This window comes from Phodopus roborovskii, unplaced genomic scaffold (assembly GCF_943737965.1).
Source record: "Phodopus roborovskii unplaced genomic scaffold, PHOROB, whole genome shotgun sequence".
Taxonomy (NCBI): Eukaryota; Metazoa; Chordata; class Mammalia; order Rodentia; family Cricetidae; genus Phodopus; species Phodopus roborovskii.
Genome location: NW_026126485.1, coordinates 6,581,726 through 6,725,904, shown reverse-complemented (window position 1 = coordinate 6,725,904; position 144,179 = coordinate 6,581,726). Strand labels below are relative to the sequence as shown.

The 144,179-nt window shown below is 40.5% G+C and overlaps 1 protein-coding gene across 2 annotated transcripts; it reads left to right on the top strand.

Annotated features, from left to right (window-relative positions):
• The first annotated feature begins 66,906 nt into the window (after positions 1-66,906).
• On the top strand, positions 66,907-143,958 carry Larp4b (La ribonucleoprotein 4B). 2 transcript variants are annotated; one of them, XM_051194771.1, is made up of 19 exons: positions 66,907-67,204; positions 94,540-94,658; positions 96,333-96,392; positions 101,803-101,871; positions 108,325-108,472; positions 108,859-109,005; positions 116,504-116,582; positions 118,126-118,262; positions 120,139-120,242; positions 123,004-123,114; positions 123,904-123,957; positions 124,047-124,256; positions 129,973-130,079; positions 130,333-130,584; positions 134,715-134,760; positions 135,306-135,470; positions 137,667-137,791; positions 137,887-137,995; positions 140,178-143,958. In XM_051194771.1, the coding sequence occupies exons 2-19, from the start codon at positions 94,578-94,580 to the stop codon at positions 140,463-140,465; spliced, it is 2,292 nt and encodes a 763-aa protein (XP_051050728.1). In that variant the 5' UTR covers positions 66,907-67,204; positions 94,540-94,577; the 3' UTR covers positions 140,466-143,958. The 2 variants fall into 2 exon arrangements, with proteins under 2 accessions (XP_051050728.1, XP_051050729.1); XM_051194772.1 differs by lacking the exon at positions 101,803-101,871 and having other exon boundaries at positions 66,908-67,204.
• Positions 143,959-144,179: the final 221 nt, after the last annotated feature.

The window sequence follows — 144,179 nt, the reverse complement described above, 5'->3', positions numbered from 1 at the left end:
TTGGAAGAAATGGCACGTACCCTGAGTTGAATTTCAATGTAATTATGTTTCCTTATGAACCAGAGATTGTGTTGCACCATGAATTTTTTCCAAATTACACTGGGTTTAATAAGCTGACAATAAACTACTTTGTATCAGACTCCCCAAAGTTTGATCTAGGTTGACAAAGTCAATTTGAACTGAATTTTCATTCTTACCTTTTCATGATTCATTGCCATTCTTGCCTACACCTGCAGAGACCCCCTTCCAGCTATATGGTGTCTTAAATTCTTGTCAGAGCCTCCACTGGTCACCTAGAACTCCAGCTGACAGAGTTCCTCAGTATCACTGGACTGTTCTAGAACATCTTGTCTATGAGATGCTAGTATGCGGCCTTTGCATGTTAGCATTTACTCTGCACCTGGAAAGCCCAATTATTATTATTAAAGTATCCATTACCTGAGAAACTTTCATATGTCAGATGAGTTCCAAGAATTTCTGTGGTTTTATTCAGGTGTTGATGCTGAGAAACCCAGACTCTGAGACCAGCAGCTTTCTCAGAGAAGTAGGACACCCGTGTTTGAGTAGATATGACAGGTTTCTATGCTATCCCTGCAGCCTAGCACTCCATGCCACATCAGGATGCTTCTCGTCCCATCCTGCCACTCACAGGGCCTAGGAAGCTCTGCTTCCTGGTCCTCATCTTCCTCTGAGTAGGGCTTGTTAGCAGGAACACGATACCACCTCTGATGGTAGTGAACCAGACTACTGAAGAGAAGGATCATGCTGGCTTCTTACCAGAGTGGCTCCAATAAGTGACTAGGAATTCAGCTGCAACAAGCTAAAATGCTTTTCTATGCAGTGAAGTGCGTGGGGACCTTTAACAATCTGGAAACCCCTGCCTCTGACAGTGTCCCTGGCCTTTCCCGCCTGTTGATTTACCAGCCTAGCCAGTCACTGAATAGTTTCTGAGAACCCAGAGTTCCTAGCCCAGCTAAGACAACAGGGTGTTTAGTAATTTCCTATCATGTACTCATACTAACATTTTCTCTAGTAAAAAATCCCTTGTATGATTATATTTAGACCTCAGAATAAAGACCCTCCACCAAAAAATCTGCACTTCTACACACTGAATCCTATATACTAGAACCAAGATATGGTATATTTACTGGTACCTAATTATTTGATATGTTAATAACTATGCAGTAAAAATAATATGTACTTATAGTAGATTTTCATATTTATTCTATCTATATATACATATATAGATTTTTTTCTCTCTCCAATAATGTTCCAGTGTGAGAAGCATAGACACACACATATGTATATATGTATTTGCCAGATCATTTAAGATACTGAGTGTGGCCTGAGTTTCATTTCTGTGGCACAGTACTGTTCTAAAACACTCATTTCTGACCAGAACTAACCGCCCTCTAACCTGGTTCCCACTTCTCTCTCCCCATCCAGAATCTGCTCATCATTGAGAGGCCTCATTGCTTCTCTCTGACCCTTCCATAGTTCACATCACCAATAAGTTAAAGTCTTATCACACAACACAGCCCTGATGTGGCCCCTGTTACTCTCTTTCTCCCTGACTTCTACTGGGTGCACCCTGTCCTGTACAGTTAGCACCTGCCCTTCCCACACCCTGCTTAGAATTTGTAAAGGAAGTTCCTCATCTATCAGTAAGAAGTCTGATTCATCTTTCAGCACTTACTCCTCTCCCTCCAATCAAGGAAGACTGCTGTTCTTTTTAATATATACATATATATGTATACATATTATACCCTGCCTTGAATTGACCACATGCAAGGTAGGAATTTCGGTATAGCACCTTCCCTGCTTTAGTTTTAGCTTTAGTTTGCCATGGGTTCCTTACCCTGGTGCCAGACTCTTGACAGAATTTGAGAGCAGGAACTTTGGAAGGTGCCCCAGTAGGCCACACCCTTGCTGTGTAGTAGGCTTACTCAGGAGGAAAAGCAAGGTGGGGCTTTACTATCACTGTTACATAGTAAGGGAAAAGTACAGAAGCTGCTCTCTATTAACATTCAGTCACTCCTAGAATTCACACCTTAAAGCTGCTGGAAGGAAAACTGTCTTTAAGGCCAGTCTTAGGCCTTGCTTCCCACCACCCCATCCCCATAAGCCTCAGGGACTAAACTTCCATCTATACTGATAAAGTCCCTGCCAGGAATATGTTTCATCATAGAACCCAGGAGCTTTGAGATTGGAAGAGGTACAGCCATCAAGTACCTCAGGGTGGAAGAGGAGGCAGTCAAGGGGATGAAGACATTAAAGGCAGAAACATTTCCTGAATTCCTCATCTTCTCTCTTGGACTACCTACCTCCCTTTTGTTGGTTGGCATTTTCAGAGTGAGTATTTCTACCCAGGAATCACTCCAGAAGATTCTAAGCTCACAGAATTGCTCCTTGCTTCATCTTTCATTTTAGCTTAGTGACCAGGAACTCTGGGGGAGCCAACAAGGTGGGGTTTGGACCCCGTCACCACTAGCAGCTGTACAGAAGTGGATGAGTGATTTGTTTCTATGTACTTTCAGTTTTTCAGTATAAAATTGAGGGTAATAATGATCCCTATAAAGTTTAAAATAACTCCTAACACATCCCAGTCCTCAAAACCTGTGACTGTGTCATCTTCAATGGCAAATGTGGGGCTTTGAATATGCAATTAGAATTGCAGAGCCTTGAGGTGGAAAATCATTCTAGATTATTTAGTCCTAATCTAATACCATGCATAGCTGAATGCAGAGAATATTTTTACCATTAGTCAGAGAAAGAAGTGACCAGGGAAGAAAGGACCTAGAGATTTAATGTTGCTAACTTTGAAGATTGAGGAAGGGGCCATGAGTCAAGGAACGCAGAAGCATCTAGCAACTAGGAAGACTAGACAATGAGAATTTTCCAATATAGCCATAAAAATCAACTAGCCATGTTGACACCTAGATTTTTAGTCCAATGAGACCTTCTTCTTCTGGGACTTCTAATTTATAAGATTATAAGATAATGCATTTGTGTTCTTTCAAGTCACTGCTTTTGTGATAATTTTACATCAGTAATAAGAAATTCATCTACTTACTGCATAGGGTTGTTAATTAGTTGAGATCCTATATCAAACTGCTTGGAATAGTGCCTGCTAAACAGTGTTTGACAAATACACATAAATGATCAACAGAGACTCATGCACACTCGTGGGGGTGTCCCAACCTTGGTGCTATTGACATGGGGACTAAATAATTTTTTGAAATGTTGTCCTGAGCATTCCTTTTTCTTTTTTTTTTAATTAAGTGTGTGTGTGTGTGTGTGTGTGTGTGTGTGTATGAGAGAGAGAGAGAGAGAGAGAGAGAGAGAGAGAGAGAGGAGAACTCGAGGGACTCAGTTTTTTCCTGTCACTGTGTGGGTCATCCAGCTTGGCAGCAAGTGCCTTTACTGATTAAGCCCTCTCCATGCCCTGTTCTTTGTGTTCTAAGATGCTCAGCAGTATCTGTCCTGTATTTACTAGATGTCAGTAAGTCGGTCTTTCTCCTTCACTCTTCTTTTGTAAGTTCTGAGTAATAGAAAGATTGTTAATCTTAAAATGAAAGTGATCTTACCTGAGTTAGATATTGATATATGATGTTTCAGACCTCTGTGAAAGCAGTGCATCTGAGTACTAATTATATGTGTGAATGTGTGTAAACACACATGTGTGCACACACACAGACAAAACTCACACACGATAAGTAAATATGTAAGCTTATTGGACATTCAGTAATTTTTCTAACACAGCCAACTATCATATTATACAGATCAGTCTTGCTCTCCAAAGGGTTGAGGGAGATTCCACAAAGTTCTTGGTGTACCACAGGTCTACTATCTGTTAGACCACAGGATGCTGACAACATAATTGAAGTATTAAGAAATGGGATGTTTTAAGGACACATGGAGGAATTTTCAATGCACAGGCTTGAAATTCTGGAAGAAATAGCTATCATAAATACTGTCTCAGTGGGTAAAGGCACTCAGTGCCAGCCTGACAACCTAAGTTTGATACCTGAGACTCACATGGTAGAAGAAAAGAACCAACTCCTGCAAGTCATCCCCTGAGTCCATGCATATGCCACTACATGTCTATGCATACACACACACACACACACACACACACACACACAAACACACACACACGCCAAATTAAATAAACACATGTCTAATAAAAATTTAAAAGAAGGCTAAATATTATTTATTAGATGATGAATAAAATAGATGAACATTTTCTCTACAGCATGTGATGATGAGAGTAGTCAGAAAATATAAAGAGAACCAGACATTGGAAAAAAGAACTGAGAAGTCGGAGCCTCCTGATTTCTGGGGCTTCTTACCAGAGAACACTACAAATATTTCCCTGATTCCACAACAAGATTTTCCTCTATATCCATATTCTGTATTTCTCAGTATGATACTTCTGAATACCATCATTTTTAAACCGGGAAAGAAATCTGTATCATTGCAATTATAAACATCTAATTTTTAAGATAAGGATTTCTATTACTCAAGATTCTACTTTAGGAAATTTGAATATTTTATTTTTGGTTCAAGAGAATGAAGTGTGAATGAGTAGATGAGGATTTGGGTTTGTAACTAAGACTTCTCATCACTGATACTAAACTGTTACTTGGTGCTTATTGCCCCTGTGTCTTTGAAGACTCAGGGTACTGCTTGAGATATTGAATGCCCTCTTCTTGGGCACATTCCATATTGAAGGTTCTTTGGATGCCTGAAAACATACAATGTGTGTATTTACTTGTGTTTCCCACACACTTCCACAATTTGTATTTGGAATCTATTTTGCTGGTACTTTGTATGAATGTGTAGATGTCACTGGGGAACAGACAGAGGTGAAGCCCAAGTCCCTTCCCTGCCCTGCTTGCTACAGACTTTGAAGGCCATCCTGGATATCTGACTGTCATGCTGAGAGGACTGTGTAGGTAAGTTACACTTAAAACAGATAGGTTACATTATTGGCTTCTAAGGCCTGGGTTGCTTGGGCACTGCCTGTGTTCATTGTTCTGTAGGTCAAATTGAGAGTATCGTCCTATGATTGAATGCAGAAGGGTTCTTATGCATATGGTAGAATGCAGATGGGAAGCATCTCCAAGGAAAACTAGTTTTGTTGTCTTTCTAGTTGTGCAGAGACAAGAGGGCTGGTGCTATGTGTGATAGGGCCAATGACAGAATCTATGACTCATGTTTTTCCTCAATGATTGAATCAGGAAATGCATGTCACCACATAAAGTTCTTACTCTACTCAGGGACCTCTCTTGTTACCACTGGTCCAAACTTCTTAGTTCCTCTTGCTCTCTGTTGTTAGGGATTGTGAATTGGGTGAGTCCTTAGAGACTGTAATTACACTTCATGAGAATTGAGAGGAACAAAATAGGAGAAGTACCTCCTTTAAAGAAATCTGTCATTTCCAAGCTCAAATTGCCCTAAAGAGAAAATTATAACAATGAAAAACAAAGGTTTATATAGGATTAGGCACTTAACATTTAACTTGCCCAGAAGTTCTAAAAAAAAAAAAAATTAGGGTCAATCAAGAAAATAAAATATCTTTATTGTCATTGGGTATAGCCCACCTTAAATGGACAATGTTCCCTTTTTCCTAGTTATTCTATGGTTATCAAGAAGACAACAGAAAGCAATGTGCTGCACCAGCCCCTTTAGCAATAATGAACAAACAGGTTTAATGATCACCTCCTTTTGGAACATTCTTATCCAAAGTTATTCTTCCCTGTCAATGCTGTTTCTTCCTATTTTGTACTCTAGTGTTAGGTCTCAGCTTGTAATCCAAAGACAACACACTGACCATTGAGTAACACTCATGTTCTGTGCAGGGAAAAATGTCAGCTTCAGTCCTATGATCAGCAACGATGAACTCAGGGAGTTATAAGAACCACTGACCGTGTTAGAGAAAGAAAATGCACTACATAATGCTGGCACATTTTTTTTCCTCTCAAAATCCCAGTAAAACAAGGAAGACAGAATAATCCAAAAAAGGAAGCCTTTCTTTGCTTGTGTCAGAAAGTTCATGGTGCCTCCTCAAGCACTGGTAATACCTCTGGCGACATCATGAGGTTTCCATAGCTGTGACCAAAATACCTGAGAGAAAAACTTAGGGAAGAAAGGCTTAGTTTAACAGTGGCAACAGAGATTTCAGGCCACAGTCCTTGGCTCCACTGACTTCTAGGTTTGAGGTGAGGCAGAATGTCATGGCAGTGGGAGAATATGGAAGAAGCTGGTCATCCCATGACAGACAGAAAGCAGATAGTGAGGAAGTGGGGCTAGAACCCATTACAACTTTCAATGCCACATTTCAGGGTTTATCCAGCCAGACCCCACCTTATCAGGGTTCTAACACCTCCCAAATAGAAACAAGTGTTCAGCACATGAGCCTGGGAGAGCATTTTATGTGCAAGTAACTGCACATACCTGGGGCTCTCTTACCCTGACAGTGATTTCTAAACTTGTGTACAAAATAAAGGAACCCTTAAGTGTGTCACCCATAAACACACTAGATCTGGTTCTTGCCTCTTCTACACCTCAGGCTCTTTTTCAGCCTACTCTGAAGGTCTCTCTCTCTCTTCCTCTTTCTCTCCCTCCCCCCCTGCCGTTTCTTTCTTTCTTCTTTTTTTCTTTTTCTTTTTTCTTCTTCTTTTCTTTCTTTTTTTTTTTTTTTTTTTTTTTTTTTTTTTTTTTGGTCAAGACAGATTATCTATGCAACAGTCCTGGAACATGCTGTTGAGACCAGGCTGGCTTCAAATTCACAGAGATCATCCTGCCTCTCACTCTGCCTCTTGAGTACTGGGAATAAAAGCGTACACTACCATGTCCAGTTGATTTATTTCATTTTTAATTGTGCTTATATGTGTGTTACTGTGTGTTGAATATGTACATGTCATACCACTGGGTCCAAAGAGGGAGGGCATCAGATGCCCTAGAGCTATAATTTCAAGAAGTTATGAGCCACCCAATGTGGTTGCTGAGAACTGAATTCCAGTCACTTGCAAAAGCACTATGTGCTCTTACCTGATGAATTACTTCATTGACCACCTATTCTTTTTTTTTTTTTGTCATTTTTTAAATTAATTAATTCTCTTATTTTACATATCGATCCCAGTTCCCTCTCCTCCTTCTCTCTCTTCCTCTCATGCCCCCCAACCACCCTCCCATCCCATCCCCCACCCCCACTTCAGAAGATGTGGCACATTTACACAATGGAATACTACTTTGCGGGGGGGGGGGGCAATGGAATCTTGAAATTTGCAGGCAAATGGATAGAACTTGAAGAAACCATCCTGAATGAGGTAATCCAGTCACAAAAAGAGGAACATGGTATGTACTCACTCATATATGGATTTTAGACATAGAGCAAAGGATCAGCAGCCTATAATTCACACCGACAGAGAAACTAGGATACAAGGAGGAATCTAAGAGATTCATACAAGGTCCCTCACAGAAGGGGAAAGGAACAAGATATCCTGAGGATATTGGGAGTGGCGGCAGTGAGTGGAGTGGAAGTTAGGAGAAAGAGAAGGGGAGGAGAGGAAAGCATGTAGGACTAGGCAGATTGAGTCAGGGAGGAATAGATAGATGAGAGAGAGAGAGAGAGGGAGAGGGAGGGAGAGAGAGAGAGAGAGATAGAGAGAGAGAGAGAGAAGAGAGAAGAGAGAAAGACCATAAAAGAGGGAGCCATTATAAGTTTCAAGAGAAAACTGAACCTAGAGAAATGTTCAGAGACCTACAAGACTGACGCCAACTAACAATTTGAGCAACAGTGGAAAGGCTACCTTAAATGCTCTTTCCTGATAATGAGATTGATGACTAACTTATCAGAGCCCTCATCTAGTAGCTGATGGAAACAGAACCAGACACCCACAGCTAAACATTGAGCTGAACTGGAATCCAGATGCAGAGAGGGAGGACAAGACCAGGCTATAGAAACCCACAGAGACAGCTGACCTGAACAAGGAGGAGCCAAATGGGCCCCCAGCCCATTTGGGAAACCAGCATTGGACTGACTCAGACCCCCTGAACATGGGTATCAGTTAGAAGGCCCGGGCAATCTAAGGGACCTCTGACAGTGGAACCAGGATGTATCCCTGGTGCACAAAAGGACTTTGGGAGAACATTCTCCATGGAGGGATACTCCCTTAACCTAGAGGCAGGAGGGGGGGAGCCTAGTCCCTACTCCAAATGACTTGACAGATTTTGTTGACCTCTCCTGGAAGGTACCACCTACTCTTAAAATAACAGAAATTTAGGATATTCATCAAGAATTGGTAACCTCAGCCCCATGTCACCTTTGCTCACACAGCACTATAAGGAATCACAGGGTTCATAGCAAGGCTGAATCCAGTCTCAGGAGATAGATTCAATTACTCTCCTTAAAAATGTGACTTGCGTATAACTATTAACTAAATGGCTATCCACTGTCACCTGAACATTGACTTCTGTTTCAATAGGGTAAATATGATACAAATACTTCCCAATCTTTCACTGTTTTACTCAAAAACATCAACTCTAGGCACGTTTGATGTTGTTTTATGCGGACCACTTGGCTTGCTCTTCACTACAGAACTCTGTAAGGTGGGAAGCAGGTTGGTGATAAAGATGACTGCTGCCTCTATTGTTCCTATACTCACCTCCTAGAGGAACTGCCTACCATTTCTATGCATTTTAATTTTGTTCTCCTAAAGCAAGGAACTAAATCACTATGCCTGGAAGTCTCCAGGTTTCAATATTTCTATGGCACTGAAAGATTTGGTTGTGAAATTGGACAAGAGTGGTAATTTTTAAATGAGGCCCATGTTTGCTTGTCCCATATCACTTGCATTAACTAATAAACTCATTTATTAAATAAGAATTCTAGGCCTGATGAGATAGCTCAGATATTGAGTGCTTACTCCAAGCACCTACGTAAAAAGCTGGGTGTGGTCCTATACATGCCTGAGAGGGGAAGAGACAGGAGGATTGCTGGGGTTCACCAGCTGCCTGCCTCACTGAAAATCATGAGCTTCAGGTGCAGAAAGAGACCTTACTCTAGAGAACAATATGAAGAGTGACAGAGGATGTCACTTGATACCCTCCTCTGACCTCCTTACTCATGTATGTATACATGTATTAGTGCGTGCGTGCACGTGTGTGTGCATTCGCACACGCGCGCGCGCACGCACACACACACACACACATTTCTTTTTTGTTTTTTTGAAACAGGGTTTCTCTGTGAAATAGTCCTGGCTACCCTGGAATTCACTCTGTAGACTAGGCTGGCCTTGAACTCACAGAGATCCACCTGCCTCCCAAATGCCACCACTGCCTGGCCATACACACCTATTTCTGTCTTGTCCCCACATTTACTGCTTCATTGAACAGTGAGGACAAAGAATAAATTCATGCTTCATGGATTAGATTCTAGCTTTAAATTACCCATCCCCCAACTCTGTATGGCAAACATCTGACTATTGCCTGTGCTCGGCAATATCCTACTCCATGGTCCTCTAGGACCACTTTATTAAACATTTGCCCTGCTCCAGCCTATTCATGGTATAGAAGATTCTGTATCCCCATCAAGTGCCATTCACTGTATGAAGCTACTCAAGCTGTCATAACAAAATAACCATGAACTTGGCATGATAATAATCAATTTTCCCAAAATTCTGACTCTGGAAATAAAAGATCAAAGTGTAGGTGGCTTTGATCACTTGTGATGCTCCTTCCTGGCTCCTACTTATTTCCACATGGCTTTTCTCTGTGTATGTGAGCATCTGAATCACCGTTAGTGTTCCTTTTTCCTTTTATTACAGGATAAAGAGTATTTATAGCCATATAGTCCTTTTTGCCCCATTTTGCAAAACCCTCAAAGACTTAAGTTTGTGGAATCACCAACTTGGCACACCTGGGAAGAAGGAATCTCAATTGAGGGATTGCCTCCATCAAATTGACCTATTGGCATGTCTATGGGGGCATTTAAAAAAATTGCTAATTCATGTAGAAGGGTCCAGCCCATTATGGGTGGTGCTATCTCTGGGCAAGTAGACATGGGCTATAAGAAAATCTAGCTGAGAAAACCTATAAGCAATGTTCCTTCATGACTTCTATTTTCAAGGTCTTGCACAGAGTTGCTGCCTTGGCTTCCAAGATAATGGCTTATAACCTGTGAGTTGTAATGAACCTCTTCCTCTACAAGTTGCTTTTGGTTATGGTGTTTAGCATAGCAGTAGAAAAGCAAACTAGAACATAGTCTATTTCCTTTAATCCAAATAACATGCAACAGAGGTTCATACTCATGGTTCCTTAGACAGATGGTTGTTTAGCTTTGTCCTTACAACGAAGTTTCTAATTTGGAAAGGATATGGTATGATGGTTAATTTTGGTCACCAACTTAACTGGATTGAGAGACACCTTGGAATTAATAAGGCATACCTTAGGTATATCTGTGATGGTTACAATTTGCCCACTAATATAGGCAACATGATAGTCTGGGGTGGGGCAGGCAGAATAAGTGGGAAGAGAGGAAAAATCCCACTGGCACAGTCCTTTTCATCATTCTAGCATTTACCTTCCACAAAAATGAGAATTATAGCTGGGTGTGGTATTTGTGCCTGTAATTGCATCACCAAGGAAGCTGAGGCAGGAAGGCTAATTTGAGTCCCAGACAACTGGAACTTTATAGTGGGAACCTGTCTCCAAAAAACCAAATAAAGACACTAGAATACAATTTAGTCAAGTTCCTTGTCACTTTATTCTGAGTTTTTCCAACAGTGTAGTGCTTATTTTTGAGACCTCATCAGATTCACCTGTAACACCCATATTCGTACCATCAGTTTCTTCAACACACTCTAGAGCAGTGGTTCTCAACCTGTGAGTCACAGCCCCTTTGGGATCCACTGGCCCTTTTACAGGGGTCACATATCAGATATCCTACTTATCAAATTTTTATATTACAAGTCACAACAGTAGCAAAATTACAGTATGGAGTAGTAACAAAAATAATTGTATGGTTGGGATCACTCTAACATGAGGAACTGTATTAAAAGGAAGGTTGAGAACGACTGCTCTAGAACTTTGTTAACAAAGAACTCAAAAGTTTTCTAGCCTCTACACATGATCTAGATTCAAAGCCACCTTTGTACTTCAGAGTACTGGTTAAACCAGTACCCCACCTTTTGTTACCAAAATCTGTAATTATTCTGGGTTCTTCAGAAAGAAAAAAAAAAACAGAACAAATAAGATATGTATAATGTATGTATATTTAAAAGGGAGACAGATAAAGAGAGATAAATAGGATGTTTGTTGTTTGAGTAATTTATTGATTGGTTCAAGAGATTATATAGGCTGGACAAGTTTTGTATTACTGTTCCTGAGATGTGAACGAAGTCTGCCTACCCAAGATAGGAAACTGATGATAGCCCAAAGTAAGGATACTACCACAGTCCAACTTGGTGAACCAATTGATTTCCTGGGGTTACTTACAGGAGTATGGATGAGGGGTTACCTACAGAAGCAGAAACTTCTCAAAGGTAGCTGTATCCCTGAAAGCCCACTCCTGCATGGATGATGGCTCATGAAAGTTGGACTCTTTTGAAGACATCTTTATACCTTATATAATGTTGGGGAGGGAGGGACCTTGTGAATCTAGTCAGTTTCAGGGATTTCTTGAGGCTACTTGGTTGTTTACTTCCTGAATCTTAAGGAGTAAGCATTCCTTTAAAATGTCCCAAGTCTCTACAAGCAAGCCTTCTTTAGAACTTCCTGGATCCTAGGTGCTTAAAAGAAAATTATTACAGAATAGCAAGTCCAAAATCTGCCCTTAAAATTCAGCTGTATTCATTCTCTATAGATAAATCTATTTTTTTTCTAGTTTCAACTTTTCAGCTGATCCAAGCAGACTAGCTCAATTATGGAAAGCAGTTTGCTTTATTCAGTAAATATTCTTTTCTTTTTTCGATACAGGGTTTCTCTGTGTAGCCCTAGCTATCCTGAAACCCATACTGTAGACCAGGATGGTCTTGAACTCACAAAGATTCACCTGCCTCTGCCTCCTGAATGCTAGGATTAAAGGCGTGCACCACCGCTGCCCACATTCAGCCAATATTCTAAATGTTAATCTCATCCCAAACACCTTCATGGAAGCCTTCAGAATTTCCACCCTCTGTCTGAGCTAAGTTGACACATAATACTAATGTTTATATCTACTACAGCTCTCATTCATGTCTTTAGTTTTCTTATCCTCATTACTCTGTGTTCTCACTAAAGACAGCCTAGGGGACTAGCAGTACCTGCCCCCATATAAGGAAGTTTGACTACAAAGATAGAAGATAGATAGCAGGACAGTTACCAAGAAAACATGTGATACCCCTCCTTTCAATTGCACATTTATCTTCCCAGAGATGAAGTTGTGGATTAAGGTAGTTGACACAGGCCACATCTATTATTGTGGTTTTATAGGTAGTAACAATTGCCTAAAACTATTGACATTTACTTAGGCTCTTGTGGGTAAATTGGATAGTGGAGTCATTAGAGAATCAAAGTATGTTTGAGGCAAATAAAACAAATACCCACAAATCAATGGTTAAAACTCTTCTTCACATCCTGAAAAGTTTTGGGTAGTCCATAAATGCCAAAGGCCTGGTTTGGAATGGGGGGGGGGAGCTGTTGTTTGAGCGGTAACTCCACAAGCCTGAGCTATTCTTTCTCTGACTTTTGGAGAGGGGCTTTTTTTTTTTTTTTACATTTTTTTATTTTTATTAATATTATTATTATTTTATATGTTGATCCCAGTTCCCTCTCTCCCCCCCCCTCTCCCTCTTACTCTCTCTCTCTCTCCCCTCACATTCACCCTGACCACCCTCCCCTCCCATCCCCCCACCCCAATTCACATGGCAATGCCATCCAGGTGGGGTCATGTAAATCTGTCAAGTCATTTGAAGTAGGGACTAGGACTTCTCTCCTGTCTCTAGGTTAAGGGAATATCCTGGAGGGGGGCTTTTTTTGAGACAGGGTTTCTTTGTGTTGCTGTCCTGGAACTCAGTCTGTAGACCAGACTATCCTTGAACTCAATGAGATCTACCTGCCTCTGCCTCCTGAGTGCTGGGATTTAAGGCATGAGCCGCCACTGACTTTACTTTCTTAATCTCTACAATTGAATTATGTATTGCATAACAACCAGGCACCTTTAATCCCAGCACTTGATAGGTAGAAGCAGGAGGATCAAGAGTTCAAGGTCATCTTCAGCAGCATAGAAAATTCAAAACCTGCCTGGACCCCATGAGACCCTGTCTCAAAACAATCAGGAAGTGGAGGGGTGCCAGTGAGGAGAAAGAGAAAAGAAATTATGGGGCTAGGGCATCTAATACAGAGAACTTTCCTATCATTCAGGAAGCCCTGGGTTCAATCTCCAGAGCCTCATAAACGAGGCATGGTTGCTCACACTGGCACATGGAAGGAAGAGGCAGAAGACTCAGAGTTCAAGGTGAGCTTGAGGCCAGCCTGGGCTACATAAGACTCTATCTCAGAGATAGGAGGAAGAGAGGGAGAGGGAAGGGAAGAGGGAAAGCGAGAGAGGTGGGGAGGGAGGAGAGAGAGAAAGTCTGGTATTCATATCAGTATTTCCTACAGAAGTAAAGTCTGGTGTTGGTGTTAGCTTCATTATTGCCTTTTTTTTTTTTTTTTTTTTTTTTTTTTTTTGTCATTGCACCTGGTGCCTTGCACCCAGGGGTAATCTAAACAGATTATTGACTCAAAATGGACAGGTCTTTGTATATTTTGTATATTACCAATGCTGGCCTTGAAATCACCATCATCGTGCCTCAGTCTCCCAAAAGTATACAAGTAACTTTTAAAGTCATTAATACAAATTTGTTTATTCGAAGTTGAAATAGATAGGCTTTGTTATTATTATTATAAAGAAAGAAGGTATATTTTGGTTCATAGATCTGATTTAAGTTCAAAGTCCTTTCTTTGAATTGATTTATTGCAGGGTAACATGATATACAGGGTCTCATGGGAAGAGAATGTGTGCTTATATGCATTTAATATATTTTATAGCATTTAAGATAAACTTTAAAGATGAAATACTCACAATCTCTAGTCTGTTTTACAGAATATTTGGGTACCTCAGTCTCTAGGCCCCAATCTCTTGGCTTTCATTCAGCTTGGGCACATGTCAGGAGATCCATGGCTCAAGGAGAATTTAAAGTTCACTAACAGGAGGCACCCAACTTCCTAATACTTGGGAAGGAAGAATGGGCAATCTTGGAGTTCTTTGTCCAAAGAAAGCAGTCTGAAAGTATTGCTCATTTGACAGTTACTGTAACTATTAATTGTGTTATTAGGCAGCAATATCTAGCACATGACCTGGCCCAGCCACCAAGATTGGTTGGTACAAGTGGAATGAATAAGTATTTTTAACTATATTTACATAAAAGTTCCTATATACCAGACACTGTTTTAATTGCTTCACAAATCACTAAAAATTCAGTTCTCACAACAACCTTATATATAGGTGTAATTATCAGTTCCATTTTACAAATGAGAAAGCTAAGGTACAGAGGTGCAGGGAAACTTAGCTAACACCATCAGAAACTGAGCTGGACTTAAACAATCGATCTGACTTCAAAGTCCATCCTCTTGAGGACTACAGATGAACGAATAGTGCTGGAAACAGACTGTCTACAAAATGTATTAGAAGCCATTAGTGGACTCTACCACCCTGGTAGCTGGCTAGGGGGTACTGGACCAAAGCTTTGGTACCTGTCTTAGAGTTTCTATTGCTGTGAGGAGACACCATAACCACAGCAACACTTGAAAAGGAGAACATTTAATTGGGATGGTTTACATTTTCAAAGGTTTAGTACATTATCTTCACGGTAGGACATAGCAGCATGCAGGCAGACATAATGCTGGAGAAAGAGCTGAGAATTCTGCATCTTGAACTGCAAGCAACAGGAAGTGAACTCTCTGCTTTAATGAGCTTAGCTTGAGCATGGGAGATCTCAAAGCTTGTCCCTACAGTGACACAGTTTCTCCAAGGCCACATCTACTCCAACAAAGTCACCTTCTCATAATACCACTCCTTCTGAGCTGATGGGAGCCATTTTCATTCAGACTACCACAGTATCACAGAAAACAAACCGGACCTTGATGTGAACTGCTGTTTTGATCAAGCTGCTCTCAAATGATTGATTTACCCAAAGCCAGGTATGGCATAGCCTCCTGGCATGAGCAGATTCATGAAATCTACTGTGTGTGTGTGTGTGTGTGTGTGTGTGTGTGTGTGTGTGTGTGTGCGTGTACATGTGAAGATTGGAGAACAATTTTCAAGAGATGATACTCTTCATTACCATGTGGGTTCCAAGAACTGAGCTTAGGTCATCAGATTTGGTAGCAAGTACCCTTAACCAATAAGCCTCCTCATTCCCTAATTTTGACTTTCTTCTTAGAGTATATGTGTGTTTTCTTTGCACATAAATGGCTCTTTTAATGATTTTGGAGACTTTCCTTTGTTCTTTTTTAGCATTAAAAACATCTTAGCCACCCATCCTTCCAGTAATGAATAAGACACAAGAAGAATTTAATCCAAAAAATATGACCATACCAATTTATAGTATTAAATGCAGACCTGAGTAGTCAACAGAGGCTAATTGAAATGAGTAGCTCCATTTGCACACTTGGACACTTTCTTGGCTCTTCAGTGAACTCTGAAAAAAAATGTGGCCTCTGATCTTGGTTTAAATAGCTCAAAGAGGATCATGGCCACAGTATGGAGGGAGATGCTGGAACTCTGGATATAGCTCAAAATAGACTGATGTGTCTAAGAAAACAAGGAGTCTGGATGCTGTGTGGTTTGGGCTAGAGCATATGGAAGAAAGTGATATAGATACCTCAGATGGTGAGATTGATAACAAGCATAAGGAATTCAGCACTAGCTATGACTGAAAAGCTTGAGAGACATCCCACTGATTAGGAGGTTGAATGTGTAGATTAAAATGTGGTGTTAACAACAAACTATAGGGCCAGGTAAGATAACCACAAAGGTGAATGAAGAGGTAGAAAGTATGAAAAGAGAGAAGAGGAGCAAGGAAAGAAAGGAGATGGGGCAGGTGTACCTTGGTCCGAGGCTCAATGTTGAGACCTCTCCCTGCTCCATTGGTCTCTGATGGTCTTATTTCCTAAGTTGTCCACCTCCCTCCCAGAGCTGGCATGTGGTCATGCTTGGCTGGAGTCCTATGACTGTCTTGACTCATCCTTACCTACAGGGTTCTCAATTCTGGCTGCTTCCTCTCTGAGCAGACAGTTGTCTGCCTGATGCTAAGCAATTTCTGCCATGATCTATGCTGGACATCTATACCACATGATGCGCCCTGTAGTCACACCCTGGCTTCCCAGATCCTGGTGGTTCTTTCTCACTAGACTTGATAGAGCCTCTCTTATGAGTTACTTCTGCTCACAAAGATGGTCTCAGGGTCCAAGTATCACCTAATGCCATTAACATGATGACATAACCTGTGCACATTCCAATGTCATCTGCTGTCTCCAAGTGTACTATTAGATTTTGGCTTCAGGTCTAAGTATGAATGCAAATATTGTTATGGCTGGAAGAAGAGAATGGAATTAATATGACAAACTATCTCATACCACCTCTTGACTAATGATTTTTCTGATCTTATAGCATTAAAATTTCAAAAAGTTCTACAAAAGAGACTTTATTCCTACTTAATAGATGTAGTAACTACTTTTCTTGTTACCCAACTTAACGAAGTAAGGGTTGACTTTGTCGTGGTAGGTAAAGTAGGTCTGAAGGAGCATGGGGCAGCTGGTCACGCTGTTGTTCACTTTGTAAATGCACTCATGAATTTGGTAAAAATGGAAACTGGTGCTCCACTCACACTTCTTTTTATTCAGTTCAGCCCCCAATACATAGAACAGCATTTCACATTTAGGGTTGGTCCTCCTACCTAAAGTAACCCAGTCTAGAAGCTCCTCACAGACATGACAAGACAAGTGATTCTTAGTCCTGTCAAGGTGACAATATCAACCATCAAAAGAGATGAGAAAACTTGGATTTGTCAAGGCTGAGGAACTTTTAAAGACACCTTGACAAGTAAGTAGCTGAGGTTAAAGTGAAATCTAGGGCTAACAAGCTCCTGAGTCCATATTCACATTGATAAGCAATAGTGATGTTACAGTGTACTACTTATGAAACTTTAATCCTACTGGGCACCACATATGGATCTCACCTCTGTCCCTTATGTTCATCCCCACATCAGTCCTCTGTTGATATCAGCACTATTTGTTCCATTTAATCTTCCTATCAACCTTATTCCTATTTCTACTTCTCAACTGAGGAATTAAGCATGTACCCATGAGAGAGTCTGAATTTACAACTGAAACCGGTAGTCCCCATTATTCCAATCAGCATACTTTTATTCTTTTTAATATATTTTTTATTTAGAAACAATCTTATTTTACACATCAATCCCCCAACTCCCTCTTCCTCCCACCCTCCCATGTCCCCCACCAACTCCCTCAACCCACACCTTATCCACTCCCCAAGGATAATGAGGCCTTTCATGGGGGATCATCAAAGTATGTCACATCATTTGGGGGAGGGCCTAGGTCCTCTTCCATGTATCTGGACTGAAATAGAATCCCTCCATAGGGAATGGACTCCCAAAATCCATTTGTGCATTGGGGATAAATATTGGTTCCACTGTTAGAGGTCCCATAGATTGCCCTGGCACCCACATTCAGAGGGCTCAATGCTGGTTCCCCAGGTTTACGGCTGGGGTCCATGTGCTCTTATTAGGTCAGGTCAGTTGTTTCTGTAAGTTTCTCCAGCTTGGTCATGACTGCTTTGTTCATCCCTCCTCCCTCTCAACAACTGGATTCCAGGAGTATGGCTCAGTGCTTAGCTGTGGGTATCTGCTTCTGCTTCCATCAGCTCCTGGATGAAGGCTCTGGGATGGCAATTAAGTTAGTCATCAATCTCCTTATAGGGGAAGGACATCAAAGGCAGCCTTTCCACTACTGCCTAGATTCTTAGTTGAGGTCATTTTTGTGGATCTCTGAACATTTCTCTAGTGCCAGATTTCTCTTTAAACGCATACTGGCTCCCTCTATTATGGTATCTCTTTTCTTGCTCTCCTCTATTCCTCCATGATTCAGTCTTCCCGATCCCTCTTCTCCTCTCCCTTCCTCTTCTTGCATTCTCTTTCTCCTAACTCCCTCACACCCCCGCTTCCGATTTGCTCAGGAAATCTTATCCCTTTTCCCTTCTGTAGGGGAGCATGTATGTCTCTCTTAGGATCCTCCTTGTTTCCTAGCTTCTCTGGCAATGTGGAATGTAGGCTAGTGATCCTTTGTTCTATGTCTAAAATCCACATATGAGTGAGTACATACCATGTTTGTCTTTTTGTGACTGGGTTACTCCACTCAGGATGGTTTTCTTCTAGTTCCATCCATTTGCCTGCAAATGTCAACATTCAATCCCCCCCCCCAAAACACACACAGCCGCTGTGTAAATGTACCACATTTTCTTTATCCATTCTTCAGTTGAGGGGCATCTAGGTTGCTTTCAGGTTCTGGCTATTACAAATAATGTTGTATGAACATATTTGTATAGATATATTTGTTGTATGAATGTGCATCTTTTGGGTATATGCCTAAGAATGGAATTGCTGAATCTTGTGGTGGACTGGTTCCCATTTTCCTGAGGAACCACCATACTGATTTCCAAAGTGGCTGTACAAGTTTGCACATCCCCTCCAACATAAACTGTAATCGGTGTTTCTGATTGTAGTCATTCTGACAAGAGTAAGATGGTATCTTATAGTTGTTTTGATTTGCATTTCCCTGATGGCTAAGGATGTTGAGCACTTTCTTAAGTGACTGTCAGCCATTTTAGATTCCTCTATTGAGAAGTCTTTATTTAGTTCTGTACCCCAATTTTTAATTGGATTACTTGGTGTTTTGGTGACTAGTTTCTTGAATTCTTTGTATAGTTTGGAGATCAGCTTTCTATCAGATGTGGGGTTGGTGAAGATCTTTTCCCATTCTGTGGGCTGCTGTTTTGTCTTGTTGACTGTGTCCTTTGCCTTACAGAAGCTAGTCATTTTCAGGAGGACCCATTTATTAATTGTCAAACTCAGTGTCTGTGCTACTGGTGTTATGTTCAGGAAGCTGTCTCCTGTATAAATTCGTTCGAGGGTACCTTCCACTTTCTCCTCTAAGAGATTCAGTGTGGCTGAGGTCTTCGATCCATTTGGACTTAAGTCTTATGCATGGTGATAGATATGGATCTATTTGCAGTCTTCTACACACCAGCATCCAGTTATGCCAGCACAATTTGTTGAAGTACAATTTATTTTCCATTGTATAATGTTAGCTGCTTTGTCAAAAATCAGGTGTTCTTAGGAATATGGGTTAATATCAGTGTTTTCAATTCCATTCCATTGGTCTACCTGTCTATTTTTGTGTCAATATGTTTTGTGTTTTCAGGACTATAGCTCTATAATAGAGCTTCAAGTCAGGGACGCTAATGCCTCTGGAAGTTCCTTATTGTTCAGGGCTGTTTTGGCTATCCTGGGGTTTTTTGTTTTTCCATATAAAGTTGAGTATTGGCCTTTCAAGGTCTGTGAAGAATTATGTTGGGATTTTGATGGGAATTGCATCGAATCTGTAGATAGCTTTTAGCAAGATTGCCATTTTTACAATATTGATCCTGTCTACCCAAGAGCATGGGAGACCTTTCCATTTTCTGTTATTGTCTTTAATTTCTTTCTTGAAAGTCTCAAAGTTCTTGCTGTATACATCTTTCACTTGTTTGGTTAGCATTACCCCAAGATATTTTATGTTGTTTGTGGTTATTGTAAAAGGTGGTGTTTCTCTGATTTCTTTCTCAGCCCATGTATTATCTGTATATAGTAGGGCTTCTGATTTTTTTTTTTTTTTTGAGTTAATCTTGTATCCTGCCACTTTGCTGAAGGTGTTTTTCAGCTGTAGGAGTTCCTTGGTAGAGTTTTTTGGATCACTTATGTAAACTGTCATATCTGCAAATAGTGAAAGTTTGACTTCTTCCTTTCCAATTTGTATCCTCTTAATCTCCTTTTGTTATCTTATTGCTTTATCTAGAACTTCAAGTACAATATTGAAGAGGTATGGAGAGAGTGGACAACCTTGTCTTCTTCCTATTTTTAGAGGAATTGTGTTGAGTTTCTCTCCATTTAGTTTAATGTTGGCTGCTGGTTTACTATATATTCAAGTACAATATTGAAGAGGTATGGAGAGAGTGGACAACCTTGTCTTGGACCTATTTTTAGAGGAATCATGTTGAGTTTCTCTCCATTTAGTTTAATGTTGGCTGCTGGTTTACTCTATATTGCATTTGTTATGTTTAGATATGTTCCTAATATTCCTGGTCTCTCCAAGACCTTTATCATGAAGGGGTCAAAGGCCATTTTCAGCATCTAGTGAGATAAACATTTGGTTTTTCTTTTTCAGTTTGTTTATAGATAGATTTTTGTATGTTGAACCATCTCTGCATCCCTGTCATGAAGCCTACTTGGTCCTGGTGGATGATTTTTCTGATGTGTTCTTGGATTTGATTTGCCAGTATTTTATTGAGTATTTCTGCATCAATGTTCATGAGGAGCATTGAAGTTTCTGCTTCAACTGTGTGGAATAATTTGAGGAGTATTGGTATTAGCTCTTCTTTGAATTTCTGGTAGAATTCTGCACTGAAACCATCTGACCCTGGGCTTTTTTTTTTTTTTTTTTTTTTTTTTTTTTGGTTGGGAGGCTTTTGACTGCTTCTATTTCACTTGGGGTTATAGGTCTATTTAAATTGCTTATCATGATATCTATCCAGAAATTTGTCCATTTCCTTTAAATTGTCAACTTTTATGGATTACAGGTTTTCAAAGTATCCCCTGAAGAGTCTCTGGATTTCCTCAGTGTCCATTGTATGTCCCTCTTTTCATTTCTGATTTTGCTAATTTGCATGTTCTCTCTCTGCTTTTTTGGTTAGTTTTGGTAAAGGTTTGTCTATCTTGTTGATTTTCTCAAAGAACCAACTCTTTGTTTCATTGATTCTTTGTATTGTTTTCCTAGTTTCTACTTTATTGATTTCAGCCCTCAATTTGATCATTTCCTGGCATGTGGGGTATGTGTGCTTCTTTTTTGTTCTAGAGTTTTCAGTTGTGCTGTTAATTCTCTATTGTGACTATCCTCCAGTTTCTTCATGTGGGCACTTAGTGCTATGAACTTTCCTTTTAGTACTGCTTTCAAAGTGTCCCATAAGTTGGGGTATGGTGTGTCTTCATTCTTGTTGAATTCTAGGAAGTCTTTAATTTCTTTCTTTATTTCTTCCTTGACCCAGGAATGGTACTTTTATGTATTGTTCCTTTTCCATGAGTTTGTAGGATTTCTGCAATCTGTGTTGTTACATTCTAACTTTAAAGCATGGTGGTCTGATAAGATACAGGGGGTTATTTTAATTTTTTTTTTTTGTATCTGTTGAAGCTTGCTATGTTGCCCAGTATGTGGTGGATTTTAGAGAAGGTTTCATGTGGAGAAGAAGGTATATATATATTCTTTTGTGTTTAAATAGAATGTTCTATAGATTTCAGTTAAACCCAATTGGGTCATAACTTCTGTTAGTTCTTTTGTTTCTTTGTTAAGTTTCTGTCTGGTGGTCCTATCTAGTGGTAAGAGTGGGGTGTTGAAGTCTCCCACTTTTTTATGTGAGATTAGTAATGTTTCTTCTGCAAATGTTGGTGCCTTTGCATTTGGGGCATAGATGCTCAATATTGAGACTTTGTCCTGATGGATTTCTCCTGTGATGAATATGAAATAATCTTCATCTCTTCTGATTGATGTTAGTTTGAAGTCTAATTTGTTAGATATTAGGATAGTTATACCAGCTTGTTTCTTGGGTCCATTTGATTGGAAAATATTTTCCCAACCCTTTACTCTGAGGTAGCGTCTGTCTTTGAAGTTGAGGTGTATTTCTTGTATGCAGCCAAAGGATGGATTCTGTCTTCATATCCATTCTGGTAGCCTGTGTCTTTTTATAGGTGAGTTAAGATCATTAATATTGAGGGAAATTAAGGACCATTGATTGTTAATTCTTGTTTGTTTTGGACTTGGTGGTGGTGGTATTGTGAGTAGATTTACATTGCTTTTTCTTTTGGCTTCTGTTAAAGTGGGATTATCTATTGCCTAGTGTAGTTAGTGCCTGGGTGCCTGGGTGTAGTTAAATTGCCTAGTGCCTGGGTGTAGTTAAATTCCTTAGGTTGGAGTTTTCTTTTTGTAGGGCTGGATTTGTGGATATATATTGTATAAATCTGGTTTTGTCTAGAAATATCTTGCTTTCTCCATCTATAGTGATTGAGAGCTTTGCTGGGAATAGTAGTCTGTGCTGGTATCTGTGGTCTCTTAGTGTGTGTAGAACATCTATCCAGGACCTTCTGGCTTTCAGAGTTTCCATGGGGAAGTCAGGTGTAATTCTAATAGGTCTGCTTTTATATGTTCCTTGGCCCTTTTCTTTTGCTGTTCTTAATATTCTTTATTCTGTATGTTTGCTGTTTTGGTTATTATGTGGCAGGGACTTTTTTTTTTTTTTTTTTGGTCCACTCTATTTGGTGTTCTGTAAGTGTCTTGTACTTTCATAGGCTTGTCCTTCTTCAGGTTGGGATTTTCTTCTATGATTTTGTTGAATGTGTTTTCTGCACCTTTGAGCTGGGCTTCTTTGCCTTCTTCTATACCTATTATTCTTAGGTTTGGTCTTTTGACAGTGTCCCACATTTCCTAGATATTTTGTGTTAAGGATTTGTTGGATTTAAGGGTTTCTTTGGTTTATCTAATTTATCTTCAGCACCTGAGAGTCTTTCTTCCATCTCTTGTATTTTGTTGGTTATGCTTGTATCTGTAGTTCCTGATCATTTACCCAGGTTTTCTATTTCCAGCATTCCCTCAGTTTGTGTTTTCTTTATTGTTTCTATTTCAATTTTCAGGTCTTGAACTGTTTGAATTGTTTCTTTCATCTGTTTGATTTTTTTTTTTTTTCTTGGCTTCCCTTGCTTTCTTTAAGAGTTTGCAGTTTTTGGTTCGTCTTTTCCTCTATTTCTTCCAAATTTTTGTTTGTTCTTGCATTTCTTTAAGGGTTTTTCTCATATCCTCTTTGAGGATTTCTATCATTTTCATGAAGATGTTTTTAAGGTCATTCTCTTCTGCGTCATCTGTGTTGGTATGTTCAGGTCTTGTTGGTATAGAGTCCCTAGATTCTGGTGGTGCCTTATTGGTCTTTCTATTGTTGAATATGTTCTTGTACTGCTGTCTTCCCATCCCTTCTCCCAGTGGGTGCAGGTGGGGTCTCTCTCTCTACTCTACTCTCCTGGTAAATGTAGTTGGTCAGGACTTCCATGTCAGTAATTCTGGATATTCTCTTTGGAGTTCTCATGCACAGAGTGTAGGAGGTCCAAGACTCAAGCAGAGGATGTAGTGGGGCCAAAACTGAGATGGCGGCAGGCTCCAGATGGTCCATGTGCCAGGGTTGGACTGCTACGTGCAGAGCCAACCCAAGAAGTTCCAAGGAAAGGATGGGGGGGGGGGTTGAGGGGGGAAAAGTTGGACCTGAACTGGCCCCAGACTCACCTCAAGCAGAGGGTATAGTATGGGCAACATACTTTTATTCTTCAGTTTATATTTATGTATTTCATTTCAAAACCAATATTATGAAAATTACTCCACAGTACAGTAAAGAATATATAAAAATATTTTAAAGTCAGCACAACAGTAAAATATGGAATTTGAGGCGAAACAAAACAATCCAGAAAGCAGGGTACATGTCACTGCATAGAAAAGTACCTGACATCAGGATAAGGGAGAGGATAGATAAGTTGACTGTCCTATTTAGGATTTCTATTGCTGTGAAGAGACACCACCACCACAGCAACTCTTATAAAGGAAAACATTTAATTGAGGTGGCGGCTTACAGTTTCAGAGGTTTTGGTTTGAGTCCGTTATCATCATAGTGAGGAGCATGGCGGCTGGGAGTATTGTGGCACGCAGGCAGACATGGTGCTGGAGAATTCTACATCTTGATCCAAAGGCAACAAGAAGTGAACTGAAACACTGGGTGTGGCTTGAGCATATATGAGATCTCAAAGCCTGCCTTGACAGTAACACACTTTCTCCAACAAAGCCATACCACTCCAACAAAGCTACCCTTCCAAATAGCGCCACTCTCTATGAGTTTTGGGGGGCCAATTACATTCAAACTACTACATCAACCTTACAGAATTCTTGCTGAAGACAGGCAAGGGGCCATAGACATTGCTTTGGAGTGGTTGTGGGGTTAGGACCCTTGGCAGGTATTATGGATAGTCAGATCCAGAATATGAAGTTTTTACTAAACTGACTTAATAGTTTTTTGTCAGTGGTGGATGTTACAAGTGAATACACAGAGGTACCAACAGGAGATTCAGAATCTTGATTAACATATGCGTAAGCAATGAGCCTTTGTTGTGTCACAGGAAAGTTAACTCCAGAAACATGCTGAGAAGTGTTATTTACTAAACATGCTGACTAAAAACCATGTCAAAGGAATTCAATCAACTCAAACACACTGTAGCACTTTCCAGTATAGCTCCAATTACCAACTAAACTTTAAGAACCAGTTAAACAAATGAACCAACAAAATTTCTTTATCCTACCAGGCCTCACAACCAAAGACCTAAGCGCATGGAAGGTTGGATCCTCTGCTTCTCTAAAGCCAGCAATACTCCAGAATCTTAAGATAAGGCTTTCATGGGCTGAGCCTTTCAGCATAGGTTCAGACCTCCGTAGCCAGGAGTTTAGCAAAGGATGTGAAAAGGCTCATTTCATAATCCATCCTTTGTTTAACAAGAAGTGGGAGATAGAATAATTTCCATGTTATTATCCAGAGTTTGTACAGATTTCTAGTATTTCAAATACACACATACTGTATGTGCCACTGTGCATGTGTGGTGCTCAGAAGACTTCTTTCCAGGTACAGTCAGTGCTCCCCTTCCACCATTCAGACCCTGGGGATGAAACTCAAGTTGTCAGACTTAGCCACAAAATTACCCACTGAGCCACCTTGCCAGCCCCTGCTCTGAAATGGCTGCCCAAATGACTCTTTTCTAACACTCTGTCTGGGTTTGACAAACTGCCAAAGGGACTGGGCAAAAAACGCTGCTAGGGCAGCTCAAGGTGTGTGTGCTAATGCCACTTTAATTGGTTTTTGCCGATACTGACAATTGCATCTGACACAGCAAAGCAAGCCCAGGACAACTGAGCCAAGTTCAACACTTGGCGACTAACATGTCCTGTCATAAAACTTACAGTTTGACTTTGGAGTGATGTTTGAAATGTTTCCACTCTTTCTGTACAATTCTTACCTTCCCTTTCCTTTTGCCTGTAATCCCTCCAGCTGTGCTAAAAATGTCTTCACTTTTGATGCATAGTCTTGTAGTTACCACAAAACACAAGAAACCACATTCCTTAGATATCAGAGAAGGAAACAAAAGCCATACTTCCAGCTCTGAGAACAATCAAAGCTGACACAGCTGCCTTCTCCCCTTTGAAAGAGTTGTGTTGCCTACTCTAGGATCCCTGAACAAAAGAAACACTTCATTTGTTATTCAGCGAGAAGTGTGATCACACTGATTATTTCCTGGGGGCCCCTGTGCTAATATTTACTGGCTACTTAGATCAGTCATTCCATTGCCACTGTAAATCACCTATTCAGGAAATCTAGAACCCAGCATTGAAGGGGTGGAAGACATCACCCAATCTCATTTGTGCCACCAATCACCAGATTTTCCTTAACACATTTCTGAAGGGCTTACATATCAAATTTCTGCTCTGTGACAGGAGCTCATTCCTTTCAAACCATCTGAAGCAATTGCTGGGCAGGTTCAATAGAAAGTTATGTCTTGTATTAACTAAAATACTCTTTCCGTAACCTTTTATGTATTGATCTTCTCTGTTTTTAAGCTATAGAGATGTACTATCCCAGAAATTATCATGGCATGCAATCAGCTTACATTCCAATTAAAGCCTCTTCCAGGCAGTGATGATAGAGTATTCCATCTGGGTCATTACTGGAGTCCCAGCCACTTCCCTGTAGCTTCATGTCAATGAGAAAGTCCCAGAAGCCCATGTAGAGCCAGATATTCAGAGTAAATCGGTGATGCTTGTTACACTGAAATGTTCATGGTTCCTGCCCTTCTAGATCCCTCTGGAAATGCTGTGAGAGTGCAGCTGCTGATACCACAGTCATGGAACCCCAAGGTCCTCCTAGGGTACTGTTTTTTCTTTATTCTAAAAAGTAACACACTTCAGACCAGGAGATGCTACAGTGGATAAAGTAAATGCTACCAAGCCTGACAACCTAAGTTTAGTCCCTTGGACTGACAGAGTGGTAGGAGAGATCTGACTTTTGCAAATAGTTCATGACCTACACACACACACACACACACACACACACACACACACACTGTTTAAAAAAAATGAAAGTAGCACTTTTCTCTCTAGCCCACTATTTGAAGTCATTCCCTCTTAAGGGTTTTTTTTTTTTTTTTTTTTTTTTTTTTTTTTGGCAGAGCCTTTGTCACCACATCTCACCAAACCTACCCCAGCAATTGGATTCATTGTCTGATACTACTGGGCTAAAATGGGAGCTTGGGTAGAAGGGAAGATAAGAAAGGGGAATGCAGGAACATCAAGCACTAACCACCAATCCTAATTGTCCTGATTTGGATCTGAAATGTCCCTCAAAGGTCAATGAGTTTGCATCCCTGGTCTCCAGTTGATGGAGCGCTTCTGTTAGTCCCTCAGGTATGGCTGGCAGAGGTGGTCATTGGTTGTGAGACTCTTAGGAGTTATACCCTACCTCATTTCCTGTCTTTTGTTAGTCATGGTTCTCTAGAGGCACAAAACTTATAGCATGACTATATATATATAATAATGAGTACAGACACATACACAAACACAGGGGGATTTATTAGAATGGCTTACAGACTGAGGTTCAGCTAACCCAACAATGGCTGTCTATGTTAAGAAGGCTCAAGAATCCAGTTTTTGTTCAGTCAATGAGGCTAGATGTCTCAGCTTGTCTTTAGTGTACACTGGATTCCCAAAGAAATGGACTCTAATACCAGTGAAGGAGTAGACTTGCTAGTGAGAGCAAGAGTAACTAGGCAGAGAGAGAGAGTTTCTTCTTCCATGTTCTTTATAGAGGCTACCAGCAGAAGGTATAGTCCAGATTAAACATGAATCTTCCCACCTCAAAAGATCCTGATTAGAAGTGGGCCTTCCTATTGCAAATGATTTAACTAAGGAAAAAAACAAACAAACAAACAAAAAAAAAAAAAAAAAACCCATGACAAGTGTGCCCAGTCATTTGGGTTTTAGTTAATTCCAAATGTGGTCAAGTTAGCAACCAACAATAGCGGTCACACTGCCCCTGTCTGCTTCCTAGATGGTACCATGTGAGAGGACACCACTACAAACTACTGCTATCATTGACTGAACCATTCCAGACGCCATACCCTGGTTGGAATCCGAACCAAAACAAATCCCTCTTCTTTGGCTTCTCTCGGATATTTGGCCACAGTGGTGAGAAGAATAACTAATACATCTAGGGTTTTTTGGGGGAGTGGTTCCTGTTTTTTTGTTTGTTTGTTTGTTTGTTTGTTTTTGAGACAGAGTTTCTCTGTATAGCCCTAGCTCTCCTAGACCAAATTGAACTCAAACTCCTGTCTCTGCCTCCCGAGTGCTGGTATTAAAAGCCTGGACCACCATGCCTGGCAAGAATTATTTCCTTAATTTAAGTATTTTAGAATACTATTTTTTTCTGAAATCATTTCCAAATTTCAGAAATTATTCTCAGCCTTATTCCTTATAAAAACATTTTCCAGAGTTTTCTTTTTAGCCCTATCTCAACCTGCTACTGTCTCTCTTAAAAATATGACACTAAGATAAAAATACAGTTATATCTAGACAGGTTTCAGATTGGAGTTAGGGTATAGTCATTGCTCTGTGAAGTACTTAGGCTGAAGATGGTATCCATTTCCTCTCTATACAGTTAACACCCAATGACTGTATCTGAACTAGAACTTAGTCTCTCTTTCCACCTTTCCCCTAATGTCTCTTCCTTTTACCATAGGACTCATTTCCATTACTACCACATAGTTCAAGAAAAAAAGTCACTCTTGGCAAGTGTTGTGTCACTTCATTCTATCAGCCATCTTTATAGTCAAAGGGACTTCATCTTTTGAGAGGTGATCTACAAACCAAGCATGATTGTCCATGATGGGTTTGTCAGACTTGCAGTGTCTGACTAGCTAGGCCAAGACTTCATCCTCAGCATCTGACTTGCTAGACCAAGTCTCCATCTCAGCATCTGACTAGCTAGGCCAAGTCTCCTTCCTAAGCATCTGACCAACTAGGCCAAGTCTCCATCTCAAGGACTTGTCTTTGTGTTCTTTGGTTTAGAAGGAACCTCATTAAAATCAGCTTTCCACATCTATGTTTAAAATGGCTGCTGTCTTAGGGTTTTTTGTTTGTTTGTATGGTTGGTTGGTTTTTGTTTGTTTGTTTGTTTGTTTTATGTTTTGCTATAAGAGACCATAACCATGGCAACTCTTATAAAGAAAATATTTATTTGGGGTAGCTCGCTTACAGTTTTTAGAGATTCTGTCTATTATCATCATGATGGGGAGCATGATGGTATGCAGGCAGCCATGGTGCTAGAGTAAATAGCTGAGAGTCCTACATCTTACAGGCAACAGGAAGTTGACTAAGACACTGGGTGGTATCTTGGGTATAGGAAACCTCAAAGCCCACCCCCACGGTGACTCACTTTCTCCTGAAAGGCCATACCCACTCCAATAAAGCTACACGTCCTAATAGTGCTGGTCCCTATCAGATTATAGGGCCAATTACAAACTACTACAGCTGCATATGATAGAATCCTACCAATTTAGATTAATTGGAGGAAAGGCTAATGGAATTAGTTTAGTCAAGCAGATTTAGTTTCGAAATTATGATAAGCCAGAGTTACTAAGTAGAAAATAAACTTGAAAATGATCGCTAAGAAACTACTTAATTGTTGTAAAAATTATTTGCATGTTACATCAGTAATTTTTTACCTCAATTTGATCTTCAGGAGAATTTCTTGCCTAGAATGCCTTTTTATTAGCTCAAAAGCACACCACAACTTGAGCTCAGTGTGATTATTACAAACTACAAATTACCAGGTTTCATGTTAATGAGATTTTCATGCCATTAGGATTATAGGGTCTCAGAAACAGAAGGAATCTTAGTGGGTACTGATTCAATTTTCTATCCACTTTTAGAAGTTTATGTTTGAATTTTTTCTGAGCCAGAAATATGTATATGAAGACACAACATGATACATTTAAAATTTGCTCCAGAAAAATAGAAAAATGCATATCAAAGGGAAAATTCAGATTATAAACTCTATACTCTGAAAATATAGATAATCTTTAAATAAATAAAAATAAGTGTTTCATTTGGTAAAAACTGTTCAAAACAAGTGTTTGCCTACTGTTTGTGTTGATAGACCCCTCATATATGAACAAAGTAATCTAATATCTGTCTTACTTCTCACTCCCAGGGACCTGTCAGTAACTCATACTATCTAGAACAGAAACCAAACCAAGCTAATTCCAGCTTAAAACTGGGTACTTTCTTACGCGGTTAAATAAGGATCAGGATAAACAAATAGGCCGAATAGATGTTTATTCAGAGAGAAATAACTTACAACCTAGACAGATGAACACCAGGAAATTCAACCCGATTCTCTCCTGTCCGAGTCATGCCAGAAAGAGAGCGCCTTTCCTGGCCCCCTCTGACCTCCTTCCACAGGTCACTCCGCCCATGGCTCCACCCCCAAATGGGCGTGGTCAGTGCCACAGAACTATCTCACTACAACTTTCACCACAAACAGTGAAGGAAAGAATACTGTCTTGACATACAGCATTTCACAAAAAAACAAAAACAAAACAAAACAAAACAAAAAAAAAAAACAGCTGCCAGCAGAGAATAGTAAACAAGACAAAAACAGTTACACAGAATTTTCTAGAAGCATTCCAAGAGAAGGTTACCACATTCTTGTCTGAGGCACCATCTGACTGATCTTGTGCTTAGGGAGGGTTCTAGTATATGAACACACTAGCATGCCTGTCTACCAGTGGGCTTAAGCTAGCATGAGGAAGCTGTACCTAAACATTGCAGGGGTCAGGAAAAGTGAAAGGGACATGGAAAAAGAGAGCAGGGGGTAAACACAAGAAAAGAAGTGATGGGCACAATGTGACTAGCTCTGAGTAAATACTTTGTTCTTTTTATTTTGGATAGCATCCATTTCATACAATGGAGTGTTAGGTATTCACTGCTGACTGCAAATATACATGTGCATACAGACAGACACCCCCACAGGCACATACATCCCAGTCATCACGTGTTATCATAAATATTTGGTTGTTCAGGTTGTATCGTTGTAAACATTATGTGGTAGATTATGATTTCTTTCTTCTATCTTTTCTCCTGAAAGAAAAATAACATTTCTATCCATTGATTGCCTTTCTGTGAGCCTATTAGGAATTAATTCCTAAATTCTACCAGGAACATCAGTTTCCTTTTAATATATACAGACACCCCAGGGACTCTCTGCCTAGACCATCTCCTTGGTGTTGGTCTCCTAAACCTCTGTATTCTGATTCCAGTCTGAACTGGGTTCTAGGTTTATCCTAATAATCCTAAGCATTGTTCTTTCCTTTTCCTCATGTCACATTGAGTCATTCATTCCTGAACCCAATGCCCTTTCCCCACTTACTCACTAAGAAAAACTTCCCATGAAATGGTACAGAACAGGTAAACACTTTGAGACTGCTCAACCTTATTAGGTAATTTGGCTAAGTAATACATTTTGGATGGTATGGGGCATAACGACACACACTTGTAATCCCAGTAATTAGGGGCTGAGCCAGGAGGATTGTGAGCTCAAGCCAGCCTAGGCTACATAGTAAGATCCTACCTCATAAAAATCTAAAATGGAGGAGAAATAAGAGAAGGCAGAGAAGACTATATGCAGTATCTGAGAGAATCATGAAAGGGGAGAAGCATGAATAGCCTGTTTATGGTCCTCAGGAGCTTAATGGGGCAGGAAGACAGAGCAGCAGGATGTGAAGTCAGAGAGAGCAGAGTCAAGAGGAGAACTTGGTCTTTCACTCTGCCACAGAAATGAATGAGTACCACTGCCTAGTCTATGGGAGACACCACTGAAGCGATGTAACAATTGGAGAAACTCACAGCTAAGGTTGGATTTCTTGGCTTGGCCCTACATCAGAGTCTTCTGGGCATGCCCACCACAAGAAGTCGTGAAGGGGAGGACACATTCTATAAAGGAAGGGAAATCTGTGGGAAAGAAGACAAATGGATATGAAGCACTATTAGTAGTATTGTATCGCCACTTCTGGATTGAAATATATTTGCTTTGGAAGCATCAAGGAGGCTCACGGTACCGGAAATAAACAAGACTCATGAGGTCCCTTCCCAAGGTTACAGCAGTAGTAAAATGGTAGCGGAGAGACTCTTGGTATTACAGCTACATGAAGTTTCACAGAGGACTGCAATGACGCAACCCACTCAATCTGGACTTGTGTGGAGTTGTTTCTATGGCTGTCCTCTCTCCCCCTCTCTCTCTCTCTCTCTCTCTCTCTCTCTCTCTCTCTCTCTCTCTCTCTCTCTCTCTCTCTCTCTCTCTCCCTCTCTCCAGAGTGGACACAGAGAGTCTCCCCAGGAAGTCATACACAAAATTTCCATTGAGCTGATCCAGTTACTTCCACTTCTTGCCTAGATAAGTGCCCTCATCACTTGGCATGGGAGGCCAAGGATGTAGAGTGGACACACTGGCTTAGTGTCACTTTTCTTTGTAAAGTGTCTGTGTCTACACTAGATGTGGGTTAGTATTTTGTAATGCCCCTTCCCAGAATATCCAATAAGCCCTCTCTCCCATGGTGGTGACTTATACTTTCCATTCCCTTTTAAGAACTGCCTGCTCTGGCCAATCCTCACTCCCCCATCACAGCCACAGCCATTGCCTGCCTCTCCCCTGCAGCCTCAGCCTCTGCCACTGTCAACACAGCTTGGCAGCTGTTACCCTCTCTTCAGAAACACCTTTGTTCTTTATAGTGCCTGCAATGCTGTCGTCACAGGCACTTGGAAATAGGAGTCACTCTGGGTTTGGACTTTGAGCACTGTGTTCTTGTGGCCCATGCCCTTTAACCTTGACTTAGCTTTTGACCTCTACCTTATCTATTAACCAGGGTTCTGTTTCACACCATTGAGTTCCAATTCCCATTACCACAAAGTGAATATTTGCTGCAAAAATATTTGGTGTCCTGGCTTCAGTGATTTTTTTTTTTTTAAATCTATCCTGTCCCTAATCCACAGATTTCTGGGACTTGTACTTTAATCTGTAACCTATTTTTAAAGAAAGAAATTAAATTATTATTACTGAAATCCTCTTTAAAATTAACACAATTAATGAATAATTAAGAACTGTTGACTTAACTGAACCTGGGAACCTACGTGGAGACCTAGGCACTCTGAATTCACGTTAACAGTTGCATCTCCGTTACCTTGTAGGACTTCTACTAGCGGAAGCAGGGGCTGTCTCTGATTCCTTTACTGGCATTTGGAGTCCTATTCCTCATCCTGGGTCACCTTGCTCAGCCCTAATACATGGGGATATGCTTAGTCTTACTGCACTTGTTATGCCATGTTTTGTTGATATTTATGGAAGACATGCCCTTTCCTGAACAGAAACAGGGGAGGGAATTGGGGGGTCAGGCAGTGGGGGGGGGGCTTTGAGGAGAGGATGGAAGGGAAACTAGGGCAGGGTTGTAAAATTAAACAAAAACAAAACTGTTGAGTCAGAGCCAGGATTATGTGGACAGTCATTCCTCTGTTATTAGGAAGAATTGGTATTGTGAATACCAAAAACTGCCAAAACTCCATGGATGCTCAAATCTCTTCTATAAAATGGCATGGTTTTCACATGAACCCTAGACACACCCTCCTGTAAACTTACACTCCTCCATCAATACATCCCATGCAGGTGCCAGTGCTGTGTGAGTAGTTGTTACATTGTATTTAAAGAATAAGGACATGGAAATGGGTCTGTACATGTTTGGTGTGGGTGCAATTGTTTTATTGTCATTAATATTTTTGATGCAGTTGAATCCCAGATGAGAAACACAGATACTGAAGGTCAACTGCATTTGACATTAACATTTTTACTTCCTTGGAGCTCTTTTGTGGAACTTCCCAAGTTTCTTCTGATATTGTCATAGCATACATCTTTTCTTCTTTATTAGGTTAAATTTGTAAATCGTAGGTGATTTGATCAGCTTTCTGTTTCCCAAATTGTCATTCAGCACTAGAGGGTTTACCATGCTGTAATACATCTAAGAGCTATTAGAAGACTTGCAGGTCCCAAACCTCACACTGGAGGTTCTGATTCTGCACATCTGAAACAGGGCCCACTGATAATGGATTTTATCAGCTCCCTCAAACAAGGGGGAACAGATGGTTCTCAGAAAACACATTGAGAAACAGTAACCTGGTGGAAAAATAACAGATAGAAGATGAGATAAGAAGCAAAGTCAGTCTGGGGAAGGCGATTAGTGGAGGAGCATTTCAGTAGCATGAACAAAGTCCCAGGGTCTGAGCCAGGGCCAGAGTAATTAAAGAAAGAGATAGAAAGAAGAAGGAAGGAAGGGAGAGGGGAGGGGAGGGGAAGGAAGGGAAGGGAAAGGAAGGGAAAGGAAGGGAAGGAATCTATCTAGTAGCCAGCTATGTAGATTTGACCTACTTTTGTCTCTCTTCTCCCATTTAGCATTTGACTCATACTAGTAAAAACAGAAAGTAATGTTGATGATTCAAGTTGATAATAAAAGTCTGGACTTACTGAGTACCCAGTGAGAGAGAATGAATGGCATGGGGGAGAGGAGCATGGCCTGTGCTCAAATGGGATGCAGGGATGGAAGAACTGACAGACCATGGCCCAAGCTCAATCCATCCTGCTTAGATGCCATTGGTCCAAGTTCAGATATATTGCCACTCCTGGCTATGTGAGAAGTTGGGAAATGTTCAGTAACATAGGCAAAGTGAAAATTTTAAGTGAAAATTAATATTGGGTTGAGAGTGAGAAATCTATGCCCCAGGCACTGAACATGGAACAATGAATGCTTCAGTTACTGAAAATTTTTCTATTGATTATTTCTGAAGAAGAGTTTCAAATGACAGGAACTAATAAAACTGAGATGAGTACCATTGTCAAGTAAATTAATCAACACATTATTAAGTAGATATGGTTAACTAATGGGCAAATAAAGAATAATATCAGTGGTCCAATCTAACCTAGAAAAATCTTTACAACAAGAAAAGGGCTGAATAAAAAGAAACTCAACAATTCTTCTGGGGCCCACCGAAGGAGATCATAGTGCAAATGAAAACCCCAAACTGAAAGCCAGGAGAACTTCAAGAAGTGTAGCTGGCCAGAGCAAAGTCTGCTCTGGACCAGTGCTGGTAGGAAGATGAACTTTATATGATAATTGCTGGATGCTCAGAGCAGAAAGAAGACAGGCAGGCAGACAGACAAAAACACCAAAGTAGAAGTTCTTATCCAATAAAATTATTCTTTGAGAGTGAAGGATAAAGACTTCCCTCATCAAACAAAACTTGAGAGAATATGTTGCCAACATACCAGCTTTGCCAAGAAGGAGATGGAGAATACTTACAGTAATGATGTGATAGAAAATGGCAGCTCATATGTGAGTGAAGGCCAGCACTTTAGACTGGATGAGAAGAAGGAATTCGAAGACCTCTCTTCAGTATCACAGTATCACCAGTGAGATGGCACAGTGCTACTTGTGAACAGGCTTAGATTATCTGTGAATGTCTTTCATAAACTTGGAAGTAACAGCCAAAAAGTAAAAATTTAAAGTGTATTGACATGTTAAGAGAAGAAAAAAAATTAATTTCATAAATTTTTTCATAGCCTATTATGCGGCCATAAGTTCAATCCCTGGTCATAGAAAACAAAATAAAGCAAAAGCTCAAATAAAGCAGAAAAAGACTGCCAAGCACAAAGAAAGAGTGGAGCTAGGGAGATATTCATCAGACACAGTGTTTGTCTGGGAAACATGAAGTCTGGATTTCAGGTCCTCAGCACCCATGTAAATTGCAGGCAGGTGTTATGGCCTGCCTGTGGTCCCAGTGCTGGAAGATGGAGATAAGGGATCCCCAGAATAATATACCTAGCTAGACTAATGGAGTCAGCACGTTCTGGGTGAAGTGAGAGACTCTGCCTCAGTATATAAGATGGAGAACAATCAAGGAAGACCCCAGACATTGATCTCTGGGTCCTGTACACACAAGAACCCACACCCATATTAACACCCATGTATACGTGCACAGGCACTACATACTTATGAAAAAGGAAATAATAATAATGCCAACACACAGAAAACACAATAGACATTAAGTTAATTGTATCACTAAAGTATATCCCATGCAACTGGAAGAGAGGTAGACACAGAAAAAGTAACAATGAGTCAGAAACACAGGGCCTGGAGTCTAACCCTGCATCTGCTACCAGTGGGTTTAGGCACTCCAGGTCAGAGTGTCACCTGAGTTTCTCCCTCTCCATCCTTTACCCTTATCCCATCATCCAGAGTGCAGCTTGTGATGTTGTGGAACGGTGTGCTTAGACACAAACTGAAGACAGATTGCAGCCTGGCAGATTGTGCCATTTTCATCGCTTTGTTCTGAACAAACTCTACTTCACGAACTTGGGGTGAGTCTGGCTACTTTGCTAGATGCTACTTCATTTCCTTTCTGACTTTTCACTGCCTAGGGTGAAGGTCCTTGTCATTTACTCTCAGCAGTTAGGGATGGCCTCGAATAAACAATATACCAATTGATATATCTTCCAATAATCATTTAATATTCTCAGAAACTAGCCTTGTTTTTTTATTTGTTTGTTTTCCTGCCTTCCAAAGGCTGTGTTTGGTGTGCACCTCAGGATCTGACTAGGTCACCAGAAACAAGCAGAGCATTTCCTAAGAGCCAGGACCTCAGGTGGCTCTCCTCAGACCTGTGTTTCCTTCCAGCTTGCTATCCTCATGTCATAGGATTCATTTGAATAGGCCTGCTGCTAGCTGTATAAACAAATTGCTGGTTGCTGCCAAACTCATAATCACAGTCTCAAAAATAGAGCACACTTTGCCTACCTCAAGCTATTTCTTATACACCATCAGTCTTCTTTTGATGGTTTTCTTCATAAAACTCTCTCTTTTCACATCTCTTCTTTTCTGAGTTCCCTTCTCTTCCACACTCGTTTTTACATAGTTTAATCCCATGTATCACCCTTTCTTCTATAGTTTCCAAAGGTACCACGATTATTTAAAGTAATTATAATCCTGGGTTTCCCTTGCTCTTCAGTTTGCCTTTAGTGTTTGGTGCTTAATCATCCACCATCATCTACCATCGCCTGAAGTGGGATGTTTACTTACAAAACTAATCGAAAGTTGACTCCCAAGAATATTTCCAAACCCAGGCCCTATCCCAATTTAGTTCTTTCAAGACAATCTGATAAATTAACCCCTTGGAGTTTTTGTTTGTTTGTTTGTCTTGTTTTCTTTGTGTGTTTTGACTCAGGGTCTCCTGTAGCTCAAACTAACTTCAAATTCACTCTGTAACTGAGGATTACCTTGAACTTCTGATCCCCCTGCCTCCAATTCCCACGTGCAATGATGACAGGCACATGCCACACAGCTGTTTTATGCAGTTCTGGGGCTTTGTATATGCCAGGCAAGCATTCTACTAACTAAGCTATATTCCAGTCCAAGAGAGAACACTTTAACATAGTCTGCTACAATTGTCCAGGGAAACACCAGGAAGCAGCTTAGCCTGCTGAATGGAAACTAGAGACTGAACAGCTACTCTGAGTAAACATCAGAATCACGACATGAAAAGGCAGACAACAGCCTGAGTCATAGCAGACAGGATGCTCTTTGCTACACACCATAGTCTGTCCAGCCTTGCAGCATGCAGAAGTCATACAACCAAAGGGCCAGTCAAATGCTGGCTACAAGTTAGCTCTGAGCAATGAGAAGAAGACTGTTGTAATCTTCCACAGGCTGGTGTCTGGGATTCTCAGTGATCATTATCAAATACTCCTCTGCATTCCATTCCTCTGCACTCCTGAAACAGCTGTGAGCAAATATACCAGGACATCCTGTTTACCAAACCCCGGGGGCTTCCTGCAAGTCCTGATCTCATTTAATATTTATTTTGTGTTTAGTGCTGTTGTCACATCTGACAAATCTATCTTCTTACATGACAGCACCCTTACACTGGTTCCAGGGAAATCTCTGGTAGTGTCAGTCTGTATTCTCAGATATTCTTTTTTTAAATGATTTATTTTTATTTTATATGCATTGGCATTCTGCCTGCTTGTGTGTCTGTGTGAGAGTGTCGAATCCCCTGGAACTGGAGTTACAAACAGGTGTGATCTGCCATATTAGTGCTGGGAATTGAACGACAGTCCTTTTGAAGAGCAGCCAGTGTCCTTAACCACTAAGCTATATCTCTCCAGCCCCAGTCAATCTGGTATTTGATACCTGTACCTTTTAAAACATGGATGCTCCTAGCAGCCTGTCTTTGGCTGTCTATTCTCACCTCATGCTTGTTGTGGGTATCATCTGTACATGAATAACTTATAATTTTAGAACTGGAAAGGCAACTTCCTAAGACCAAGAGCACAGGCACCACAACTATCACCCCATCCCATTTTAACCCTTTCAAAACTATTCCTGCATTTTGAATAATGACTCCATCATCTATCATTTCCATTTTAACATATTTTTCATATACAAAGAACTCAAAACAAAATAAAAATATTAACTCCAATAGGAAAATAGGCAGTTCAGATTAAGTCTCATGAAACATTTACCATTATCTAGAGCAATCACAAATTTTTTGGTGATTTTCCTGTTCAATGTATGGAATTCAACAGCATGATCACACTATGTTTTGGGGATGGGGGTGGAAGCTTCAAGGAAACAGCTACTTTCAAGACTGGTGAGCTCTTAATTAGTGCAACTTTCCTAAGCAAACCAGTGGAGACACACCAATTTCATTGGCTGCATCACTTATAACCTAGTAATTTGACTCCCAGGAATGTTCCTTGTAAAAGTAATTATGAGTGTGCACAAAGGTGTATTTACAAGGACACTCATCAAAGCATCAATTCCAATGGTTAAATGGTTGGAAAAAATGCTAGCATCCTATGATGAAGAATTGTTTACTGCATTATAGCTCTTGTGGACCCTTGCCCATTCCATATGTTTAGGAACACACAATGGTAAATTTTGTAATATAGAAGGAGAAAACTATTGTATAAAACCTTACCTGTGCATCATAATGCCACTTTATTACCACATATGCAATATTAGAAGGACATATACAGACAATTAAGCTGTTATTTCTTAGTGGTGGCCTTCTCTACAGTTTCCATATTAGTGGCCAAAGACCATGTATGCATGACTTTTGTTTTGTTTTTTGAGACAGGGTTTCTCTGAGTAGCTTTGTAGACCACGATGGCCTTGAACTTACAGAGATATGCCTGCCTCTGCCTCCTGAGTGCTGGGATTAAGGGTGTGTACTACTATCACCCAACATGCTTGACTCTTATAAGCAGGAAAAAAAATCCAGGACTGAGCCAGGTGTAGTAGTGTGAGCCTGTAATCAAGGTATTAGAGGCGCTACAACATGAAGATTATGAGTTCAAGGCTAATCGAGGCAACATGAAACACTGGTGAGCAGATGAGGGAAGGGAAGGGAGAAAGGAAGAGGAAAGAAGGGGAAAATAGAAGGGAAACAAAAGGGGGAAGATCCAAGCCTCTGTATTCAGAAAACTGAGGCAGTTACTTAAGGCCAGGTTAGGCTGTATAGTGAGACTGTGCAGAGAGGCAGGAGGAAGAAACATTAGCTGTGATTGATTCCAGAACCCAAAAGGATCAGAACAGAAGAGTGGAATGGGTAAGATTAGACGGTGACCAGGAGAAGGACCAACCATTGTATCAGACTCACTGGAAGGACTTGTCAACAATGTTTATGATAGGGGAAGAGTTGTTAAGTTTAGGATTTTAGGCTTAGTTAGATTCTAATTTGGAGTTGTTTTCATTTTTTAAAAAATGATAGAAGACAAAGAAACAAAAAAACATAGGCAGTATCTCAGGCTTTAGACCAGACCAAAAATGTAGTAGCAGGAACCTGAAAACATTAGCTTTTCTGCATGTGTCTTGTAGCTGTGTTCTAGTATGCTTCTTGCTTCCCTCCCAAATGCCAGTCACCTAGAAAGCTTTCTTCTCCTTTTCCTTGCCCTCAATGCCACCCTCTACTCTTTTGTGTTGGCTAGTGGGGCTTTGATTTTAGCCGAAGAGGGATGTAGCCCAGTGTCCTGTGCTTCTCAGCCTAAGAAAGGAACACTCTGGTTGGAACCTGCTGAGTTTAGACTGAACAAAATTATAAGTTAAAGACGCTGTGAATTAGACTCTGCTGCTTGAGTCTTCTTGGATGTAGGTGTAGCCTTGGGCACACAGATGGAAGCCCGATAAGTACTCTCTAACATAACTATGTAGTTTGTAGTTTGTGGTACATGGCAAGCTCCAAGCTGCCATTATACCTAGCTGGAGGGTTTGGTGCCTGTATAATTTGATTTAATCCATCAGAGTTCACGGGGTCATTAACAGTTTGGGAGTCGAAAGGCTGTCTGAGTCAGCTCCTGGAGCAGCTGTACAAAGAAGGCGCCAGTTTGGTGGGTAGACCAGAAACCTGGCTCAGAGCCTCCTCTCCTGCAGAGTGGTGTGTACTTTCCCCTTTCCTCTGAGGGCTGCTTGGCAGGCACCAGTGTATACAAAGTAAGGGACGCATATTTCAAGGACCAGCATGGGGAGAGAATTCTCAGCCAGCCAGCATAGTCAAGTGGGATTAGGAGGGAGAAACAGAAGCCCAAGTTTCCAAGAAGCCTCATGCATTTTCATTTTGCCAGGGGTTTCAAAGGAATGTATATATTTTATACATATTCAGAAGAATTGAATATATATATATGTATATATACATATATATATAATATATATGTCTTCAGTTCCTGTAGTTTCAAATTATTCTAACTGTCAAGATAGTATTTTCTTTATTTCCTATTACAACTTAAAGAAGAAAGCATAAGTTAGGCAAAATTTAAAGTCAGGAAGCCAGGAAAAGCTCTCTAGGAGCTGTGGAATTAGAAAATATAAACTACCCATCCCAGGCAATAGATAAAAGACCCATGTTGCTTGAGCAGCAAAATGTTTTCTTGAATATGAAATGGCCAAGTTGGGCCAGAGTTTGGAAGGCAGAGGCAGGTGGATCTCTGTGAGTTCAAGGCCAGTCTGGTCCACAAAGAGAGTTCCAGGACAGCCAGGGCTGTTACACAAAGAAACCCTGTCTTGAAAATGAAGTTAGAAAGAGAAAGAGAGAAAGAAAGGAAGGAGGGAGGAAAACAGGGAGGGAGGGAGGGAGGGGAAAGAAAAGAAGGAAGGAAGGAGGGAGGGAGAGAGGGAAGCAGGGAGGGAGAGGAGTGAAGGACAATGAATGGCCTGAGCTGGGGAGATAGATCAGCTTGTAAACTACTTGCCCTAAAAAGCCTGAGGACTTTAGTATGATCCCTAGAATTAAGGTTTAGAAAGCTGAACATGGTGGCAGGCATTTTGCTTGTAATCCCAGGTCTGGGAAGATGGAGGCAGATGAATTCCTAGAGGTTGCTGGCTAGTCCTTCTAGCCTATTTGGTGAGTTCTAGGCCAGCAAGACACACTAAGAAGGGACAATGAGGTTGAGTTCTGACTTCCATGTGTACCCGCTTCCTTGTGTGTACATATACAAATAACAATTACCTGGAAACTAGAAACTCTCCACTCCAGCAGTTCCTTCTGGTAGTCAAATAAAACACTGTCTGAGTATCTCTGATTACACTATTGTTCTTAACACTGTTTATAGTTCTCGTCTCTTTTTAAAGTTAGCACCACTGTATCTGGGGTTGATATCATACTTTTTCCTGTGGTTCTGTTTCATGCTTTTATTTTTCCTTACTTGGACATCCTTGGGAATCTATCTGATTTTACCCAAGGAAAATGAGGCTTTTGGCTCCATGGCTGACGTGCAGTTGCTGGGCAGTTGTGTGTGGCCCTGTTGCTCCAGCTCCATTTATTTTTCTTCATTCTAGTCTGTTTTGAGAAGGACTTGCCATTGGGCACATACAGCAACTGCAGGCCAAGATGGAACTATAAATAAATGAAGCAGGAACAAAGATAATGCCGGAGCTTAGAGGATCAGCAGGAGAGTGTTTCTGGATGGAGACTGAGTCAAAAGTCTGTTTCAGTTCCCTATTCTTTCTCTCTGGTGTAAATAACTGTCTCCAGGTGGAATTCCGTGGCCAGCAATTTACACCATGCTTCTTTTTCATAGCTTGCTGGTGTTGCAATTCTTTGGACTCCTCCCCCCCCCCCTGGATTGAGAGCTGCATCCATAGCTAAGAGAAAAAAGAAGATGGTGTACAATGGAGCTAAGTTTGGAGATTTTTAAATAGCAGTGTTGTTAGCCTATAGCTGCAAAACTCTGTAAGCAAACACCACACATCTCCTTCAAGCAGTTTCCATTGACAGCAAAAATACAAATGCATCTGCTCCAGAAAAACGTGTGCAATGCTATGGTTTACTATTATGCTATAATTAAATGAAATGTCCCCAAAGGAAGCAAAAACTAGTGTAGCTGTCACAAAAATCCAAGGTAGCAGTGTTTTCAGCAACTGGTGAGTCACTACCCTCCAGTAATAAATGGCTCAAGGCAGAAGATTTCCCAAAACAGCCTTCTATAGAACTGTTTTCAGTGGTGCTGAATGCAGCCTGTTATAAATGGAAGGACCTCAATTATGAATTGAGGCTTTCTCCAGGAGTTCACTGCTGTCAGTTTCTGTTTCTGAAGGGGGAGGTATTTCAGAGACATCTGTTCAGACACACTGCTCAGAGTCCTCATGTTACAAAGAAGTCCTCCCTCAAAGCTAATCCCTGAGTGGTGTTCACAATAAAGTTACAAATGGTGTTTCCATTCCCAGCTGAATTACCGAATACAACTGAGGGTTAATCCTATGGCTTTTAAAAGTATCTTTGAATGCGTGCTTCATATCAAGTATCAACTATACAGCAACCATCATTTATGACTGTTGAATTCAATGATAATGATGTTGTTTTGGGTGAATAAACAAGTGACTTATTCACTTGTGTTTTAGTGAGTGACATGAGTCAGTTGCTTAATACTAAAAAAATAACCCTAACAATTCAATATGGTGATTCTCATTTTTCAGGGAAGTAAACCAAGATTCAGAAAGAGTAAGCACAAACCAGAACAGGCCCCATTGTATCGTGCTGTAGGTTTGCTTGTGCAATAATCTGCAGATATCACTAGCACCATCTAGGACCTGAAGATAGAAGTAACTGTGACTCAAGGAAGGATATTGAAAGAGAATTTCTTCCCCCCACACCTAGTCTACAGTATATATGTATTATATATATATATATATATGGATGTGCATTGTGTGTGTGTGTGTTGTGCCAGAGGACAACTCTAGGTGTCACTCTTCAGGAGCTGTCAACCTAATCTCTTTGAGACAGGGTCTCTCACCTGCCTGGAAGTCCTCTTGGCCAGTCAGGCCCATGGATCCACATCTATTATTCTCCCTGTTGAGATCTCAGGTGCATGCTATTACACCCTGCTTTTTAAAAGTGGGTCCACGGGCCTGACCCAGGTCCTCATGCTTGAGTGGTGTTAGTTAACTCCCAGCCCCTCCATTCCTTTTTCTGTGAGTTGCACATGGGCATATGTTCTCCCCATTCTGTACTTGTCTCTGAGACTCTCTGGGTTGCTTTGCATACACCTTGAAAGCTGGTTACATTTCCTTCTCAGTGACTCTCCTGCCTCCCTTGACAGCTGTTTTCCTATCATTGTGACTTAGCCTACCTGGTGAGGCCTTCCTTTTCAAGGCGGCCAATGTACCTCGGTAAGGGGGAAACTTAAAGCAGCATATATTGGGGAAGAGTGTGGGAGAAGAAAAAGGCACTCAGCAACTATCTCTCTGTAGATTTTCTTGATGTACCATATATATATATATATATATATATATATATATATATTTTTTTTTTTTTTTTTTTTTTGCCACAACAGCAAAATTCAAGGGGGCCCAGGTGTTACTCTTTCATTTAGTCATGATCTGGGGCCTGCCTACGAATTTCCATAAAAAGAACGAGGGGCTGGCTTTCTCTCTGAACACAACACTAGGACCACCTTGGCAGTGCTGATTTCCAACTAAATCCAGTGAGACTTTTTTGTTATTGTTGGTAGAAACCCTACAGTTCTAAATCGAGTAGTTTGCTATGTTCTGGTTAGAGAGCTGTTTCCACTTCACACTGAGTGGCCTCTTTGGCCTTTTCAGAGTTGACAGAGCTCTGCTTTCACTGTTCTTGCTGATAATGTACATTGCTCTGTTCAGCATTCTGTCTTCTAGAAGATACTTCATGTTATAGTAGAATCCCTTGTTTATCTTCCAGTGGAATTTGTCATAATAAAAGGAGTGTGAATGAGCTGGGTAGTGGTGGCACACGCCTTTAATCCAGCACTCAGGAAGCAGAGGCAGGTAGATCTCTGTGAGTTCAAGGCTAGCCTGGTCTTCAAGATTGAGTTCCAGGACAGGCTCCATAGCTACACAGAAAAACCATGTCTCAAATAAAAACTACCAAAATAAATGTGAATAATTCAAAGTTGGATACAAAAGTTGACAAGGTAAAACTGCACGTTCAAGTAGGATGTGTTAAAGAAAAAAAATATATACCAGCTGCAAACAGATTCTTGTGGGGAGAGACATAGAGCTCAGTTCTGAATACAGCTGGGCAGTGGAGATACATGGCCAGGAAGGGGGGGGGGGTCAGTGGGTGAAAAGTACTAGGATCAGGGTCAGCGGGGTTCTGGCTAACTGGCCTGATAGGATCTTGCTGAAGGGGATTCTAACAGGTCAGAGGGAGTAGCTATCACCTGGGGATGGTGGAAGTGGATGACTCTGATCACATTGTCATAGATATACAGATGTCCAGAATGCTGGGCTGTTGCTAAACTGACTCAACAGCACACTTTGTTCAAGATGGCCTTCACAGACAAGTTAGTGGATGGACGTTAAGTTCAGAAGGCTAACGGAACTTTAGCTAAGTAGAGATCCATGTCAGATATTTATGTATACAGTTATTCAGAACTAATATTCCGTGAGTTAACAAAATATATGAACTATTGGCAAATATTAGCCATAAACCAAACTTCTGCTATGTGTCATACTCATCAGGCACAAAGAACCTCAGGAACAGAAGAACCCTGTGATGACTATGTCCAGGGTCAATGTCAGGTGAGGATATTGTTCAGATACATTGATTTCTTCAATGGTCCCTTCCACCCAACCTGACCCAATTTCTATGGGTCAAGAATCCAGCAGGCCACTAGGCAGTAGTAGCACACGCCTTTAATCCCAGCACTTTGGAGGCAGAGGCAGGCAGATCTCTGTGAGTTTAAGGCCAACCTGGTCTACAAAGCTATAAAAGAGAAACCTTGTCTCAACATCAAAACAAAACAAAAACAAACAAAGAATCCAGCAGGCCACTGAAGACCCTGGACCACACATTTCCTGTGTTGCATACCTGCTGGAGAAGACCACAGTGCAGTGCTAAAGAAGCAGTATATTTTAGCATCAATAACAACTATGCTCTGATATATCATTTCCATCCATTTTGATGATTCGGTTCAAAGAGTTTGTCCTCACTATATTAGATATCCAGAAAAGAACAGTTAGGGGTGGGAAGATGGTTTGGTCATTAATGTGTTGTTTTGCAAGCTGAAGGGCCTGTATCCCTAGGACCTACGTTCCTAGCATTGGGAAAGCAGAGGCAGGCAGGTTTCTGGAGCTCCCTGGCAAGTCAGTCGTGCTTACCTGCCAAATTCCAGGTCAGTAAAAAACCCTGTCTCAAAATAAAAAGATGGAAGGAAACTGAGGAATGATACTCAAATACTATGCCTTACACATAGAGAGGGGTGGGAGAAGGAGAGAAAGAGACAGAGACTAATGAAGATTCAAAGTAGATTATTTTCTTAATTAGTGATTGATGGGGGAAGGCCCAGCCCATTGTGAGTTGTGCCGTCCCTAGGCTGATGGTCCTGGCTTCTGTAAGTAAGCAGGCAGAGCAAGGCATGATGAGAAAACAGGTAAGCAGCACTCCTCCATCAACATCAGCTCCTGCCTTCAGGTTCCTGCTCAACTTGAGATCTTGCCTTGGCTTCCCTCAGTTGACTGTGACTTGTAAACCAAATAAACCCTTTCATTCCTACATTGCTTTGGTCACGGAGTTTCATCACAGCAGTAGTCACCCTGACTAAGACACAGACCCATCAGTTTTGATGGTTACAAAAACCATTCACGAGTTGAAGACTCCAATGTTTCTATGTTCAGTTCTGATATATCCTTCAAGCATCACTCTGCGCTTGAACGTCTTGTGATTATCTCAAACCAGACCCCCAAAATAAAAGTAGCTACCTCTCACCTCCCCACCTACAGCACATATCTCTCCAAAGTATCTACATGTGGATGAGTAAAGTACCTACAGACATGGTTGCTCAGAAATCTGGGGCTTGAGTTCTGTCTCCATTCCCAGCAGCCACATCCTGCTTTCCACTTTGTGATACATTCTGGAGCTGTCTGGAGCTGCCTGCAGCCACAACATATCCCATCTACATGGATACTGCAGCAGCTCTCTGCAGCCCAGGCAGCTTCCTTCCTGACCAACAGATTTCTCAGCAGCACTTCTATTGATACTTGCGGTAGGAATGAAACTGAGAGAGAATATCCTGTGCTTAGTAGGATATTCCTGGCCTCTACTCTGCCCACAATACTTCAGACATCTCCAGATATCACCAAATATCCACTGTAGTAAAAACAACAACAAAAAAAAAAAAAAACCCATTTGGGTTTTGAAAACAACTGCTTTATTTCAACCAGGTTAGGATACTCTTAAGTCCTAATCATATCATTTGGTTCTCTCAGTTGATTAATTAGTGAGTACAGAATAGATGTAGACTGAGCTCCAAACACTTTACTATGAAATGTTAGGCCTTACATGACCAGGCATTTGCTCACTGTCTAACCTATTCCTTCCCTCATACCTTCACCTGGTCTAGCCTTCTCTCACTAACTAGAGGGTCTTTCTGGCTCAGGACTTTTAAAATGCTGTACCCTCTGCCTAGAGATTTTCTCTCTAGATTGCATGTCTAGGCATAAATGTTTTTATCACAGAGATTTCCTTCCCTAACCAGCAACCCTCACCTTCTCTACCTTTGCCCCATAACTTTACTTTAGCCATTGTTTATCTGCAAGATCATCATGCAGTGACAAGCATTGAGTAAAGCCAGACAGAAGGTGTGTCTCAGGCAGAGGCAACGGTGCCTGAAGCTCTTTGACAAGAGGAAATTCCCTGTGGTATGTGGAGCAAGTGAAGATGTAGAGGAGATGGACAGATCAGACAGGGTAGTCTGCACTGTGCATGCAACTCTGAGGCCCTCATAGAACCACTTTAATATGATAAAGCAACATGGACCACAAGCCAGGACAGAGTTGCTTTTCTTGAACCAAAAGAAAAATATGACAAATAACTAAAAACATGCACCATGAAAAACATTCCTGGGATTTTCGTACTTTATTTATTTATTATTTTTGGCTTTGAGCTCTGAATTCTCTTGTTTCAGTCTCCCAAGCTCACTGTCATCTCTTTCTCTGGAGTTTTCAATGTTATGTAAATACCACTTGATAGTGGATCACATTACTCAGTCATCATTGAAAAAATGTCTATTTCTAGTTTGTCATACCATTTTGAAGTGTAGGTTAAGAAAAGATAAAGTCCAAGCTGTATGGCCTGATTCTGTAAATGTGGCTTGGGGATCATTCATTATGTTGGGCATTTCTCTTGAGAAAGTGCCCATTACTTTGCTCCAATTTTGGAAAAGTATATGATCTCATCATTTGTTGAGATGTTTAAGACAAAGTACATTTATGTCATATAAAAATATAAAACTTTATTTTTTTCCCAACCATGATGCCATTTGTGCTAATATGTCTATTCTCTGGTCTCACAAACAATGGCACTGTATTTGGAGGGAACAGCAGCACCTCAGGGGTGGCAACCTCCCAAAGCAGCAGGAACCACGAAGCAAGCAAATGCTTATAGGCATGGAACCAGCCCTCCTGCCTAGTGTAATCATCAGTCTTCCCAGAAGAGCCCCAACGCTTTTGATTTGAGTAGGAAAGCAGACAGGAACAGTAAGTTAAACACTTATCTTGATGGCCATGGCCTCACCTGGGTCCACACTGCAGGACATCACACTACTGGGCTCACTGCACTCTGAGGGGAAGTTGGCTGTGCACAGCATGAATCTGAATGATCAGGCAGAGGATTTAGGAAGCTTTCTCTGTAGTTGGCATTGTAAATATGCACCTCCTTCCAAATCACCATTCTAGTTCTGAAAGATGCATATCTGCTCAAACCACTCCTCCAACCTCTTTTTTATTTTTTCAGACTCCCAGTTTTGTGCTTAGAGGCTTAGAGTTAGCATTAATACTTGGCTTTACCCCACAAGACCCCAAGAGTTTGGGTCACTCAGCAGCTCAGCTGGTCTTTTTGAACAAGCTTTACCTTTGGCTTCAGTAAGCCTATTTCTTCATAAGTTTTCTTCTTTGTCAGTTCTTTAACTCTTTCTTGATAAGACCAAGGAACTCTTGAACCACCAAGACCAGTGACACTCTTGTTGGCCACATCTCCACGTATCCATATACATCTATAACTAAATACATCTGTGTGTGAATGCCACCTATACAGGAAGGAGAACTGGTGTTCTGCTTTCCGAGCCTCTACCTTCATCCTTAGGCCTGTTCTTTTTCTCTAGAACAAGTATTTGTTTTCGTTTCTTTACTCATACTAGGAAATGCATCTGATATACTTTCTGTGATTAAAACCTCTATGGGTGGTACTTTTAAACATGTAAATGGGCTGGGATATACTTTAATTGGTAAAACTGTTGTCTAATATGCAGGAGGCCCAGGGTTCAGTCCCCAGCAATGCATAAACCTGGGCATGGTGACACACACCTGTAACCTCAGTACTCATTAGGTGGAGGTAGGAGGATGGGAAGCTGAAGGTTATCTTGGGCTACACATTGAGTTAAGACTATCCTGCACTACAGGAAACCTTGCCTCAACAAAATAAGACAAAACAAGACAAGAGAGAAAACATGTAAGAAATTGTCTATGCCATTTAGATATATGCGTGTAGGTCTTAAATTTGTATGTTCTCGATTTTCCTTTTCTTAGAGCACACTTGTTTTTTTATATATATTTTTTATTTAATTTTATATAACAAAGTCCAATTAAATGAAAACAAACATTTATACACAATATTTGGGAATTTGGGCGTCGTTCTTTCCAAACTACTTCCTGCTGGTAAGGGGCGCTGTCTTGGGGGATTCGAAGAAGATTCAGATATCCTAGCTGTAGTCTGTAGGGCTGTTTTGTCCAGCTGTTTGGAATGTAGGATCAGCTTGTATAGAGCACACTTGTTATTCACTGTTTTGTATTTAGTTTTGTATCAAACCTAAATCTTTCCTTTAGACTAAAAGGGGAATTGTAGCGAGATATTCACTTTGTCCACACCTGTGGCACTGACCACTCTCATTGGGGGTGGGGACTAAGTCTGAGGAGGGGACCCCCTGGGAGCTCTCTTGCTTGCAGCACAGGGACAGGGGAGCATCCTGAGGCATCCTTGGGACCAGGAACCTGCTGGTGTTATCTATGTTGTAAGTTATTTCTCCCTGAGTAAACATCTATTCGGCCTATTTGTTTCTCCTGATCCTTATTAAACCTCAATATGTGAGTGTAGTAAAGAAATGAGGATATCTTTAGATAACTGATATTCAAAGAGACTAAAAGCTGTATTACTGATGTTCACAGCCACTTGGTCAAATATATAGTTTGAAATCCATGCTGGCTTGGTTTATATACCTGAAGCCACAGAGCCTTGGCTGTGAGACATGAAGAGGAAGCCAGGCTCCCCCAAAGAAGTTGCTGACCTGAGTGATAGAGTTATCTCTTCAGGGTGCTCCACAGTCTGTTATAGTGTTCAGACTTGGATTAAACAGAAATTTACTTCCTGGAAGAGAACAACAAGAATGGGTTGTGGCAGCAAAAGCAAACAGTGGAAGGCTCTCAGAAGTACAGGAGGCAACCCTGAAGTTCCAGGAACAAGTAAGGAGCAGGACCAGGGGTTGGGGAGAGACTGGCAACCAACCAGACCAGGTTCTGGGCAAGGCTGAGTTCAGTGGGAAGGTGAGACTGAAGCCTAGTCCTAAAGCTGAGTCAACACACCTGTGCTGGGAGCCATTCATAATCCAGCAAGACAGATGCTCAGAGCTGCACCCAGCTGCCCTAAGGGTGCCAGCTGGGATAAGGAAGCATGAACTGTCTTTATGTGAGTTGCTCCTTTATGTCACTTTTTTTTTAATTGAAAAAAGGATTGTGGCACATGAAATAAAAGAAATGCAAGTTATTAAAAATTAATTCATAATAGAAAGAGTTAAATCCTGACAGAAAACTCTTTAGGCCCAGAGGTTTCACTCCAGCATTCTACCAAGCATTTAAATGATAGATCCTGATTCTAATGTTTTCTTGAAAGTATAAGGGGGTAGTTCATGAAGTCAATGTTACCCTAATATCAAAGCCAGACAGTGACAGTGCAAAACGTGACAAAGACCTATAGATCAATGTTGCTGATGAATTTTGGTGCAGAATTTGTGTCAAAGCTCGGCATTGATGGACATGCCTTTAATCCCAGCACTTGGGAGGCAGAGGTAGGAGGATCTCTGTGAGTTCAAGGCCAGGCTAGTCTACAGGGTGAGTTCCAGAACAGGATCCAAAGCTACATAGAGAAACCCTATCTCAAAAAAAAAACCAAAAAAAACAAAAACAAAAAACCCCAAAACAACCCCCCAAAAACCTTTCAAAACAAACAAACAAGCAAACAAACAAACAAACAAAACAAATGGAAACATCCTAGACACCTACACCTAGCAAAGTGCTTCATTTTATAATGCTTTTCCTCCAAGATCAGGATATCAGGACTGCTAGAATTATGCTTATCCAATATAGTGTTGGGACTCCTACCCATTGCAGTAAAAAAAGAGAAAGAAATACAATCATCCAAGAAGGAAAAGAGGGGGAGACTGGGAGAAAAAGAGATAGAGATGGATAAATTGTGATTGATTTCTATTTTCAGATTACATGATTGCCTACACTGAAAAATCCCAAGGAGTCACCCTCAAATTCCTATAACTAGTAAGTGAGTTTATAACAAAATAAATGGTAACCACAGGAAAACCAATAGTATTAATGACAAATAAACCAAAATTAAAGATACAGTATTTGTAATCACCTGAAAACATAATGTAGGTATACCTCTCTCCAAACATGTACAGGATCTGTGTATGGCAAAAGAATCAAAGCAAATATAAACAAACAAAGATGCATGAAATATACATGGATTGAAACACTTACCATAGGAAAATGCCAATATAGTCAAATATAACAGTTTTGCTTAATTCTTTTAAAAATGTCTCTTATAGATACAAAGAAAAGTCTTCTAAAATCTATATTTAAAAACAAGCTAAATAGCTGCAACAATTTTTTGAAAGAAAGCTAAACAGTCAACTCATATCAAGATGGATTGCAGACTCAAATATAAAATGCAAAAGTATGAGCCTGTTAGCAAAACCACACAGAAAACCATCTTAAGATCTGGGTCAAAGCAACGAATCCAGACTTCACACAGCCCTGCAGTGCATCAGAAGGAAAATTGGTAAGCTTACTTCATCAAAAACAAAAACATTCAGCTAGACATGGTGATGAACACCTTTAATTCTCACACCCAGGAAGTAGAGGCAGATGTATTACTGTGAGTTCAAGGACAGCCTGGTCTACAGAGCAAATTCCATGCCAGTTAGTGCTGCCTCGTCTCAATAAATAAATATTTTATGGAACTGTTAATGAAAATACATGCTCCAAACTAAAAGAAAATACTCACAAACCATGTATCCCACCAGCTAATAGAAAAAATATATGAAGAATTCACAAAATTCAATATCTTCAGAAATAGGTAAAAAATAATGCAGAAACATTTCACTGATGATGATATCCATTGACAAGTAAATGCATGAGAAGATGCTCAACATACTGATACTCAATACAGGGAGTCTACCAGGGGATGAAAATTAAAACCACAATTCACTACATCACTGTTTATCAGGATTTCTACAGTAGAACCCAGGATGCAACTTAGCTGTATATGTGCCTAACATGTTCCAGGTCCTAGGTTTGATTTCTAGCACTGAGAAAATAAGGGAACAGCTAAAACAACCAAATGTTGAATGAGGATGGAAAGAAACTAGATAGTCCACACATACATTACTGGTAGGAACATAAAATGATATAGTCACTATGGAAAACAGTTTGAGCATAATTAATTCATACCTTGGCATTTATCCCAGAGAAATGATGGCTTATGTTCACACCAAAACCTATACAGAAAGATTGATAGCAGTTTTATTTGTCATAGCCACACTCTGGAACCACCCAGTTGTACTTCAACAAGTGGCTGATTAATCAAACAGTACTAAGTCCATATTACATAACACTATTTGCAGTGAAAAGGGAAAAAAATCCTACTTATTCATGCCATGGTATGAATTAATAATCTCCAGAATATTGTACTGGATGAATGACACTTATGCCTAAGTTTATGTAAGCATCCACTTATAGAACATTGGAGGTGGGTGACTCTAAGGCAGTAGGGGGAACTGTGAGATATTTTCTGCCTTAGCCTGGTTACAACATTGAACTCCAGTGGTGAAAACTGTTAACTTCATGATTAAAAGGTACAGAGGATCTTTCTACATTGTTTGTTACAAATGCATATAAATTCTAACCATCTCAGAATCAATATCTTTTTTTTTTTTTTAAACCCAAAGCAGTGTACCCTTGTATTTGGAGTTTGGGGTAAGGACTGCATGAAGCATGTCCCAGGAGCATGCTCCTCTCAGGCACAGAAAGGTCCCACTTTTGGTATCTTTTGTGAGGTTCCAAGCCATTGATCACATTGCCAGTTGTCTCACTACAGCACCTTCAATGCAAGTTTTGTTTGCTTTCTTAAGTTTTTTAAAGCACAATTAACTTCATAATTTAGAAAACTCTTCTTAATAAAGAAGGCCCCACTTAGCACACGTAAGAAACTCCAGTATTTCTTCACCTCTGCTTTTTGGGGCCAGAGAACACATTGTTCTCTTCCAGGTTATGTTAGGCCTTCCCTTATTCCTAGAACCATACCTGCCAGTGCTAACTGGTGCTGTGTCCCGTGCCTTCCTTAGAGTGTGTGGCCCACTCACCCCTCCTGCTACCTGGGAAGTGCTTCATTTGGCTGTTTGCATGACTCAAACAGTACAGCCTCGATTTCTCTATGCCTGAGAGAGAAAACAAGGCTTGTTCTCATTTGTTTGTTGCGAAAACTTGGCAGGACCTGCTGGGGTTGATGCTGGGGTGCTGGTTCTTGTTTCCTTTTCAGTCTGTGCTAGGTTTGCTCTGGCGGTGGCAAATAAAAAAGGTTCAGAATCAGCACTGGGGCTTTCTTTTTTCCAGTCACCTTGAACCTAACTCCTCATTGTTCAATGCTTTTTTCCTTAAAGAAAAAAAACAAAAACAAAAACAAAAACAAAAACAAACAAACAAACAAAAAAAAACTGTTTTTGAAGTTTAAAAAAAAAAAAAAGGACAACTAGCTATATTAGCTTGCTTAGCCATAATACAGTTTCTAATTTTGTTCAACAAATGAGAAACTAAGATATAAGACATTTAAATAAGTAGACAAAAGGTAGCAATAGGGGACAGTGAGATGGCTTAGTGGATAAGGCACTTTCTGCCTGACAACCTGAGTTTTATTCCCAGAACTCAGGATAGAACTGACTCCACAAAGTTTTACCCACATGCATACACACAGACACACACACACACACACACACACACACACACACACACACACACACACACACGCCATGGCAAGCACACTCAACATGCAATTGCAAACACATAATAAATAATGTCACCACAGTAGATTAGAGGAGAGACTTCAAAGAAAGGATACTCTCCCTATGATGGTTTAGCTAACTGTAGCAACCACCACACTGATTGCCCTGAAAAAGCAGCAAAGTAATTTATTCTTCTTCTGTGATGACCAGTTTTTTGCACTTGGCTGGATGGAGTACCATCTAGAAAACTGGCTCAGCACTATTTTACATGCGTCTATAGAGTATTTTAAGAGGAGATAAACAGGAGACTGTGTAGGTAGGGAAAACCTGTCCTCAGTGTGAATAGGTACCAGCCAGCCAGCCAGAGAGCCAAACAGAACAGATACACAAAGCAAACTGATCTGGCATAGTAAGTGCATCCAAAGTGTAGACACCCTGACCTTTGGACTCCACGACTCTCACTTGCAGTCTCCTCCCCAGATTCTTAGGGTTTGGGTCTCAAACATGCATCCTAGAGCATCCAGCTTGACCTGTTGTGCCTGTTACGGAACTTCTTAGCTGCTATGATAAATCCCCTAATAAATCCTCATCTGGTGTGTTTACAAACATATCAGTTTTGTCTCTTTGGAGACACGGGACTTTCACACCTCCCTGTCCTTTTGGGTAATTGTGTATTTACTTCTAAAAGTAACAGTCATTCCCTTCTCTGTGATTAAGTCTTTGTGATTAAGAAAATGCAAACAAAAGGAGGAATATAGAGGCTTGGAAGTTGGCTCAGTTGGTAAAGTGCTTGTCACACAAGCCCAAGGACCTGAGACTGAATTTTCCACACCCAATGCTGGGCAGGGGCACTGTAAAATCCCTTTACAATCCCAGCATTTGAAAGGCAGAAACAAATATCACTGAGGCTTGCTGGCCAGCTATTCCAGCTGAATCAGTGAACTCCAGATTCAATGAGAAACCCTGTCTCAAAATAAGCTGGAGACAAGCATCAACTCTGACTTCTACAAGTATGTACACGCAAAAGAAGAAAAAAATTAAAGTTGTTTCTTTTTAATTTTTGTTCCTTTATCTCAGCATGCTGTGTGTGATGCAGTGGTGATTAAGAATCAATACATTTGGGCATAGGCAGGTGGGAGACATCCCAGGACTGCCTGGCTCCTCATGGCCCTGACTGGCTAAAGATATTCTCAAGTCCTTTGCAGCACCAGGCAGTTAAGTGCCATTATGATGAGCAAATATGTGGTGGAGAAATGGGGGAGAAACAGTGTTTCATGTGCTGCAGAGAGGGACGGAACTGAAGATGGGAAGCCGGGGAGGAACAGGCTGATGTGGGTATCTTCCTTGCCACTGGTGGCTCCCCGTGACATCTGGCCTGGACTGAGGGCCATGTCTGAGTCAATGGCCCCACTGCAGCCAGGATCTGTGTTGATGTCAGTTGTTCCTCTTAGCACCACAGGCCATTCTGATGCCTGGGGTGTGGCTCACCACCTGAGACCATGCTGGTGTTTGAGGGCCATGTGGCCTGTGCTGCCACCTGGGGCCAAGCTGATATCTGGGCCCACTGCTGATGACCATGTCTGAGAACATGGTCCTACCACAGTCAGAGTTTGTGCTGATTCTGTGGCTCCTGTTGCCACCAAAGGCCACATAGATACCCAAGGTCTGGACACCTGTAGCCATGCTGGTGTCTGAGGGCCATGCCACTAGTGGGGCAATGAGTATCTGAATGTCCTGAACTACCAACCAGTGCCATTCAGGCCTGAGCAGCTGCTGAGGATCATAGCTGGGTCCATGTTGGGGTCTGTGTTGATCTCTGTGGTCCATGTTACCACAGGAGACCACAGGAGCCATGTGTGTTGAAATCTGAGGGCCATGCTGAACCAGCACCACCCTTTGCTGGCCCTGCCCCTTGATGACCACTGAAGAAGATCTGGTCCTGCCCCTCATGAGATAGCTGGTCCCATACTCAGGAGAGATGTCCCCACTCTTCAACACAGAGCTGCCCCCCATGGGGCAGGTGTGTTAGAGCTGGCTCCACCCTTCACCTGAGGGAGTTGGCCCCAGTGGCCCACACTCACCAAATCAGCTATCACCCAGACCCACATCCAGGGTTTTGAGGTGGCCCACCCCAGCAACTGCCAGATCCATGACCTGTAGGAAGGTGTGAGGGGACTGGTCCTAAGGAACCATGACTGTGGGATCTCCATGACTGGGGCAACAACAGGATATCTGGGAGGAGTTTCAGTGACAGTCCAGTGTAGATGGTGTACCAGAAGTCAGAGACATTTACAAGTAAAGTTGAGTGGACAAAAGGAAATACTGCATGACACACCATAATTTCCAGTGCCACTAAAATGAATAAAGAGGCGTTGCAGAGGCATATGTGTGTATATATCAAATGTGTGCCTTGCTGCCTGAGGAGACTGGAAGGAGAATGTCAGGTCCCCTGAAGATGGACATGCAGAGTGGTGTGAGAAGCCATGTGGGGGCCTCTTTAGGGGCAGCAAGTGCTCTTAACTGCTGAGCCATCTCTCCAGCCCCTGCTGTGAATTCCTTAACAATACAGTGTTCAGATAAGAAAGAGGGCACTGAATTATAGGCACTAAATAATCCTGGTTGGGGATGAATCGGGTGCAATAAGAGAGGGAAGGACCTTTGCTTGGATTTAACCGAAGTCACTAAGATGTGGTAAGAGATTCAAGCTCTCATGACTGAAAGAATTTTGATTTTCATTAGATTTCAAACGACTCTCATCTTCATTTAGCACAAGTTGTGTAACCAAAGCTGAACCCGCAAGATGCATTCTCTCTTCAGTGGAAGAAAAAGCTATTCTTCTTTGGGCTGAGATAGCACAATATGACCAAACTACCAGAGAGCAATATAATAAGTCTGATTGCTACTTTATAGGAATTCTATACAAATTTCTAAACAAACCGAAAGCTATTTGTCTTCCACTTTGCTGTGGAAGTATATAGCAAAATAAAAAGAAAGGAAGGAAGGAAGGAAGGAAGGAAGGAAGGAAGGAAGAAGAAAAGAAGTTTCCACTGAAGGAAATGTGAAAATGCTGCATTGTAGTGAGGCTTCCATTCTGCAGGCACAGCACAGAGGACACAGGAAGGGGGCAGTGGAAAGTGCTCAGACTCTGGCATTCCCTTTTAACTTTCCGTTTCCCTATATGGGAATCTCAAATAGATTGTTTTGGTGTTTGAGTTTCACTTTCCTTATTTATAATATGGTGGTGAATTAATCCCAGTGTCATTTTGAGTACAGGAGATGTTATACATGAAATACTTGTTATTTTCAGGTGCTTGGTCCACAGTATTCCTAATTACTAATGCTATTATAAAGAAGCACTTTGGATTGCTGGTAAAATTCTGTGATGTTAGAAACTGCAAATAACTTCTTCAACAGTATTAAGTGGGACAATCAAAGTGAAAAGGCACATTCATTGTCATTTTGCTTTCTGTTGTAACATTCTCCATACTCTTTGTATTAATGTCTTTCGAATCCTAAAAGTCTCCTATGAGCCCATGCTTGTCCCTTGATGCTACCATTTCTTTTTCTTTCTGGGCCTCTGAACAAACTATCTTTAACCAAGATCTTGAACTCTGGGTCCATGATCACTTAACTCCCTTCGTCAACATGGAAGTTTGTGCATTTACACTGTGCTTTTGTTTGTTTTGTTTTGTCCCTAGAGACAGACTCTTACTGTGTAGCCCCAGTAGGCCTTTAAGTCCTGTGTCACATGGTTCCACCTCCTAAGAGCTTGCTGGGATTACCATGTCAGCATCAGTATTTGTTAAAGTGAATGTTAGCACCTCCTCCTTGGGCACACATTCCTTTGTTAGCTATGGCTTCACCACTCACTATTACCTCACTCTAGTCAGTTCCTTCCTACACTGACATTCACTGTCTGGTCCCTAAAAGCGCTTGTGTTTGCAGTTCTTACCATTAAAGATAGAAATATTAATTAAGGTAATCAGATACAAATTTCAAGTTAATGAAGGAAATATAATTTACTAACAGACAATTAAGCCCTCATTTCTAAGTAGTTTCAAAGCTGACCTTCAAAAGCAGTGGATTGTGCTCATAGAGGGAATTATCAGCTTGGTTTTGCTCCCGCATTTTAATTATTGCAGGTCAGAACTCTTTGGAGGGAAAGCGGAGTCCAGTGAACTGTGTGGAAATGAGGAGACCGAGTTTCAGTGGCCTCATCAGTCAGGTCAGCATTTCACCAGCCGCAGCAGCTTCAACATTAGCAAAGCACAGAGCAACTTAAACATGTGCAACTAGAAGGGGGGAAAAAAAAAACAACAACCAAAATGGTGCAAAGCATAAGTAAATATTTCATAAGGCTTGTTAAGATGGAAATTAGTTAAATATTTACAGCAGCATAAGATTTGCCAGTGTGACCACTGTAAGTGTGCAGTTGAGTGTTGTTGAGTACATGTGTGATGGAGGGCACCAGGTGCTAATATTACATGAAACTTTTATTTCAGTTTGTGTCATTATTGTGTGTGTAGTGGACTGTAATGTGATATGTGTATATATGTATGATCATGTTTTTATTAATTATGTGTTAGTTATGCACAATAATGATTGCATTATGGCATTTTGATACATGTGAACAGTGTTGTTTTGAGCATGTTTACCTTGTCTCCCTCTCCTTCCTGATTGTTCTCAACAGCTTCCCCTTCTACTTCCATGTCTTTTATTTTTTTTTAACCACCCATTAATTCTGTTAGAGTTGCTTACAGGAGTACAGTTAGGGATTATTTAAAAGCCTATGGCATCTTACCTGTGGCTCCCTCACTGGAGACAATACTCCCCGCTCCAGCAACCATTAACTGCCTATAGATCCGGAGAGGAGTGGGGCCTCTCATACTCTCCTCTCCTCTATGATGGAATGCTGGCAAGCCCAGTCTTTTGTAGGAAATCACAGCTGCTGTGAGTTTGAGGTGAAACAGCCATGTCAGGCCCAGAAGGCAGGGTTCCTATCACTCTTCCCCCGGTCCTACCGTCATATCCTCTTTGCCTCTGTTCCTTGAGCCTTGGAGGGGGTGACACATGACCCATTTATGGCTAAGTATTCAACAGTCATTTTTTAAAAACAAGAAAACTGTACTTACCAGAATTCTGCCATATGTCAAATAATTGACAATTTTGTAAGCATCTGACTACACTGAAACTTGAGCATTTATGTACTTTAAAATTAAGACCCCAAGCAGTTGTTAAGATAGGAATACTTCTAAACAAAACAATAGATTTAGATATCTGACATAATTATGAATATGAATCAGGACAGGGATGTAGCTCAGTTGGTAGAATGCTTTGCCTAGCATGCTTGAAGCATTGGGTTTGAGTTCCAATTCTATGTAAACTGGGCCTGGTGGCACGTACCTGTAATCCCAGCGCTCGGAAGGCAGGATCAGAAGCTCAAAGTCATCCTCTGCTAATAGGGAGCTCGAGGTTCATCTAGGAATGAACCTCTCAAAAGAAAAATCTGACATTTCTCTTCATGCCTGTTACTATTTGCTCATGTAACCAGTGCATGGAAATTGTGAGTGGTAAAAGTACAGCACATGAAGACAGGTGAAGAGATCAGAAAGTGTGGTCCTTCGCAATTGAAGGTCCTTTGCAATTGAAGGCTTCTGAGAGACTTCAGTGGGTAGAAGCACTTGTTCCCAGACCTGACAACCTGAATTTGATCCCTGGAATTCATTTGGTAAAAGGAGAGACCTATCCCTGCAAATAGTCCTCTGACCTCCACTTGCACACTGTAGTACACCTGGGTATGTACACACATGTACATGAAAACACACAAGAACAAACATACACACAAACAAGTATAAAAAAGTACAAAAAAATTGAAGAAAGAAATTGAAGGTGGCTCTGATTCCCACTCTCTCTCAGGGATTCCTGTTATCGACTGGCAGGCAGCATGTGACTGATGGGCTTCAAAGGTTTCACAAAGGGGATCTAGGAAACCGTCTTTGAGTCTAGTCAAAGTGACTAAAATATACTTAGAGGAAGATACAGTGTAATGTAAGTGATATATGGAAGATTATTCACTCAACTATATTATGTTATCTAAGGTTGTAATGTGAACAAAACAAAGAAACAAAAATAGGTATCTCCATGGAATTCAGAAAAGAGAAGATGATTAAAGTTCCAGGTCAACTGGTTTCATTATTGAACAATGTTAAAAATAGAAATCACTCACTAAGAATCTGCAAAAGCCGGTGAGAGGATGGCAGATGAGCTAGTTATGACACCAACGGTTGGAGTCTGAGCTCCATGCCCATGTTTACCTTCACACACACCGGAGAAACCAAAACAGAAAACCTAAAAATAATGGTGCCTGCTATAGTTTGGCTTTCCCTTCACAGACCTCCTAGGAATCATTTTTATCCAGTAAAAAGAGTCATCCAGTCTGTGAGTGAGTATGTGTGTTCATTTTCTGAAGCAACTCTTAGAGTTTACTGGGACACCATATGCCTTAGAGGTGACTCTATTTCTCACCCAAGGTGATGGTTGGGAGGGATCTGGCACTATTTACTGCTTCCATAGAGGCTCTGGGACAAGTTCTAGTTTGGTGGAAGGGCAGTGGGTGTTGGGAAGGTTCGGTGGAAAGTGAGCTTCTGGGGACAGTGGGAAGAAAACAGACAGAAGAACCAGCATTTGCCAAGTGGAGTTCAGTACCATGGGGACAGACAGTAAGCTCTGGGCATTTGTCCTTTTCCTATAGAATTCTCGATTTTCAAGAAAGTCAGTGTCTGTGGTTGTTGGCTTAAAAACTGACCACATTGTCAGATCTCTAAGGAAAAAATGTCCTCCACAGGTTCATGTAGTTTAATACTTGATCTCCTGGTGATTTGTCTGGGAGGTTATGAAACCATTAGTGGGTGTAGCCTTTCTGGAGGAAGTGCTTCATTGGAGCAGACATTGAGAGTTTATAGCCTCACTCCACTTGCTGTCTGCGCTTGGTGTTTCTGTTTGAAAATATGGTTTCTTAACTTCCTGCCCCACCTGTCTGCTGCCATGTCTTCCTGCCATTATGACTCTCCCTTGGAAACAGTAAACCAAAAATAAATCTGTTCTTCCATAAGCTGCTCTTCGTTATTGTATTTTATCTCAGACACTCACTCACACACACACACACACACACACACACACACACGTAACTAATATGTATATGAAGTCCCGTTCTTTGTCTGAAGTATCCAATGACCAACCAGGGATCCTTCCAAAATCTTTTGTATCTTACTAATTCACTTTTTTTCTTCGTGGGAGCCTCAACCAGGCAGGTAAGCAAAGTGAAAACGAGTCTTTCCTTGGGCCTGGTAACCATTTCATGCCTGGGTATAGACTGGTACTATGAAGGTATTAGTGTTTGAACCCCTCCAGGTTCATTTTTTCAGTGCTTGTTTCCCAGCTAGTCAAATGTTCCCTGGGGAAATCCACAAGAAACACCACAAATTAAAGCTTCAATCCCAGCCAATATAAGACAAAATAGTGTTACATTCAAAGAAGACACAAACCCAATCTGAATCATTGCTAGAGCAGTCTAGGTTTCCCCCATGGGTTTTTGTAAATATATCAGCCCCTCAGTACTCCAAGGCATACAACACAGCAGGGTTTCTTATGTCTCTAGAGGAACTGGAAAGATAGTTTAGTGGGTAAGAGTGCTTGATAAAGCAAGCATGAGGACATGAATTTGAAATCTCAGAAGCCACATAAGAAGCTGAGTGTGCCTGCAGACACAGATGTGTTGGCGGTGCTATGGGAGGCAGAGTCAGGAGGGTTTCTGGAGCTTGCTGACTACCAGGCTAGCTCCAGGTTCGGTAAGAGGCCCTGTCTCAGAGAAATAAAATGAAGAGTGACAGAACAGGACCCTGATGGCCACTCCATGTGCATGCGTGGGAGTATGTACCTGTACAAGCTCATACACTACAGTGCACTTACATAGACACAGACGTAGCACACACAGACACAAAGAGCGGGGGCTTGGTTCTCCCTATATATGGTGCCTCTTTCCAGGATTCTATGACTGTACAAAGTTCCTGCTGCAGGCCCTCATCCATAGCATAGGTTCCTTCATCTGTTGCTGCTGTTCCTTCCCAGGTCATCCTACTGTCCCTGCTGGGACTCTGTTCTTCCTGGTTCTGTGCTTGTCCATTCAGCTCCACTGTGTGCCTCTTCAGCTTCCTAGGATGCAAGACTCAGAGGCCTTGCCTGGTCCCTTCATTCCTTCAGCAAGGGAATGAGGGAAATCCTAGGAAATGCACTCCTTCATTTCTTTGACTGTGTTTTGAATATCACAACTTCATGGGATATCAATAAGAAATTAAAATCCTCCATATCATTCTCATATTTTGATTATCATGAGTAAACAAAACATGCAAAAAAATCAGGGAGAAGAGATTTATGAACCTCCTTGTGTCAGTCACCTGCAGCTTTAGCAACACTCAACACATCAGCTTGCTCATTATATCTAATCATTAGCTTGTGTGTTTTGGGCATGAGTCTCACATGACTGAAGTAATCACATGAGGAACAACTGAGGTCAGTCAGGAAGCCATTATTGCTGACTTGCTGCACTTGATTCAGAAGGAGCCCACACATTTATCAGCTGCAAAATGTCTTTCCCTTTGAAATTAATAAGCACTGAAATGTCATATATAAGTTCTGCCTCAATAAACTTCCATTCACTCCAGCATTCGTGCTCATTGTAAAATCTGTGAGAGTGGCAGCATAGTTGATTTTTTAAAAACAATTCTTCTTCATTGTAAAGAAGAGCTGTTTGTTTTTCTAGACGGAGTTTCTCTGTGTAGCCCTGGTTGTGCTAGAACTCATTCTGTAGACCTGTCTGGCTTCACATTCCTCTGAGATCTGCCAGCCTCTGCCTCCCAAGTGCTGGGATTAAAGGCATGGGCCACCACCATCAGGCCAAACTCTCTCTTTCTCCCTCCCTCCCTCTCTCTCTCTCTCTCTCTCTTCCTCCCTCTCTCTTTCCCTCCCTCCCTTCCTTTCTCTTGCTCTCTCCCTCTCCCCCCCCCCAACTAGTAAGCTTTCATAAGACTTTTAATTTTTCTTTTCTTTTTTGTTTGTTTTTGTTTCTTGAGACAGGGTTTCTCTGTATAGCTCTGGCTGTTCTGGAACTTTCACTGTAGACCAGGCTAGCCTGAAACTCAGGGATCCACTCGTCTCTGCTTCCAGAGTGTTGGGATTAAAGGTTCAGGCTACCAGGCCCAGCACAAGGCTTTTAATTTCTAATCATGACATGGTGGCCCATTTCTTAATTACGACACTGAGGGAGGAAGATCTCAGTCTAGATTTTTAGTTCAGTCTAGATTTTGCTCTTAATTCAAGGATAAGTTGGGCTACAGAATGAGGCCCTACCTCAAAACAAAACATAAATTCTATTTTTTTTTTTGTGCTACTCATTATCTATCAATTAAACAAATATTACTAAGAACTTCTTCCTCTATCTTGAGAGACTCTATTGAGCTCTGGGGGACAGGAGAACAATACTGAAAAAAAGTAATAATGAGTGGGAAAGGGGGTTAGGCATAGGAGTTATGAAAGCAGGATTTCAGACAACTTGGGAAGAAACCAGGAGTGAAAGGTAACTCAAGTCTGGAGACAAAGAGAGGCTGCTCACAAGCCTTCCTTATAGACTGAGCACCAGTTGGGAAGTTAGAGACAGGCCAGTCCTGTTCAGTGACTCAAGAGTTTATTATGAGGCCAGGAGGAAATCTTAGAAGCTTCTGTAAGATTAGCTGCAGAGTTTCTCCTACCACAAAAAGGACCAGGATAGAAACACAGTAAAGAATTGACTTAGTCAAATTAGGCAGAAATGTCAAAGCGAATGACAGTCATACATTAGAATATGTTGGATTTTTTAAAATGCATTAGTTCAGCCAGGTGTTGGTGGCACATGCCTTTAATCCCAGCACTCAGGAGGCAGAGGCAGGCGGATCTCTGTGAATTCGAGGCCGGCCAGCCTGGTCTACAAAGTGAGTTCCAGGACAACCACCAAAGCAATACAAAGAAAGCCTGTTTTGAAAAAGAAAAAAAAAATGCATGAGTTCACAAAACTACTAGGGTGTGTGTGTGTATGTTTGGCCTGATGGTGGTGGCCCACGCCTTTAATCCCAGCATTTGGGAGGCAGAGGCCGGCAGATCTCAGAGGAGTTTGAGGCCAGCCTGGTCTACAGAGTGAGTTCTAGCACAAGCAGGGTTACACAGAGAAACTCTGTCTAGAAAAACAAACAAACAAAAAGTTTGAACATAATTACACTGCATGGGTGGACATAGTTGTGTCTAGAAGACATGGATTATTAAATGAAAATCTCATTACAGGGCATGGGATGTTTCCTTATGAGTTATTGGTTAGGGAGGCCGGAGGTAAGTGTCATTGCCCTTGGTGACCCAGTGTAATTGCAAGGTAAGACCCTATTGCTGAAGACACCACACGGTTTGGCTGCAGGACACAGAGAAATCAAAGTTAAACCAACATGGAAGCTTTCTCTTAGCCAGGGTGCTATGCAGGCTTCTAGGGGAGGAAAGACATCAAGGATCTTAACCTAGCACTGGGTATTGCCTGCTGCAGTAATAATTTACCAAACAAGGTATGCCCCCTGGTACAGTAGTGGCATAGCTATTATGGAGTAACTTAAAATTTTGTGGTAGGATTTGAGCTCTATTCCTGCAGAGAGAATTTCATGCCTGTACTATAGTGCTGGGGGTCTCCTATGGCAAAATACCAATCATTATTTTGCTAAATGATCATGCTGTCAAATTAACTTGTGGATATTTATGCTTATACCCACAGATCTGGATTTTTTTCTGTTCATCAGTCTGTCTCTTATGGTGATATATTATTTATGATTTATTAAAGCTTGCCTGAGGATTCAGAAAGCAAAGAGCCACAAGCTATAGAAGTCATGCAATGGGATACACACCACAGATCTAGTAGGTGGTAGTACACACCTTTAATCCTAGGACTCAGTTTTAAGAGACAGACAGATTTTTGTGAGTCTAAGGCCACCCAGATCTATACAAAATTGATCCAGCCTAAAGAGAAACAGCTCACACAAAGACGATCTCAGCACCTAGGGCCACACGCCTTTAATCTAAGCATTATAAAAGATAGGAGCAGAGTCTTCAGTAGTCATTCACCATCTGCACTGAGAAGAAGCAGTGTTTTGAGGCTTGGTGAAGAGCTTGTGCGTGGATCAGCCCTGTCAGCTTGAGTTAGAGGTGAGAGCTAGTGGCTGGCTACTTTGCTTTTCTGACCATCAGTTTGAGGTTTGATCTTCAATATCCATTTCTGGGTCTTGTTTTCCATGTAACAGTCTCTGTCTTTTTCTCTCTGTCTCTTTCTATTTTTTCCCCTCTATGCTAGGAATGGAAGCCAGGGCCTTCCTCATGTCAGGCAAGCATCTGTCACTGAGCCACATCCCAGTTGGTGTGGCTTTCAGTAAACTGCACTGTGTAGAGTGTACAGGCTGTGCTTTATTCCAGTGTAGACTCAGTTCCTCACCCAATGTCTTATGAATTCTTCATACACTAATGTAACTGGGAAGTTAGGGTGTCTCACCCTACAGGGTAGAAAAGGTAAGGAATGGGGCTGAAATAGGAAATTTTCACTAGTTTGTAAAAGGCCTTCTTTCTATGAAATAGTACTTTCCTGTAGGAAAGACAACAGGGAGCCATGGAGATCTTTATTGAAAAGATGGAGAAGCTGTGTTTCAAGAACTTGGGAGGCAGAGGCAGGTGGATCTCTTTGAGTTCAAGGCCAGCCTGGTCTACAAGAGCTAGTTCTAGGATAGCCTCCAAAACCACAGAGAAAACCTGTCTCAAAGGAAAAAAAAGACAAGAAAGAAAATGCCTGTTGGTACTCTGGATAGTGTTCTAATTGCATTGCTCTGACAAATACTCTGAGATGTAACAGGCAGAACTACCGGGAAGGAAGAGGTTTTAATAGTATTAAAATTGTACATACTTTCCAGTACCAGAGGGAATCTCTACTCTCATGCAATTTATTTAGAAACACATCTATGAATAGGACACAACTGTGCCCAGGCAGTACTTCTACCACTTAGGAGGTAGGAGGTAAGAGAATTAGTGTGAGTTGAAACCCAACCTGTGTTAATAGTGAGATCCGGGTTGAAGAAGTGTCTTAGTTTTCTATTGCTATGAGAGATATTATGACCACTGCAACTCTTATAAAGGAAAGCATTTAATTATGGCTGGATTACAGGTCAGAGGTTTATCCACTGTCGCCAAGACAGGAAGTATGTCAGAAGCCTGGTGGGATGCAGGCAGACATGGTGCTGGAGAGGTAGTTGAGAGTTCTACATCCAGAGCAGCAAACAGAAGAGTGACATTGGGCCTGGCTTGAACATTTGAAACCTCAAAGCCCACTCCTAGTGACACACTTCCTCCAACAAAGCCACATGTACTCTAATAAGGCCACACCTTGTAATAGTGCCACTCCCTATTGATCCTATGGAGGCCATTTTCATTCAAACCATCACAAGAAGAAATGGGTCTTCGAGTATAGTTAACTTGCAACAAGGCATCACAAAAGGGATGGGTGAGATGGCTCAGTTGGTAAAGGCTCTTACACTGATGTCCAAACACCAGAGTTTGAGCCTCAATACCCACAGGGCAGAAGAGAACAAACTCCCACAAAAAGACCCAATACATGAGAATTCAAGAAGCCTTCCAAAATGTAGAATCTTCAGCATTTGAATACTATTCCTGGAAATGAACAAGCTTAACAGATACACAGTAACTGGATATAGTTCCAATAGAGCTATCTCAATGGGGAATTATAGAAAGTATCCAACTGGCACACGAACGCATAGAAGTCCGCAGCAGCAAGTTTTAAGTAAATGCAACATACTTTTGGGTTTTTTTTTTAAGAAATTGACAAGACCAAGGTATCACTAGTATCAAAATGTTTTTTTTTTTTTTTTAGCCTCAAGACCAGGTTTTTTGCTCATCCGAATCACTCTTGTCCCACACTGAGTTCCCGGAAGCTGTAGAGGAGTGCCGGACCCTGTACGAGGTCCTGGGTACAGCGGGTCCGGAGCGAGAGGTTTTCGCTTTCAGGATGCAGCCAGCCCGGGAGGCCCCACAGGATAGCACTCGCTTAGAAGACCGACACTTAGCTAGCTAGCTACAACCGCCAGTGCTCAGGGAGCTACAGGGCGGGGCTTGCGGAATGGGCGGGGAGACAGGACGGGCGGCGCGCGCAGCAGCTCGGGGCAAGGCAAGGCGGGGCGGGGCGGGGTCGCCGTCGTGCGCGCACGCGCCAATCACAGATGCCGCGAGACGGGTGCTTGCGGAGAGGCTGGGGGAAGTAGAAGGGAGGACTCGGGTCTTCTTAGCCAATCACCACGCAGCACCGCCATGACGCCAGGCTCTCCCGGGCGCCAAACTCCAGTCGGCGGGCCGGGTGGGTGAGGGCGCCGGGGTAGGGCGCGGGGCCGCGCGGGGGTGGGACTTCCGCAGGGCCCCGGAAGTGGGATCTGTGTGTTCTCATGCGAACGGGAAGGAGCGTTGGGGATCTGGAGTCTCGAGGTTGAGACATTTTCGGGCCCGAAAGGGGAAGGATCAGCTGCCGCCGCTGCCAAGCCCGCGCCCGCTCTTCTTTGCTGTCTCCGGCCCGGCCCGGCCGTGCCGCCTCTTCTTGCCGTCTCCCTCCTCGGCCGTCCCCGCGTGTTTTGCGCGGTCGCCGGGCACCGGGGCTGCGGCGACGAGCCCGCGGGCGGCCGGTCGGGCGGGGCGGGCGGCTGACAGGTGAGCGGGCCGTCCTCGGCCACCGACGGGGCGGCCTCCCTCCGCGCCCCGTGCTCGGACCCGCGCCTGCACCAGCCTGTCACTGGGCCGCCATCTTCCCGGAGGGACTGGGCCAGTGGCGGGCAGGGCTGGGCCCGGCCGAGGAGGGACGGCACAGGGCCGGGGAGGATCGAGAGAGGGGCAGGACCATGGAGGGACCGGCAGGGCAGGCCGGACTGTGGCCCGGGAGGTCCAGGTTAGGCTGAACCTGGGAGGCCCTGCGGGCCGGGGTCCGGCCTCCCGGCCTGACTGACACGGCCCTGGCTGGAGAGGACTGGAGCGAAGTGAGATGTGCGCTGAGTCGTCCCCGAGGCCGCGTCCCCATGGCCCTTGCGGGTTTGCCCATGCAGCCCGACGAGAATGGGCTGGGGTCGCAGGCCTCCAGCGTCCCGAGGTCGAGCGGGCGAACGCCGGGGACCCGCAGTGCGGCGCCGTGGCCTCGCCCCCCTGGGTCCCGCCGGAGACCGGCCAGACAGCCGCGCTTGCTGCTGCGGGGAGAGATGGCTCATAAGGGAATTGCATTCCTTTAGAACCAGGAAGTTAGGATCCTGTTGCTGAGTGTGTGTGTGGAATGCTGCTACCTTTTCCCCTTCCACTTGACAGACTTGAGCAAGGCCGAGTTTGAAAGAGTTAAAAATATAAAAATCAAGTGTGAAGACTCATGGGAACAGGCCAGGAACCTCTTACCACCTGCTTCTCAGTGGTGTATAATAGAACATTAAGTTTGTTTCAGGGTTGAGGTCATTGCGTATTGCGATTTTTCAGTGAATGTAATCCTGTTTCCCCTTATTTTTTGGTATAAAGTGGCCTTGAATTTGGACTGACTGGAAATGTGAGAAACTTACCCGTAGAAAATGTTATCTCTATCTTACTTCCATTTGAGACCTTTTCTCTGGCCGCGGAATACTTTGTCTTAATCATAAACTGAAACTTTGAAGTTTTCCGTAACTGAATAAACAAGAGGGTTTCCCATGGCTGTAGTAGAATTAGTTTGTAGTACACAGTTAATCAAGGGAAGTTTTTTTCTTTCATAGAGGCAGTAGCAACTACAGTGTTTCTTTTAGGGTATTTAGCTACACTCCATTTCAAATTGAGTCGAGTATTTCAAATGCACTTGGAATTTGTTTTGAATTGATGTTTGCAAGACCACAAGAGGAAAAGAATGATCACTTTTTTGTGTGGTCTGGTAGTATATTCAGGGTGCAATTTCCATACCCCCGTGGAACCTGATTGGCTCCCCTTAAGTATATAGTCAGGGTTAATTTACAGAAGTTGAAATGGTTGTGGCTTCTCCTCCGAGCTTAATATACCAAAAGGCAGTTTTGTAATCAAGCTATATAAGATAGCTTCAGGAGGTTTGTTGGAGTTGCTAAAGTGAAATGCTTTCTGAAGGTTTATTTTTTAGTTGTACATTTCTCCTTAAAACTTACACTAATTAGAAATATATTTCATCTTGTTTTTTAGACTGCTATGTACTTAGTTGACTTATTTACATGAATGAAAATGGCTTGGCCTCTAAATCATTAGAAGTTACATTCTTGGTGGATGAGTTTCTCATCTGTAAAAGCCTCATATGACTGTAACACAAGCATGTGGATGTTGGCTGTTATGCTATTTTTTATTACCGAATTGTTTTCAATATTTGCCTTATAGCTGTCAACTTTAATTTATTGTTAGTTTTCCCCCCTTGATCACATGTATCTGGCATAGAAAGCAGGTTCTGAAGCAGAGTATAAATTTGAATCCTACTATTTTGAGTAGGATTCAGAGAGAAAATAGATGATTATATGGGTATATAAGCTTGCTAGCACTCACATTACTGCTGTAGAAAAATAGCTGAAATTAAGTAGCAGTAATTTTATATTTAATGTTCTGGGGCCTTGCCTATTTTGTTTTTTAAAAAAAAAAAAGGAAAGAAAAAAAAAAAAGGTATCCAAGATTTAAAGGATTGACTTACTGGCTTTCCTAAATAAGCACCTAATTTGGCAAAGATACATTTGAACAAATACTTCACTTAGCTACCTGTTTTCCAGAAGTCTAAACGTTATCTAAAGTGTAATTCTGAAATGCTCAGTGCAAATTTGGACATTAGATTGTTAATAGTAATTAAACAGTGCCTTCAGGTAGCTGCAGCCACTCAGATTTGCAATAAGATTCACAAACTTTTTAGACTTGGTTGATCTTACCAATCAAGAAATGGCTGTCACTGTTTTTGTGTCATGGGACATTCATATTTCCATCAAAATATGAACTAGGATTATAATTTAGGTTTTCCACTTTTAGTGAGGTGTGATGGTCTTTGGGGTTGGGAAAGTGTGGCATAGGTTAATTGCTATAAATCTCATTTGCTCTAACCCTACAGTTGAAGGCCGAGTTTATATGTATTATCCTAACACATGCAGTGCTCTTTATATACTCAGGTTTAAGGGATGGTCCTTCCTTAATTTCAGATTAGTTAAAAGCAGGAAAATTGCAGTGTCTTTTTGTAATTTCTGGTCATTGAACTATTTCATCTTTTTTCTAGTGGGAGGGAAGAAAATGCAGATGTTGAAGGGTTACTGCTGCAATTTGCTCATTTTTTTTTTCATGTGATTTAATTTTAGAGTAGTGAGTCCACTACTTTCTGAGTGTTAAATTCATGAGACCTCAGTTAAGTTTAAGTGTTTTAAATGTTTTGCTTTGATTTATTTGGCAGTGCAGATGATTGAACCTTGGTACTTGGTTATGTGAGACAAGCACTCTACCACTGATCTACACCCCCCTACACCCCCACCCCTTGTTTTGTATGTATGTATGTATGTATGTATAAACTTTTATTTTAAGGCAAGAGTCTCACTAAGTTGCTCATAGGCCTTGAGCTTCCTCCTGTCTCAGTCTTACAGTACCTGTGATTACAAGCCTATACCACCAGGCCAGTTAGTTTGCTCTTAATTGTTAGACTTGTTAATGTCTTTGGAGCTGCTGTTCTCTGCAGTTACCTTAATTAGAAATGAATTTTCTTATTAGGGCATGGAATTGGAGTAGTAAGCCTCTAGATTCCCTTAAGAAAAGAAAGGGGCCTTAGTCACTAAGGACTCTTACCATCAAGCCTATTGACCTGAGTTCAATCCCTGGAACCCATATGATAGGAGAGAACCAACTTCTGCCAGTTAACTGCTAACATCTGTACACACAAAAAATAAGTGTGAAAACAGAAACAAAAGAGAAATTTTTCCCCTTAATGTTGTGCTGCCTTACAAGCTGCTTTATTTTTCCCATGTATAAATGTCTTCCTTAGGAACAGGGAAAATTATTAGCTTAGCTATACTTCCTTCCTTTCCATTCTTGCTCCCCTCCCCCCTGCTTCTTGCCTCTGTGCCTTTATTATAAGTCTCTTTTTGCACCACCTTTGTTAAAGCTGGTGTGACCCCTATTTTAATAATGAAGGGTTTGCATTGGAGTGATGGTGATTTCTTGATCTTTTTTTTCTTGCCATCACTATCACCTTAGCATCTGAGGCCTAGGCATTGTGGCATTGAAAAATTTCATATTTGACACAAATGGGAAACACTGCCTCATTATTATTTAGAGGGAGCTTAATATTAACTTATAGAAGACTCAGTTATCTCTGAAAATATTTTGAAGCCTGTATACCATCTTCCTTAAAGCTTGTTAATCAGGGTAGGATGGTTCTTGGTTAAAATACTCTTGTATTTGCCCAAGCTGTTTTTGTCATCTCCATCCACATACTGCCTTTCAGGTGCATCCCAGTTGCTTGACCATTTTTTTTTTTGTTTTTGTTTTTCGAGACAGGATTTCTCTGGTTTTGGAGGCTGTCCTGGAACTAGCTCTTGTAGACCAGGCTGGTCTCATCAGCCTGTCTCCCCGGCCCAAATGCTGGGATTAAAGGCGCACACCACCACCTCCCAGGATTGTCCCATACTCCATGACTGTCCCACTATGTCTTCATCCCCTGCTTTATGCCTCCCGTCCCCATAGTTTTGTTGCTTGGGCTCTCTGTCTTGGTAGTTTCTTGAAATTGAATGTCCCTCCCCAAGATGTTTTTAAAGTTTTGTCTAGTTATTTAATACTGATAAGACAGCACTTCAGGAGTCATTGCCTTGGTTTCTGAATTTAGACTGAGTGCTTCTCTCTTGCTGCAGCAACCTTAAGAATACCTTCATCCTATTGAGTACAGTTAACTTAGGGACACTTTTTGTGGGGAAGGCCTCTTTTACACCTACAACCTTTTTGTCCACTTCAAGGCCTGTGTGATGAGGGATGGAAGTAGGGTGAGGGACATCCCCCATTTGTGTAAAAGAGATTGCTGATCATGTATTTGCCTGTGTCAACAAGTGTATAGCTGAAAAGGATACATTAGTAAGTTTCTTGTGTATAAAGTTACTTTTACAGTTTTAACAGACTTTTCATACTTGTATTTAATGGATAAAATGACTTATATGACTTAGGTGATTTAACTATGGGACCTCAGACTTTTATTGTCTTTCAGTCTTTAACCACATTCCCTTTTGGTAGACTTTTTTTTTTTTTTTGCTTTCTATATTTGCTTTAAAATTAAATTATATTAACAAAACCCAGATCTATTATAGTATCTCTAACATACTTTTAATGTAATATTCTATCTAAAGTCATGTATCCTGGCATTCAGATGCTGGTGACAGCTACATGCTTCCTTGATAGTTAGTTGTTTTATGTATTATGTCTGCCCTAGGCTCACATTTACTTTACTTGCTGTATTTTTTCATCATTCTTACAGTAATACCATGCTACACACACACACACACACATATTTTGTGGTCTGTGTCTGTACTTTAAACTCCATGAAGTATATAAGTGTACAGGGGATTTTCCAGTTTAATTCATTGTTATGAACTCAGACCCCATAAACGATTTAGTTTTAGTTTTTGTTGTGTTAGAAATCAAACCCTGTATGTCCCAAGCAAATGTTTTAGAGTTGTAATGCACCTCTAGCTCCCTGAGAAAATTGATAAATTCCAGCCTTGTGATGGTTAATAAGCAAATATATTTGGTCTTCTTTCGACTGCACTTGGTGTCCATTAAGTCAGGCACATAGCCACTTAACATAGAGAGAAATACTGGAAGAGTAGTCTTCTCAGCAAAGAAAATAATGTTTTGCAATGACTGAGATAGGCAAGAACTTGTGACAATGTAGAAATGGCTTACTGAAGTGAAGTAGGTGGGAGCTGGTCTTAATAGGCTCTAGGATGTCCTGTGTAGGTTTAGGATTTTGTTTATCCTGAGAATATCAGGAAACACTTGGAGGGCTTTTAAAGTGGTGAATTACATGATCAGAATTACCTTTTAAAATAATTGTTTTGGGTCTGGAGAAATGGCTCAAAGGTTAAGAACACTGGCTTCTCTTTCAGAGGTCCTGAGTTCAATTCCCAGCAACCACATGGTGGCTCAAAACTATCTATAATGAGATCTGGTGCCCTCTTCTGGGCTTTTGAGGCTTGTGAGGTAGCTGAGCTGGTTATAGATGCTGCCACCAAGTCTGACAAACTTGTGTGTTCAATTGACCCCCAGTTCCTAGATGGTTGAAAGGGAAAACCAATTCCTGAAAGTTGTCCTTTGTCACGAGTATTCCATACATAAAGATAATATAATCAAAACATTTAAGAAAATACTTGTTCTGCTTTATGGAAAGTGATATGGTAGAGACAGAAATGAGTGCACAGACATGAATTTTATTTAGTAGTAAGGTACTATCCCTAGTTGATTCTTCTCTTGGTCATAGTTGAAAAAGGCCCAGTTCCTGTCTAAATGAGGGATAGCTTGCTTAAATTCCTTTAGTTTTTGTTTTATAAAACCATGTATTATTATTATTATTACTATTATTATTATTATTATTATTATTATTATTATTTTTAGACAGGGTTTCTCTCTTTCTGGCTGGTTCTGGAACTTACTCTGTAGACAAGGCTGGGCTTGAACTCAGAGATCCACCAGCCTTTGCCTCTTGGGTGTTGAAATTAAGAGTATGCAACCAATACCCCATGGTGTAGCAAGTACTTTAAAAATACACCTTAACTCTGCTAGCATTTGTTAGTTGTTTAAAAGTATATTGTTAGTTGAGATTTTTATCACAAAGCAAACCAATTAACATTCTTTAGTAACATCTCTGTAAAATGGGAACATTTTGTTTTCACATTTCCTAAAGCTTTGTATTTTTATTGTGGGTTGATCTTGGTACAGGTTGCAAACTCTTTGACCAATTTGATGTAAAGTTATAGGTGACTTCATTGATTTACTCTTTGTAAACAGTTTCTTTATTTCTTTTTTGGTTTTTCAAGACAGGGTTTCTCTGTATTTCTTTGGAGGCTGTCCTGGAACTCAGATCCGCCTGTGTCTGCCTCCCTAGTGCTGGGATTAAAGGTGTGAGCCACTGGCACCCAGCTGTTTGTGAAGTTTCAACATTCATTTTAAAATACCATGTACAACCTTTCTATAACCTTGGTGTGGCGACACACACATACACATGAACAGGAGTTCAATGCCTGGGCTATCTATATGAAGCTCTGTCTGACTCTCTGTCCCTCCTTTTATATCCCTTTTATATCTGCACTTGAATTGTATTTCTGCTTTAGTCCATAACCGTAACCTCTAAAACTATTCTCAGTTACTTTGTAACCAGGGTTTGCAAAGAGGGAAATTTTTTGTCTAGTTAGTTGGATAATGGTGGTACTTTCTTCCTTACAAGGGATCAAAAAGATCTCCTTTCTGCAGGACACTTGCATGGGGTGTAAGTCCATTTCCTAAACCACTTAACTAATTTGTGACCAAAATCTTTTAAAAGTAGATTTAAAGTTTTGTGGCAAAAGTTTGTAAATTCAGAAAGGTAAAAGCATTTTCTTTATGCTTTTTTGGAAGTAAAAACATGTAAAACAATCTGTGGTATTTTAATTTTCTGTTAGTTTGTCACATGAATTCTGCTTTTGCAGAATTTTTTTATTCTCAGCTAAAACTAACTAGCATGACCATTAAGTCCTGCTAACCTTAGTGGCTGATACCCATACTCCCTCAGTTATTGTTATCATTGCCAGAATGCAAATTAGTGTTGTTCTTTAACAGGTCAATTGGAGTACAGACCAGACGGCCGTGCATATGAGTAATTGGTGAATCAGCAATATTTGCTTCTTTATACCTTTAGGGAGGGAGAGAATCATGAGGAAGAACAAAGGGTAAATAAAACACAGGAAGCTGTGGCCCCAATGATGTTTGTTATGCAATTTTTCATAGTTCTTAGGCTTTTCTGTATAATTAACTTAAACTTCTACTGGAATTATCATTCAGGAATGGCTAATTTAGGGTGAGCTAACCCTAAACAAAAAAGATTAGAGGTAGAAACTAGAATTGCCAAAACCAAGTGTCAGAAACACTCAGAATAATAGCATTTAAATGTCCATGACATGGGAAATTTAAACTTTCTATGGAGTGCTTTATAATTCATAATGATTGTATTTTAGGTTTCACTCAAACTCAGCGAGACTTTCAGAATATTGACAGTACTTGTCATTGTGGTGGATTATATATAATATATAGGTTACAGCTCAAGATAAAACATTGTACAGATAATTTTTGCAGCTCTGTTATACATTCCAAAATTAATCATCAGGTCATAGTTTTAGTGAGTAGAGGTGAGATTAGATAAATAAGTTTATTGTAAAGAATAATTATCAAGTGTTTAATATTAACAGTATTTAATAAGCTTTAGTCCAGGTTCATGAAGTATTTTGTTTATATTCGTGTCATTGTTACCTGTCTGGAATTACTAGATGCTCATACAGTTTTAGATAAAAATTAATACCACTTTGAGGTAGTATAGTTAACTAGTAGTTCTCAATTGCCAGGAAAACAGTATCTCATCATAGGATCTTCAAGCCCTGAAGTTGCACTTGGTTAGACACACAACTAGCTGCTTAGTGGCAGAGCAGGACTGTAATTCACTGCATTTCACTGTTCAGATACATAGAACTGGCCTCTAACTCATGGTCTTCTGCGTCTTCCCCAGTGTGGACCCACCCCAGGCTCATTGCACTTAGTTGTAGTGCTCAGTCAGAACACTTACGTGCCTGTAACACCAGCCTTGACATTGAGAACATTATTAACTTTGGTTTTTAAAGGAACATTTCAATTTAAAAAGCAGATTCTTTTTAAAGATTTATTTGCATTATTTTTATGGGGCTGAAGGGCAGGTACCTAGAGAGGACAGAGGTATTGGATCTACCTGGATTTGAAATTATAGGCTACAGGCAATTAGTGAGCTGCTTCATGTAGGTACTGGGAGTGAAACTCAGGTTCTCTGGAAGATCAGTATATGTTCTTAATCTTAAGCAACATCTTTCCTGCCTGCCCTAAAGCAGATTCTTACAGAAGCTTAAAAAAAAAAAAAGATTTAAGTAATGTTATTTATTGCTTATAATGGAGATAGGTTCTGAAATACAGTTAGACTATTTAAGTTTTGTGAATATATTGAATACCTTAGAATGCTTAGCACAAACATAAGACAGGCTAGTCACTTGACATAGCCTTTTGATGTAGACTTACACTGAGATCTGTACTAATGCTGCCCACACAACATGACATGCTATTTTATAGAAATATTTTCTTAAAAATAAATGGTATACCCAAACAATAAAAGTAGGATATAGTAAATAAATAAACTAATAAAGGTCATTTATGATCATTATTGAGTATTATCTGTACATTATTTCATGTATTTTTACACACCTGGCAGTGCAGTAGGTTTGTTTATATCAGCATTGCTATAATGGTGAGTAATACGTTGTAACTAATTATTAGATATGTTGCAACAGCTACAGCATCAGTAGGCAATTGGGATTCTTATTGTTTTTATTTACTTATAGTGTGTGTGGGGTGGTCTGGTGGGAGAGTATGTGCATGTGAGGGTAGGTGCCCATAGAGGCCAGGAAGGGGGGTTGTGTCAGATCCCTTGGAGTAGGAGTTCCAGAGTTGTGAGCCTCTTGATATGGGTGCTGGGAATCAAGCTCCAGTACTCTTGAAGAGTGCTGTCATGGTCTTAGTGTCTTATTGCAGTGAAGAGACACTATGACCATGACAACTCTTTTTGTTTTGTTTTTCAAGACTGTGTTTCTCTGTGTAACAGTCCTGGCTGGCCTGGAACTCGTGAGATCCGCCTGCCTCTGCTTCTGCCTCCCAAGTGCTGGGATTAAAAGTGCGCTCCATCAATGCCCACATGGCAACTCTTAATAAAACATTTTTTTTTAAACTTGGGGTTGCCCATTTGCAGTTTCAGAGGTTCAATCCTTTATCATGATGCACAGCATGATAGTATGCAGGCAGATGTGCTGGAGTAAATAGTTGAGAGTCCTACAATTTGCAGGCAACAGGAAGTCAGCTAAGACACAGGGTGGTAGTATCCTGAGCATAGGAAACCTCAGAATCAGTTCCCACAGTGACACATTTCCATACCCACTCCAGCAAATCCATATCTCCTAATAATGCCACTCTATGAAATTGTGGGGGCCAATTACATTCAAACTACCACAAGCATCAAGTTCTCTTACTCATTGAGGTATTTCTTCAGCCTCCACATTGCTGTGAATTTTTAGCTCCATTGTAATGTATAGGGCCACCATTATGTTTGCATTATCCTTGACTTAAATGTTATGTAGTACATGGCTGTATTCAAAGAAACTGAAGGGCTTTGTCATTTTAGATATCCAGGAACCTTGATTCAGATAGGGAGGTAGTAATATATGTTATTAGAATCCCCCAATTTTTAGAATATAGACAAATTGGATTATAATTTACTTTTAAGAAAGAGTAAAGAGAAGTTCATATAAATTACATGTTTTTTTTTTTTTTTTTTACTAAAGAATTCGTACAGTTCATTTTAGTATTCTTGGTATGAACATAGGAGTCTATAGGCTCAAATGTATAGGTTCATTATCACATCTTGCCTTTATATGTGTGGCTTTTTTTTTTTTTTTTTTTTTTTTTTTTGCTTATTTGCTTGGTTTTGGTTTGTCAAGACAGGATTTCTCTGTATCCTTGGATGGCCTTGAACTCAGAGATCCACCTGCTTGGTTTTTAGGGAGAGTTCACTTTATCTCTAGGCTGGCCTTCAACTCACAGAGGTGCTCCTGCTTCTGCCTCCCTAGGGCTGGAATTAAAGATGTATACCACTATGCCCAGCATCCCTGGCCTTTTAAAAAAGAGACTCAAACTAGAGGGAAAGTGCATTTTTGGGGGGAAGCTTTGCTGTGGTTTGGTTTGCCATGTTCAAGGAAAATAACTGATTTGTATCAGGATCTCAGTTTAACAATGGTTTTTCCACAAAAACTAAGGAGTTCAGTACTTTGCAACAGCTCACACTCAACAATGTGCTTGTCTTATAATTCAGAAGACTGTTCTACAGTTTGGGACTCTGAGGCCAGAAGAACGCTTACTTTACACTATCCAGTATAGCAAGGACAGAAATTCATCTTTTTCTAGTCTCATACATCAACCCATCATGACAGTGCTCAGCCTCTTGCAAAAAGCTGGTGGTATTCAGCACTTGGATCCAGAAGACTTACATCAGACATGCAGGTTCTAGCCAGGTGAGGTAGTACTTACCTCTGTATTCTTAGCACTCAGGAAGAACAGTCAGAAGGGTTCCACCTTTAAAGCTAGTGTGTTCTACAGAACAAGACCATCTCAAAAAGAGGATGGCGTTATAGGCTTTTGAGAATGCTTTAGTGTTATTAGGGATGGAGGTACACCACCGAAAAGTACTGAACAAGTTCATTTAGCTTACTAAAAAGTAGCTAAATGTTAGTAGTGTTTGATGGGCAGTTTTACCAAGCATCTTTTTAAAAATCAAACAAAACTGACTTGTATTTTTTCCTAAGGTTGAGCTCAGGTCCTCTCATGTGGTAGGCAAGTACTCTGCCACTGAGCCACACCCCATGCAGCTAATTGGAATAACAAATTCTCTCTCTGCTTATTCAAAACTTGCTATGTGAAGTATATTATCTCCTGAAAAGGGAGTGCAATCCTACATGGCCTGAGTTATAACCCATTTTATGAAATAGAGATGGCTGGGGGGGGGGGAGTTGAGGGGGGAGATCTTTTAGAATACTAAGCCAAAGTGATATTTGATTCTGCGTGTATTTTGAACTTCAGTTCTCTTTTTTAAAGAGAACTCTACATGTTAGAGAATATCCATTATGTTTTAATAGTACCATTTACACTGTAATTTTTGAAAACTTTAAAAGTGTCTGCTATTGTAATACTTGAAGACTGTATTTTGCTACTGTGCCTTTGTGAACAGTTTGGTATTTAAGGATTTTTGAGTCTAGTCTCTCCAGGTGACTAGGTGTCTTAAACACATTGTGTACCAGGTACTGCGTTGTCTCCATGTTCTAAGATGTCCTCACAATGCCATTGGTGAGAAAACCTGAGTGAGGTTCTTCTTGTTCCTAGTAGGGAGGAGTCCAGTTCCCAGCCGGTTCTCATGAGACCTTGGTGCACACCTCCTAGTTGGGCTTTTTTATCCTGTGTTCATTCTGAAGGGATAATAAGAATTTGGATTAGTAATTTGGTTCAGAGATGATCATTTTCTTAAATTTAGTGACAATTGGAATGTAGAAATGAATGAAGCTTATTTGAGAAAAGGCTAAAATGTATTTGCAGGTTTCTGGTTTAAGTATTAGACATTTATATTAAATGTTTTTTTTTTTAAGTGAGAAAATTCATACAGCTTTGAGCAGATTTTTCAAAACATTTTTGCCTGCCTCTCCCATACAAATATTTACTTACTATGTATTTGCCATTCAGGCTTCTTTAGTGATTTGTTGCTTTAATATTAAATTAATTTTTAATGTCCCTCTTTAATTTTCTGTGTAAACTCTTGGTGTTCAAGTGCATCCCTGTATGCACACACATGTATACACACTAAATATAGAGACTAAAATGAAAACTAAAATTTACTCAAAAAGTAATTTTACCCTAACATAGAAATACTGTCCTTTTGTGTGTAACCCATCATTTGGAATGAAGGTTTTACTTGGAATCAATCTCATTTCCTGTGCTTTGTATTTTAATTGCTAGGCAGTTCTTCCAACATTTATTGCCACAAGAAAGAATTATTAGTTATTTAATGGGATTCTGCTGTAGTAGGTACTGAGTTAGGAACATAGTGGTGAGCAAGGCGTCTTTTCCCAGTGACAAAGTTTTGGAGTTGGCGGGATGTTATAATTTGTGCCATATTCCAGGGTAGAAAGGGCTAGTAAGAGACATAAAATAACCACTCAGGTTTTGGTTGGGAAAAAGAAAAGTAATGCCTAAATAGCCATGTTTATTTCTATTTCTGAGGCCAGGCTAGAGATGAACTTAGGAGACCCAAGGTTTATGAAGGCTAGCTTGCCTGGTGAAATCCTAGTAGGTATAAAGGCAATAAGAAGTTAGGGTAGTAATTTGCTTCAGAGATTACTGGCTTTCTGAAGAATTTAGTAACTTGGAATGTAGCAGTCAGCCTTATTTGAGAAGAGGCTGGAACAATTTATTTGCAGGTTTTTAAGTGGGAGTGGTTTATATCCTTGAAGTGAAGGTTGTCTTTATTTTAATCAATTGAAGTATAGGAATCTGTCAGACCATAAAAATTTCATTGTGTCTTGATTAAATAGCTGCCTTGAAATTTAGCATGCAATTTTGAACTGGCCTTGTGAAAAGTGAGCACAAGGGTATGACTCAATGAGGAGAGACAGAGCTCCAGAGCCACATAGTTCCGGATTGCATTCAGCAAATTCAGCACTCTTCCTGTGAAACCTTGGGCACTTGTGGAGTGCTCTGAGCTATGGCTGGTAGGCTCTTCCTTGGCAGGTGATTTTTCTCCCAGCTGAGTTGTCTGCTTACCAAAACCTTATAACCTGTTCACACTTATCCTTGTGTTAGTGGAATTACATACTTAAATGAATACTGTGTCTTGGAAATCAAAATAACCGAGAGAATTTTGAGTGTTTTCATGGAGGATCAGGGGAGATGTGCTTTAAAGAAACAGTGACAACATTCATTAGATGCGGTATTATGGCTTATGTGAGAAAGAATATTGATAGATGGACTGGGTCTTAGGGCAAGTATCAGAAGATGGAATACATACAAAGTTCAAGTTAAGTATACACACATTAATTTTTGAAATAACCTATTAGCTTTTTGCAGTTCCTTTCAATTGTGTGGGATACAGAGCTTCTTATTCTGCTTAGCACATAGGAAGGGTCTTTCAGGGTGGTTGAGAAAGAGTAGCTATAGAAGTAGAAACACCAGGCCAGAGGTGAGAAGGCAGAGCAGCAGCCTCATGGTTGGGCTGTATTGTGCTGTGCTCCTGAGAGATACATTTAGTGGTACAGCAGTGGGAAGACTGTTAATGGCTGGTGAGGCTGGAGCCAGGAGCAGGCTGTGGAAAGCATATGTCTGGAAAGCCAGTCTCTAGACTTGCTCCCAGGAGCAAGGTCATGAAGTCATCCAGTCAGGGTGGCCTCCTGCTTCTCTCATGTCACACGTTTTCTGTTTTGAGTAAAGATAGGGTTACTTTATGAAAAGTGACTTATTTTATATGTATGAGTGTTTTTTCTGAGCATATATCTATGCACTGAATGTATGCCTGGTGCCCTTGGAGGCTAGAAGAAGGCGTCAGATCTCCTGGAACTTAGGAGCTACTATGTGGGTGCTGAAAACTAAACTCAGATCCTCTGCAAGTCTCTTAACCATTGAGCCATCTCTCTAGCCCTGGCCTTTTTGAAACAGTTCACAGGGGAAATGTTGAAGATGAGAAAAGACAGGAAATGGGACCCAGATAATAGGTAGGGGACTAATATATATATATATATATATCCATTGAACCTTCAGTTGCTTGGTTGGCTTTTCCTCAAAACCTTTTTAATGTAGAAACTTCTGGGAACAAAAACCCATTCATTTTTTTCATGTTTTTCTTTTTCTTTTTCTTTTTTTTTTTTTTAGTTATCATATCCAGGTTATATTAAGGCACCTTGTCTTCACTTATGAGGTGTGATTCCCTCCCCAGGAGCTATATGGAATTATAATTGCTAGGCATTAGTTCCCTTTTACTGAAATATTAAACATAGATACCATATTTTATCTACATTTATTTATTTGTATTTATTTTTGGTTTTTCAAGATAGGGTTTCTGGCTGTCCTGGAACTCACAGAGATCAGCCTGCCTCTCCCTCCTGAGTGCTGGGATTTAAGGAATGTGGCACTTTTGCCTGGCTACATACTTTGATATACAAGTAAGATATATTTTTATCTTACCACTTATATACAAGTAAGATATATTTTTATCTTACCATTTATAATGCTGCTAAATAAGTTATTCATTTGTTTATTCACTTGTGAGGTACAGTCTTGTGTTGTTACCCAGGCTGGCCTTCAATGCTAGAGCTCAAAATAATCCTCCTGTCCCAACCTCTCAAGTACCTGGAACTGCAGGTACCCTCTATCACCCTCAGCTCATTCATTGGCTTTTAGTTTTTAAGGAAGGTGATTTGTGTGTGTGTTCATGTAACAAGACTTGGAGGAAATATAGTAAGGGCTGAAGTTTAGGGCTTTGAACAAGACAAGTTGCCATTTCTGTAATGCCACCTGCTTAGTCGTTAGCAAATAGCTGTTCCCCTCTCTAGAGATTCATTGCCTGCTGAGTTTCACTTCATTAAAGATATTCTTGCTTTGTGTGGGTTTATTGACTGATTGAGAGATTAGAAGTTATCTTTTTTTTTCCCCAGAAAGTGTAATTTTGATTGGACATTATAGGAAATTGGATCATTTTCATTTTTGTAAAAATTAATATTCCTTAGGATAAAGAAGTAAAAATACTGTATGATCAGCTGAAGAAGTTGACTTTTGCAGTGGAATACTAATTTGGAAGGTCTGAATAGCTATATTCTCTTGCCAGCTCTGAGGAGTCAGAATCTTCTGCTTTTAGGTGTGGTCTGATTAGACCCTTCTTTAAATGCTCACTTTTAAGTTTGCCTAAAGCCTGTCTTCCATGTTTTGTATGTGTACATCTGTGAATTGTACATTCAAATGGGTAACAGAATATGATCTGTAGCCTTTGAAGCTAAAAGATGAGGGAAATAGAGATTTTTTTTTTTCCCCACTCAACAACTAAATGAGTTCTCCAGGTGAAGATTTTTATGGGGGAATGTCAGTGATCTCAAGAAAATTATCTTCTATTCAAAAGATAGTTAATAAAGCTGCCAAATAAGCAAGTATAGGTATGCAGTTTGTAAGGTGCAAACAATAGAACAGAATCAGGCAGCTCTGCTTTTTTTGCCAGGACAGTTGCAACCCATGTGAATGGTTGACAGGTTATTCTGTCTCTTTGGATTCTGTATGTGCACATTGTTTTGTTGGAGATGTAGTCTATCCATGTAGTCCAGACTAGCCTCTAACTTGGGATACTCCTACCTCTACCTCCCACTAGCTAGAAGATTACAGGTATATACCACTTTATGTACCTCTTCTGTAAAGAGATGGTTGAGTAAGCAGAAGCACACGAATTGAATTGCAATAGTTTGACAACAAACAGATGCCTATGCAGGGATGGAAGGAGGCACACAGATTAACCAGGGACAGTTGAATTATTAAAGGAAATGGTTGCATACTGACTGCTAGCTAGGTGAGACATTGCAAGCCCTGAGACATTAAACCTTGGAAACAGTACAGTGATATGTTGTTTATGATTTATTAAAGCTTGCCTGAGGATTCAGAAAGCAAAGTCAGCCTTAAGCTATAGAGAGCAGGCAGTGGTGGTACACACCTTTAATCCCTGAGTTCAAGGCCACCTAAGGCTACATGAGATTGAATAAGTCTTAAAAACCGCTCATGCCTTTAAATCCCAGCATCAAAGAGCTATAAAAGATAGGAGGGTCTTCAGGAGTCAGTCTCAGGATTCTCTCTAACCATGTTGAGGAGAATATTGCAATCTGAGGAGCAGTTTGAGGATTGCCCCTTTGGTCTGAGCTGAGGTAGAGTAAGAGCTAGTGATAGGTTGCTTTGTTTTTCTGATCTTCAGCTTGAAGCTTGAACCCAAATACCAGTCTCTGGGCCTTTATTTAATCATGCTACGAAACAGTTCTTGAAAAGAACCCTGTGAGAATGTATTCTAAATAGGCTGGGTTTGAGAGATGGCTAACTTTTCATATGGGATTTCTTTAATGTTTTGATTAAAACCCTTTTCCCTCTTAATATGCTTACCCAATTAGGTTAGATAAAATAATTATGTTTGTTGCCTTGAACCCTGCAGAGACTCCAAGTGCCTACTATAGCATTTCCTGATAGTGTTTCCTTAATGACAAAGGAAGATACATGAATCAGCGAAGCCTACATTTTAGGACGATAATCCTAATGTGCTTGTCTCCTTTTCTGCCTGGCTTTTCCTCTTGTGAAATTGTGTGAAGAGTTTGTAGAAACAACTTCTCATGTTTATTAGAAGAGGACACAGTACAGGATAAAAGCAAGTTGTCTGAGGGCAGAAAGTCTGCATCTTACAAAACTGATTGACTGTTTGCTGCAGCTTTTGGAAGTAAAATTCCAGGGCTATTTAAATTTCATTACAGCCACATGCAAAATTAAAGCTAGGACTCAATCCTACTCCGTGATCCTTCATATTTTAGGTTTCCTTATAAACAAACACTAAAATGATTTGGAATTTGTCAGAATATTAATGGGTAGAGTAACATCTTCCCTAACAGGCTTACTCTTGGTTTTGTTTGTTTAGTTTTATATTAATAAGAATGCCAGCTAAAAATGTTTCCATACAAGTGTCCTCTGTAGAAGTTAGTGAATGAAGATGAGGACATGACTCTTCCAAAGTATAGTTGAGAAGGGCTTTATTGTAGATGTAAGGGAGAAAACAGCCGGAGGCATCTGCAAGGGTCCAGACTGAACTGAGGGGAGTGGTGAGAGCAGAAGAGAGACCAAGTGGACCAAGAGGCCAAGAAGGCCATATTACCAAAATACCAAAATGGTTGGGTACATAGCAGTTAGAAGCTGAGGAAATGGAAGTCCAGCCTCTGGCCTGGAGATGTTTTGGATAGGGGGCAGGGTGGTAGGTGCTGGAAGGAGCCACAGGTACTGAAACTTTTCCCAGGTTTCTTTGGGACCTGACATTGATAGGTCATAAAAGCAGTCATAACTATTAGAATGTGTATATGTGTGGTCAGTATATAAGTTGTAAATTAGGCTTTTATCACTGTAACTTTAAAAGTACAATTTTATTTGATACATTTTTGTGGATACCATTCCAGTCAGATTTTGCTAATAAATTGTTATATCTTGTGTCTGATTTTTATCAACCCTGTCTGATTTTTATCAACAGCAAAAACAACTCAAACTATAAAAATAAAACAAAAAACCAAAAAACACCCTTAAAGGTGGAGCACTTAGGAGGCAAAGACAGGTGGATCTCTGAGTTCAAAGTCAAGCTTATCTACAGAGCAGGTTCCAGAATAGTCAGGGACCTGGGCTCAATTCCCAGCACCCATATGGCAGCTGACAACTGTCTGTAACTCTAGTTCCTGGAATCTGGCATCCTCACACAGACATACATGGAGGCAAAAATAAATCACAATTTTCCCACCGTTGCCCTTTTCAGTAGAAGCACAGGTATGTGTGTATGTATGAAGTTGGGCAGCATTTGCTTAGTATGCCAGCGCTGGGTGCCAGTGTAGATGTACAATTAAACCAGGGGCATGCTGAGATTGGATTTCATTTGCCAGTATCTTTGAGTGACACATTTACTATAAGAGTACTCATTAAAGAAGCTATTATAGAGATACTAAGTCTGAAAAAACAAAAACAAAAAAAACTAGAGCAACAGACTTCCTGGAGATAGCAGTCTTTTGCTCTTTAAATATTTCTACTATTGAAGGTGAATTCTGTGTGTAAAGTTGCCTCCCTGAGGAACTCCACGATGGTTTTTGTGTTTGTGAAGTCAAAATACACATTTTAAGGATGTCAGTGATGCTGACAGCCATGAGAAAATAGGATCTAGCAACATGGAACAAAATGAGAGAGACTCTAGTTTCTATCCTGTCTTACTTCCTTACAGCTTTCTAGAAATAGAAAAGAATGTCACTAAGAAATATCCTTTCCAGCCCTAAAATGCTGCAGTTGGGTTTTAATAACTCATTGTTGCTTTGACAGTTTCCCCCCCTAGTGAACTTAATTTAGTTTCAAAGAAGTCAGAGTCTAGTAAGTAAACTGTCTCACTTATAAATATATTTGGACATTAAAGTAACAACAATTTGACTTTTAAAATCAATTCCCCATGGATCCATACAGCACTTAAAGTCTAAAGTTGTGCATACCCTGTTTTTTTATTCAGGGGAATGTTTACTTACATAATTGAATATTCATTTGCTGTTTTTTTTTTAACTTGCAAAATTTAGTTTTGTGTTTGAAATGCATACATGTGTTTGTGTGTGCACATGCACACACACATGAGCCCACAGGCCTGGGCCCCCCACCCATGCCAGAGTGCATGTGGAGAAGTGAGGACAGCTTTATGGAGTCCATTCTTTTCTGCCACCTTAAAAGACCCCAGGATCAAGTGCAAGACATCAGGCCTGTGCTCAAGTGCCTCCTCTGAGCTATCTCATTGGCCCCTGGTTTAATTTTTTTTGTTTTCAGCATGTGCCTGTATAGTAGCATCTTGTACTTTTTGTGTTCCAACCCATAACTTGTTGGTCCCAGTCATGAGACCAAGAAGAGACCTTAAACTATATACTTAAGTCGTTGTGTTAATACTGATGGTAGAGTAGAGAACTTCAAAAGCACTATAGTCAGCCATTTGCTTTTGAGTGACACTAAAGGAAGCAGTGGGTTGAGTTGTACTGTTGTAGCCTTGCTATAGTATTCATTTCTGTGTAATGTATAAGAAGTATAACTTTAATCATACATTGTTAATCTCTTGGTTTATTTCTTCCTTGTTTCTTTGCTTTTTTAAATACTTAAGCCGTGAATTTTTTTTTAAAAATCTAATTACAACTTTACTGTATTTTTTTTTTTTCGGGTTTTGTCAATTTTTTAAAAGTTGCAATTGATTGTACTAGTTCCTGCTTTTCTGTAGTTAAATGTGTTATTTCCTTTTATGGCTAAAGCCAACACAATCATTGTTCATAAAATTTTATTTCATCAGGACACATTTTAAGTATGAATAAACATTGTTTTAAGTGAGTTTCAGTAATACATCCAAGTTATATGTGTGTGCTTATTTTTTTTTTTTTTTTCTTATTAGATTTAAAATCAGAAAGAAGACAATATGGGGACCCTAACCCACTCAGCTGACCTGTTCTGGCTTGTTTCAGCAGCCACTGACATCTTGCCATTCTGTGGCTTTGTTCCCCTCACCCCCATAAACTTTATTAGCATATTTAAAAAAAACAAATTCCAGTTTGTGTTACTTTTCCCATTCCTGTGACAAATTGCCTAACAAGAAATAGGGAAGGGAGGGTTTTCTGACTTACAGTTTGAGGCCATTAATTCCTTCTTGTAGAAAAGGTAAAATAGTACCAGGAGGTGGATTAGTCATGTTCATCCAAATTTAGGAAGCAGAGAGGGTACAATAAGTGGATTGAGCTATAAATCCCAAGACCTGCCCCCAGTGGCTGATTTCTTCCAGCAAGGCTCCTCCTGAGGATAGCATAACCTTTTAAGACAGTGCCACCAGCAGGAGACCAAGTGTTTACAAACATGAGCCTATGGGGGACATTTCACATTCAAACCACAACTTAGATGTGTATATGTCATTCCACAAGCTCTTCATGTATGTATTTTTAGGATAACTCCTTACTGTAGTCAAGGTTGATCTTGAGCTCCTGCCTTCAGGTGATATCCCCCTCCCCCAACTTGACCTTGTCTGTTCCAGTAGTGCCAACATATCCCATGAATAAAAGGATTTTCATTTGTGTGTCTTACGGACAAGGTCATTTCTTGTCTTGTACAAAACTGGAACACCTTGACTGAATTCAATAAAATCATTATTCCTTTTTATCCATGTAATATTAAGTGTTTTTTCTGTATCCAAGATGAAAATTTAAATTCAGTTTGACTCAATCTGAATAATTCTCACATTACACTAGGTTCTTTTGGTGAAAGATTTTGTATGTAGTTTATATATTTTCTTCCCTTTTAAAATGTGTTGTATTTAGTAATGAGGCCGTTTTATTTATTGCTGTACATTTTGGATTTATCTTTAAATTGGGAGTCAGATCTAGAGGTTTGATTAAATATCATGGTTTTGTTTTATTTTTGCAAAAAATGCCTCACAGATGGTAGTATTGTATCATCAAGAAAATAATACCTAGATTCCAAGTGGCAAGACTGAAAAATGGCCCCAGTTAGTGTCTTTGCCATTTATAAAGTTGCAGTCAGCATTTTTATCTGATATTGATGGTCATATGGTCATATTCTGTGAGATGTTACCATTATCGTTGGGTTTTGTTTGTTTCTAGTCTCACTAATGTAGTTGAGGCTGATTTGAAATTTGGTCTTCAGACTTCTGAATGATGAAATTACAGTCCGTATGCCACTATGCCCAGCACTAATTTTGAATGTGTTTTTTTTTTTTTTTTTTTTTTTTTTCCCCTCCATGAATTGAAGCTTTTCTTCCTTTGGTAACTGTCTTGTCATTATGAAATGTGGTCCATCTAGGGGAGGTGAAATACATGACTTCCCCTTAATAATCTGCAGGATAGTGAATTGGTATCCTAACAGACTCAGGAACAGGTGCTGCTATCGAGGTCATGTTTTTAGCCCTCAGGGATTTTTATATAGCAATATATATATGTGTATATATATTTATATTTATAATAATATATAATTTTTTAAAGACCCTTTTGACTTTAGTGTTTTTGCAGTGTGACCCCACTTGACTTGGATAAATTCTTTGCTTTCATAGTAATATGTTCCAGATTCCTCTCAAATGAGGAACATTGGGGGCAGGGAGAGGATCAACCTGCTTGGCTGTGTAAGCTTGTATATATGTGTGGGTGTGGAAACCAAAGGTCAACATTGAGTGACTTATCAACTTTTTTTTGGAGACAGACTCTCACTGAACCTGAAGCTCAATGTTTAGGCTAGACTAGCTATACAGCAAGCCTCAGGACAGGTCATCTTCCTGTTACTGCCTTTCCAGTGCTGGGATTACTGGCCTATACCACTGCATCTAATTTTTTATGTGGATGCTAGAGATCTAAATTTGTACTTGTATTCAGTGCCAAGTACTTTGTTGACTGAACCATCTCCCCAACTCCAAACAGCCTACTCAATCCATAATACCAGTCAGAGAAGAAAATAAAGTACTGAACAAGGTACAGAAATACAGTTAAAATAAGTTAAAGCCCATGATGCTTGTGGATCAGAAAGTGGCAAAAATCATGTGGCATGTGCTGTGAAAAAGTTTCAGTTTAAATAAGGAAGAAAGTAAATAGAGAAGGGGATGGAGAAGCATAGCTAAAGTAAATGAAAAAGGAAAGAAAGTTTTTGTAAGTTAGCCCAACAAAACTAATAAAGGGTTAGATAAATAGGAGAAAGTAGGGGAAAAAAAGGTGAAATAGCTCCTAAATTTAACTCTATTTCAAGTATAGTAAAAAGGAAAGAAAGGCCGAAAATGTCCTTGTAGGAGTAGTTTTTTTCTGGGTTCTTGGAATTTTCATGGTAGGTGGGCGGTGTCAGTTAAACTTGGAGACTTAAAATTTTTGTTTGGTATCGAGCACATGCTAGACAAGTGTCAAGTGTCTGTCACTGCAGTCTTCACTTTAATAGCTTCTGTCCTTTGTGTACCAGTAGCATCTGATGGCCACACTTAACTTGGTAGCCTCCTCTTCCCCCCCCCCCCCCCCCAGACTCCCCAAATTATACACTCTGAGGCTCAGTCTCCAGTGCTTTTAGAAATCAGGGAAGCAAGCAGCACTGAGATCTATAAAGGTGGACTTGTGCTTTATGAGATACAGCCATGGTTCTCTGGAGCTTCAGGGTTCAGCTTCTGCAGCCACAGAGCCTGCAGTAGATAGGGGTCTCCACCGGTTGATCCATTCTTTGCTCTCAGGCTTGAAGCTAGCTAGCTCAGATGGGACTACCCTGCCCACTCCTGGATTGCACACTGGGGCCCTGTGCTCTTCCCTTTGCATCCTTCTGTCTTTGCACACTTTTCAGCTGTCTTGTCAGTCCCTTTGTGCTTCCTTTTTTACTCTAATTCCTTGAAAGTGTTCCCTGTTGTTCTGACTCTTGTCATTCACTACAACTCAAGGCATAGCTTCTATTCCACCATAAAAGTCAGACCTGTGGTTTTTTTTGTTTGTTTGTTTGTTTTTTTTTCTTTTTCTTTTTTCCTGTTTTTCTTTTTCTTCTTCCAGACAGGATTTCTCTGACTTTGGAGGCTGTCCTGGAACTAGCTCTGTAGACCAGGCTGGCCTTGAACGCACAGATTTGCCTGCCTCTGCCTTCCAAGTGGGATTAAAGGTGTGCAGTACCATCACCTGGCTCACAACTGTAGTTTTGTTTTGTTTTGTTTTTTTTACACATAACTAAAATTTGCCCTTCAAAATTGACCTCATTGGTCTGGGGAGATGTCTTGGTAAGAACACATGCTGCATACACATGAGGACCGAAGTAAATCTTGGGCACTCACATAAGAAGCTGAACATTGTCATTGACATTTTCAACCTCAGCACTGTGGTTGCTACAGACAGGAGTATCACTAGGGTTGCCTGCCATCCTGCTTCCAAATTCCTGAGACAGTGATACTGCAGAACACTTGACACTCTGGCCTCTATGTGTATACTCAATGCACACATGTTCATAGGTGTCCACACACAGCTACCCCCCTCCAGCTTCATTGTTTTGGGTGGTGGTGTGGGGGTGCTAAGTAGTTTTCTTGCTCAGGTGCTTCAGAATAATCTACATAACTATAGAAAGTTCATGTTTAGTGCTGAGGTGATTGAGTACTTGTCTAGCATTCTTGGGTTCAACTCCCTCAGGGTAAAGTGGGCATGGTGGGGGTATGCCGATATTCCTAGCATGTAGAAAATGGAGACAATAGACTTAGAAGTCCAAAATCATTTGACTACATGGCAAGGTCAAAACCCGCCTCAGATACAATCCTTAGGGACTCATGGGGCCTCATGAGCTTCCCCACTATGGCGGATTGATGGCCCCAACCTTTACCATAATCATCTGCTGTGGGCTCAAGAGTGTAGTGGCCATATCATGCCCACAGAGAACATTCCAAAACATTTTCTTTCTTTTGATCCTTATATTCTTTCCTCCTTGAGCCTTGGGTAGGCAGTTGTAGATGTCCCATTTATGGCTGAGCGTGGAACAGTTACTCTGGTCACTTTGACTGGTTGTGAGTTTACTACTGTCCACTGCAGCAGAAGTTTCCTAGGCCAAAGTTGACAGCTTTTGGACACAAGCCTAATTATTTAGAAGGCAAATTGATGGGCTCATCATGTCTGTTTATCAAAACAACAGCAATAGCTTCCTCAACAGAGTTTATGGCCTCCATGGTCCCAAGTTTTGACCAGATTTAATGAGACCAGAAGTGAAATTCCAAGCCAAAATGAGCTTGGTTATCTCCCTAACAGATGTACCTCTAATGTTGATAACATACCATGCAAGACCCACCACAGAGTAAGACTCTTTCCCAGCAGTCTGTGTATCTTGTTCTGGCACTAGGAAGGTTAGCCCTCAAGGAGGAAGCTTTTTAATCTCAGTTTTGGTTTGGTTTTTCTATCTACAACCAGATTATGTGGTGTCTTCAGCAATAAGGCTATCTAGTTCTGGTGAGCAGTCAGCCACTATAGCTGTATTATTTGGTGTTCTCAAATCTTCTTGACCAACAACTTGGCTGGCTATAGGGGGAGGGCAGAGTCACTGGACTCTTCATTTAATAATCTATGGCTTCTGGGAGTTGGATTATCTACCTGTTCAGGATACCTCAGTTCAACTCTTTATTTTTAGTTTACCAAGTACCAGGTTTCCTTAAGGCTTTTTCATAGCTCCTTAGTTTTGGCTGGCTTCCCCCCCAACCCGATTTGTTTCCTTATTTCCTTCAGAAAACTTTCTATTCCCTAGTGTTCCCCTGCCACCCTCACAGCACTTGTGTTCTGAGATTGCTTGGTATTTTTTTTTAAATTTCATTTATCTTTTGAGGCAGGATCTCGTTATGCAGCTTTACCTGGTCTGGAATTTGCTTTGTAGGTCTGCCTGTCTCTTGTTTTGGGATTAAAGGTCTGTGATTTCTGGCCTGGCTAAAATTGCTTTTGATCATCAAATAATTTCATTAATAAGAGTATTGAAAATTAGAAACAGGTTTTTTGAGAGTAGGGAGAAGCAGCATTAAAGATGAAAAACCCTTCAACGTCCTTAGCTGTTGGGGAAAGGAAACAAATGATGGAGCTGGAGAGACTGCTCGGGGGTTTATAAGCACTGGCTGTGCTCTTCCTGAGGATATAGGTTCAATTCCCAGCACCTACATGTCAGCTCACAACTGTTAACTCCAGTTCTGGAGGATCCTGACGTCTTCTGGCCTCTCTATGGGCACTAGGCACAGACATAGACAAAACTCATACACACAAAATCAAATTAACAAATGCTGGCAAGGATATGGGGAAAAGGCTAGTGGAAATGTGAGCTTGTGCATCCATTATGGAAACTCCTCAAAAAGCTAAGAATACGACTATGTGTACTTGCTCATGCATGTTCATTGCTGCACTGTTTGTAATAGTCAGGAAATGGAGGCAGCCTAGATGGCTATTACCAGATAGCCAGCCTAGAAAATACGGCACATGTAGAAATTTATAAGATATTTGCAGGAAAATGAATCCATCTGAAAATAATATTAATTGTAACAAACCAGATTCAAAGACATCCATGTTTCCTCGCATATGGGACCAACATTCAAAATTCTCTTTTCTTTCATCCTTCCCTTCCTCCTCTCCCCCTCCCTCCCTATGTGTTTGTGTTCATATATTTATATATGTATATGATAGTCACCAAACTAGGAAGAGAGATCATAAGAGATGAAGAGATCTTAGGGAGATGGGAAATAGGAAAATGGAATATGAGTAATAATACAGCATAACTTGGAGCTCACTAGGAAAAGAGAGCAAACCTACCTGGAGGGTACTGGACATGAGAGAGGGAAATGAATGAGAACAAAGTATAATTAATTAGGTGTGTGAAGATGCTGTGATGAAACACATTACTTTGTATGCTAACTTAAAATAGTAATAAGTGGAAAAACTTGTATGGATATTGAATGAAACAAGAAGTTGCTTTTATACCCTCCCCCGCCCCTTTGGCCTTTGGTAATTGTTTTTAGAAGTGACTACATTGAGCTCTTCATCTTATTTGTGAAGCACTAGAGAAGAAATGCCTTCAATTCAGAACTAAATGCTTAGGAACCCTCACAATAAAAGTCATGAAAGTCTCTCCTAAGTCAGTTTGAAAGTTAGATGAGGTAATACATGTGAAATTTATTGTCTAGTGTTCGAGTGTTTTCCAAATCCTCCAGTGTTTGTACTCAAGTGTTTTCAGTTTCTTTCTAGTGGAATCACTTCCTTTGCAATTATTTAATGTAGCTCTGGCTGGCCTGGAACTTGGTATATAGATCACTATTCTCCTGCCTTTGCTTCTTAAGTGCTGGGATTCTACCATCCCTGAGCCACAACTGTAGTTTTGAGTTTCTTAGTATATACTTGCCTGAGGTATACATGGTGAAATGGTTCTTGTGATCAGTCATCTTACATTATTACCTTAAGTGCACATCAAGGGCATGTGAGATCTACTTTCATAGCAGACTTTTGTGCACAATAATTGCTAACCCTGTATTGTACTAGATCAGGACACCTCATCATCCTAAATCACTACACTGTGCCCTTTGACCTGTGGCTTCTTGTCTTCTCTCCCCATTTCCAGAAAACCACCATTGTCTGTTTCTTTCTGTTTTTGATTAGATTGTATTTGAAAGTGAATTCATATACAGTATTCAACTTCCAGTGCCTGCTTTATTTTCCTTAGCCCAACATCTCCTAGATTTATTTGTTCATCTATGTTCAGTAAATGACAAGATTTATTTTTGGTCTGAACAATCATAGTCCTTCCCCTTATTCCTTCATTTGTTGGAGATTCTCTTCTGTCTGTACTTTAGCTAGCTTGAGTGATGCTGTATCAAGCATAGGCTATCTTCACTTAGAGCTTATTGCATTCCTTTGTATGTATACCCAAAACAACCCCCCTAAAACAAACAAACAAACAAAATCCAGGAATTGCTGTATCATATACTGTAGTAGTTTTATTTTAAAATTTTGAGAAACCTCTTTACCATTTTCAGTAATGCCATACAGGTCCATCCAGCAGCATTCTCTATTCTCCACACCCATATCAACACTTGTTGTCACTTGTCTTTTTTATAGCTGTCCGAACAGGTGCATGATGGTATCTTTTTGTGGTTTTAATTAGCTTTTCCCTGATTAGTGAGTTATTTGAGCATCTAAATATGTGTGTTTGTCATTTTTCATTGATGGGGTATTTATTTACATTGTTTGGCCATTTTTGAAATTAGTTTTTTTTCTAAGATTTATTTATTTCATTTCTGTTGATGCTTTGCCTGCCTGTATGTCTGTGTGAGGGTGTCAGATTCCCTGGAACTGGAGTTCCAGACAGCTGTGAGCTGCCACATGGATGCTGGGAATTGAACCTGGGTCCTTGGAAGAACAGCCAGTGTTCTTAACCACTGAGCCAACTCTCAAGTCCTTGAGCTATGAATATTCATGTGTCTTGAATATTAACCCTTTGGTTTTAGTTTTTAAGATTAATTCCTGGGGCTTTTTTTTTTTTTTTTTTTTTTTTTTTTTTTTTCTGTGTTAGCATAGTTTGGTTGTTCTAAAGGAGAAACTTGCGACAGCCTTAGTGAATAACATGAGTGTTCTGAGCATATATTTCTAACCTGCTTGGAATCCAGAAGGGTTAACAAATTATGCTAGAAGATTCAAGCATTTTCAAATTTAGTAATTTTACTTTTAAGAATTAGTCATAATACTGGGCACAGTGGCTCAGCCTTAGGATCCTGGCATTGGGGAAGCAAGAGGGTTCCAGTGAGTTGGAGGCAACCTGAACTGTAATAGTGAGTTTCAGGCTAGCTTGGGTTACAGAGTTAGACCATCTCAAAAATAAAACTACAGAAACTGATGCTTCTCAAGTGACCCTTTCATTTTGTCCTTTTCCAGCGTCGTGAGGTTAGCGTTATACTTCTCCAGTGGAGCCCATGACTTCTGATCAGGACGCTAAAGTTGTGGCTGAACCGCAGGCACAGCGAGTCCAGGAGGGCAAGGACAGCTCTCATCTGGTAGGTGTTGGAGGGTGGGGAGGCCCACAGGCCACTGGCATCCATTTCTTTTTTCTGTTTAAGAACTCTACATTGGACTTAAGAATCTTAGAACAAATAAGTCTTACAGAGGCAAAAGGACTACTTATTCATCTAGTGTTCCTGGCTGAGATCCCTACAGCAAGAGAAACACATTTATTTAGCAGTGAGTTAGAAGTAAAGACCTACAAGGCAAACTGCAAAATCTGATAACAGAAACGCACATGTACAAGAATGGCGTAGGCCTGTTTAGGTTTGCCTTGGCATCTGTGTGTGACATTCCTGTCTCTAACAGACTGGATGCCCTGTGGAATAAGGGCCTTATGACCTGTTTTCAAAGGAAAGTCAGCTTGTTTTATGGTACACTCGAGAAAGTAGTGAAGGAAATTCTAGTTTCTATGGTTTTGCTTTTTGTTTGTTTGTTTCTTGGCTTCACTCTCCCCCCACCAAGACGGGGTTTCTCTGTAGCTTTGGAACCCATCAGGCTGACATCTCAGAACTCAGAGATTATCCTGCCTCTGCCTCCAGAGTGCTGGGATTAAAGGTGTGTACCACCACCACCTGGCTTGTTTCTGAGTTTTTATTCTGCAGTTCCCTCAAATAGCAAGCTGTAATATTTCAGATTTAACCCTGTCCATCTGAAAAAATATCTGCAGCTTTAGTAGCAGAAACTAAAAGTACTGGATCAGTGGTTTTCAACCGTCCTAAAGGTGAGACCCTTTAATACAGTTCCTCATGTTGTTGTGACCTCCAACCATAAAAATTTTTCATTGCTATTTCAAAACTGTAATTTTGCTGCTATTATGAATCATAATTTAGATATCTGATATGCCACCCCAAAGGGGTCTTGACTCACAGGTTGAGAACTGCAGTACTAGGTGTTACAGAAAACAAGACACCTATAACTTTAGATACTTAAAGCTTTGTATCAAGAAAATGCAATTTGGGGCCAGTAGGTGAATAAAAGCAATTGTCACACAAGCCTGACAATCTAAATTAGATTCCCATATTCCATAGTGGAAGGAGAGAGCCAGTTCATGAAAGTTTTTCTTTGACTTCATGTATACACTGTGATACCCACCCACATGCTATAAACATACATCTAACATATGCAAATAATAAATAAAATAATGAAAATGTAGTCTGGATATATGACTCTGTAGTGATACATTAAATGTATATATATTAAAGCTTGTCTGAGGATTCAGACAGAAATCAAAGTCAGCCACAATCCATAGAATCCAGGTATATACCTTTAATCCCAGGACTCAGGAGGCAGAGGCAGGTGGATCTCTTGAGTTCAAGGCCAGCTTGGTTCTAGGACACCCAAGGCTACACAGAGAAACCCTGCCCCAAAAGAAACAAAAACAAAACAAAACAAAAAAGATTTAATCCTGTCAAGTAGTAATATTTAAAGTTTCTAAGTGGTGTTGGGGAAAGTAGCTTTTAAAATTCACCCCAATTGCTTGGAACTTCAAAAATTATACATTTTCAGGCTTCTCTGTTCTTCTGAATATACTTACTCATAAACTTCTTTGCTAATGTAAAACCATGCATATTTTTTTCTTGTGGATTTGGCTTTGCTTAATTGCTATGGTTTGAAATTGTTTTCTTTATGTTAGAATGATGAAGTTTTTGATGTTTTCAATTTTACAGATGAATGGTCCTATATCGCAAACCACTTCTCAAACAAGTTCCATCCCAGCTTTGACTCAGGTAATTTTCTAGGTTTATCACAGATTGTCTAGCCACAACCATGATGGCCAAATATGGCATTACCCCAAATATGTATTCTAAAAAATTTAGAAAAATGTAGATGTTTGTCAAAAGGAGGATGCCTTTAACACTGCCCTAGAGTGTGTTAAGTGTTGATAGTGTCTCTTTTTTACAATGGAAGTATCAGATATATTAATTTATTCTCAAGTATCCTTGACAGTGTTTTCAGTTTATCTGCATTCAATTAATTGTATGTATGTATATGATTAGCTGTACATTTTGATGGTAATTTTTAAAAGCATGCAAGTCAAATCCTAAATAAGAGAATAAAGAAACAGGCTGAATATAGAGCTCCGATAGATGATTTGTCTCAAATGTAGGGAGAGATCCTCAGTACTGTATAAACTGGGTATAGTGACCAGTGATTGTCATGAGAGGCAAGAAGCGCAAGGGCTTGGGGTCTAACTCCTACTGCCTTCTTGGCAGCTAAGTTGCCTCCGTGATCTTAGTGGAACTACTTTGTCCTCCGGGGCCATTTTCTATTGTTATGATTCTGTTGCCTTTCAGCATAAATGAGCAGAGATGCTGCTTGAGAGATGTGTAAGGACAAGCAGTGTTAGGAGTAGTGCTTGTTTTCTGGAAAGTGCCATGTCTTTTCTAATCATGATATAGAACTTTTGATTCTTCTTTTGCACTATAGATAACTCAATAGAGCCTAAGGTCAAATTGGGGGAGTCAGTTCTCTCTTTTCACAGTGTTGGCCCCAGGAGTCAAACTTGGGGTATAAGGCTTGGCAGCCACTGCCCTTACCCACTAAGCCATCTTACTGTCTCAATCAGAAATAATCCTTTAAAACTACTTAAAGATAATACAATAAGAGAACTTAACCAAAGGAACTATCTTGGGATGTAGCTCTGTGGTAGAGTGCTTGGTTGGCTTATACAAGGCTATGTTTTACTCTCCTGTACCCCACCCTACCCATTGAAAAATTATGCCTTTTAATGATGTTCTTTCTTTCCTTTTTTTTTTTTTTTTTTTTAAAAGTAGTCACTGTGTGCAATCCTTTGCTCTCAGGTGAGCAGCTATGCCTCACAGACACAGTAGCAGGGAGGTGCACTATATTTTTATCTGCTATTTGGAGATCCTCGTGCTAATAGAGGCTGTGACTCTGCTTACCCTTGTTTGTTTCAACATTTTTGTTTGTTGTTCTTTTTTAATTATATATATATATGTATATATATATATATAACTTTTTCTTATTTTATATATCAATCCCAGTTTCCTCTCCCTTCCTCCCACGCCCCCCCCCCACATGATATTGTTTCTGAGTGGATGCTTAGATTACTTACTAAATGTCTTCATATTGAATAAGTAGACTTACAGTCAGAAAGTTTGATGGTCTAAAAATAGCCAATATTTGCACATTTGGTTTAAAAATGACAACTGCTTGCTTTTAGCACAGTATCTTACAGGTTAAATATTTTTTTAGCAGTATATAGTGCTGTTAGGAGTTTTTTTTTTTTTTTTTTTTTTTTTGTTTTTTTTGGCTTTTTGAGACAGGGTTTTTCTGTGTAACAGCCCTGGCTAGAACTCATTTTGTAAACCAGGCTGGGCTCAGACTCAAAGGTCTGACTATCTCTGCCTCCAGAGTGCTGGGATTAATGGTGTGTGCTACCACTCCTGGTAAGGCTGAACTTTTAAGTAGCAATAAAATGTATTTTATTTATTCTCATTATCTCGTGTGTGTGTGTGTGTGTGTGTGTGTGTGTGTGTGTGTGTGTGTGTGTGCACGTGCGTGCGCGTCTATCTGTCTGTGTCTGTCTAAGTGTGCAAGTATACCTGGGTCACAGCAAACATGTGCAGGTCAGATGTCCATCCCAGCATTGAACTCAAGTTATCAGGTTTGCACAGCAAACACCCTTACCCACTGTCCCCTTGCAGTCTAGTAGCTGGAAATGTTAAAAGTTTCTGTCCTATATATAATCCAGGAGATACTGAAACACTGGGGAAAAAAAAAAAGGATCAGAAGTTTGAAATTTCTTCTGGCTGTGCTAATAAGTTGTTTTTAAAATTAAGTTTATGAAAATAAGAAAAAAGCCAGTTATGTTTCTGTCCACCTCTACACACACACACACACACACACACACACACACACACTGTTCTGCACCTTTACATTCCTTGTGCCATTTGGATTTCAGCTCAAGGAGTCTGGTGAATGCCAGGCAGGGCTCTGTTGTCATTAGGATTTAGATTTGAGTGGCAGTCACATGTGACTGCTGTGCAAGGAGTTATTTTTGGTACCATGTGTTGGCTTATTTTCAGAAACGATAGCAAGTTAGTGTGAGACGTTATTTGTAGAAGCTCAGAAAAGGGCAAGCATTGTGATGCGAGTTTTTGAACTTTCGATATGGGCTGTTGCTTCAGCAAAGAATTAAGTAGTGACAGTGACAATGAGAAAATTGGCCTGTTACAAAAATCTGTGGAAGAGAAGAAACCGGAGAACAAGATAAGTAAAACTTTATCTTCATTATTTGATAGCCTTGAAGGTGAGAAGCTTCACAATGTTGAAAATGGACCCAGCCGAGCTGCTGCTGGTGTCACTGTGTGGACTAGAGTTTTTACAAGATCTGGGCACAAACAAGATCATAGATCAAAGCAGTCACTGAATTCTAATTCCTCTTCCATACATGAGTTCTTTCATGGGTCTGAAAATTTGGATGAGGGTAACAAGAATTTAGATACTGTTGTTATTGAAGAGAATTCTGAGATTGTCAGTGACCCACTGTGTATGAGTAGTGACAGACAGGCTTGTCCTGAAGATGACCAGCCTTTCTCACATGAGCCCATGCCTTTTGACCAGCAGGAGGAAACTTTTGTAAGTGACAATCTGCAATGTTACCTGGCCACTTGTAAAAACTCTTTAATAGAGAAAGAAAAAGTACTAAATGTTCAAATCAGTAGTTTAAATGAGAATAACTCTGTAGATGTTTCTGCTGGAGAGTTGCAAAATAAAAGCCATATTTATGTTGATGACAAACAATGTAAGAATTCAAGGGAGACCAAATTTTATAGTATTTGTGCTATAGATCTAGAGTGCTTGAACATGGAAGAGGATTTGCATACTCCCATGTATGGAGCAGCTGCAGAAGAATGTCATTCAGCTGTTACTTATGAAGTTTTCCAAGTGGATTGGCCCTTAGATAACAGGGAAGAATGTGCTGCCTCAAGTGCTGTACAGAGGGCAGGAGAGTTAAAGCTGCAGCATGAAAAACTGTTACCCCAGGATGTCCTATGCCCCTGTGAAACAAAAGAAGCATTTAATGAGAAAAGTGAATGTAGTTCTGATGTTTTGGTGGACCATGATGATCCATCTGATGAAGCACACATGAGTGACCTGCAAACTGAGTCTCTAAGGGCAGACGTTTATGCCAAATTCCCTAAAGCTCACACAGAACATAGTACATTGCATAATACTGGCCTACTCCCTGAATTAAATATTAACATAGGCAGTGACTCATTAAAGTGTTCGTGTGCTATATCTGAAGAAAGAGAGAACAGTGCTTCAGGAATAGGAAGTCAGGTGGATGACTCACTTGTTAATTTACTTAATGACATTTCATATGTTGATGGGAATGGTGAACCTGAGGCTATAACAGTTAGCGTTGGCCAAAGTTTAAACTCTAATATGGAGAGAGAGCCTAACTCTGAAAAGGTACTAGAAGGCAATGATTATTTTCATATCAGTGTTAGCAGGCCAGATAGAATCCTTTCCTTTGGTCCAGATAAGAGTAATTTAAGCCCCAAAAGGTTTGTTTCAGAGAGTTTAGGAATTGAGTATCTCCCAGTTCATGCTAATGTCAGAGAAGTTGCCTTGAGCAAACCTGATGTCCCTAATCCTATACTCCACCACGAGCCAGTGCTAGTGAAGGAGCAGCACCTGGGGGATAGCAGCCTGGAAAGTGGAAGTATCCAGGTGGCAAATGGACGTGAGATAGTCTTGTATTCTGAAAATGGTTCCACTTATCAAGATGAAGATAGTATGAGCATTTTAGAGAAGGAGAGCTATGGCAAGAGGGAGTTAAAATGTTGGTATCAAGCAGACAAGGCTCAGACAGAGACCTGTGATTTAACTCAAGTGGACAGTGAACCAGACACAGAAGGGGTAGTCCAGAAGATAGATCTGCTGAAATTTGGACTGCCACAAAGAATACCAAGTGACAAGTCTCGTGATCACTTCAGACCTCTTCCGGCCCCAGAAACACCTGCATTTATTTTCACCAGTACTAATACTGAAGCAAGGGAAGCAGTCCTACATAACACAGGAGATAAAGTACATGTGAAGAGCTTAGTTGGTGCAGTACACAACCAATCTAATGGGCCCTATGTACTTGAAAAGGAACCACAGGAGGCTAATTATAGAGACATTGGTGAGGAGGACACAGAAAATTCCAAGTCAGATGCCAAAACAATCTTTCAGTGGGAAACAAGTGTTCTTAAATGTAAAGTCGTGCCCAATGGGGACACGGTAACTTGTATTGGTTCTGGCATAGCAGCAGACCCTGATTGTGAAACTAATCAAATTGAAAACAGTTACAAAACTGATGGAGTGAATGAATACCCAGACCTTACTGTTCTACCGCCATCAAACCCCAGTCCAGTGTCACATGAAGAGGAGTGGGTTAACAGTGACAAAAGCCCAGAACTAGATTTTAGTAACTCTGAATCAATAAAAGTTTCTAGTGCCTTTGGTAACAGAGCATCAGAATTGAGTAAAAATAAACTGACTTGCAAAGAGAAAAAGTATCTTTCTTTGGATAAAGACAGTATTGATCCTAACAGCATTGACTGCTTAGGCCCATGTCGAACAAAAAGAAGAAATGCCAAGTCCACAGTTAAAGAATCCACTTTTAATGGAGACATGCATTTTTCAGGAAATTCTGATGTGACTTTTAAAAGAGCATTACGCAACACATCTGAGGGATGTTCCTCTTTTATTGATGTTGACTCTATACAAGTGGATATGCCTGCAGCTATTCCCAGTAATTCTCCCCAGGCAATTCCTGCCATCCCAACAGAGAGTAAAGAATGTGCAGTGCCAAGTGGTGACTGTGTTGCATCACCCACAGAAGACATCTTAAATGTATCTGAAAGTCACTCAGAAATGGATTGGCACAGGATCCCAGAAGAATTCCATGCTCATTGTTTCAATAAATTTTCCTGTTACCCAATGGGAGGGCTAGCAAGCCAGGCACTTTCGGAAGGACTGGCAGGTGGGTGTGGTAGATATCAAGTGGGCTATGTCTGGGCTAACACAGCCACAGAAAACATGACAGAAGATGCACAAATTTTTAGTGAGGATCTACACAGTAAGCCTCCATACTTAGGAAATACTTCATTTTCATTGGAACAGACCCTTTTTCAGCTGCCAGTGTCAGAGGACGGTGTTGTTTGGGGATGGCAGAATAGAGGTGGACAGTTAGTAAGTATGCTGTATCAGTGTTTGTTGTCTTGTGCTCTGACAGTCTTTACCTTTGTGTGTGTGTGTTTATGAAAATTACTTAATTCTGGGTGTAAGCAGCCTGGATGCTTTTGTGAGACTGTGAGTGCATGAAGCATCAAATGAGAAATCTGAATTATTAATTGGCTTATTTAACTGTTGGTGCCGAAGCATGCCCACAATTATCCAACAGCATTGTATAGAACTTTCTGTATGGATACTGTTGTGCTCAGTGTCCCTTACCCTTCTGAGAGGGGTTCTTGTCATATGGACAGTATGAGGAGTTTCAGCAAGTATTAGAAGTCACTGACAACATGTCACATTTATAGAACACAAATATATTCTGAGTATGTTTTATTTTTGTATGGTGTCTTGTGTTCTGACCTCAGTGTTTTGGAAGAAGCTTTGCTGCTGATGTTGGGTAGCTTCCTTGAGCTATATAAGTGAATGTACTTATATTCAACAACAGGAAACAAACCTCGTTCATTATACAGATGTGTCAGTGTTAATAGTGAAAGGACATATACTCATCCCCTTTGTATCTGCAGGGGATTGGTTCCAAGAGCCTATGGCTATCAAAATCATTAATGATAAAGTTCCTTTTGTGAGGTGCTACTATATTTGCATATATGTATGCAACATGAAAATATATGTAGCATGAAAATAAATGGCCCAGAGACAGATTTTAGGGTTCAACCTGTAGATTAGGGAAGCAAAGTAGCCAAACTACCAGAGAGCTTACCTCTCTAACAGGGCTAGAGTGACCCTATTCCTAATGTTGCTGAAGAATGAATGCCTGATACTGAGACCTTGCTCCTGTCTTTTATATGTCCCTAATGATGGGATTAAAGGTGTGAGCTCTTGTTACTCTTAGACTGGTTTAATCTCATGTATGCCTGGGTGGCCTTGAACTCTTGTCTAGCTCTTAATCCTGAGTCCTATGATTAAAGGTATGTACTACCACTTCCTAGTTTCTGGCTGCTTGGACTAAAGGTGTGCACCTGGCTTCTATAGTTTATGGCTGACTTCCGCTTTCTGAATCCTCAGGCAAGCTTTAATAAATCATAATATATCACTACATATATATATGCATTCTCCTGCATACTTGATATCATTCTAGAATACTTATATTGAACACCATGTAAGAGCTGTGGAAATAATGGTTACACTATGTTGTTTAGGGAAATAGTGAGAAAAACAATTATGTGTTTAGTAGGGAATACAGGGTTTCTCCCCAAATATTTTTGATCTGTGACTCGTTGAATCTGTGGATATGAAACCCATAGATAATAAAGGCTGACCCAAAATAATAGGAAGATGTTTCTTTATTCAGCCAGTAGTATATTTGTAGTGATTTTTATGGAATCCTTAAGAAAAGCTATTTATTGGTAATAGGAAGGAGATGGATTTCACTCACGTATTAAGGAGAGGGTTATAAAATGGGAATAAACATGTCATATAATCAAATGGATTGCTCATTGGCCTTCTCTAGCCCGCCTTTTCTCCATGCCACATTGTTTTTGCACCCACATTTGGGAATGTTACCAGGTTAACCTTTACATTCATTGGTTTTTCTCCTTAAAACCAGAAACAAGCTGACCTTAAATAGTTGTAGATGACACAACTCTAAATGATTAAACTTTTAAGATAATATACGAAGAATCTTTTATTTAAATGTGCACAGTTAGTAATACTTACCAGTTACTAACTGCTTGGTATGTTTATGCAAAGTACAGATTAAGTGCTGTCTTTATCCTTGTGGCTTTATGAATGATGTATGCTTTCTGTTTTAATTGACTTTTCAATTATGGGGTTATGTCCAAGCAGTATACTGATTTCTGGTGTTACTGTGTTTAATGTGTTGCCTTAGTTTTCAAAGTCTTGTTACAGACATTTTAAAACTAACTTTATATTGGGCTGCTGTATCTCTGCTTTGCAGTTAAAAGGGCCAGAGGTAGCATTGGTGTGGCTGGGAAGTCAGGGTAATTCCAGTAGTACAGGCTTCCTAAGGTATCCCGGTTCTTTGTTTCATTATCTCATAACTCCATATTTTAGTTTCCCCAACATTCCTCTAGTTCCTATTCAGCAACCTGTTGGGGAGACCATCTATATATCTGTAAAATATAAGTCAGTACTTCTTTTTACATAGAGCATAGTGTTTTGAATATACAGATCATCAAAACCTGTGAATGGAATGCCTCATCCTTCACAGTGTTGACTTTTTATGTGTAGCTAAGGTCAGTTTGTTTCTGGTTTTAGTAACTGTTGCCAACCCACAAAATTTCAGGGGGAAAAATTCTGGCTCATAGAGCTAGACAGATAAAACTAGGGTTCTTAAAGTCCTTTACAAGTTTCGTATACCCACAAGCAAAACCATGTTTTAAATAAATAGTAGCAGATTTGTCTCTAATAAAAATATTTTTCATGTGAATTTTGAGAAGCCAGTTCTTGAGTGTTTTATGTTTGCTGATAGTGGAGCACAATTTTCTCACTACCATTGTTACCACTGGCAGACTATTCAACCTTTCTCAGTCTTACTTTTCTTGTGAAATGGGTGTGGGTGGTGATACCTGCTTAGTAGGCTTGTTCTTATTGTAGTAGGAGTGCAGAATGCAGTGAGATCTCTGCTGTTAGTTGTTGTTACTGAATCCTAATTAACTGCTCAGAATTGTGTAACATTCCTCATATCTGGCTTGGACGTGACCACACTTAAGGAATAATGGTGTTTTTTTTTTTTTTTTTTTTTTTCCTTTTTTAAATTTGTTTTCTGTGTCAACCTGGGCATCCTAGAACTTGCTCTGTAAGTCAAGCTGGCCTTGAACTCAGATTTGCTTGCCTCTGCCTCCCGTGGACTGGCAGCACCACCACCACCCAACAGATTTATTTATTTTATGTGCATGAATGTTTTGCCTACATGTATCTGTGTACCTTGTGCTTACTTGGTGCTAGGGAAGGTCAGAAGAGGTCTTCAGATTCTCTGGGGCTGGAGTAACTGGTTGTGAGCTACCACATGGGTGCTGGAAATCAAATTCTGATCCTCTGCAAGAGTAACATGTGCTCTTAACCATTGTGCCAATTCTCCAGGTCGCCTCACTTAAAGATTTATTTATTTTGTGTGTATAGCTGTTTTGCCTTAATAGATGCCTGTATATATGTGTGTGTGTAGTGCCTGAGGAGGCCAGCAGAGATTATCATTAGATCCTTTGGAACTGAAGTTGTTGATATATATTGGTACATGGTTGTTAGCTGCCATTCCAGTGCTGGGAATCAAACCTGGATCTTGTGATGAGCAGCCGTGCTTAACCACTGAACCACCACTTAATCATCCAAGTTGTAATAATTTCTTAATAGTAGGGTCCAAGTCATTTATGAGCTAAAACCACATTACTTTGTGGAAAATATGATTTTTTTTGTGCTAATACTTTTTAAAAAAGTATTCATTCAGCATATTTCCCAAGCACCTTTCTTATGTGTTCTGAATGCTGCTGGATATTAGCAACACAGTGGTAAGCAAAGTGTGTCTGGTGTCTGCCAGTTATGTAGATCACAGACAAAGTCCAGCTGTGGACATTGAGGAAGAATAACTATGCCATGCGGCTGTGGGTACTTCACAGCCACGAAGCCATGTAATCTGTCTTTGTAAACTACAGAACATTCTGGTCAGCTGCAAAAGGCACAAAAAATAGAAAAGATTAATGTTAGTTGGTATTAGGAATTTTAAAAATGTATAGTATGTGCATGTGACAAGAGTCTAATATATTGAATGAAACTGAAATAGGGAAGCTTGATTTTTGTGGTTTAGGTTACTGTGAAGAAAATTGGGCCTAATCCAAAAGATGATTCACACAGGTAGTCAAGAAGGAACTAGAATAAAAGAAATAATTAATAATTTCATTAATAATAGATTCTTTGGAGGATTCTGATTGATAGTTTCATGAATTTGATTCTTTGGAGGATTCTGATTGATAGTTTCATGAATTTAGCCTCATGAAAATTATATACATTGAGTATGTGGTTCTTTTGAAAGATGTAAGTTATACCTCAGTAAAGCTGTTAAAACACACATTCTGTGTGTTTGTGTGTGTGAGAGGCAGTGTCTTAGTCCCTTTAGCTTTGTAGGTGCTTATGCACCTACCATTGTGTTCTGATTACTTAGCACAGTGTTTTCATAGCCACATTTGTTGTGTATGTAGTTGGATGTGCTTATTAGATGAGTGTGTGAGAGAAATGAAACTAACCCTTTGCAGAAAAGCCAGATGCCAAAGATGAAATGGATGTTTAGCTGTGATTGAAGAATCAGTGTTTTGTGCTTCCATTTATTCAGAGAATGCTGGCATTTTGGAAATACTTATCAAAGTAAAGAGTTCCAGATGGGTGCTCACTAGGCATCTGTTTTGTGGGCATAGTGTTTCAGTTATTGCCCAGTGAGTGGAGGTAACAGAAGGTCAGAGTTGCTTCCAGAGGATGAACATAAATACTATTTGACCCGAAGCCTTCTACTTGCAGTGTCAGAAACAGTTCAAGAGTCTTCACTAGTGGCTTTTCTTACCTGAGACAGTGTGGATTTAATCTACCTGTTTGTAATTACAAATCTACATGCTTCCTTGAAATAGCACATTAGTGGTGCTTCATGTGTTATGGAGTGCAGAAATGAGTACTGTCTTTGAACCCAGGAGCAATGCAGCCTGGCTGTTCCCAGTGTAGAACACTAAGTTTTCTTTTCCCTTAAGGAGGCTCTGCCATGGCTGGTGGTGTAATTGAAAAGGCAAGTAGTGTGTTGAAGTGCAATGGCAAATTGGAGTTAGTATTTGGGAAATAACTGCCACTGGAATTTTTTCATTGGGTTGGAGAAACATTCAGGATTTGTAAGCAGAAGAAAGCCAGGTTTTTTCTTATGTCAGGAAAAAAGACATGAAAATGGAGAGTATCTACTTAGTGAGGGAATATTGTAAGTGCATGAACAAAGACCATAATCCCCAAAGGAAATCAAAGGGTATGCTAGACAAACTGGACTGACTTACAGAAATGCTGTTGTGTTAGAAACATCAAGCAAGACCCGGGAGGTGGTTGTCCTGTAAGCGTGCTCTGATATTCTGAACTGGAAATCTTTGGATGAGGTCGCCAGCATCTAAGCATGGGATTCTATTGTTGTCATTGAAACCAGTGAGCTAATGACTTAATGAGTGCTCAGTAAGTACCAGGCTCGTGCTGCGCTCCTTAAGCCATCACTTTTTTTAGTATGAATATTTGAATTTCTTTTTTTAAATTAAAGTACCTGCAAATGGAAAAACAAACAAACAAAAAACATTGTGCACATTTAACCAGAACCTAGGCCTATAAACCTCAGTGAAACTTCTATACAGTTAGACTAGTCAGTCATTCTGAATCTGTGGAGCTTCACATTGGATTTTACACTTTCCCTACCAAGTATACTTTTCTGCAATTGTCCACTACCAAAAAAATGAAATTCTGCCAGGTGATGATAAAGCACACCTTTAATCTCATTACTTGGGAGGCAGAGGCAGGAAGATCTGAGTTCAAAGACAGCCTGGTCCACAGATGGGGTTCCAGGACAGCCTGAACAACACAGAGAGAAACTGTGTCTCCAAAAAGAAAAGAAAAAATTCTTACTTTAAAAAGTGAGCCTGGCAGAAGTCATTTCCAGGTGATGTTTATAGAGTAAATAACTGCACAGCTGTCAGTAGGGCGTTGGATTCAAGCTCCAGTGGTGTTAACACAGGTGAGAGTCCTAGTCTAGAAGTGTCAACATCACCTGCAGCCCCTGTGGCAGGCAGCTCAAGGGAGTTGTTCTGAAGTGGCTGGCCTGGCTGAGGTTTTAGGGAGGCTCTCTCTCAGGAATGGGGGCGAGTAGCTCTGCTGAGAGTGTAAGGTGTTTTCCTGTCTTAGTGGATGCTCTGGCTTTCTCTTGTGCTTCAGGAGCCTTGGCTGCTAGGAGGATCTCCCCTCCCCCCCCCCATCTCTTATGTGTTTGGAACTGTATAACAAATGTTTCCATCTGCATTGTGTTGAATTTGTAGATCTGTGAATTGGGATCTGTGTTAGGTCATAAAAGAAATCATTGGTTATTTGGTTGTGAGATGAAATGCAGGCATCTGTCAATTACAGTGTGTAGCAGCCTTATGGTTAGAAGAAACTTAAATGTGACTTGAGTGGAGTTCTGACTACAGCTCTGTTTCTTTTTGAGCCTCATTTCTTCCCAAAGGGGTGGGTGGGTGGGTGGGTGGGTGGGTGTGTGTGTGTGTGTGTGTGTGTGTGTGTGTGTGAATAGCTGGGCTTATTAGCCTTTTAAGCCTATATTCTCTTAACATTAATTAATTTATTTTTAACTGTAAACTAACAAAGCAGCATTTGGTTGAACTTAGTATACATATATATATGTGTGTGTGAGTGTGTGTCTGAATATTTTTTTTCTAGGTCCCAACAACTAAGGTTTCAGAGCTAAACCCTAATGCGAAAGTATGGGGGACACATATGTTACATTTGGAAGCAAATAGCGCAGCTGTTGGTGTGAGTGCCGCATGGGAGGAGGCTCCTGGCCATCCTGCAGACTGCCACCAGCAGGGTGAGTAGTGAGGCTGGAGCAGCCTGCTTTTAAGCCTTTGCCTTCCTTAAGATTTTAATCTGCTTTCTCCATTCACATTTGTGTTCTGGTTTATGACAGTATTTAGAGCAGCAGCTCTCAACCTTTTCACAGGGGTAGACCTAAGACTACCAGAAAACAGATATTTACATTACGATTCAAATAGCAATGAAATAAATTTATGGTTGGGGTCATCACAACATGAGGAACTGTATGAAAGGGCCCCAGCATTAGGAAGGTTAAGAAGCACTGGTTTAGTTCCTTGGGAGCTTTACAATCCAATTAAAAACTTTGAGTAAACACCAATGTAAGGTTTATTTTAAAGGAAAGTTGTTATTCTAACACAGCCTTTTGGGATACAATTGCAGTTATAGGATTGAATGCCAATGGCGATGGTGACAAAAGTCATGAGAATACAGCACTGTCAGACTTACAGGAGGCGGACCAGACAGATATGAGTACTCTGGCCCTGGATCACTCAGAATATGAACCTCTGCCTGAAAGTAATGATACAGGTACGCCTACTTTTTGGATTTGTTTTCACTTACTTTGATTTTAAAAATTTAGTTTTGTGCTCTATCTTTAAACAGTGTACCTTTAATGTTCCTTGAAACTAATGGATTCAGAAAGAAATGAGACCCTGGAGGGGAAGGTATGCTGGATATTATCAGTTAGCTTCTGGGACAAATGGCATCGGAGTTATGAGGAACACAAGGTTATTGGCAGGATGAAGTGTTGAGGCAGAGATGGAGAGTTAGTATTGGACTGAGTGTGGCAGAGAGAATAAATACAGTGATGGAAGCAATTGAAGCTTTACTGCAGAGTCCTGGAAACCAGAAGATTTGAACTGTGTACCCTTTGTCAGTGCAGTGAGTAGCAGGAAGAAAGTAAGCATGTTGACTACAATTTCTCCCTTTTTGTTTTCGTTTCTTATTGTTGCAGTGTGTAATGGCCTCAGGTTTTAAATCAAGTCCTGTCTCCTCAGTCAGCATTTGGAAGTCTAGGGAATCATTGTCTTAGTGATCGGGAAATGGAGTTGTCAGACCCGAAGAAGCTAGGGTCCACATTAAGTTTTTTTGTTTTTTTTTTTACACACTGTGGTAGAGCCTACTGCTTTAAATCTGATCAGCCAGCACAGGGAAGGCTGGCCCCGCCCCTAATAGGAGAGCTGGCCCTAGTACCCACTTGGGAAAGCTCGCCCCACCCCTAACCTTGAGAGCTGGCTCCGCCCCTCGCCCGATAGGAGTGGTTCCAGTGGCCTGGACTAGCCAACTCAGCTGCCACCCAGGCACACATCCAGGGTAAACCCCAACATCTGTGAATGGACTGATCCTGCGGAACTATAGCCCCAGGATCTCCATGACTCCTGGCAACTGCAAGATATCGGAGAGGAATGTCGGTGGGCATCCGATATTGAAGGCGTGCCAAGGCCAGAGCCTTGAGCCTGACCAATGACTCATTACACAATGAGTAAAGCAGTTTGGACAGAGGGGTATACTGTGTGCTACACAGCAGCTCCCAGTATCTCTAGGATGAAGAGGTGAGAAAGACAGGAGGGAAAGTGAAGTGTTTTCTTTTTTATTATTTTTATGCTTCTTTGGCTTTCTTTGTGTGTGGGGGGGAGGGCGCAGCAGGTTTTAGGGATACAGAGAGACTGGGAGATGAGTGTGATTGGAGTGCATGATATAAAATTCCCAGACAATTAAAAACTGTGGTCAAATGAATATGGTAAGAACTTAGAAAAAATTAAAATCACTTTGCTTTCTGGTAACTATAAATTAGCCATCTTAAATTTAAAGTGATTTAAAACTCCATGTAAGCAAGGGTTCACCAGCATGTAGCAATTTGATGTGACCAGCTTCTCCTTGTTAACTACCACTAACTGCCTAATGATGCAGAAGTGACAGGACTTTGGGGTAAACTGGAGTCATAGTGAGGGTCCCTTTTTATTGAAAACAAGGGAATGTTGTACATTTAAACTGTATTTCAAAAAGGAAAATAACAGGTGGGGATCCTAATAGTGAAATGAACAGGATCAAAAATAATTTAAAGTTTAGAATGTATCTAAATCTCAGACTGGGAACAAATTATGCAAGAAATACAAAGTAGATAGTATCAAAAATACAATAACATGTCATAATATGGCATGGAAGTGCCAATGTGAAATACTTATAGGTAGTAGCAAAGCGATTCCTTGTCTGCAGTTTTGTTTCTGGTATAATCTACAAAACCAAATCAGTTTGTAAAATGCTAACATAGGCACTGGATTCAACCCTGAGCACTGTGGATCTAAATCAAATAAAGGGAAGAGTAAGGAGAGAGGAACCGTGAAGCCACTCTCCACTGCAGTGGGTTAGCATTTCCCAGGAGCCCAGTCAGCCACTCTCCGAGGTGTAGCTAGCAGAGCCCACTGTGATTAAGCTTGAATTTCCATGACTAATAGTCTCAGGCATCTTTGTTCTTTTAATATTTTATTATTAGTCTGGCACATGCCTTTAATCCCAGCAGAGTCAGACTGATCTCTGCTTTTGAGGCCAGCCTGGTCTACAAAGTGAATTCCAGGACAGCCAGGGCTGTTACACAGAGAAACCCTATCTTGAAAAACCATGAAGAAGGAGAAAGAGGAAAAAGAGGAGGAGAAGTAGAAGTTATGTATTATTCTTTTGACAGTTTAACCCATGTATATGTTGAAATTTGGGTCATTCCCCCCAACCCCCCCCGCCCCCGCCCCGAAACTCTTCTTTCCAGCCACCTCTCTGACCATGATGTCTTACCCACTGAGTTTAATTATTGTTACTTCCTGAACATGAACTGGGGCTTGTCACTGGGACATTGGCAGCCTATTGGTGCCTGTATCACCGAAGAAAGTACCCCCTCTCTCCGTACCTATTAACAGTGGGGGGTAGCTTTGTGAGCTCCCTCCCCCACTAATAGTAAATAAAGTGATAACAGCTGCAGTGAGGTCAGTACAGTACCGTGTGGTGTGTGGAAGACCCTCTAGCACTCTTCTCCAGCCTTCAGTCTTCATAGTCTTACCTCCATTGCCTTAGGGTTACCTGAGACTTGGAAGGGTGACACAGAGGTGCCTTTTAGAGAGAGGGACTCCACAGTCACTTACTTGCCACACTTTAATCGATTTTCAGCAAAGACATTACTTTTTTTTAAAGAGTGGTTTTAAATTCACAGCAAAGTAGAGCAAAGTACAGTTTCCTTATGTGCTTGCCCATACACTGTGCAGCCTCCCCCACTGTCAACAACACTCCACAGAGTGTTGTGTTTTACAACTGATGAGCCTGTGTGCAGATACCATTATCACCCAAAGCCCATGGTTTATAGTTTATATTGGGCATACTTCTTGGTATTATACATCTCAAGCACATAACATTTGTTGTCAGTGTGTACACTGTGGATAGTCCCACTGCTTAAGTAATCACTTGTGCTTTCTATATCAACTCCTCTTCCCCAGCCCTGGGCAGTGACTGTTTTTGTTGTTTTGTTTTGTCTTTGTAACCTTTTCAGGATAGCAGAGAGGAATCATTTACTGGGTAGCCTTTTCAGCTTGACTTCTTCTACTTAGTAATATGCATTTGTGGTCCTTTCATGTCCTCACATGGGCTCACTGCTATTTTAGCCTGAATTATTCTAGCAAAGCCCAGTTTATCCAGTCATTTGTTGAAAAATGGTTTGATAGTAATTAATAAGGTGATGATGCATATTAGTGTGCAGGTTTTTGTGTATGTGGAGGAGGTTTTGAATCCTTTGATTACACATTAAGGCGTATGAGTACTGTATTACGTGGTAAAGTGTATTTAGTATGTAAGGAGCCACCAACTGTCTGCATGGTGCTTGTACTGTTTTAGCCTCGTGTTTTGATGCTTTGTTGTAAGTCATGTATATATTAGACCTTGTTACTCTTCATGGAGATCTGGCCCTCTATCATTAAAGCAGCTTTCATTGCTTTAAAGTCTATTCTTCTGAAACAAATGCACCTGTCCGTGTTTTCTTTTGATTAATGCTAACATGCCATGTCTTTCTGTGTCCACCTTGTTTTAAGGTGAGGTGTTGTCATGCTGGCCTGGAACTCATACTCTTCCTGACTTCTCCCAAGTGCTGGAATTTCTGAAGTGTGCCACCATGCCCAACTTTTCCTTCTTTTTTTTTTCTGCATGATGAAACATACAGCATGAAATGTCGTCCCGTGTCCCGCCCCACCCCCCGCCCGTCTGTGCACATAGACACTGAGTTTTCCAGCACTTTCACCAGCCTAAGCATGCTTATTAAAGATCATTTGACCACACATATGAGGATTGATTTCTAGGCCTTTCATGTGTTTTTGTGTATTGCTCTGTCATTGTGTCAGTATTACCTTGACAGACTTGCAGAGGCAGAAGAAAGAATAGCATTTCAACAGCTTTTGCTGGAAGAGTGGCATTGCCATATGCCATAAACAAACAACCTCATTCATGTTTGATACCATACATAAAAAATTAATTTCAAGTGATCATAGATTAAACAAAAAAATAAAACTAATAAAAGTGCTTGATCTTATATTAAGATTTCTTGTGTACAACCTCTAGAGGAAGACCAGTAAAAGAAAAACTTAATAAATCCAACTTTATAAACATTATAATTTGTTATTTCTAACAGGTAGTATCTGTTATCACATGGTAAGGACTTGTACCCAATAAAACTTAGCGAAACTACCCAGTAAGCAAATAGACACAGCAGCACTTAGGATGTCTGTATGTGAGGGTGATGAAGCTTCCAGTTCCACACCTGAGGGCTCCAGAACTAACATCTGAAATAGCCTCAGCTCCAGGAAGAAGATTAGTCTCACGGGATAACTACAGTAGTGAACAGAAGTGAATTGAAACACAGCACAGAGCAGAGATTTCTGTCTTTAGGAGCCAGAGCCACAATAGAAAACTTGAACTGTAGTTGGTAAATTCTAGAGTCTCAGGCTGGGCAGGACCAGAGTTTGAAAATCCTGGAAGCCCACTCATAGGGTGGGCACTGTTACTGTGAATTTTACCTAGAGCTTCCACAGGGCCTCATGGTGACTATTAGAAACAGTTCTTAATGCTTCTTCCAGAAAGGAGTGGGAAAGACCCATTGTCAAGTATGTCAGTGCAACTGTCCGCTTTGACAGCAGGTGCCCTCAGAAGCCCTAGCCTTTTCTTCTCATCTTCTGTGATGCATTTACCACAAATCTAAATGAGTAGTGACACATTCTGCCCAATGTCTTTCTTCCTGTTCAGGATCTTGCCTTGAACACCACATTACATTTAGTCATTATGTTACTTTGAGCTACTTGCTCTTTAACAGTTCTTAGACTTTCTTTGTTTTTGGTAAACAAAGGAGCATTTGAATGAGGAGGAGCATTTTGAAAGTCTTCTGATTTATTTCCCATTGCCATGATTATATTATGGAGTAGAGAGACGTCCATAAAGATAAAGTACATTTTCATGTGACATACACACTTGGCAATAGTCAAAGAAACTTAACATTGTGGTGTTGACCTTGGTCACCTGCTGAAGTCCCATTGATTTCTTACAGTTCTGTAGTTAGGGTTTAGGAGTAACTTATACATGCCTAGGAAACCATTGTTTCGTTTATTTTATTTATCTTTATGTTATTTTTTCAAAAGAAAATAGCCTCAGTCCTGTAGCTACATCTTGCTGGTGGTAAGTCATCTGGAGTCTCACTGATGTTACTCAGTCCTGCAGTACTAGATCAGTTTCCCTCATACTTACACAGTATCTTCTTTTTTATTCTTCAGCATACTTATGCCCCTCCATCTAGGTCTTTCAGAACAGTGTTCTGTGCTAACTGTCCCAATCTCCTGATCAGTCCCCACCCCCCAAATCTGTTCAAGGCTCATAGCTGTACTTACAGTTTGAAAATTGTATTTATGCAGCTGGACAGGTCTGTTTTTGTTTTTTGGTTGTTCTTATCCCTCATGATTGAACCTTAGGCTTCTATCTTGGCAGCACTCTGCCTACCCTTGAGTTACATCTCACCCTGTTTTTTTTTTTTTTTTTTTTTTTTTTTTTCTGTGTGTGAATGAATGTGCGCGCGCACACACACACACACACACACACACACACACACACACACACACACACACACACCACATGCATATGCATAAGACCAGAAGCCAACCACCAATCTCAGGAGGCATACGAGGTCTCTCAGTGGGATAGAGAGCTCACTAGTTAGGCTGGAGTAAGTAGTTGATTAGCAGTCTCCAAGGATCTGCCTGTCTCTGCCAAACCCCCACTTCCCACCAGTGTTTATAGATTTACAAATGTGTACCATCACACTCAGCCTGCACAACAAGCACATGCCAACTAAACTATCTCCCCAGTCCCCTGTCTCATTTTAGTTGGTGATTCCTTCACACCACTAGACAATTTTCTTCTCTTGCCCCCTCTCTGCCTTCCATAGTCTACATACTTCACATTTCCATGATAGTTGTTAGGGGCCACCAGATGACTTCTGCAGCCACTGGCTTTCCTGTTGCTTCAGAGTGGAAGGTTGAAAAGCCACTGGGCTAAGTGGCAGGGCTTTTGTGTTACTTGACTTCAGCACACAATGGTCTTGAATGGTGGTCTGCCCTCAGTGATTGTGTTAGCCTCCTAATTATACTGCTGTGACTGTGCCATGGAACCATGGTGGTCTTCCCAAAGTGTCACCCCCAAATTGGTTCCTAATTATAATCAATTTATATTTCAAATAGCCTCCTTGATCTGACTAATACATGCTTCATTGTGGGTCCCCCCCCCCCCCATTTTCTTCACTCAGTTTTACTAGCCACCTTACTGTCTGCTGACTCTTCTCTCAGGGCCTTTGCCTGGAACTTCACTTCCACTTTCCTGCACTGATTCAGATGGCACCTTCCATGTGGGGAAGCACCATGCTGCTGGTCCCTTGCCCAGGCTATTTTCCTTTGGGTCACTTCAGCCTCATTATGCTGGCCGTGGCTCCTTTAGCTGTCCATTGTCTTCCTCTCTCAGTGGAATGTTGGCCTCTTGAGGAGCAGGGCCTTACTTCATTTAGGCTGAATTTGCACTTCCTGTAATAAGCAAATACCTCTTCAATATGGGGAATGGAATGTGAGTTTAAATGAGGCAAATCTCCAGATTAGGGATCGATAGGTCATGTTTTCACTATCAAGTCTCATGGTCTTGTTTGTTTTGTTCCTTGGTTATTTTAGCAGTTTAGTTTTCTTTTTGATAGTGAAGATGGATTTTTTGAAAGTTTAGCATAACACTATGTGAACTGTCTATTCTAAATTCTCATACTTTGTCATTGCTTTTTCATGGTCTTTAACCTTGACTTTTAGAATACAAGTGTCTTTTGTGTTTGCTTGGCTGACTTATGTAGGAACACTCTTTAGTATTCCAGTACCTTTCATCTCTGTGACATTAAAGACTAGTTCATAAGATGCCCTGAGTGCTAGCCCAGACTTGACTTCACTCTGCCAGAGGCCGTTTGTCTCCTGCTGATATCTGTGACCCCATACACACATATAACCTACATTGCCACCAAACATCTTTCCTGAGCTGTTTCCTTTAAATGTAGGAAGAGTTTTTGTGTCTGAGAATCTGATTTAACACCTTCTCATAAGGTCTCTTTAATAAGATGGTTTCTAACTTGTCCCTTTAGCTGGATATTGGAAGGAAAATTTAAAGTTCTCCCATAGAGCTTCATCCAAATGGATGTGTCAATATCTTCAGCCTTCCCTTTTTGTTTCCAATTGGTTTTTGTTTTTTGTTCTGATTCTTTGCTTTAGATTTTACTGTCCTTTGTGAACTGCTAAACTTCATTAATGAAATTTAATCATTGTTTTCTCAACTTTTCATGGTTTACTTTTTCCTAGCAGGTAAAATAGCACTTTTCATATTATTGTGCATATATGCAGACAAAAACACTGGAGTGCTATTCTGTATTACTTACTTGGTAAATTTTAAGCTATTTTTTTCTGAGTTGTTGTTCATTACTTCTGTATAGGAGGAAATGAGTCTCAATCAGAAAGCCAGGAAGACCCTCGGGAAGTACTCAAAAAAACTTTGGAATTCTGCTTATCTAGGTAAGGCTATTAGTACTTTTTCTAATGCCTAATATCTCATGTGTTGTACATAGTTTATTGTCTACAGATGTGAATTTTCATAGTAGTATATTTTTGAATGACTAATTTCATGCCTGTCTATTCATCAGAAATGTTGTACAGAACTGGTAGTGACCCTTAGGCCAGGAATCCCCAAGAGTTTGCCTCAGATCCATTTTGGTGATGATTGTCTGGATTTCTGTTTCACTATAGATTCCTGCATAAATGGCCAAACACTGCTTTAGTGGGCTGTTTTATTTATATAGTGCTCACGTTTAAGGTACATGTTTGGCTTTTCCCCCTTAAATGACATTTTGTTTGTTGTTGAAAACTGTAGTCAAACCTTTAAGTTAGTGATGAACCTTTAAGTTATCAGACATGTGGATGGGGTTGAGTATGAAGTAACTGGCCACAAATGAAGTCTCTTGTAGCTTTGAGGATACCACCATGTCTCATGAAAGTCCCAAAATGACTAGAGAGCCTGCTTAAGATGATGGGACAATGCCTGAGCCTCCTTTCTTCTTCTCATCACAGCTTAGCACAATTTTGAGTTTTAGCTAATGGTGTGGTGTAAAAATAAATGATTTGTGCCAAGCCCAGTTCTTTGCCATTCACAAACCCATAGCTTCAAGTGTTGTCATGTAGATAAGGGATAAACAGTTTCCTCAGTCTCTTTGACTGAACTCTGACTGACCTTCACTGAGACACTATGTAAAAGGGCCTGTGAAATCCATTACTGGATTTTATTTGTGGTGTTTTGAGACTTTGTGTGTTATATTACACACAGTCTTTTTTGAGAATTTGCAGGAAGCATTTTCTTTGGCCCAAATGCCAGGAAGTGGTACATCTTGTCCTGATTGCTGATGGTATGGTGTACCTTCTGCCCTGGGTGACAGTGCTGATCCTGTTTCCTTCTTTGTTGGCTCTGGCTGCCTAGATACTAGAGCTGATCTGCAGTGTCCAGCTTTTATGGTGCCTTTGGGGTACTGACTTTCTCCTGGCCTTTATTTCTTGTAGCTTTTTTTTTTTTTTTTTTTTTTTTATTCATTTAGCTGGGTTTTCTTATTGTTTTAAAAAAAAGTGCATTGTTTATAAATTACTCAAATACTGTCCAGAATAGCTATAATTGTGTCTTTTATTTTGTTTTGCTTCTCAAGATAGGGCTTCTCTGTAGCTCTGGCTACCCTGGAATTTTCTCTGTAGACCAAGCTAGCCTCCAACTAAGAGAGAGATCTACCTACACTTGTCTCCTGAGTGCTGGGATTAAAGGCATAAAAGTATGCCTGGCTATAACTGCTTTTTGTTTGTTTTGTTTCTCTGTAGCTTTGGAGCCTATCTTTGAATTTGCTCTGTAGATCATTCTGACCTCGAATTCACAAAAATCTGCCTGTCTCTGCCTGCCAAATGCTGGGATTTAAGGCATGCGCCTCTACCACCTGGCTATAACTGCATTTTAAAAGAATTAATCCACTGGTTAATTTTGATTGCATCTATCAGTTAAAAAGAGTTTGTTTTCTTTTAACAGGGAGAATCTTGCTAGCGACATGTATCTTATATCCCAGATGGATAGTGATCAGTATGTGCCAATTACAACTGTAGCTAACCTTGACCATATCAAGAAACTCAGTACTGATGTGGATTTGATTGTTGAAGTGCTAAGATGTAAGTAGATGATGATTTAAGGTGAAAAGATTGTTTGTTGTCTTCACATTATCTGTCTTAAGAAATGCCTTTTCACTAGAACCTGTCAGATAAGACTTAGGGGTGAATTAAATACTTCGGGCCTCCTTTTCTGACCAGCTCTCTGTAACAGGAGCACTGACTGAGAGAAGAGGAACTTTCTCACTAGAGATTTTATTGTAAAGACAGCTTCTAAATTAATGAAAGACAAAATAAATGACTTTTATGAAATATATTTGTTTAGCTACTAAAGGGTCTTCTTTCCAACTAGTCTCTTAAGTTATGATGAAATATTGTTGTGATTTTTCCTTAGCTATTATAAATGAAGCTGTTTCTTGGAAATTTGACAAATAACATTAATGTTTAAATACTCCATAGTAAGTCCACAGACACTTTAGGAATATAGATCTCAGAAGTGTTATTTTTTGTACCAAAATTGTTGTTTATTTGTATCCTACTTGATTTTTTATTTTCTTAAAAGAGAAAATCTGATTTTACCCTAGATATATAATTGGCATAAAGTGCTACATGTAAAGGCTGTAGCCAGTTAGCTTTGACACATGGGTACATATGTGAAACATCACAACAATAAGACTAGTAAGGATAGTTCTGCTCCACCCAACACTTTGCTGGCCTTGTGATGCTTTCTGTACAGACATTGCTATGATGTGTTGATTTCCTTTTATATTAGACCTTTTCATTATAAAAATTTCATGTTCTGTACTCAAGCTACAAATTTCAGGTGAGTGATTTTTCCTATTCCCTTCCTTGGGACTGGTGTATGTGTGCTCCAACTGTAGTGTCTTCTTCACAGAGAACATGGTACACAGGGCACATATAGTTTAATTAGCACATCCATACTGATGATCAGACAGTGCTGTGTTTGAAAGTCTTATTTCTCACCAACCAGCCCCCCCCCTTTTTTTTTGTGGATGTATGTCTTAGTTGTCTTGTCCCTATGCATTGATGAGACAGTCATTTCGAAATTTTTCTTGTATGTACCTGACTTAACAGTGATATTAATAGTTTGGTATCTTCCTTTACAACTTAATTGGATTTAAAAGACCTTTTAGAAAGTATATTATTGGTGGTGGGGGGGGTGCGCCACAGTGCCACATGGAAGTCAGAGCAACACTTGGAATTATTATTCCATGAGTTTTGGAGATTGATCTTGAGTCAATGAGCTTGAGCACCTTAAGTGACTTTACTTGATTGAGCCGTGTTGCTGACCTTTTTAACTGGATTTTCTAATCACAAATAAAAATTTTCATTTGTCTATCCTTATACAAAAAGTTAAAGAACTGGCAAGCATAATTATCAGTAGGAACTTGAAGCACTATAGGTATTTCCTAAGGCAATAGTTTACTTTCCAGTATTGCCATTTAAAATACAGACTGGGGGAGTATAGATGAGTTTGATTCCATCTGATCTAGTTTAAAAGACCAGCAATTTGGCTTTATGTATCTATACTTCACTACACTAAGTCTGTTGGACTATTCTTAGGTATCATACCCCAATGCCACTCACTAAAACTGTCAAGTTTTACTATAGGAAGGAGATAACCATTAACCCTATGTCTAGTGAGTGCTTTTAGTATCTGTTTGATCTATTTGCTCTACAGCTACTACCTCATTGTGTGTATATTTGGTAGCTTTTTCAGGACCTTTTAGATTTACATGTTCCTTCATTTTGAAAATTGAACGTACAAGATGGGTTTATTTGGTTTAGAAGCTTGTGTTGGTTTTGAACATGTCATAAGTTTGCCATGTGTAAAGTGTTTCTCTGGTGTGTAATGAGTGCTCACATTCTGTTGGAGCATCATATAACGTGTGTGTGTTTTTTTCTTTTTTCTTCACAGCTTTACCTTTGGTCCAAGTAGATGAGAAGGGAGAGAAAGTAAGGCCAAATCAAAACCGGTGCATAGTAATACTGCGTGAAATATCTGAATCTACCCCTGTGGAAGTAAGTCCTTCCTCTACTTGTGGTACTTGACATTTTCCTGGCGCCTGTAAGGATTCAGGCATTATGCTGGCCTGCCCTTGTCACCTGGCAAAATGCACTCAGGCAGTACCCTGGTCAGCCTAGGTGCAAAGGACCCCTTTAAAAGAAGGTCCTCCACCACTTCTGCTCTCTCCCACTCTTCTTTCCTGCTGTTCCCCTGGGGGCAGACAGCACTTTTCCTGTCTCCCTCCCTCTGTCTCTGTGGTTCTGTCTTTTCTCTTACTTCCCCCTTCCCTCCCCTTTCTAACTTAAGCTCTGGCTGGCTGGCGTGTTTGTGTCTCTCCTTCAATCACCCTCGTCTGCCATGGAATCTGCCAAGGCTCCCCTCACTCTTTAGCATAACAGCATCTATTTGTATATGAATTTCATATGTTATTGATAGGGCTTATTTGAGAAAAAAGTACAACTTTTTCCAGATGTGCACAATAATAATTACAGTGTGAAGAATGACTGTCATGTCATTTGGTCTCAGGATTTCTCTGTGTATTTAAATTTACAAATATATTGTATGTTTCTGTAGTTAGAAATTACAAAATGAAATGGGTTTAGATATGTATTGGTTAAGAAAGAGTAATTGGATGAGGAGGGTGTATGATGTGGCTCTATCATTTTACAGTTTTGTTTGCTTCTGTTCTTGTTTATTTGGGCTTGGGGTTTTTTTTTTGTTTTTTGTCTCCTTAGGCTGCCCTTTAACTCATAATATAGGGCAGGCCCTAATATTTACCATTTTTAGTGCTGTCAGGCATGTCCAGCCTGCAGCCTGTCAGCTGCATGCAGCATAGGGTAACTAGAAATGCCATCTAACACAAAATTGTAAACTTAATTAAGCCAGGATGAGTTTCTATGTATGTTTGTTTTGTGAACTTTGTTGAAGTCACCTTGTTGCAACATGTAAAAGTTGGACAAACCTGTCTCTAGTCTTTCTGTCAGGTTCTGTTTGTCCTTTTGCCTGATTCCTGTGAGATAGCTTATGATACATACTTTTGGTATACACATTTGTACTGAAAAACACCTTTTCCATTTTAGTGTGTTTGGGAGAATCCTGATATTGAGCTCATTAAAGGTTTTTTTTTTTTTTTTTTTTTGGCTTTAGTTTCTGTATTGATGGAGCTTTTCTCTTCCTGTATTTTAAACACATTGTTTCTTCTTGGAAGGATAGTTGGCCAGTTTTGTCCTTTGTTCCTTTCTATATAACATGTCTTTCTCTGACTTTTAGGTTATTGTATTATTGGTTTAAAGCATTTTGGTTATAGGCTTTCTATGGCAGAGCTTTGACGTTTATCATTCTGTGTCTATCATTCTCAAGCTTCCTCTTTCTGGGCATTTGAAATGGGCATTGAGTAACTATTCTGGTATCTTTGTCTGCTGACAGTGTCATTTGTCTTATTTTAAAGTTAATCTGATTATTTCTCATATAGCCCACCCTTTTATATTTATCTATATATGTGATCATTGCTCCACTAGGTACTGAATAGTTTCAAATTCTATAGAATAAATATTTTGAGATGCAGTTAGATCCTTGGTGCTGTGTACACATAGTCCCAGCTACTTGAGACTAAGGCAGGAAGGTTTATTTAAGCCCAGGAGTTCAAGGCTATTCTGAGCCAATTAGCAAGGTGCCCAGCTCTAAAACACAGGTAAGAAATTAATTACTTGTTGCCAGTTTGGTTTCTGCACATTTGTGAAGTGGCTCAGAACAGCCTTCATATAGGCATACTCTTGTTTACTTGCTCTCTTACTTGCTCTTGTTTACTATTCTCTTTTGCTATTCTGGCTGCCCAGTGAGTTGGCTGTAGGGTTATTCTACCTAATCATTGTAGTTGGTTTGTTTCTGGCAAGTGGCCTAAAGAGAGCCTTCCACAAAGCTCTGGAGACTTGCCCATCCTATGACCCGGAAACCCTAGGCTGAGCACTGTTGGCCCATTCTATTCTCATTCTTTCCTAGTCTGCTGATGGCAGGTGTCCAAAAGCCTTATAGCACATGTTTTATCTTTCTGCTTTTTACTTGTGTTATATGGGACTGTAAATCTAGATCAGCTAATATTTTTGTTTTTCATGCTGTTTGCTTGTGTTTTTGTTTTTTGAGACAGGGTTTCTCTATTGCTTTGGAGCCTGTCCTGGAGCTAGCTCTGTAACTAACTCACAGAGATCCGCCTGCCTCTGCCTCCCAAGTGCTGGGATTAAAGGCGTGTGCCATCAATACCCAGCTTTTTAAAGCTATTTTTTAAAAGAAAATTGTGTATCAGTCTGCTGATAAGTTTTCTTCCTCCCCCCTTCCCTCTCTCCCCTTCCCTGTACTCTGCCTCCCCCTCTCTATCCTCTTCTATTAAGGATTCATGTACCCCAGTTGGCCCTGAATTTTGAGGATGACCCTGAACTTAACTGTTCTGCTTCTACCTTAGTGCTAGAGTTAGACATGTACCACAGTGCTCACTTGATGTGGTATTCAAGGTCAAACCCAGGCCTTCTGTGTGCATTGCAAAGCATGCTTCCAAGCCAGCTACATCCCCAGCCCCTACTGTTCATAATTCAGTTCCTTGTGAGTAGGGAAAGCTGTTGGTGATTTCTTTCTCTGACATGTGGCCCTGTGGGTACACCCTGCAGTGTTTCTGAAAGAGGGTTAGATGTGCATCATAGCATGTGATAATTTTTCCTTGTAATTTGATGAGGACAAAAAGTAGCATAAATGGTGACTAACTTCTAACTTCTTTGTTTCCTGTAGGAAGTAGAAGCACTATTTAAAGGAGATAATTTACCAAAATTTATAAACTGTGAATTTGCCTATAACGATAATTGGTTTATTACCTTTGAAACAGAAGCGGATGCACAGCAGGTAAGTACATTCCTCTCCCACCCAGCCTGTGAAGTACATAGTTTACCAGCAGAGCAGAGCAGAATTAGGACATTGAGGTCAAGGGTTAAGTGCAGAGAAAACTGACTTCTAGGGACCAATGAGTGTATTTTTTTTTTTTTTTTTTTTTTTTTTTTTTTTTGTAGCACTATTGAAAGCATGTAACATTGCTACTTAAGTGTATTGTGAGTAAGCAGACTCAGGAAATCAGATCTTTTCTCATATCTGAAAAGAAACAAATTTTGTTTGCAAAGTGGAAAAATTTGAATCCACCCCCGCCCTGTGAGGATCATCCATTGTGCATTGTGTAGCAAGGTTCTTTCAAAGGTATTGAGAAGTTTTGTGATCTTAGAGAGGTGTCTGATTTAGGGGAAACATACCAACAAGTATGAAATGTTGAGTAGTTTGATCAGAGGGTTAAAAGAAAACACAAACCTGAAAAGCCCGAAGGGAGAGGCACCATGCTGTGGGAACTTATGGCTTGCTGGGTAAATGGCATAAGTGAAACTAGGGACCCTCTGAATGGAGTGGGGGGCTTGATAAAGATTAAATGTGTAGATGAACATGGGGCTACATAGTAATAATGGCAATATTTTGCAATAATTTGAGGTGTGGGTACCACACACAAATTTAAGGATCTGTGTCTGAAAGAGGGTCGGGAATCATTCCTTTGAATCCTGTCAGCTATAGTCAACCATACATGATTATTTGAGCTGTAGAGTTAACTTGCAAAGTTATCTAATTAGTATTTTGGATGATTTTTATCCCTAGGCTTACAAATACCTTCGAGAAGAAGTAAGGACTTTTCAAGGAAAGCCAATTAAGGTAAGCAAGAAGACCATTGCTTATAACTTCTTTATTATCTGATCAGCATTCTTAAATGTTCTAATTGGAACTTAAATGTCTCTAAATAGGCACGGATAAAAGCAAAGGCAATAGCGATAAACACATTTTTGCCAAAGAATGGATTTAGACCTCTGGACATGAACCTTTACACCCAGCAGCGTTACGCCACATCGTTTTACTTACCTCCAGTGTACAGTCCCCAGCAGCAGTTCCCTCTGTATGGCCTGATCACCCCCCAGACATGGTCAACAACACATAGTTATCTCGATCCACCCTTGGTAAGCATTTTTCTTTCATTTTTTAAAATTTAAGTAACATAGATTCACATTTTAGATATTGTACTAAACTTTTGAAAGTTTAAAATCCTGTTCTAATAAGAACCTAACAGTTTGCTTAGTACCCAGACCTTGGATTATGGTGTAAATTTTAAATTTAATTAGGCAATAAAGTCCTATGTAATGCAAAATTTCAATATAGTGATCCTTGCCTTCCTCCTTCCTGGCATTTCCTTTCTCTAAGACACAGTGATATAAAGGTTCTACCAGTTACTAAACAAAGGGACATGACCATGACATGGAGTTCTGTCATGGAGGAAGAGTTATTTCAATATATTCCTAATAGTCGAAGAAAGTAGGATGCATGCTGTGTGTCTCACAGAACTGTTTTCGTTCTCACACCCACCTTAGGGTTAGGTAACATGATTAATTTTTGGCTGTGTTCCCCTCTACAGATGCTAGGAAACTTAGGTTCTGGTTTGGAATCAATGATTTAGTGAAGTAGGTCAAAAGAAAATCAACCTTGTATAAGTTCCTTGAAAGTGGTGTCCAGGTTACAAAGGGAGGGTAAATTCATGTCTATAGGTTTGTATATTAGATTTTGATATAATAAAAAATAGAAGAGTAGGATGCAGAAAATGAAGGTATTAACTTTGGAAGAGTTCATGTCCAGGATGTGGCTGTGGACCAGATCAGAGAACAAGTAGAAGGGTGGGTGCTCAGGATCAGGTGTCTGGTGCCAGCCACCTGTCATGTACACACAATAGTGCTCACTGGGGGGTATAGGAAAGAGGGAACCTGAGACAGTGGTTCAGAAAATGTGTGTCCTGTTAGATACTGAACTATGAAGATAATATCTGTGAAAAAATGAGTATGATCAGGAGCTGTTACTCTAAAAATAGATACAAATAGAAAGTAGCATTTAACTTACAGCAAGGATTGATGTGCCTCTGTGTTGTCTCTTAATTAGGTTTTTATGTTTCATGGGAACTTATGAGAAGAATCAAAGAGAAAGGAAGCTCTGAGTATAGATTGCGTGTGCAAAATCCCCAAGGTTGCCACAGATCAACTTTACTTTCTGAGTAGAGCAGATGGCTGGGGACAGAGGTGGTAACTTGCCCTTATGAGAGTCCCTAGACCATGGATTTTGGCCTGGATCTTGTATGAAATAATCTAGAACGTTTGAGTTAAGAAAGAGTATACTCCATTTTTTAAAGATAGCTGTCTAGCCATGTGCAGGATAGGCAGAGTTAGAAAGGAATTCTAACTCTGAGTATTATGAGTGAGGCTCATAATACTCCTCCCCATTCTAGAACCACTGCAGTAAAATATCATTATCTAAAATTAAAAATTATGTCTATCTCCAAAAATTTGAAATGGCCAGAGACAAATACATGGAGGCATAGGTAAAGACTGTCTAAGTAGGACTCTACTGACTTAGGACACAACAGCAGGATTTGACAAACAAGATTCTGTTACATTTAAAGCTTCTGCTCACTAAAGAGGCAATTACCCTGATAGCTTGTACTGGGAGAAAACCTTTACCATATTCATCCAACTAAGGCTTAATGCCCAAATACATGAAGTTCAACAAACACCAGAAGAACAAATAAGTTAAATGGCAAGTCAGTCAGACAGACAGCTCTAAAAGCAGAGCCAATGGGCTGGTGACATGTCTTAGCACTTGGACAAGCCAAGTGAGTAGCACAAGTTTAAAGCTCACAATGGGTGCGTGTCATTTAGGATAAGAGATAACTGACTTTATGAAAAAGATCTCTTATGACCTTAATTTGTGTGTTATGACACATGTATTCCCAAGTATAGATATCTCTCACAGTAGCAAATAATTTAAGAAAAAATACAACACATGATTTATTTATTTACATATAAATGGAAAATTGTTCAACTGTCTTAGCCATGAAATAAATGTAATTAAAAACTGCATTGAGATTCCATCTATCGTGAATGAAGGAGATAGACCGGCATGCTGACATACTGGTGAGGGTGCCGGCAAAAAGGATTTCTTGTATATGGTTGGTTGCTGGAAATGTAAATTAGTTTAGCCACTATGGAAATCAGTATGTAAATTCTGCAAAAAAAAAAAAAAAAGAAGAAGAACTGTCCTAGAAATATCACTGATTGGCATACATCCAATGGAATAAAAATCTACAGACAAGAGATATCTGTTAATTTATCTACATTGTGGCTCTATATACTGTGGCTGGGTTTGGGAATCACTCAAAGTGTCTATCAGTGAGTGAGTAGGTAACACACACACACACACACACACGAACACACAATGTAATTATATTCAGACATAAAGAACAAAATCACATTATTTGCAAGAAATTGGATGGATCATCATATTAAGCAAAATAATGCTAGACTCAGACAATGTCATGTGTTTTCTCTCATACTTGTGGGATATAAGGGTCTTTTTTCTTAAAAGACTTGAAAGTAGAAGAAATTCTAGTTTGAAGGGAGAAAGCAGCGTGGGAAGGAAGGGGAAGAGGTGGAGGAAGGCAAGCTGGATATGATGGAGTACATTGTGTACATGGATGAGAGAGAGTGCACAGAGAAGCCCTTTATGTGGCACAGGTATACTGGCTGATAGAAGAAAGGAAAGACATACCTGTTACGTTTGAGTGGATTCTAATGGGAAAGAAATATGCCTCTAAAAATAGTATATTTTCTATGAACATGGGCCCTTGGCTGTGGTGTTCCCTTTCCCAGATACATCAGAAGAAATATGGAGAGGAACTCTGTCCATTAACTTCTTGCTGTTATTCATGCTCTTCCCCACATGAAACTGCAGTGAGTTAGGTTAGTCTGTCAACCTGTCATACTCCTCATCTAAATGCCTCTCTTGGGATCCTAGGTCAGCCACGACCTGTTGTTTTACATTCAGGTCCTCCCATCCAAGCCCTTTTCTGTGATATGTATTATGTAAATTTACGAATTTAAACTAATCTTTTGGTCTTGCCAGTTTTGTTTTGTTTTTCGAGACAGGGTTTCTCTGTGTAGTCTTAGCTTAGCTGTCTTGGCACTCATTCTGTAGACCAGGCTGATCCACCTGCCTCTGCTAGGAGTAAAGGTGTGGGCAACTACCACCTGGCTGATTTTACTAGATTTAAAGTCTCCAAAGCTTTGGTCTGAATTAAGTGGCTTTTCTAGTGTGTTGTATTTTTTTTTTTTTTTTTTTTTCTCCTTAATTTTTAAGTTAACCATCAAGTGTAATGGGATTTGGTGCATATGTATTATACAGTGATCTCATTAATCCCTCTTATCAACCATCCCCTACTACCACATTTTCTCCTTTGGCTGGTTTCCTTCCTTCCCTCCCTCAGATTGTACCACCTGCTTTGTTTTGGCATAGTATGTTTCCTTTCCCCTCTTAAAAGTCCTTTCTCCTCTCATGAGCTCCCTTCTAGTTTCATGGTCCGTTTCTCTACACCCACCTAATACCTCACCCCCAAATCTAAGTTTCCAATATTAAAGAAAACACAGTTTTTATCTTTCTAAGTTTGGCTTGTTTCACTTAATAGGATAGTTCCATTTCCTGGCTATTATGAATAGAGCAACAATAAGCAAGGATATGTAATATCCAAGAGTGATACAGCTGGGTCATGTGGTACTTCTATTTTAAGTTTTTTGAGAGACCTCTGGACTAATTTCCATCTGTGTCCCCTTAGTTGTTAATTAGAGCTCCTCTTTCCTGCTGTCCTCACCAGCATTTGTCTCCATGCATATCTTGGTGGTAGCCCTTCTGACCAGGGTAGGAAAGAATCTCGGATTTGCATTTCCCTGGTAGCTGAGGCTGCTGGGTGTTTTTCAAGTATTTACTGGCCATCTGTGTCTCTTTTCAGAACTGAGTGTTCAGTTCATTATTAGACCACTTATTAGCTGGATGATTTGGTGTTTAATTTTAGATTTCTTCAGATATTTGAGATGTTAATCCCTTGTCTTTTGTTTAACTGGGAAACATTTTTAAGCACTGTAATTTGTATGGACTGTAGAGTTTATCAAGGAATGGATCTTCTTTGACTGCTGTTAAATGTTTTCCTTTTGTCACTTTAATTTTATAGTCAGGGAATGATATGCTAGCTCTAATACCATTTTAAATTAGAGCTTCTGCTTTCCAGATAGTGCTGAAGAGAACTGCTTGGTTATCCCTCCCTTTTCCCCTGACAGTTTTTTTCAACTGTGTAGGAACCTGTACTTTTCTTTTCTTTCTTTTTTTTTTTTTTTTTTTTTTTTTGTAATTTTTTAAAATTTAAATTTGAAACAAGCTTGTTTTACTTGTCAATCCCAATTCCTGCACCCTCCTGTCCTCCATCCCATCCCCTCCCTTTTCTGCTCCTCAGGGAGGGTGAGGCAAGAACCTGTACTTACTTCCTTCAGGCTAGTGAAAATTCAAGGTAGGGACTGGTAGGTCCCAGGCAACTAAGTGCCTTAGAAGTAAAGTCATTTACTTGGAGAATATCTGAAGCCATGTGCCCCAGAGGCCAAAAAGTTAGTGATCCCTTCCTTCCATTTTGTAATTATTATTATTTTGTGGCAATGTGCAACAGCCAGAGTGTAGAGTTGGTTCTCTCCTACCTTTCCATGGGCTCTAGGGATTGAACTCCTTCTGGTTCATTAGACTTGAGCAACAAGTACCCAAGGTGGTTATCCCAAGCCATCTTTTTTTTTTTAAGAATTGTTTTGACTTGTAGAGCAGGTTGACCTTGAACTCAGAGATCTATCTGCCTCTGGCTCCCAAGTGCTGGGATTAAAAACATTCAATACCACACCTAGATACACTTAATTCTTGTGTGTGTGTGTGTGTGTGTGTGTGTGTGTGTGTACACATATACATACATATATATGTACGCGCCCGTGCATGCATGCCAGGACAGGTCAGAGGACAACTCTCAGGAAAGATCCCTTTGGCATCCAAAAGTTGAACTGAAGTGGTGAGACCTATGCACTGGGGCCACCAAGCCCTCCACACTGAGTTTTACCTTATTTTTATATGTATCAAGATTTTAAAAACCATTGTGTGGCATTTAAAATCCTACACTTAAGCTTTTAAACTTTTTAAAAAGTATATTTAGCTCATCTCTTAAGGTCATTGTGGCCTGTTCTAATTTTCTTCTGAACTTTATATTATTATATTTATATGTTCTGTATCACTTTAAATTACTTGGAAAAAATTCATAGTTTAAAAATAGGATGCTGTTTACAGAAAGTCCTGCATGAAAGTAAACCGAGGGGAGAAAAGAAATCTCTGCCAAAAGCTATGGGGTGACATAATCATAGTTGGGAGCAATAAGTATGTGAGAATTCCTAAAACTGGATACTTTGAATTTTGTTAAGGCATCCATTTGTCTCCAGACTGGAGAGTTGTGCTGGTAGTAGTAACTTAGTTTGTGCATCATCAGGCAATGCTTATATTCAGGGCACCCATGTGATTTGGGGCAAAGTTCTGTCCTGTTTGGTTGTTAGAAGGGGTAGCTAAGATGCTATGGAGAAAGTTCTTAGCACTAGCCATGGCTTGAGTGCTTAGTAGATATTACCATTAGTAATCTTGGAAGTTTTTCCCTACCCTGGAGTTGTTTTTTTAAGCATAACATGGAATTCACACCTTTGACATGATCTGGTTTACCCAAGTTACAACTGTAAATCCAATTGAAGTGTCTCATGTTTTTACATGCTTGTTTTTTGTTAATGAATCCAGGTAACTCCATTTCCAAGTACTGGATTTATAAATGGGTTTACATCTCCGACTTTCAAACCTGCAGCGTCTCCTCTGACGTCACTCAGACAATATCCTCCTAGAAGCAGGCAAGTTTCAACGGTGTTTCCAATGATTGGGAGCTTCATTTTGCACTGTTCCAGGTTATCTGTAATAAGAGATCTGTGTAACCACTAGTCATGCTCATCAGAGATGAAACTTCTGAAATGCTTTTGGAACAACTTTTACCTTGTGTTTATTAAGTAGGAAGCAGATCTTGACATACTTATTTTACGTTAGCCTGTTCATTCTGTACTCTTTGATTGCTTTATAACTCAGCATATACAAACATCTCATTTGCAGGAACCCTAGTAAGTCTCATCTACGCCATGCGATTCCTAGTACAGAAAGAGGGCCTGGATTGCTAGAGAGTCCTTCAATATTTAACTTCACTGCAGATCGATTAATTAATGGTGTCCGGAGCCCACAAACGAGGCAAACAGGGCAAACTAGAACACGAATACAAAACCCATCAACTTATGCCAAGAGAGAGATTGGAACTGGCCGTGTGGAGCCAAGTAGTCTTGAATCCTCTCCTGGTTTAGGGAGAGGAAGGTAAGTCACTTCCATATTTTGTCAAGCACATATTATGTACCTATCGTGAACTACTAACATTTTACATTTTAATTTAGATGTTTATAATCATATCCTAATATACTTGAGGAAAATCAAGTAGAAACTGTAAACATCAAAGATTTCCCTTAATTCTTCAGGATAGTCAGTTTTATAGCAGAGACTTCAGTGTGTTTGTTTTTGCTTTTCTTAAAAGCATGGCATTTTCTTTAATAGCAGGACAGCTGGCATGTAGGAACTGTACAGTGTCTAACCTGTGCTCGTCCTGCCTGCAGGTTCACCTTGACAGTTAGCCCTGGCCCTCCAGGGTGTATCCCATAGGTTCCTAGCCTTGCTCTCTTTACAGCTACTAATGAGGAGAGCTGGAGCATGTAGCCCAGCTGTGTAGTTCATGCCTGGGATAAGCAAAGTCCTGGTCTAATGCCTAGTGTGCCACAAAAGTAAAATAAAGTAGGTTTGAGCTGGCAACAGTATATAGTTGGCAGATACAGGAGTTTGGTAGTCAGACAATCAGCATTTAAATTCTACTTCTACTAAACTTATTTATAAACAAAATCTGCTGTTGTGAAGTAATGCCTTTGGTCACTTTATCTCCATCCTTGGACAAGTAGTTCTTAGAGACTTGGTGTTTCTTGTCATTGCCTAGGGTTCTTTCTATACATTATGAATATAAACTACTGTAGTTCTGTTTCCTTCTCCCTGGGACCTCTAATGCAGTTTCCTCTTTCATGCTTGCTGTCTTGTCTTCTGCCATTTATACTTCCTCTAAAGTGGTGAGATTAGAAAACACCCAGGATGGTCTTGTGCCCTACCCAGTGTTAACTAGGCCAGTTGCTATGTGATGAAGATGCCTGCCAGGATTTTCCTCAAACAAATGCTGAGCAAGAACCTCAGCCTATGGCAAGTCGTGAAGCAGGTGTCATGGCAAAGTGAACCACACAGGTTTTTGTTTCTGTGTGCTGAGTGACTTTGGGGGCTAAAGGTTGGGATGCGTGTACAATGCCCAAGAATAAGACACTAGTGTCTTTTTTTCTTTGTTTTACAAGGCATATGCTGCTGTTTATTTTACCAGACCTCTCACTCCCTGTTGCTTTCTTCGATGGGAAACTGTTTGACTTAGGTAAATCACTCTGAGTGATGGTAGCTGGGTTTTCTGTTTACCTCACTGTAGTCTCTGCCTCAGTGGTTGCTACTTCCCCTGTGCTTTGGTGTAACGAAGGTACGTCATTCCTGCGTGTCATGTGCCAACTCTTAGAAGCATCTATAGCTTCCTTGCCTCTCTTAACCCCAACAGGAAAGAGGGAAACTGCCATCCATTGGACTCAGTCTCTGGGAATAGGGTGCTGGTTTGGTCTTCTGTGTAGGTCACTGGAATGTCCTCTCTACCAGCAGGAAGGTCACCTGACTCTCTTGTCATTCTTGTATTCACTGGCTGATGGTGTCTTCTCCACCCAGCTTAATCATTTCTAGATTTTAAAGAGAAAAACATGACTCTTCTTTTCACTTGTAAACCACTGTATAACTTGTTTCAGTATTGTAGAAATGTTTGCTTGGTTGGGGCTGCCACTTATAAAAGCTAGTAGCCATGACGGACAATGTGGAAGAGGAGGGAGAGTATCTCTTTGCTTTTAGTGCAGTTACAGAGTTTAATTTGAAGAATTTGGAAGCTGCAATTCTGGTTTTCATTGATGACATCGGCATCTGTGGAGCTGTGGTAGGTTGTGAGACAGGCACCCTGGCTTTGTAAAGCTTATACCAGATATTTTAACGAATCAGTTATTAGAGACTGAGAACTCAAAGGGGGAGCATTGAATAACAGAGTTAGCGACATCAAGGGTCAACTATAAACCCAAGAGTCATGTTTGGAGTTCCTAAAGACTAGAATCCTAAATGAAGGGAGCCTGGACCACAAACCTGGGCTCAACAGGTCCAATGTAAACAGAGTGTATGCTGAAGAGTAAATTCCTGTGTCCTTTCAGCCCTTGTTAATAAAAGCTTAACAAAGCCTTCTGTCATCGCAAAAGCAGTGTTTGCAGAATCCCAGCCACCTTAAAAAGTGAAATAAAAGGTGGGTCTGTTTTGATAACCAGTGTGCTCTACCTCTTTGGAATAGTCACTGCCTGTCTCCCAGCAGTATTTGAGCTTCCAATAATTCACTGGCACAGATTTATGCTCTTACCAGAGAGACTAGGCTGTGTCCTAATAGAGACTCTCACTGCCTTCTCAACAGAGGAGATTGGTTCCACACAATCTGTGACTTAAGTAAGAACTTGCAACACACAGGAGTGTGCGCATGTCAAGCCATGAATGTAGAGCTTGTTTCTGAGCCATGGACTGATGAAACCAGCATTAGGTGTAGCTTCTTCTCTTTGGAGAGTTTGCCCTGTGTCCAGAGCAGCTATAGAGAAGCAGGAGGTGTGATCTGATTCCTCCTGAAGGACCTGATCTTCCACAAAGGTCACATTTCCTCTTCCACTGCTTTTCCTTGAGGGTTTGTTTGTTTCCCCATTAACTTTCTGCTTGTCTGAAGCACTAAAAGGTTGCTATAGAATCTTCAAGGCTTCAGTCGTACATTTGTGTGCTAAGGTTAGTATAGTGAAAAACCCCAAATGCCAGGTGGTGATCTTAACTTTATGTCAGTGGAACCTATCTTAGGTCACAGAGCAGAAGCATCTAGTGAGCTCCTAGTATTTATCCCAAGTGTAGACTACATGGTGCTTGGATCATGCCTTTGCCTGTACCTCTGATATAATAAATCATACACTGTAAACAACAGTCCTTTGGCTGTGTCTTCATTCTGCAGTTACTTTCCAAGGGATGGGCACTGATAGTATGTTCCAGCATGGCATGTCACTACTTAGGATTGCTGTGCCTGTAGGTTTCTAGTAGGCAGTTGAGGGCTCTAAGGACAGTTGTGAATTCTGTGGGCTACGCTGACTGGGAGACTCTGTTGTTGTCACAGATGGTATTGGTGCACAGGCACCTATAGTGAAGCCAGCCCACTGTGGAGCCTACCTGGCATCTTAAGGCAGTAACTGTAATACAAATGCTCAAAGTCCCATGCCATACCAGAACTTGTCACCTCTCTCATCCACATGCCCAGAGGCCTAGTCATTATGAGACTGAGAGAGCTGTTCCATCAAGTTGAAGGTTGCTGTTCTCATGTTCACTTTTGTGGTATACTACTTCATCTGTGCTCAGGGGTTTAGCCCCTACTCTGCTAGCTCAGCAGAAAGCCAGGCTCTATTTCCTTCATAAGAGTCTGTTTTCTACTAGAGACAGCCTGACCCCACTACAGAACCAAGAAAGTTTGTAGCCTAGAGGCTATCCAGGGACAGCTAATAATATTCAAATCCCTTTTAAGTTTATATGATGCATAGCCTTTGGGGAGTCTGTTCACTTGAAATGATAGAAGGGGTAAACAAATAAAAATGAAATTGCAAGTTGAGATTCATGTGTGGCTTGTTAGACCACATAACCTGACCCAGGATGCTGTAAATACTGATTCTGTGGCTCACTGTAGTGCTACAGGGCAGATTCCCAGCCTTGCTGCCCGGGTTCTGGCTGCTGTTGATAAGGAGGGCAAGCCTGGGTTTTAGGGAACTCTCAGGGTTTAAAAGTTCTTGTGTGGTTTTTGCAATAAGGGGTAATCATAGTTTTTTGCTCATGCTTTAAATTGCTCACCTATATAGTGATGTCAGATTTTGTATACATATCTTATCCTTCCTCCTGAAGGGACATTTAAACATTCTAATCTTAAAAATTCTAAGTAGCTAGTAGATAAGTTGTTACAATAATTATTTTTCTATTATTTGTCTGGATATATAACTTAATGATTTATTCTCAACATTTGGACTTTGTTGTTTATACTTTTGCTTAAGACAATAAGATGGCCTCGTTAATGATCTGTTGCAGGCTGCTCATAAGCTCATCATTGTTCTGCCTCAGCTACCCCTATACTAGAACTGCAGGCATGTCCTTTTAAAGTTGGCTTTTACAATCAGTTTATTCGTGAAAGAATATTAAAGACTGACTGATGCATACTGCTTTGACTATGTGGGCAAACATAAGCTTGGCAATTTTTCCCAGTCTTTTTTGCTTTCTACTCCTAGGAAAAATTCCTTTGGCTATCGGAAGAAAAGAGAAGAGAAGTTTACAGTGAGTACAAAAAATGGTGTGCGTGCGTGTGTGCATGTGTGTGTCTCCAACTTAAAAAAAAAATTCCAGTATAGCCTGAATTTGTCACCTAGATAAAATAAATCCTTTAACCTGCTTACATTTGAATTTAACATACATGTATGTGAGAGAGTCAAAGGCAGGAGGGGAGGGTGTGAATGCACATTCATGGCACATATATGAAGGTCAGAGGACACCTTGAGAGAGTGGTATTTTTTCTTCTACCATGTGGTCCCAGGGGATTAAATTTAGGTCCTCACACCTGGCAGCAGGCATCTTTTATCCACTGAATCCTCTTACTGGGCCACTGCTGGAATTTGAGCTCTGACTTTTTTCCTCCAGGACTCTGCTCACATTTTATCCTATAGGCCTAAATTTCAAGTTAGATGAACCCTAGAAATTAGTCATGCAACATTTATAGACTTTTTCCAGACAGATGTGAGAGCTGGAAGATTCTTTGTCTTGCTTTTGTCTTACTCTTGTCTCTCCACACTTGTGTGACCTTCCGGGGTGTCATTGTGTTGCAGAACAGTCAGACTCAGTCTCCAACACCACCAAAACCTCCATCACCGAGCTTCGAACTGGGGCTGTCCAACTTCCCCCCATTACCTGGAGCTGCAGGCAACTTGAAGGCAGAAGACTTATTTGAAAACAGGCTTTCTAGCTTGATCATAGGATCTTCAAAAGAAAGAGTAAGCTATGTGTTACAGCTGTAATGTCTTCTGATGTTTTCTAAGCACTGATTTTGTGCAGGAGAAAAATAACTGAGAGAGGTCTGAGATTTGGGTGTTTGCCATTGGTCACTGGGTGTTGGAACCAGGGTCAAGCTGCCTTTCTCTTACCGTCTGCTTAGGTTGCTGTGGAACCTGTGCTGTACTGGTGCTTAGATTAATTTTTGTTGTTGATGTTTAAAGCTACATAGTGTAAGTAGTAGCAAGAAGCTTAGAATCACTTTGCTGTAGGCTGGGGATTTCAGGCAAACTCTAGGCTGCCACAGGTCTTTTTCCCTGCAGTAGTCATCTCTGCTAATCTCAGCTGTGCTACTCAAGTCCAAAGAAACTCTTTCCAGGGCTCCTGCAATACAGTTAGCTAACAGATTAGAAGTGGGGTTGTCCCCTGCCAGCACCAGTGTTTAAAGGCGATGGGGCATGTAAAGAAATGACTTTCTGCCCAGCTACTAAATAAAGTATGGCTAAGTGCTAGGGTGGGGGTGGGCTTATAGAATAGTCCTGGTTCTAGGCGTTCCTTTTCTGCAGATGTCAACTATGGCTGTACATCAGATCGTAACATCTGTTTTGGGGAATGGGTCACCACTCCACAGCCAGGTTTAGAGCCACAGTATTGGCTGCAATAGTTAGGATGGATGGCTTTGCTACATATAGTATTTGAAGACTAAGATCAAGATAAAATTTTAGTCCTTTTTATGTTGAAATGTGGTAATTGCTACTGTTTTAAGCAATGGAAACTATGCTTTCCAAGATTCTGTATTATCTAGTAAGAGTCACATGTTAGAATTGGGATGTCTTAGAAATTATGTCTTAATGTCCACATTAATAATTTCCAGCTGCTTTATAACAGTAGAGAATTATGCATTTCAATGTTATGAAGTTTTGTTTTCAAGTTATGGTGTCCCTTCAGTGATAGGTGTAGGCTACTGGCAGGCCCTCCAGCTTCACAGACAATTGCTGCTTTAATGCCCTTGAGTTTCCGTGCAAAGCCTTTCTTGAAGAAAGAATTACTGCTTTCCGTAAGGCTGGGCTTGGTTCTGTGGCCAAGTTACAGTCTGCACTGCTGCCAGGGATGACACATCTGCAAGAACTACAGAAGACTTGGGCATTAGGCCACATAACCCCTCCTTGCTTGACATTGGATTTGTGACTTTTTGCAAAGTGCCTATGTGTCTGTGTTTATTTAAACAGAGTCTTGAGTTCAACATATGTTGAATCTGAACATGCTTCTACAAATAGGAATTTGGAATTTGTGTTACCCTGTGTTTGAGCAAGCTAGGTTCATTTCACTTGAGCAGTCTAAGAACTGGTTCTCAAACCAGCAGAACCTGAGTCTCTGGCTAATCCTCACCCAACCCCCAGACAAGAGTATAAATTGTGCCATTCTCCTGAAGCTGCACTTCCAGCTGCTTTATTTTACCTTTGAACTTTTACTTGCTTTGCAAAACAAAATTTCCTCTTTTTATATTTAAACTTATAACCAATTATTTACTTGCCCTAAAATCACATACTGGGTTAATTACATACCATGAGTAAACTGCCCTGAGCAAGTTGTTGATGGAGTAATTTCTCATTCACTTAGGTCTTAGCTTAGTGACCCTGCCTGTTAAATTGGGTAAAGCAGGTTTGTACATCTGTTTCCCCGGGTGGTCTGTGGGTTCAGGGGAAATTTCCTGTGGGTATCTTCCACCTACCACCAGGCCCACAAATTTATGTAGATGTGGATATGTCAGTCTTTGTTTTGTTGTCAGTGAGAAGAGTGAATCATAGTGTATGTACTGTCTTGGTAATTCTGTCCCTGCTATAGGGAACCCTGACATGTAAGTAAGGTGTGTGTAGTAGTTGTTCACTTAAGAAGACAAGCTTACAGTGCATTTGCTGAGAGCAAGAAGGCTGAGTGCTATGCAGCAGATAACAAACTCAAAGTGAAATGGTTAAGTTTGTTGGAGGCTTCTTTTCCTGTCTTTGTGCTAGGACTTGGTGTTTGTAGGTAGGATCCCACTGGTTCTGTTGGCTTGGAGAATGGATGCACCATTCAGCATCAGTCAGTCAGGGGATTGGGAAGCAGGGTTAGAGATTGCCGTGGTTTAAATGATTAGACCCTTAACTTCTTGGGCAAATATCCTACAACTCTTAAATTACTACTTTAATGATTTTCAGAACCTCAGTGCAGACGCAAGCACAAACACTGCTCCTGTAGTGGTTCCCAGAGAGCCTTCTGTGCCAGCGCCCTGTGCTGTGTCAACAGCATTTGAACGTTCCCCTTCCCCAGTCCATTTACCAGAGTAAGTATCAGTGTTCTACCAGCCCTCTGCCATGTGTACATGGGAATGACCTATATTGTTACATATGATTCTTAAACCAGATGGCATTTTCACAGGGATCCCAAGGTGGCAGAAAAGCAGAGGGAAACCCACAATGTGGACAGACTTCCTTCTACCCCTACCACAACTGCATGTAAATCAGTGCAGGTGAACGGAGCAGCGACGGTAAGTACTTTGTCTGCCTTCCACAGCACCCAGGGATTCTGTATATAAGTCCTGCCTCAGCTTACTTTTAGTCATCCTAATTTGATTGGTTTTCATTTGTGTGTGCCTTCATTTCTCCGTAGTATACTCATATAATAGCAAGGTTCCCAACTCTGTCCTGTATGGAGTTTGATCATTTCACCATTTACTGTGTATATCATATATATGAAAAAGAATTAAGCAGAATGACTAAAGAGAACAACATTGTGTTCTTTTGCCCTGTTTAAATCCCAGGTGTGGTGGCTCAGGAGTCAGAGCAGGACAATGACTGCAAGTGTGAGGCCCCCTGGTTTACATGGCAAGTTGCAGTCAGGCAGGGATACATAGTGAGTCAGCAAGTCCTCAGGTCTAGTAGTTTTTGTCCTTGATGATCTAACGTCTCTTAGATGGATTTTCATCTTCCTCAGCTTGGTGTAAGTTAAAATTGCATTAGATATGGTGGCAAGCACCTGTAATCCTAAGACTCAGGAGGCAGAGGCAAGAAAATGGAATTTCCACAAGTTCCATGTGTCAGACCAGTTAATACTACACAGTAAGAGTCCATTTTGGGGCTGGAGAGATGGCTCAGAGATCAAGAACACTGACTGCTGCTCTTCCAGAAGTCCTGAGTTCAATTTGCAGCAATTACATGGTGTTTCACAACCATCTATTTTAAGATCTGGTGCCCTCTTCTGGTCTGCAGGCATACATGCAGGCAGAATACTATATGTAATAAATAAATCTTTAAAAAAAAACAAAGACTGCCATCTCAGACACAGGAAGTGGAAACAGGAGGATCAGGAGTTGAAACCCATCTCACCTACTGAGGCTAGCCTGCACTACGAAGGATACTGTCTAAGTAAATAAATAAACGCATGAATGAATACCCACAGGACGACTGTGTCAACACCATCACAGCTCATTCCCTGTGTAGGCAGAGCAGTTGTAGATGTCCTTTCTTGGGTCAAGGGAAGCAGGGTTTGTGCCTTTTTTCCCTTTGAGCCTCTTAGGCTTTCATATTTCTCAAGAATGCTTAAAGGCTTCATGCTGGGCAGAGTTTGGCCACTATTTTATCACTATGCCTTTATGGCTGTTAGCCATTTTAGAAGGGTATCTGGGGGGGGGGGTGTGCTGCAAGAAAAGGGAGTGGTTTAGTTTTAGGCAAAAACATTTTTCCCCCAAGACAGGGTTTCTTTGTGTAGCTTTGGAGCCTGTCCTGGAACTAGCTCTTGTAGACCAGGCTGGTGTCTGTCTCTGCCTCCTGAGTTCTGGGATTAAAAGTGTGGGCCACCTTCACCTGGCTACATCCATGTTTTTATAATTTAAAACACATACACACACACACACACACACACACACACACACACACACACACACACACACTTTTTCCAAAGAACATGATTAGCCTAGAAAAATGGGTGTGTATTTTCTTTTAACAGAAACTCTAAACAAACAAAAAGCCAGAATCCAAAGTCAAGGAAATCTATTAATGCTTCAGGCTCCTCCTCCAGGAACCAGCATTGTTATATTATTCCTATTTAGTAATCCTTCTTCCTTCTGATGTAATTTCAAAGTCTAGCACCATACTGACAATCATCAATTCCTAGAAATGTACCAACAGTTTGTATCTTAGGGTTTTTATAGCTGTGAAGAGGCACCATGACCACGGCAACTCTTATAAAGGAAAACATTTAATTCATCATGGTGGGATGTGGCAGTGTGCAGGCAGACTCACTGCTGGAGAAGGAGCTGAGAGGTAACAGGAAGTGAACTGATCCAGGTGAAGCTTGAGCATAGACCTCAGAGCCAGTCCTCACAGTAACACATTTCCTCCAACAAGGCCACACCTCATAATAGTGACACTCACTGACTCTATGGCGGCCAGTTATATTCAAACTACTGCATGTTGCTTTATCATAGTGATCATTCTTGATCCTATACACTTGTCCACAGCACTTGTGGCTGTAGCTTTGATGGTGGTCACTTTAGCTGCCATGGACATGCCAGAAGTTGCTACTGGTTATTGTGAATGTTTTAAAAGTAAAAATATCATTGAAGATGGGATTTTGCATACAATTAAAACTTTATCTTATGAAACTTCATCCCTTAATGAACTGCCATTCCTGTCATTTTGTACCCATAACCTTACATTTTGTGTTTCCAGGAATTACGAAAACCCAGTTATGCAGAGATTTGTCAGAGAACAAGTAGAGAGCCTCCTTCCTCCCCGTTGCAACCCCCAAAAGAACAAAAGCCAAACACTGTTGTCTGTGGGAAGGAAGAGAAGAAGCTTGCTGAACCTGTGGAGAGATACAGAGAGCCTCCTGCCCTCAAGTCCACTCCTGGGGTCCCCAAAGATCAAAGGAGGCAGCCTGGGCGCCGACCCTCGCCTCCTGCTGCCGGGAAGCGTCTGAACAGGGAACAGAACACTCCTCCCAAGTCTCCTCAGTGAAAGCCAGATGCCTGGGAGGGGTCTGGAAGAGCTGTTTTCACCACAAAGGAAGCTCTCCCACTCAGTACAGAATGAGCCGCTGGTTAGGAGCTTGCAGAGTCTGTGAGGCCCATGGGATGCCTGCAAGTTATTTTCCTTCTGTGAGTCGGATTTTCCCCCTCTTGAAAAAAAAAAATCTATTTTTCAGGATTTAATTATATAATATAAACCTTATTTTAGGTTGGTGCTTAACTGGAGGTGATGCAGAAGTCTGTTTTTCAGGATAGAAAATGTATTTATCCTAACAAATGGATATTTTTTATTAAGCCTCCACGTGGCTCTGAATGCAAGCTATATATGAGTTTTTCTAAATTAAGGGAACGGCTACTTTTTTTTTTTTTTTTTTTTTTTTTTTTTTTTTTTAACAACTGGTCTGCAAGTGTATATGGTTAGGGTGTCCCCAACAGATGGATGAGGGCTGGGCACAAGCAGGGGCAGCCTTGGCCTCACAGAGCAAGGGACTGGCAATGTCAGGGCACTGACATACTGGCACAGGAGCTGTGTTTTCATCTAAACTGTTAGTTAACAGGAAATTCTAGCTTTAAAAAGATACATATGTATATACAGTTCTCTTTGACCTAGTGAGCAGAATGAACCTGCAAAGAGCACCCTAGAAAGACCTGCGAGCAAGTAACCAGCTCCTCACTCCAGTTCCAAGTGTCTATTATGTAAAATAAATTCAAAGCACATTGTGAATAGACTCTAGATGAAAATAGAAACTCTGTTGCCCACTGACATCATACCATGAAGTTGTACCATGTTTTGGTCCCTGTGAGCAGGCTACCTGGTCCCCTGACTCTGTGTCTGCTCTGTCTGTGTTCCCCCACGCATTCTCGCTGGAGAGTCATGTCTTAACCAGCTCTGTGTGGATGTCTTCCTGTACCTCTGCATCGGCACATGGATTTAGAAGTACCTGGCCATGAGAGCGTAGTGTTTGTGGTCCCCCTCTGTCTGGTGGAGGACAGAATCCTTGCTCTTTTTACCTCCAAGACAAGGGTCTCATTGATTCTTTCTAAGAAGTGCTGCATTTTCCAAGAACAAGGGTGCAGTAAAGTTAGCAAGTTTATAATAAAGTTACAGATAAATTATTTTGTTTTAAAACACCTAAAATTTTTCTTTTAAGTATTCTGAGCAGCCGACTTTAAAAATATTTCCTGCTAAGTGTAACCATACAGCTTATTCCACAAAATGCTATTTAATATGACTGAAGGTTGTTTTGATTTTTTTTTAAAGAAAAAAAAATGATTTCCATCCAATATTTAAAGACTTGAATTTTATTTAAACTTGAAAATGACTTTGCCTTAACTTTTGTATAAGACAGCTTAGAGCTCACGGAGACCGGCCCCTGGGTTGGTGGGAGTGGATCGGTTACTCAGTCACCATATGGATCTCCTGGTGGTGGTTTGCTGAGTATGCTCACTGTTGTACAAGAACTCCAGTGGTGTCTGTGACATACCTTACAGATCTTCAACAGTTGATCTTTTTTCAGATTGTTGAAAAATCCTGTAAATGCAAATAGTCGCTACTGTGTTAAATCTGTGCACTTGGGAGTGTGCTCTGCCTGTACAGTGTAAATAATCAGAACATATGAGAAAGGTACCCTACAGAGAAGAATCTGATAAAAATTATTGATATATTATAAATGTTACTGTTGAGCTGGATGTAGATAAACTAAATGTTGTGGTTTGAGTATTATTTTAATTTGTTAAGGTTTTTCTTTTCCCCCTTATACTGGTGTGTTGAACTGATTTTGCCTCTTTGCTGCAAAAGGGGAATGGAAAGTCTTATTAAAAGCCTTTGTATGTTTTCATACTCTTAAAAAAAGTATGTAAGAACATACTAATCAATCATATCTGATGTTTAAGGGTTTTGAAGGAGAGTATAGAGAGCAGAGGCTGGCAGGATCTTCCAGTGAAAGTAAAAAACAAATGTACTAATTAAAATCATTCTTTGCTAAGTGATTTATCCTGCCAGAGGCAAAGATGCCTGATGCATGTGACCGTTTTCCTTCAGAGCATCTGTCATTCAGTTACATAGGAGTCTACGCAGTGCTGTTTCAAATGCCTGTGAAAGGAACATAGGATGAATTCCCTGTAGATGTCAGATCACTGACAAAAAAAAAAAAAAAAAAAAAAAAAAAAAAAAGAAGAATAAGAAGAAACAACCAACCTCTTGAGCCCACACTAGCAGATACTGTCTATCTGGACCCTGAGCCTCAGGTCCTTCACATACATCTTTTCTGGAAGAGGGGCCAGATTATGATCAGCATCCCTTATCTCCAAGGGTGCTCTCACCGAGGAACTTTGACTTTTAATGAGATGTCCTTTCCCCAAGCCTGAGCATTGCAGCAGGAAGTGTGTGTGGCAGAGCCAGCTATAGGTGCTTGCTGTCTTGTCTGCTGGCTGGAAGTGTAAGGCTCAATGGCCACATGCAAGGGCAGGTGGGCACGTGCACAAGGTTGGGACACTGTAATCACTGCTTAGCCAGTGACAGCCTGGCACCAGGAGCCTTGCTCAGATGTGTGGTTTTTTGTTTGCTGGTTTTTTTTTTTGTTTTTTTTTTTTTTTTTTTTTTTTGTAATGACACTCTTTTTCAGGAAGCAAAGGTGATATGCCAAATAGCTGTGTCAAAACAGAAAATTCCTGATCACTGAGGTTTTCCGCTCAGAAAACAATGGAGTTATCACAGTAGGGAGCTGTTGAGGGTGCATGCAGACTCTTGCTATGTCACATACAGCAAGTGTGATATGTGGTTTTTCATAATCTATTTTTTAAGTTTACTCATTCCTTTCAGTATCTCAAGGTATAGAATCAGAGATACCACAGTCACAAATGACATTTTTTAACTTGTAAAATTGTGTGATGATGCTTAATTATCATATGAAAATATGGAATAGGAATCTGGCCCCATTTCACCAGACATGAATTCAAGTGATTCCTCTCTCAGTAGTCGGTGTCATGATGTCTCTGTGAATTCTTCCTGTCATTGCATCACTGGTTGCCACTGGTGGGTGGCAAAAAAAAAAAAAAAAAAAAAAAAAAAGTTTAAAAAAAAAAAGGAAAAAAAAGTCTTACATTGCTGTATTAGGGTTTCTGCAGTTGATATTGAAAAACTGGTCCAGTGTGTCACAGCAGGCAACTGATGGTGCATACCTGTCTTTGTGTCCCCTTCAGTGAGCTGTAGTTGTGGGTTTGTGTGCTTTGTAGCCTGTTTTACGGAAAGCAGCAGACAATCGAAGATTCCAGGAGCACTAACAGCTGCGAGTCACAGAAGGGAGTGTAGTGGAAGCTTGCCTGAGGGTTTCTGTTTCTGTTCTACTTTTCATTAAGACTGGAATCAAGCTTACATGTAAACTATTGGTAATTTAAGTTTCCTTTTGTGTCATTCAGTGTAAAACTGTCTAATTTGAAAAAAAATGTAGGTTATGAAAAATAAAAGATTTAGGCACTGTTCAGTTTTTCTTTTGATTCTTTTAAATTAAAATTTTCTTCAAAACCACATCTTTTTTTATGGTTTCACTCTAGTCCCATCACTCTGCGTGAGGATGATAAATAGGGGTCCAAATATAGCTCAGGTTTTAAAGTTTTCCAGCCCCCTCTCATAAGTTGGCCACCGCAGCATTAGATTGATGAAATGTACAGCCTGTTGGTTCAAGGAATAGAACCCGGGTCCTCT

Coding starts and splice junctions, on each gene's coding strand:
- Larp4b (XM_051194771.1), top strand. CDS start 94,578: ATGACTTCTGATCAGGACGCTAAAGTTGTGGCTGAACCGCAGGCACAG. Junction 124,257..129,972: donor GTTATCTCGATCCACCCTTG/GTAAGCATTTTT, acceptor TAATGAATCCAG/GTAACTCCATTTCCAAGTAC. Junction 130,080..130,332: donor CAATATCCTCCTAGAAGCAG/GCAAGTTTCAAC, acceptor TCTCATTTGCAG/GAACCCTAGTAAGTCTCATC.